Source organism: Ambystoma mexicanum, chromosome 11 (assembly GCF_040938575.1).
Source record: "Ambystoma mexicanum isolate Mex_15411 chromosome 11, UKY_AmexF1_1, whole genome shotgun sequence".
In the NCBI taxonomy this organism is placed as follows: domain Eukaryota; kingdom Metazoa; phylum Chordata; class Amphibia; order Caudata; family Ambystomatidae; genus Ambystoma; species Ambystoma mexicanum.
In genome coordinates this window covers 137,764,278-137,886,173 of record NC_090934.1, presented here as the reverse complement: position 1 = coordinate 137,886,173, position 121,896 = coordinate 137,764,278, and the positions used below count along the sequence as shown (strand labels likewise).

Sequence of the window (121,896 nt, the reverse complement as noted above, 5' to 3'; positions counted from 1 at the left end):
AACATAACTCGTTCCAGATCATGATTCATGTGTTTCCCTATGTAAACAATTGCAATCAGAATTTACATTTCATGAGGAATTTTTAAGACTTGCCTCTATCAGGCATCAAAGTCAGACAACCAATTGTGAGATGACTGGGCCACTATCATAAATAATGCATAGCTCTTCGTTTCTTTCACGATTTTGTATCTGCAGGGTCAACATCCACGGGGAACTGGACTTACACAACTACGGACGAAGGCTCGATGAATCCATGGCAAGTGAGTACAACACAGCTACGCGCTGGGCTCTCATAAGGTTTGAATGTGGCCCTTGAAAGCTTTTACAGTGATCTGGGCGTCCTACCAGGGATACAAGTGCCTGGACGCCCCCTAGCTGCCGCTTACATATGTTCCTTTAGTCTTTTACATTGTACTTGTGACCGCTTCATTTGAATCACTTTGTACATGTGCATTTGAATATAGATTTGAACTGTCGTGTTGATCGTATTAGCCTACCAGCCTACTGCTTTGTCTGACCTGCTCTCGGGCAGTCTAGAGGGCTGCCTACTGCTCTGGCTGTTGTTGCGCTGCAAACTACAGTGCCATAGTTGCCAACATGACCCATTCCATTCTGTAGGTGCTCATCCAGTCCTTGTTTTTTCTTTGCATTCTGGGACTTGTAGTCCGAGTTTCACAATGGGACAAGTGGAAATACAAGTCCCAGAATGCAGAGGGGAAAACCAGGACTGGATAACCACCTACAGATTGGAATGGGTCATGTTGGCAAGTATGCAGTCCCCTGCAGGACTGTAGTTCGAGCAAGTAATTAATTAGTGAAACGGCGCACTTGGGCTGCCAGTTAGTGTCGGTTTGTGCTAGGAGTGGGCTGGTGTGCTTGGAGCTCGGTTGCCATTAGACTTAGGTAAGCCAAGTATTTTTACTTAATTTGTTGTCACGGGTCCCGTGCTCATTCCTGCAATGATTACGCGTTATCAGGCTAAACATGCTGTGATACTTAATACGTTTATGGCATCGGGACTTGATCAGTCGGCTCCTGAGCCAGAACCCTTTCTCGAAATACTGCCCCATATACCGGACTCATACAAACAGCTAATCAAACTATGTCATGCCCTGCTTCTACCGAAGAGGACAATAACCAAAGGAAGATGTCCTCGTAGGTTTTTAGCAGGACTATTCCAATTGTACACATTTCTATAGCCAAGACCGCTAATGGTCTTAACCATCCTAGAGGGCTCCTGTCCATCTCCCTCCTCAACACTCGGTCCGTCTGTTTACACTGTCTTGAAATAGCGGACCATACCGATGAGTGCAAAGTCGACGTGTTTGATGTCACAGAAACCTGGCTGCATGCGGCGGCACAGATTTCTGCTGACAATTCCACCAATGCAGGTTAAAAACTGTTCCGCGCAGACCGCATTGAGAAAGGAGTTGGTGGCATAGCCTTTTGGATCAAGGATTCTCTTAATCGTCTTGTGGTTCAGGCTCCCTATATGGATGACTGTGAGAACCTTATCCTTAACCTAACAGTTAACTGTAATGTGTCTGTCACTATGTTTGTAGTCTATAGACCCCCGTAGACCCTTCCTCTGTTTGAAGAACAATTGGTGGCTATGATTAACTCCCCTGTCATTTTATTGGGTGACTTCAATCTGTGGGCTGTGGACTCCACTGATGCTATGGCACGCTCCGTGTTATCGGCTATTGAAGTCCTTGGGTTCTCCGAACTTGTTAAAACTCACACGCATCTGGGTGGACGGACCCTAGACTGGATCCAAACCCATAATATTCACAACGTTAATACAGATTCTCATCCTTGCCCATGGTCGGATCACTTCTTTGTAAATTCTGATTGCACACTGCCCTCCGCTCTTCTCAAGATGGATACTAATCTTCGGAGCAAAATAATTTGCTCAGATCTGAAAAATATTTTAGCAAATTACTTCTCTGCCCTGGTGTCTGGTAAAACCTTTGAAAACACCTCAGAATTAGTCGATCATATTACCTGTTCTATTAAGGCTACTATTGATATTTTGGCCTCTGAAAAAGTCAAATCTGTGAAATCAGAAACCATAAGGAAATCTTGGTTTACCGATTACATCATCCGAGCTAGAAAAATTAAAAGAGCCACAGAATGCGAATGACGCAAGAACTCAAACACTCTCACCTTGGACAAATATAAAGCTGCCACTCATGCCTATGAAAAAGCTATTATTAAAGCCAAGGAAGACAACTATAATTTGCGTATTGATAAAAGCCAAATCTTCTCCAAACGAATTGTTCAAAATATTCAAGGAATTCGAAAATAACACTTCACCTTTTCCACCGATTATGAAAGACTCCACATGGTGTCAAAATATTCAAGAGGACTTTTTGACAAAAACTTTCAGTCATCATGCTAATATTACTAACCAACGCTGTGTTCTATTCAACAGTGTAAATCTACCTACATCTAGTGCCTGTGTTAAATCTTCGACACTGCCCTCTATCTCGATATTTGACTTTCAAGATTGTTTGGAATCAGAGGTCTGGGACATTATCAGGGACCTTAAGCCCACCACTTTTGCAGGGGACCCCTGCTCCACTAACATCTTGCGAGACGTCCTGGATGCTATCACTCCATGGATCACTAGGGTGATCAATATGTCTTTCTCAGAGGGTGTGGTGCCGGCCTCTATGAAGAGCGCTTGGACCACTCCTTTATTGAAAAAGTCCTCCTTGGATCCTGCTAGTGCCAAAAACTACCGTCCCATTACGAATGTACCTTTCTTGACCAACATTCTTGATAGAGCTGCTTATTTACAGCTTCAAGAATTTGTAGAAGCAAATGGGCTCTTGTGTACTCATCACTCTGGCTTTAGGACTTGGCATGAGGCAGAGACTGCCCTGGTGAATCTTAAGTCTAACATCTCTGTGATAGTTGAGGGCGGTGCCCCGGCATTACTCATGTTACTGGACCTCTCTGCAGCTTTTGACTTGATCAATCATGATCTGTTACGTGAGAGATTTTTTAACATCGTCAATTGCTCCGAGAGGGCAGCTAATTGGATTACTTCATTTCTAGGTCCCAGAGTATCAAGGGTGTCATCCGCTGAGTTTGAAGCCCCCGCCCCCCATTCCTCTGCGGTGTGCCGCAGGGGTCATGTTTGTCTCCCATTCTATTTAACATTTATATTAGACCATTCTTGGATCTTTTAGACAGCCTCGGTGTCCAGTACACTAATTATGCTGATGACACCCAGGTCCTTTTTGAAATGACTGGTGTCTGTGACACTGACACCAACACTGTGAATGATCTCTTTCAAGAGATCCAAAACTGGTTGGCCTATAATTCCTTGGCCCTGAATAACAGCAAAACTGAGCTCATCATATTTGACTCAGGTCTGCGTTTTTAAGAAAATGGATGCAACGTTTTCTCAGTTTATCATGGATAATATAATTCCTATCTCCAAAAGTTTGAAAACCTTGGGTGTTCCCCTTGACTCTGAATTATCCATGAAAAAGCATGTCTACCAATGTTTGCTCTTCTTGTGGACTGGTTATCAAACTCCTCTATCAGATGAGTCCATATCTTAATATTAGTAATCACTCCCTTCTGGCCACTAGGCTAATTAATTCTCGCCTAGACTATTGTAATGGCCTAATGATTGGTACCTCCAAAGCGAACTTCAAACGCCTACAGACTATGCAGAACGGTGCAGTTAGGGCTGTTTTTGGCCTTGCTAAATGTGACCATGTTTCTGACCCAAGGAGAGAACTCCATTAGTTGCCGATTAAGGAGAGAGCGAGATACAAGACCTTGTGCCTGACCTTTAAATGTCTTCACCCAGTTGCACCTCACGATCAGGAAAGAAGAATATATTGCGCAAAGCCTTTGAGAACTCTGCGCTACAGCAATTCACATCTCTTATTTCAACCTCGCTATCGTCTGGAGAACTTTGGTTGCACTTGCTTCGGAGTTATGGCGCAGCTAGAACGGAACTCCTTAGCCACCCCGCCCCTATCAAATCATCTCCTTCTCTTACTGTCTTCAAGAAAGCTATTAAAAAGTTTCCCTTTAATTCACTAGATTGGATCTTCTTCCTGTCATGTGCCTCGCCACGCCTGACTATAGCTGTCCATCATTTGTGGGCGCTCTGCGGCCTATGGGCATGTATACAAATAAAAATAATAATAATAATAATAATAATAATAATAATAATATTCTATGCCAGGCTATCCAAGGAAGACTCAGCTGCTGAGATAAAGTATGAAGTCACTCCCCTTTGTCCACCATTTTAAAGGGCACCGAGAAACCCACAAGATCTAACAAGACCCTTGCACCAACTCCAGTACCACATCCAGTACTTTGGCAATTCCAGAAAGGCGATGGAGGGTACACATTTCTGGCTGCCTTCCCATCTTAGACCCCATTAAATCTACCAAAACAAGTTGGTTGCAGTGCTTGTTAGGTACCGTGCTTGAGGGCCTGGTTTTGCAGTATCGAGTTTACAAGTGGTGTTACGGTTTGGCACTACCACAATCGGACACACGCAGAAAACAAACCTTTCCTAGATTCCGTGTCACTCACGCGACATGACATACCTGTCTCATAGTCTATATTCATTTGTCAATAAGCATAAACAGTGCACTTGATTGCATGCATTGGATATTGTAAGTTGCCTTTCCTTTACCCTATAGAATTTCAAATGTAGTTAAATTCAATCAATTCCTAAATTCACAAAATGATTTGTGTTTGCCTCGAGCTGCTTTTAGTGATTATATTCAGTTTTACGAAACTATGAGGCCTGTTTAGCAAGACAGATTCCATATTATACTGGGAGATATACTTTCCAATACCCAGCACGTGTTTCGCACATGTCTAGACTTTTTTCAAAGCTCATTTTACTATCAGGTTAATCTTAATACCCAGGCACTAATCCAAATAGCTATGTTATAATTCCCATTGTCTCTTCCAGTTTTGTTAAAAAGGTGCATTTTCCTCATTCAATTTGGACATTTGTTCCTTTTTTATGCCTTGTTTCTTTTCAAGTTTCTCTTCCTTATATGTATGGTGCAAACTCTGCAGGAAGGAGAAAATATGTATTGAAACAGCACTAGGAATGTGAGGAACACGGGAGGCCCAGAACCTGAGTGTAAAAAAGTAATGGCGGCCTTGGGGGCCCCCGAGACTTTTATGGGGATGCAAAATGTTCTCCAATCTCAAATTAATAAGGCCACTTTTTCAAGACATATGTACACGTCCATTGGCACTGAATGGGTTAATGGTTGAAAGGTGGGTGTATGAGTGGGGGCAATTATTTAGTGCACTATACAGACCAAACCATCTCAAATTATTTCTTGGGTCTTTTCAAAGCCAGAGTTTGACAAGGTCTCCAACCAGCATGGCTGCCAAGTTGGTAATCAATGACTTGCGTAATAATGACCTCTACAGGTGGCTTTGAGTCCCTTAACTTAGAAATCGGGCAACGCTCATAATGTTTGTTTGTTTCTTTCTTTCTTTATTTGTAATGCACGCCAGACCCAGAGGTATCAGGGCGCAGAGTCAAGGATATTTTAAGCTTGCAGGTTACAGAACGTGGCACAGTAGATTACATTATTTACAAGTTACATACTTAATACATAAATAATTACATGCTTGTTTCATGAGGAATAAACATTATCAGAAATGTGCCACAGGGAATATACATCATTTACAAATTACATACTTATTACATGGAGTAGAAACTTTTTAGAGATCATTTGATTTGAACCAGTTGATAAGGTTGCTCCTGAAGAGTCTGTATGTTTGGTTTTCCCTTAGGCATGACGGTAGAGAGTTCCATAGTTGTGCGGCTTTGACAGGGAAGCTGTTGCCGCCTATGGTGACTCGTCTGAATGGGGGCAACTGTGAGGCAGCTTCAGTAGATCGTTCTGGTTGGTCGGGTTGTCAAACTTTTGGTAAATCTCTCTGTAAGATAGGGTGGTGCTGCGTTGTTGAGGGATTTAAACTTTAGGCAAGCAGTTTTGAGTTTGATTTTGTCAGTAGTGGATAGCCAGTTATTGTTTCTCCTCTCAGTAGAGATATGTTCTTTTTTGGATATTCCTAGCGTCGCTCGCAAGGCGTTGTTCTGGAGCATTTGGATTTTCTTTGTAATGTATATGTTAGCTCCAATGTAGAGAGCATTACAATAGTCCAGCTTGGACAGCACAAGTGCTCTTGTCAATGTGATACAGCTGCTCGTTGAAAGGAAGGGTGATCTAATCAGTTTGCTCGTGTAAGCCATAGCAGATGCCATGACATTCACTTGTTTTGTCAGAGTGAGGTTAGAGTCAAGGTAAAAACCTAGAGTTTTAACCTCCTTCATTACCTTAATTGAGTTGCCGTCTATGTTGAAAGATGTGTATTTATGGCCGAGTTTGTTGATGTTAGGTGTGGTCCCCAGGATGATGAGCTCCGTTTTATCATCATTCAGGCATAGTCCATGTAATGCCATCCATGCCTGGATGATGGGGTATATCCTATTCACCAAGGCCAAATCCTGGTTGTAATCCCCTGTAAGTGGGAAGAGAATCTGAGTGTCATCTGCATAGTTAGTGTAGGTGACACCAAGACAATCCAGATCATCAAAGAGGGGCTTGGTGAATATATTATACAAGGTAGGGGAGACACAGGAACCCTAGGGAACACCACATAAGATGGGGATGGGATCAGCTGCTTCTTCAGTAGAGAAGACTCTCATCGTTCTTTCACTCAGGAACGATTGAATCCATGCTATGGCCTGTTGTGAGAAGTGTGCGGCTGATTCTAGGTGGTTACAGAGAACAGTGTGGTCCATCAAGTCAAATGCTGCTGAGAGATCTAGGAGGAGTAGTAGGGCACATTTACCCTGATCTCTCAACTCGTCCACCTGGACCTTGAGGTCAATAAGAGCTGTTTCAGTTCCAAGCTGGGGCCCGAAACCTGATTGCCTGGTGCCTAAGAGTTTCTTCTGTTCCAAGAAGCTCTGAATCTTTAAATATGCCACCCTGTCTAAAATATTAAGGTGAAATGGCACCGTTGTTATAGGTCTATAATTAGTAGGTATAGCAGGGTCAAGGGTTTGTTTCTTCAGAAGAGGGAGGACCCAAGAATCCTTGAGGTGCTTTGGATAGTACCTGTTGTAAATGACGCATTAATAAGCTTAGAGATAAATGGAGAGAGATCTATTGCGGCGTCTTTTATAATTTGGGCAGGACATTGGTCTCCTCTGCAATTGGAAGGTTTAAGGGAGAATATTATTTTTTCAACGACTAATATTGAAGTTTTGTTTAAGTTGAAGCGGAGGTCTGGTTTAGGTGGGTTCAATAGATTTTTAGGTTGGATGGTAGGTGTTGGTACATTTAGGTTTTTTTGGCAATTTGTATTTGGAGAGTGGCAATTTTGTCTGTGAGTGCTTTCTGTATGCCAGCACACCATGACTTGTCTTTGATAAAATTGTCAGGTACATGGATGGGGTTTTCTAATTCCTTAAGTATGACGAAGAGTTCCTTCGTGCCAGATTTAGCCTGTAGTATCCTGTTGTCAAAACGTTCTTTTTTTGCTCGCCGTATTTCATTTTTGTATTTAGTGGTGATGTTCATAAGGTTTGCTTTGTTCTCTGTTAAGTGACTTCAATTCAGTACTCCAACTAAGTCAGTGCATAATCTGGGATGCCCAATGAAAGCCCTTCTTTATATATGTTTATGACAAGTTCATAGATCTGGATGATAAACCCTTGTATAACGCCCCTCTATTTGAATCCCCCTGACCTCACTGAGCCAAGAAGTAGGTTTGTTTTGCAAATTAAAAGATTTATTTTCCAAATTAAACAATATATATATATATATCACACTTTTATAAATAAATTAATATTTGATAGCACACTTATGAATATGACAGTGATCAACAATGGATAATATTACACTAGCACACATTTTTAAATTACTTAGGAGTTGGTATAGAAAGGATAAGGTAGCTGAGAATACTTTATGGTTTCAAGGAAATGCAATGAGGAAAAAGAATGCAGCACAGAAATAAACTGAGATGGTTTCCACAAGAGATAATATGATCACTTTTTCTTTTGACAATTCACACCCCCCTATGCAATATAAGGAGATGGAAGGGGAGCACACAATTTTCAGGAATACAATCGAATGCAATACCAATTCAGTTCCCTGCTAGCAAGCTTAGAGCAACCGGTATGCTTTTAAAACATGCAGAAATACTTTTAATGTGATTTACAATGAAGTGAAAATATGCTAAAAATGATTTTAATTCCCTTTAGGAGATTCAGGGTAGGTGATAGCTACTTAGGATTGGTTCAGGTCAATACTATCAGTGATTCATGAGGGTTTATCAGGTTGAAAATGAATTGCGGTTCAAAAGATACGGACGATTTAATGGAGGTAGATTCTCAGAAATAAAGTAAGATTCAAATGACAAATGACACTTTCACAGGTTTGAAATCACAGAATGGACACACGATTTCTATGCCGTTCTAAATAGGTAAAAATGGTTTGAATTTGATTATTTTAAAATAAGAGATTGGTTTGCACAGCTCTGGCTGGATACTCACTCCTAATTTTGGAAGGAATGGGCCTCGTCACAGATCTGGTCAACAGGGTTAGCTGCGGTTCTCTCTGCTCTGCTGGTCTGGATCTCTGGTTCTGGCAAAAGTTCTGGCACTGCACAGCAGTCTGGTCTGGGTCTGGTCTTCTATCGGCACTGCATGGCGGTCTGGATACAGCTCTGCTTTCTGGGTTCTGGCACTGGCACCGCGGTCTGGTCTGGGTCTCTGGTTCTGGCAAAAGTTCTAGCCAGAAGCGGACTGCACAACCCGGCTGTTGAATAGTTTGGTTAGGTGGCTGGATTCTGAGGCCTGCTGAGAAGGATTCAGCTTTTGGTTCAGGCCTCTCTGCTACAAAGTTCTGGAATCTGGAGTCTGGTTTTCTAAGTTCTGGTCTCTGGATATTGTCTGGATTTGAAGTCGTCCGGCAAAGTGCTTTGCAAGAAAGTGGAAAGGGCAGTCCCTACCTGGGTTTCAGTGGGTCTTTTTATGTCTTTTGAAAGTGGGTGGGAAGACTGACTTTCTATGCCCAACCCTCTGAGGATCCTGATAGGCTATAGGATTCTCTGTCGCCTGACTGGGGAACAGAGTTGTGAGTCATCCAGTGCTACCAATTTACAATCTATTGAAGAAATGCCCCTTTGCTTTTACTTAGAAAATTAATTTTTCATAACTAACAGGTTTCCCAGATACACACGTCGTTGAAATTACATGTACACATCACAGATTGCTTCAGGTACAGTTTGGTTCAAGGCACATGTTTCTACGAGCTTGGGTTTAGAAACAACAACATTTTGGGCCTCATTACGAATCAGGCGTTAAGGGGTTAATGGCGGCGTAAACGGCGCTGACCCTTAACGCCTGATTCCGAGGTCCCTTTGCGCCATGGTGAGTTTAACGCCTGCTTTTTGCAGGCGTTAAAATCCATGGCGCTAAGGGACCATGGTGCTAATTACGCCACCGTAATTTACGGTGGCATAATTAGCGCCTTCCCCACTCCCATTATGCCCTATGGGGCAAAAATGGGAATGGGGAAGGGTAAAATGGGAAATGGGGATTTACTGCCCCACTCACCTTGGAATGGGGCGGTAAATCCGCCATCCACCATGGTGTAAACATAGTTTACACCATGGTGGTAAGGGTACGACCCAGGCGGTAATTTACCGCCTGGGTCGTAATGAGGCCCTTTGTGCTTTTTAGTGACTTTCGCCATATTGGTTTTTCCTCAAAATGTACACAGACCTGCACCCTCTCCCTGAGCATATTAATATAAGTTATCATGTCTCTAGCATAAACACCGTACCCACAATATTCATAAATCCCGGGGTTCGGTCTCAGAACATCGTACGGAGTTGAGTTTAGTCTCAAATTGTAGGTACCTTCTTCATATTAAGAATCTCCAAATTGTACATTTCTGTCAGCTTCATACAATATTTTATAAGCAAAAACAGACATTTGCTGGGCTCTCTGAATCCACAATGGTTTGCCTCCACCCCTAGCTGGCTGAGTCAGATGTCACACGGCCTGTCTCTCCCAAAGCAGTTGTTGTTGACAGTTCACACCCAAAATCAGCATACCTCATTCAGCTGAAGGCATCCTTTGTCTGGATTTTCCTGCTAGCTGGGCATCAGTCCAGGGTGCCACTCTGCATTTGGTTAACAGAAACCTGTGATTTCCTGCCCTTTTTGGGAGCTGTCTTGAATTAATACATTTCAGATTTTGAAAAGCACCATATTTCTTTGCACTGGTTTTTGCTCTGTGTGTAGCCAATGGATAGGGCCTGGCAATGGTCTCTTGTATTAACATTAACAGAGGCAAAAATGGATGGCAACCTATTTTTCATGTTTTCCCTGTGCATTTTCTGGGGAGTTCTGGCCATCATGATGTTTTCAATGTCAGTAATGCACAGTTCTGTGGTAGGGCTTGGATGCATGGGAAAAAACAACCCAGATCTCCTCGGACGGTGTTCGCCTCCAGATGGATTCAGTTTTACGTTTTTCTTTTCTCAGTGACTTAAGATGTGGAGTAAACCAGGCGTTTAGATGTTCGTGGCTTACTGTTCCTTATTTTTAGAGGGGCAATGGTGTGAAGGGCTTCTACTACAACTTTGTTAAATTCATTTTCTAAGGTGGAAGGATCGAGTGAGTCTGGAAGTGAGTTTACGGTAGGGAGTATAAGTAGTAAGAGTCTGTCTGAGGTTATGTTCTTTTTGTTTCTCGTTGGCATAGCGGGTGCTATGGGGTTGTTAGAAGTATAGATGATTTTGGAATCTATGGTGAAGGCTATGAGGGAGTGGTCCATCCAAGCCTGTGGGCTGATGGTAGTGATGTTAATGTTACAGTTGTGGTCGGCCACCCAGTCAAGAGTTCTGCCCTTGATGTGGGTGGGCTGAGTTACTTTTTGCGCGAAGCCAAGTTCAGATAAGGCATTGGCGATAATAGTGGCTTGAGTATCATTAGGGTCATTGTAGCCTACGTTCATGTCTCCTAGGAGGAGTACCTGGGATGCATTCTTTAGGTTGTCAGGTAGTAACAGGGATAGGTCCTCTTCAAAGGAGCCAATAGGTCCCGGAGGCCTGTAGATTAGGTGTATAGCGATGGTTTGTGAATCTGAGATGGGTAGCTTTATAGTCAGAGATTCACATGAGTTAACATGCATAGGAGCTGCTAATGTAATCTAATAATATCTGTAACCCTACAGTCCCCTGCCTCCTTGCACTTACCCAGTGCTGTGTTGCCCTGGCTGCACTTACTCAGAGTATTGCTGCCCTGATTGCACTTCCTCCTTCCCTCCCCCTGTTCTTCCCCTCTCCCTTCCCCTGCACTTTACGTCTCGCACTTGCACAATCTGAATGACACAAGGCCCAGTAAGATTGTTTGTTTTGTCCTCCCTCTGTCTTCCTTTCCCCTGTCTTGTCGCGCCTAGAAACACTAGTGTAGAGGCGCGTTATACATGACTTATATCATGTATGATATGAGTCTCCTCCAATGTCGTTCCTTGCTTCGTGGCAACCTCTAAGAGCTGTGCAGTGAATTAGCTCACATGGGACTCTGCAACTGATGTAGCCAAGAGCATACTGAGGCGTTATTACTGCAAAAAGTACCAACACAGTATGCAGGCTCTGCTCCTGAGAGCAGGCCACACGTGCTGACAAAGCAGCAGGTGAAACCTCCACTTTTTCTGTGAGTGGTGGGTTTTCCACTCTTGCTGCACTTACATTATTTGCGCAAGTTCACCCCGACCCCTCTTTGGAAGTCGGCCAGAACCCCCTACGGTAGAGCACTGTGACTGCATCCCTATTGAAAGAGGGTCCCTACGACTCTCCTTTCTGTTGTAGGGGCTGGTGGGTCTGACCCACGCTCACGAAGGGCTCTGCAGGGAGGCCCTCTGCCTTGCAAGCAGTGCTGGCGCCGCGCAGAATAACACGCATCAGGCAGGAGTCTGGTGTCATTGACTGCCGAGCGAGAAGCTGCGCGTCCCTTTTATTAGGCATTTCCACGTGATCACAGACTTCCCCATGGGTGACGTGCGGGGATCACCTCCACCACAATCATGTCATTCGGCATGAGCTCTCCGCACAGGGCTCTAGTTACAACATCCCATGTCAAGGGTAAAACAAATGATACCAAAGCACACAGCATTATGGCATACATAGATTTCCATTTACTTTATCAGTCCATTGTCACAGAGTGGAGGCGGCCCCCCTGCACTGGCAGCAAAATCCACGCCCGGGTACTCTGGGAGCTACGTCTGCTGCAGCACGTGGTGGTGGTGGACAGGCAGCTGTTCAGGGGACCTGATTGCCCATGGGCCTGGAGGCTGGTCCTCTGGCGTCTTTGGCCAGTTTATAATAGCTCCACCCATAAGGCAGGGAACTTGTGGCGGCGTGCCCGTGCTGCCCCACGTGTGCACTCCCCCTAGTCGGGAGGTATTTCAATTAATGCAGCGGCAGCCGGAGGTTGCGCTGCTCCTTCACTCCTCCAGGCCGGAATAACTCTATGGTAGTGCACTGTTCATGCTGCCCCAGGCAGGAGCAAGTTATGGCAGCAGCGGATATGGATATTACCGACATTAGCATAGCCCCAGATCTTTTCCAGACTTAGCAACATCCCTACTGTAGGTCAGCCCAGCACCGCACCCGCTGAACTTATGAATTATAAAGACAGCCTGGTCCCTTCAATGGTGCATCTAATCAGTTAGCTTGTTGAATGTGAATAAAGTGCATGGTACGCAAATTAACTCTTGTTTGTCAACCGCGTGAATATGTGCAGATGGTGTGTCATGACATTGCACATGGGTCCATACTGTAAGATGCCTGTTTGCTCTAATAGCTGCACCAGGGACCTGTGCCCTCATCTGAAACTCCTGCCCTTTTCTCATTTTATTTCAGCTCAAGTGCCATAGTTTCCACTGCTTTGGAACCCAATGTTACCAGAACCAGAGTACTTTTACCATGATGATGCCGGAGATGAATGGCACCAGGATGCCTCCGAATGCCACTATGATGCCGCCCACGAGTTCTAGCATGATGTCCTCCGCGAATACCAGCATGCCGCCGCCTCCTAGCATGTACTCCATGAGTTGCTTTAACGAATCCTTCTGCGAGGTATCTAGCCGGATCGGGGCCATTTTGCGCGAGGGCAGCGATCGTATGGGTGCAAGGCGGGGGAACGATGGGGCAGGGTACTGATCAAATGAGTAAACAAAATAAGGACATTGGGCTAATCCCTGATCAAGCTAAGTACCTAGATACAAATATACAGGTGGGTGATCAGCATGCATCAGTCAACTGGAATGACACTAGGCCTGGGTCACACAAACTCCCCCCGCAATATAAATCCTTTCACATCGATAACTCCACCATCACAGTCTCCAAGACTGTCAAAACACTAGGTGTTCACCTAGATGCCTCACTATCCATGTCCCGCCAGGTAAACGCCATAGCCTCCTCCTCAGCACTCACCACCAAGGTGATCAACGCAGTAAAACCCTTCCTCTCCACCAAAAATTGCCTATCCATCGCCTGAGCCACAATAGGTACCAAATTGGACTACTGTAATGCCCTTTTCCTAGGTACCTCTGCCAACAATATAAAGAAACTCCAAATCATGCTAAACAATGCGCTCAGGGCAGCGCTGACCATTCCTAAAAGAGAACACATCTCTCAAGCCAGGAAAGATGCCCATTGGTTACTGGTAAAGGAACGCATACTCTTTAAAGCCATGGCCATCACACATAGGTGCCTCACATCAGACGCCCCACCCTATCTCTCAGAAAGAATCACCCTCAACACCTCCAACAGACCCACCAGAGCACACCGCGCCAACCAGATCTATGTCCCCATGTTCAAAAGAACTAGAGCTGGAGGGTCTAGCTTCCAACACCTTGCACCCAAAAACTGGAATGCCCTGCCAACCACACTAAGGAATGAAGAATCATACACTACCTTTCGCAAAAACCTAAAAACCTTTCCATTCCGCTAATGTTTTTCAAACCAACATGCACGGTTATGCTTGCACTGTAACCAAAGGAAAGTATAACCCCTGCTTCTTAACACCTGTTATTGTACTACTGCTTCCGACTGTTACATCCTACCTATGTTAAGCTCAAGCCTTCTGTAACAGTGCCACGATGCCTCAGGGCAGCTCTGTGCGCTTTATAAATGCAAATACAAAAATTAAGTAAATAGAAAAAAGCCTGTGCACCTAATATGCTACACCCATAAAAAGGTTTTTTTACAGCCACACTGTAGACCCTGATGGCGTCATACTTCAAAAAGTTCCTTTTTGAGGGAAACACAGATCACCGCAAGGTCTATTCCTTTGTGCGGGTCACCGCGAATGATGCCATCTGACTTGTTGAAGGTGGACAGCCTCCAACTCATAAATTGAGCCGTTCATTGCATAGATATTCAATGGAACTCAATTCCTTAAAAAGACGATACGCCCACCAATTTTAGAGCACTTTTGATGCTCTGAATTTAGGAGCTTGCTAACACAATAAGAAGTTCCACTGCCATTTGCGAGGGTTTCATTCTTTAAAAGATAGTTGTTTCTATCGGAATCACTAAGAAAACGTTATAAGTCCCTCCACAAATTGGCTGCTACTTGAAGGCTAGGAGTCCAGAAATAAGGATGTAGAGTCCATGAGAAGTTTGAGTTTCCATCAGGAACTTTCTGAAGTAAGACGCCATCAGTGTCTACTTTCTGAACATTGCAAACACCCTGAGGAAGACCTTTATGTACAGGTCGAAACACACGTCGGCGGCATACCAGTAAAAATACACTGTACCAATTGGTTTTTTTGTATGACTTTGTATTTATGAAACTAGTATGCATAACATACCTAATATAGTGTGGTTGTAAAAAAAACTTTTGAGGGTGTAGCTCATTAGGTACAAAGACTTTTTCTACTGATCAAATGACTTTAGCTTATTGTACCGCACACCTTCGTAACTCCACAAAAACACCAGGCATCCTAACACTTACTGCAGCTCTAGCAATATTAAAAGTAATAGTAAAAAGAATACAAATATTAATTATATTGATTGTAACTAATGAGCATTATATATGTGATAAAGTGACCCCTACAGAACATACAGAGGATATTTCAAGTCACCAAGGAGTTCCTTTATGAGGTCACAGAACTCTGAGGTGGCTTGCAATAGCCTCTTCAGGGTTCTATGTGATAATGTCGCCTGGGAATAATTTGCGAGGTAGGTGACTTTTTTTCCTGGAAACCTAAAAGCCTTCCCCCACATATTCTAGGACGGGTATAATTTACTATCATATGCTCCAGTCGTAGAATAGTTAGGGAAAGTGCCTGATTTTCTTGGGAGTGCAAATCTGGGGAAAAGTTGCCCCCTGGCGATCATTTCCCATGCAACTTTATTGCTGGATACCCTCCTCACTTACAATAGGATGGATGCTATGGATTTATGTAGTTTCTTCACAGTAATTTGATCGAGGCCCATTTGTTTGATTTGTTTTACCACATTTCACCACAGAAAATGTGAGGAGAGACACCTGCAACCCTCCAAACCTTCCACACCTTTCAAACTACCTAAATCCAACCCCCATACATATTTTAGGGTACAATGTGGTAAACTATTCTTACCATTCAATGGGCCTCGAGCAAACTGGTCTGTGACGAAATGGGCTAATTCCTTATGCTATTCCTTATAACACATGGCAACACTCTGTCATCACCTTTAAAGCCTGGCCTCTTCGTAATGTCATGAAAGAGCTCTTCCAGTTCTTGACACATAGAATCAATGTAGCATCTGTTGGGATTAATAAAACACTAATTTGCTGCAAGTAAAGTGTTGTAGAAAACAGTTTGTAAAATAAAAAGCATTTAAAAACTGTTTTATAGATGATGAAAAACCTGATGCCTGCGGGCTTCGGCGTGGGATAAATAAATAAATAGTTTGATGCAACTGATCAAATGCAGATAGATTCTTTCCCTCCTGTGTTAAACTCCAGAAGTGTCCAAAATAAATATACTACCAAAACCGTTCCTTAGCAGTTGCTCGCTATAAAGGGTCTATGTTAGATCACTGAATTCTTGGGTCGAAAGTTATATAAAGTAACCATAATTGCGAGATCGAAGACTCGTTATATCCAATAGGAATATATATTTCTTGCACAGGCGGCCCCCGAGAGAATGACGTCAGGATTGAGACGTAATAATGAACCTGTGTTTGATTAAGCCACATCCAGTGCTTAATTTGTAAGGGCCAAATATTTTCTAGCATGCCTGTGACACACCGAGTTGGATACCACCCACGTCTGCTCCATACAGTGTCAACATATTCGGGATTTAAGCTGCAACTCCCACTGGTTCATTTAAGGTGATGGATGATCTGACTCGGGCAGTGTCGACCTAAATTGTGGCTCGTAATAACTTAAATGTTTAAGTATTTCTTTAAACACATAATTGTTTACATTTTGCTCTAATTCTAACATTGGCAAGTAGAACATATTGGCCATCTTATCACTCGCAAAAGAGCAAACATGCTTTCCTCCTATGGGGAATTGATGGACAAATACAGGCTCTTCAGACAATTACTGAACTCATGATGTTCTGTCAAACACTGAGTAAGGTCTTCTTGTAGAACTTGTCACGCCACTCCTCTTCGACATGGGCTTTTTCACTGACCTTGTCCCTGTGTTGGGGCTGCTCACTGGTGACTGTCCTGTTGTTGCCAACCCACGCTGCTGTGGCAGTGCTGCTGGTTATTAAGGTAGGTCCTTTTCACCATTGTCATGCATGCTGAGGGGAGCAGTGTGCAGACATCACTAGCATTAGCATGAGTGACCGGCATTGTCATCTTCCAACTCATTGCTATTCATGAAAATCAATAATTAGCCAAAACCTGCCAACCTGCGCCACTCTGTTGTTGCTTGGTGTGTTACTACGACTGCCTGACAATTAAAATAATAAAGTTGCTAAAATACCACAATGTAACTGGGCTCAGAAATAAGTACCAGGGCTCAGAAATAAGTACCAGGGCTGAGCCCTTGTAAACACCCCCACAAATTAAGCACTGGTCACATCTATACCCATTCCCCAAAACTCCCCAATTTTGGGCATGACCAAGACATGTGAAGGGACGGTCCAGTCTTCCTGCTCCCTCTCCCGCACGCGTTAGTTGTATATAGATTGAATTTATGAAGTTTCGTTGGTGGGAGGAGCCATCTATAAATCATTTCTAATTTTGTACTGAAAGCAAAGAAGAAGAATTTTGCCTCCAAATTTGAGACCTGTCCTTTTTCATAAAGAGTGAACAACAAAAAATCTTATTTTATAAAAATGGAAATAATAACCAAGTGTTTAAATTGATAATATCTCATCCTATCATTTTCTAACAGTGTGCGTGTCAATTTCCATCGAAGCGATGAGAATATATCAACGGAACCAATATGCCAACACTATCAATAATTCCAATACTATTGATAACAACAGCAAAATAATAATAATGACTGCAAAAGTAGCAATCTTAAAAGTAATAATTTAATAGCAAAAACGTGGGTCATAAAGTTAACAATAAAGGCAATGATTACAACAATCATAATAGAAATAACATACAAAAATAAAATTTATAAGAATAAATGTTTGTCAAGGTGGCAGTTTAAAAATCAATACTAATATTGATATAAGAAGTAGTCATAATAATATAAATAATAATATAAATAACTACAGCATAAATATTAATAATAGTAAAGATAGCGTCATTATTATTACCTGAAGTAGTAATAATAGACACGGTTAATAGTATTTGTAATAAAAATAATAAAAATAGCGATGTTAATGAGGATAATAATAATACTCAGAGTACCTGTCAATGTAACAAAACAAGATTAACAGAAATTAAAGCGAAAGGATAAACATTATAAGATCATTATTATTAATAATAATATTTGTAATGCTAGTAATAATAATAAGAGCAATAATAACAACGCAAATATTCTTGATTATACAGCAGTGAACTTTTACCACTTTTGCTGCAGTACTTTTCACCACGGCTATGAAAATCGTACAGGGATTAGAGACAATGACCCCATCACTGAGCGCACCCCACGCTTCGGAAAAGCGACCCGTGGTTTCGGCAAATTCAGGCTCTGTCTAGCCGCTGCCCCATGCCCAGAGCAAGTGATGCCTATCACCCCTGCACCCACTGCCCATCTGCCCATCTTGGTCACTGGGTCCTGCCTGATGTGAAAGTGTGGTAATAAGGATATGGCCAACACATGAACCCTAAACTTGAATGAGTAAGCAATAAGAATGATATGTCACTTATACAGCACTTAAACCTAAGTGCTGTACATAGAACATATTTAGATATATTCATTAATCATCCCATCGAAGTTGGTATTCAACAAGGCTAATTTTGGTGTCTTTTCCTAATGGTGGTGACACGTACAGTGGTATTGCTTGATTTTGACTCACTACTTCATAAAAGCGTAATCCATTGGTCTTCTGGCTACGGCCTAGACAACGTGTTCCCTTATCGCATAACACCCTCCTTTTTGTCTTTCATGCGTACGATTGCAGCTCTTTCGCGACAATGCAACTCATTACGTGGCCAGGTGTACCAACCAATGTGCTCTCGGGGTGAACTTGTGCAAGGTGAACGGCACCACAAAGGACATGTGCACCGTAGAGTGCTGCAACACCTCCATGTGCTTGAGGCTTAATAGCACTGCCTACGGTAAGTCAACAGCATGTTCCAAGGCGACACAACTATGCATGTCAATATTCCATTGGGTTATTCTCTGGGGAATCAGAGAGGGAAATTTGCTAGGATGGTCCAAGTCCATTATCTTCATCATTAAGTATAGGACCCATCAGTCAAGGACAATGTTCTTTATCTCTCTTGGCTTTCTCTCTTGGCTTATTACCGCTGCACTTCTGGAGGAAACTCAAGACCCGGCCCTTATACCTAGGTGCCGCTCATGATCTGCTACTCCTAGGCAAATGCCACCCTTGTCGTATGGGATATCCAAGCTGCTGTACGCTATGCCGTCCCCTTCTAACGACCTCATTAACCCGAAATTACTTGTACAGTGCTCCTATGCATCATAGTTAGGTCTGGGCTTATATAAACAGAAATACACATGCAAATTAGATTGTGACATTCAGGGGCCCAAACTAGAGCAGAGCCTTTGAATGATAGATAAACTGTTCTGGATGAAGTCACGGCTAAGAACACCTCCTTATGCCGCCTGATTTTCTTATGTTGGATGCTTTGCTAGATTAACCGTAGCTTATTTCGCCCAAACATGTTCCACTGTACAGGCGTCGTACAAAGTAAAACATTGATGCAGCGAGGCAGGGGGGTCCTCCTGTTGCATAAGCAGATCCGTGTGTTTTAAACAAATTCCAACTGGACGAATATTAATTGCGACTTATTGTACTATTGTTTACCACCAAAAGTGTGTGTCGACCCCCACTACCTGACCATCCAATGTTGTCTGATCCCGACCCACTAACAATGAGCGAAAAGAAAAATCGACCATTTGAAGTATTATGCGATTGGTGGCCTTTCCTCGTGCCAAGGTAATTGACTTCAGGGTCAGTTGTACAATGTGCCCCAAAATTGGAGGTGGGATACAAATGGGCTTTGCGTTACATCCAGTGGTGATCCGAAAAAAAGTAGTGGAACTGTGGTCTTGGCAGGGAGAGGGTAGGCGGAAGCATAGTGCAACATGTGACAAGGTGTTGTGGCCGGAGCATTGCAATAGTCAAAGTGACCAGTAACTAAGCGTCCTATTACAACTTTACACTTGCACAGGGAAATGAATGGGCAAATCCTCTATATAGACTGGTGAATATGGTTGTAGAAAGTAGAGGAATGGCAAACAGAAAAAAATAAAAGTAGTGTAACACCGCTCCCGACCGTTCCCGCTCACTTCGATCACTGGTTAAATCAAAGCATGGCTTGAGATCAAAAGGTGGACCGTCACCGGTGATGAACGGGCGGGCATTGAGATGTGTGGGCTCTCTCACCTCCCACCCCTGCATCCAGATTTCACTTGGTCAGTCCCCAATTGCCATGGAAGACCTGTGAGGTGGAGAGGGTTTGGGGGGAGTCAAGAAGTGAATGGAGAAAGCCCACCCATGCTTAGTTCGGTGGCGGTCAAGGTGCAGACACTTGATCATGCATTTGCGGACCAGGAATTTTCAGACCTCTGACAGCGCAAAAGGGAAAAAGCCGAAAAAGCCCCAGGGAAAAATGACCCTGATCAAAGTATATCTAGTTCTGAATCAGCATACGCATTGATTGATTGATTGATTGATAGTTTATTTTTATAGCGCCCATACACAACGTGTTACAAAGTGCTTCAAGGCAGGGGAGGGAGCAAGGGAAAAATACAATAACATTCTTACAAGCCCTTGAGACGGTTTATAGTCAAAAAACCGAATTACAAAATCTCGAAAAAAAAAATCTCGAATTAAAAATCTCGAAAAAAAAAATATCGAATTTTTTTTTTAATACGTTTTTATTTCGAAATGGGGGTTTCCCCCCCGAACCCCCCTTTTTTCTTTTTTTTTTTTATTTGACCCTTTTTTATACTTACCTGAACCCACAAATACATATAAATAAATAAATAAATAAATAATTCGAGATTTTTTTTTCGAGATTTTTGCAGTTCGAGATTTTTTTTTCGGTATTTTGACCGACCACCCCTTGAGACATTAAGAATGGGAAATTAACTATCATACTAGGCCTGACATTTCAGATAGTGCAAGAGCTGCCCCTGCCTTCATTTTTATTTTGTGATCATTCCCTTTTGTGAATCGGAGCAGATAAAGAATGCGTGTGCTGTGTCCACTTATGAGTGGGCAGGACACCGCCAAGTGGACAGTAGTTTCTGGAATTATTTGGGACAGTGGATTCTGTCCCAAAGTTTCAGTGGAGTAACTTTCCCGAAAATGTTGGGGGTGGGAGGGCATGACATCTAAATGAAAGGGGCCCCTGCCAAATGAGTGGGACAAAATGGTGTGCCACAAAAGTTGTGAAGGGCAAATTCCCTTGTCCCCCCTCCCTAAAATGATGCCCATGCAAAGTGTGGTGACTATACGTCCAGGCTGTCAGATCTACGGCTCCATCACTTGCTTGTAGTGTGGGTGGATATTTAATGCTCATATTGCCCACACAGGTAACAGATACACGTTGGTATCCAGTTATATTTTCGAAACACATTTTTCGACATGCCTTTTTGTCGACACAAAAATGCCTGAAAAAGAAATTCCGAATGTATTATTTTTTATTTTATATGTTTTATTTTTGTTTCGTTAGTAAAAAAAAAAAGTGAGTTGGGGGGAAAATGTGACGTTCGAAAATCTCACTATAAACCATACACGTTTCCTTGAGGCTTCACCTGGTGTGCACTCCGACTCCAAACCAAGTTCCAGGAAGAAAGTACGAATGGATAACCACCCGCATCACCACCCGCATCGACATTTCATGCAGGTGGAAATGCTTGAATCCCAATGGATGCCACCCATGTTTCACACCTGTAAAGCACCCGGCGGCATCAACAGGGCTTCATTGTAATTCCAGCTGCCATGCATGTCCATGTCGGCCAGCTTTACCCATTGTTTTCTGTGAAAGGTGACAAAAGGGCACGGTAATCTGGGACCCCCAGGATTAACATGCAGTGCTTGATTTGTACAGAAATAAGTGCCAGGGCCCAAATTGTATCTAGTACTCCTGTACTTTTTACTTTTTACGGACCGGCTGCGGGGACAACCAACAACCCCCAGTCACAATATAGTGAACAAGGGTGCGGGGGACAACCCCGAAGCACCCTTAGCCCTTGCCACCGAATGGGGGATTAGTTCGAACTTTTCGGGCGTTCCGAATTTTCGAACGGCCGCAATTTGGCCAAATCTCCCATTCAGTCTTTTATATTGAGACTTTTTGGACATTTCCAGTAGATGCACTATCAGCACTTCAGAATTAAAGTGAGTCTGAGGCAATAAGTGCCGGGGCTCAAAAATAAGTGCCCAGCCTGAGAGCTGGTAAACATCTCCACAAATGAAGCACTGTTAACATGCCTTTTTTATATCCCATGCAGAAAATAAGCAAATGTGCACATATATGGCCACAAGCATGCACATGTCGGCCGCCGTAGACCACGCCGCTGCTACTTGGACCACGATTAAAATGATGGTCTAAATGACTATTGAATCTGAATGCAGAGCTCCTGCATGGAGCCCCCTTTCCACTGTCCCACACCACCACACTGCTTAGGAATTTGGGAAAAGACGTCTTCCTGACTGGATAATCTAGAATCCGACCGTATCACTAGTCTGAAGACAACAATTATGAATAATGGGTTTTGTGAATTTGACCCTATGATTACCACATGCGGTAATTACCAATATGGAATTCTGCAATTTGGCCGTCTGCATGCTTATGCCTTTGCCGCTATGAGGGTGGTATAGCATGTAGATTTTCTGATATTTTTAATGCAGTATTTCTGAGAGTCCACTTATTAATTTTTGGTTCCCCCTCCCCCCAAAAAATGATATTATTTAAATTAGTTGAATTCCATCCCTATTTGGGCGATGAAAATGGATTAGGAGCGGTAGTGGATCCTATGGCGCTACTGCGCCCTACAGGAGTGCACCGTGTGGTCAGAAATGACCCTTTCCTACCTTACATTTGGGGCTGAAAAGGTGTGCATCTGATATGCCCACTTTTTCACCCACTAAAGGGGTGGCCCAGTGTATTATTCTTCCCAGCGCATCCATTCACTTCACGCAAAACCTATTTTAAACATCTGGTCAGATTTCACCTTTTATTCTGAACCTTTGTAACATGTAGCACGTGCCTATTTTTGAGGTGGAGAACTGTCTCAAAGACATGAGTGATGTGTACCAGAATGCAGCATTTCTTTTGAATAGCACACGAGATAAATGCCTCTTGGGCATGCCAAGCAAACAGCTGTGAAATCTGCCTGCTTAGTTTGGGCTATTAGTGGCAGAGTCAACAATAAACTGAAGCTATTGCATTGGAGTACAGATAGGGAGAAGCAGCATTTGAGGAGAAGAGACACAAAGTTTGAAGGTGTTGTTTGGTTATTTGACCCCCCCCCCCCACCCACCCCAATTGACTGCCTAATGCCATGCCATCCCTATGGTCATTCCCACCCAGTTTCCGCCCCTTCCTGCCCAAAACACCTCCTCCTAGGAACTCTTTCAGCTCTATTTAATCAAGCCTTGCCATGCAACTTTGAACTCAAAGTGCCTGCCAGTGTATTTTTTCAAAGCAGCCTCCTGGGAGTTAAGGACTTACTTGGAGTTGTAAACACACTACTGGTGTAATAAAAATGTCTATACCTGGTCTGCCTTCAGCCACTCGATTTGTAAGCAGAGGTTCTGTTATAGTTATAATAATCATAATTTTTTTTTTTACACGCTTAATACCCAGAGGTTTCTAAGCGCGGACCCGGGATTCGAACCTGTGGTGCTTTGTGTCGTCTTGAGCACGTTGCCACTGAGCTACACTAACCCTGTTAAAAAAAGCATTGGCAAAGCCAACAGTTTTGGCTTGCATAGAGGTATTAGGAATTTGCCAGGCACTGCTATTAGAGGCCCAGGTACTCGCACCATTTTGCCCCTGCTACCTTCAATGTCCAATCACTATTACTACGGCAGTGCCTGGCAAGTGCCTTTCCCATGGCTACACACAAGCCCACACAGTTGGCATTGCCAATGCTTGTTTTAATGTTACCCCCTACTCACCATTTTCGACAAAGTCATTGTATAGCAACAAATCAATGTTGCACTCATTGGTTTGCAATTTAAATAACCCAACTGTGCTAAATGGTGCTTGATGGTGCATGTGTGTTTGTATCAGGCTATATAAAGAGAAATCCGAGATCATGGATCATGCATAACATTAACCTCAGTAAGCTAAATGGTGCCAAATGGTGCATGCGTTAGTGCACAGCTGAATAGAAAGAAGTCCGAGATTATTAAACCTGCATAACAATAGCCTCCCTAATCTAAATGGTGCTAAATGGTGCATGCGTTAATACACCTATGAATAGAAAGAGAAGTTAGATATCATGTATCCTGCATACCATTAAATTCAGTAAGCTAAATGGTGCTAAATGGTGCATGCACTAGTGCACCAATGAATAGAAAGAGAAGTCAGATATCATGGATCCTGCACACCATTAACCTCAGTAAGCTAAATGGTGCTAAATGGTGCATGTGTTACTCTATCAGGTAATAGAAAGAGAAGTCAGATATCATGAATTCTGCATACCATTAACCTCACTAATCTAAATGGTGCTAAATGGTGCATGCATTAATGCACCGATGAATAGAAAGAGAAGTCAGATGTCATGAATCCTATAGAAATCACAAAGGGATACCTGTATAACCTCCAAACTTCTTCAGGTAAACAATCTAATATAACACAAAAATGTGGGTTAGGAGTAATGAGGTTGGAAAGGTATTATACGAAGACATAACAATCCACAACAACTTTGGATCTTACAGAAAATATATTATTTTTATTTCTCTCTTCATCAATATACACTTGTACAAAATAAAATAAAACCACCATAGAAACTATATATGTCCAATCCTCTTAGACCAAACCTTTCATAACCACCTTTCATATGCTTTCATACCAACTCATATTCACATATTTATCACCATGCTTCAGCACATATCACCAGTGTACCTAAAACTGCAATTTCTTCTTTTTTTACAAATTAATTTGGCCCTATATTAACAATTAGGTACCTATCGTCGAGCCACCTTTCTAAACTGGTGGCCCCTTGTCTACATATGTTTCAGTCCTCAACTGGCACAATTTTTGCCCCTAATTTTCAGGACCTTCTTCAGGACAAGACATAATATGCAGAAATAAAACTCTTTCTGTTTGTGCCAAACTGTAGGTGGTGGATGTTTCTCACAGGTTATATAGTTTTTAGTCGCCTAAAAGCAATAAAACAGACAAACAAACACACTAGTTACCATCCAACATCTATTTCTTAATCACGGCATAAATTAATGCAGCACAAACATGAGTCGATCTGTATGTGTCGGGCAAATTTGTCCCTCAGGTTCTCACAGACCCCATCATGGTCTTGGAACCACATATCTCCTCCAAAGTGGGATATCAAAACGACTTATAGAGACATAGGTCCAGAGTCAACTCTTTGTATTTCACAAGTCTTACAAATGATAAATATAAATTGTAAAATTCAACTTACTTCCTTCAAACGTCAGGGATAAGAATCTCCACGGTCATTCTTATCCCTAACATTTGAAGGAACTAAGTTGAAGTTTACAATACAAAGAGTTGACTCTGGACCTATGTCTCTATAAGTCGTTTTGATATCCCACTTTGGAGGAGATATGTGGTTCCAAGACCATGATGGGGTCTGTGAGAACCTGAGGGACAAATTTGCCCGACACATACAGATCGACTCATGTTTGTGCTGCATTCATTTATGCCGTGATTAAGAAATAGATGTTGGATGGTAACTAGTGTGTTTGTTTGTCTGTTTTATTGCTTTTAGGCGACTGAGAACTGTATAACCTGTGAGAAACATCCACCACCTACAGTTTGGCACAAACAGAAAGAGTTTTATTTCTGCATATTATGTCTCGTCCTGAAGAAGGTCCTGAAAATTAGGGGCAAAAATTGTGCCAGTTGAGGACTGAAACATATGTAGACAAGGGGCCACCAGTTTAGAAAGGTGGCTCGACGATAGGTACCTAATTGTTAATATAGGGCCAAATTAATTTGTAAAAAAAAGAAGAAATTGCAGTTTTAGGTACACTGGTGATATGTGCTGAAACATGGTGATAAATATGTGAATATAGGTTGGTATGAAAGCATATGAAAGGTGGTTATGAAAGGTTTGGTCTAAGAGGATTGGACATATATAGTTTCTATGGTTGTTTTATTTTATTTTGTACAAGTGTATATTGATGAAGAGAGAAATAAAAATAATATATTTTTCTGTAAGATCCAAAGTTGTTGTGGATTGTTATGTTTTCGTAGTAATACCTTTCAAACCTCATCACTCCTAACCCACATTTGTGTGTTATATTAGATATCATGAATCCTGCATACCATTAACCTCACTAATCTAAATGGTGCTAAATGGTGCATGTGTTACTGTATCAGACAATAGAAAGAGAATTCAGAGATCATGGATCATGCATAACATAAACCTCACTAATGTAAATGGTGCTAAATGGTGCATGCGTTAGTGCACCGATGAATAGAAAGAGAAGTCAGATAACATGGATCCTGCATACCATTAACCTCAGTAAGCTAAATGGTGCTAAATGGTGCATGCGTTAGTGCACCGATGAATAGAAAGAGAAGTCAGATAACATGGATCCTGCATACCATTAACCTCAGTAAGCTGAATGGTGGTAAATGGTGCATGCGTTAGTGCACCGATGAATAGAAAGAGAAGTCAGATAACATGGATCCTGCATACCATTAACCTCACTAATGTAAATGGTGCTAAATGGTGCATGCGTTAGTGCACCGATGAATAGAAAGAGAAGTCAGATAACATGGATCCTGCATACCATTAACCTCAGTAAGCTAAATGGTGCTAAATGGTGCATGCGTTAGTGCACCGATGAATAGAAAGAGAAGTCAGATAACATGGATCCTGCATACCATTAACCTCAGTAAGCTGAATGGTGCTAAATGGTGCATGCGTTAGTGCACCGATGAATAGAAAGAGAAGTCAGATAACATGGATCCTGCATACCATTAACCTCACTAATGTAAATGGTGCTAAATGGTGCATGCGTTAGTGCACCGATGAATAGAAAGAGAAGTCAGATAACATGAATCCTGCATACCATTAACCTCACTAATCTAAATGGTGCTAAATGGTGCATGCGTTAGTGCACCGATGAATAGAAAGAGAAGTCAGATAACATGGATCCTGCATACCATTAACCTCAGTAAGCTAAATGGTGCTAAATGGTGCATGCGTTAGTGCACCGATGAATAGAAAGAGAAGTCAGATAACATGGATCCTGCATACCATTAACCTCACTAATCTAAATGGTGCTAAATGGTGCATGCGTTAGTGCACCGATGAATAGAAAGAGAAGTCAGATAACATGGATCCTGCATACCATTAACCTCAGTAAGCTAAATGGTGCCAAATGGTGCATGCGTTAGTGCACCGATGAATAGAAAGAGAAGTCAGAGATCACGAATCCTGCATAACGCTCACCTATTGGTGTCTCTCCTGCACTTCCCTGTCTCTGAGATTCTTCAATGCATTTATATACACTGACCTTGCACCCCAGTTCTTGGAGCAGTACTTACATTCCCAGCCCCAAGCTGTAAGAGGGGGACTGCCATGTTCAGAAGTTGATGCTTCTCAACCCCCCTGCGAAGCCCCGTCACTGAAGTGTAGCAGACATACATGTTCTTTATTCTTGCTTTGTTTTGTCTGTGTTTTGCGTGGAAATGAATTTCACGTCAACTTGTGCCAGCAATGTCCCGGCAGGCAAACCTTTTCCAACTATAAACTCTTCATCGGCCGCTGCGAAACACTGTACATAACAAACACTCCATTACTCTATTAATAAGCGACTGAGTGTGAGCGAGGAGGGCGTTGAGCGCCTACAGTTCTGAGCACCTGAGGTCAGGCACTCAGAGTGTGGCATAGATGCCTAGTGGCCCCCCTCTGGCCGCTTTTACGGTCAGGATGCATACACCTATGGGGACGTTACCTTCTGTTTTGCAAAATAACGACTGTTTCTGCTTGCACCATTTTGCAGGTGATATGCTGCCGACAACAGCTCCGACGACGACGACGACTACGACGACGACGACGACCCCGTTTCCAGGAAATGTAAGTACTATTTCATGAACAAAGGGGTCATAAATGACAAGCAAGACTCCCAAGACTCAGAACCATTAGCTCCTCGGCTTTATGCATTTTCTTTTGACCAATCAACATCACTTTACTTTGTTGTACGCCACAACAAGCAGCACTTTTATTTATTTATTTTTTATTTTTTTGGCAGTTATAAAGCGCACCTAACACGTAGGTATCTAGGCGCTGTAAACACAGGGTAAGAAACAATTGCAGTTGTTTCCACAGGCAACATGCAGTACAAGCATTCAAAGACAGATGCGTCTTTGCTGAATACACAACATATGCAATATATACATGATGAATATACAATTTACAATATGAGGGTTTTCAGCATTCAAAGAGCAAAGTCACAAGTGCAGGAGGGTCTGCAACCTTTGGCCAAAATACCTTCATCTATCCCTCCGTAAATACTCCCCTCTCAAGCTCTTCGCTCCTCTACCTCTAACTCCCTCAGGGTCATTCGTTTTGCAAAGAAACAAGCTAGGGGTAGGTTTTTGTCCTCGGCTGGGGCCTCCCTTTGGTACAGCCTCTCGGCCACTTTGAAACTTCAGGAAATCCATCTCCGGTACCGGAAGCACTTCAAGACCTTCCTCTTTGCCTTTGCCCCCCTTCTCCCCTGTTGATCTGTTTCTTTCTTGGCATCGTGCACCGGCCACCGTCTGTCACACGGGCCCAGGTACTTGCTTACCCTGTCACCCACCTGCACTGCCTCCAGGCCACCCCCTGCACTGGGGTTCTGTATCTGTACCCATACAGCCCGTCCCTTTTTTCTCCTGCACTTATCAGATATACCTTATCTGACTAACTTTGACCTGCCAGTTGCTGTCTGCACTACCTTGGTTTATTCCCCTTATTTATTTATTATTTATTATTTATTCTGTTTTTTCCTCTGTTCCGCACTTTCCACCCCCACCCCCTCCATGCACTTTCTCCCGTTTTCCCTTTTCCATGCACTTGCGCTATTTTTGAAATTTCACTGGGCCTAGTCAGATCTCTGTTTTCTTTGTTGTTCTCGCTTGTTCCCCTCCCTTTTGCCTGGCCGCGCTCTGAAACACTTGTGTATGAGTGCAATATAAAGAAAAATATAATTTCATTAAATTTCATTTATCATTTCATTTCATTTCTCCAGATATTTAAAACTACAACTCCCATCAGCACTAACCAGCATAGTCATTGGTCCGGGATCATGGGAGTCATAGTTCATAACCCTTGAGACGCTCATTGTTGGCACACAAGGTAACAGCCTAGAATGTCCATAATGTACCACTGCCATCATGGCAATGATAGACTGGATGCCAGGGTGCTATCAGCAGCGGTGGGCCTGATGGGACCAGCTTGTCCCGTTAAGCAACAAATGTGCCTAATATCAAAAAGCAAGGATGGTGAAACGTTGCTTTTCCTATGGCACCTAATACCCTTTAACCACCAAAGAATGCCATAATGTACCCACCATGATGGAATGTGGGTGCCCAAGAGACACTTAAAGGGCATGCCAGAGTCTGCGTCAAATGTTTTTATCCAGAGGCATTGCTGGGGGGAGCTCAGAGGGCTACAGCCCCAGGTCTTTTGGTTGTAGCCCCGAATAGAAGCTTAGGTGCTCAAAACAAAAGGCTAACTAGCCCCAACTCCCAACTGTCCCAACAGTGGCGTAGCCCCAGATCTCTTCCAGACCTAGCAACACCCCTGTTTGTATCAGTGTGTTCATCGAAAGGGCGTCACCTTTTAATCGCAGAAGTGAAAGGTGTGGCATGTAGGCCTTGGGACTCTGACAACAATGGCTGCAGGGTTAGTCCCAAGGTCCCTGTTGCTGGGAGAAGCTTGCATGCAGCTATTGTGGCTGTTAACTGCCAAGAGATCTCCCCTATTACACTTCCCATCCCCCAAACCATGGTGTGCCATGAAGTGTCAAAGCAAAATATTTTGAATTGTTACGCGGAAAATCCCAACAGGGCCCTCCTCATTTGGCACCAACAAGATATCGTCTTATAGCCCGGTAAGAGCAGCGAGAGAGGCGGGTTCCTTGATTAATGAAATAGAGTTGTTTCTTGGCACGATGAGTGATTCCACAACTTCGGACCCGGGAACGATAAAGATAAAGAGGCTAAGGATCAGCCAGGAATAATCAGCAGCACCAGTAACCCTGTGTGCCGGGCCACAGATGTCACCGGCAATGCTACAGACATTGATATAGCTTGATCAACAAGGTCCGAGGGTCCGGCTAGGAGCCTGCCCACCACCTTAGATGGACATAACCCATGTGTAGAGGGGCAGATATCTTGCATTGTTCCTAGATGACTGACACTTGTATAACTGTGTAACACGCTACGCTGTAACTGTAACTCTGTAACTGTAACCATGATTAACTCTGTAATGATGCAACGCGTACCTGCATAACCTTGCTGTAAGAACGGCGCCCAGATGCCTCTGGGTTGGGTGCGCAATGTAAATTGCAAAATAAATAAATCTCAATCCCCACCTTTTCTGACTCCCTGATTCCTAGCCTGCACCCGGTGACTTCTACAGCCAATTCTATAATTTCCTCAACCACAACCAGTGTGGGTAAAGATGAACCAGTATCCATGACTGCCAGCACTGGTCAGACTCTTCTGAGCACAGTGCTATTATGTGGATCACAGGGTGGAGAGCCGTTGGCTAGCAAAAGGCCAAAGGGAGACAACGCAAACGACGTGACCCTAATCATTCAGGGTCCACAACTAGAACTTAGAATACCAGCTGTTACCCCGACTTTAAATAGATTTGTTTCACTCACAGGAAATGTGGAAAAAATCATCGTGTGTGCTGATACTGATCCCAGTGCCTTTACCATGGACTCAACCGAAAAAAAGAAAGGGCCGACTAGTGTCTTAAGAGTGACCCTCGTGTTGCATACCAGTACTGACTATCCACCTAGCCCCCCGTCCATCTGCGACGCACACACCTGACCCAGTCACCTAGGGGGGCTTCTGTGGCCAGTGGGTGTAAATGCAGCATGGTTCTGCCTGAGCTGGTGGCATTAAAGCGATTATTTCTGGCCTTTCTTGAAGTTCATGGAAGGGGGAGATTCATGGGTGAGCAACTAACTAGCAGGGATGACGTCATGGTGGTCCCAAAGCCCAATGCCCCCACAACAACGACTAGCATTACTATGGGTGGGCTGGGAGCTACCTGCGTAAACAGAGAGAGCACTGGGGTTAAAAGTGCACTGCTCAGCAAGGGGCCCCACGGTTCAAACCACACAGGATCTGCAGCGTTATACTGAGTGTATGGGATTTTACAGCACCGCCACCACCCCACAGACCGCTATCGGACGGGTAGTCCATGCACCAAGTTCTAATCCTATGGTGTGTAAATCGGTCCGCAAGTCTGACTATGTGACACCCAACTAAACTCCCTTTGGTGTCTTCCCCGGGGCTCATAGATCACAGCTGGGGCAGGGCATGAGAAACAGCAAGGCGAGCAGGGGCTGTATGAGGGGATACTATTTTTGCCAAAGGTCCCCAAACTGGCCACTAACCACCTAGAAACCAGGGAAGCTCTCATAAACAAACGCACCCACTGGTTTCGTACTGTACGTGGTTGTTTATCTGTAATCTATGAGAATATTTTAAACTGTACCATGTTGCACCACCAGGGGGTGAGTGCTTTTGGCTCTCTGCGGATTGAATTCAGGGAGCAGTGAGTGGCCAATGGTTTATTGGGCATTGATACGAGAGGCCACCCTGACTCAAGCAGCATTAGAGAAATTAGAGCCCATCCCAAGCGCAATATTGTTCACGCTTTTGAAACACGCCAGGTGCTCTCTGGCGCTAATGCAGTGCTGCTGGAGAAAAGGACCTTGGGCACCCTCAATCAGTGATGAATTTGAATTGTCTGCCTGATTTGAAGAGAGCCAAGCTGGGATCGGAGTTTGTGGGATAACAGTTGGGTGCTAGGGTCACAACAACTGGATCAATTCCAATGTGAAAGGATGCATATTCATGTGTTTTACTGTTAATTCGTATGTGTGAGGATGTTCTTGTATGGCCACAAGCCGAAATAAAGTTATTTACAAACAACAAGACTAGGAAACTTGCATTTGCACCAATATCCACAGGAATACTAAATTAGTGGAACAGCCTTTACCAGCAGTGTGCACCCTTCCATGAAAAAAACAGGGACAGCACCTTGAATTACTGCCTGCCGGCATACTGCCAATCTTTAAGAAAAATCAACAGGGAGGACATTTTTCTAAACTCTATCTATGAGATAGAGTAACAAAGGTAACCGTTTAGGGGTGTACCAAAGTCTGGCTTTGAGTAAGTATTTGCCCAAATTCCTGCTGAAAAAAAACTATTATAACCCAGCCAACAGTTTCTTGTTGTTCATCTTCACCAAACACGTTTTCTTTTCAGTTTAATGCAATGGAACAACTCAGATGGCAAATACAGAGTGCAATTTGCAAAATGAAAGTACAGATTGTCTGACAACATTGCTGATTAAATATATGAATCTATATATATATAAAATGCTTAAGCATATTTCCGTACTCAGCTGATTCAATTCATCAATGTTAGGTTGTCCTCTGCTGTCCAAATGGCAAAGTGCACCTCTGTGTGCCCTTCCACTCATCAACAGCTATCAATTTAATGACAAAGTGCACCTCTGTGTGCCATTCCATTTCAAACAACTATCATTTTAACAAAGCAATTATCAGTGTTAGGTTGCCCTCTGCTGTCTAAATGGCAAAGGGCACCTTTGTTTTCCCTTCCACGTCAACAACAGCTATAATTTTAATGGCAAAGTGCACCTCCATGTGCCCTTCCACTTCAACAATAGCTATTATTTTAACAAACAGAATGAGCATGGTTCTACACGGTCAATGGCATACATTCCAATTAATTTCAAGTTACTTTACTCCACCCCCACTTCTCTTCAGACAGGGCACAGCGTTTCCAGGGCATGATGGTTCCAGTGTCAATGAACAGTTAATCAGCGGCTCAACGTTTCAGTCTCTAAAGAGTGAAACACTGTAGGACGAATGCCTTCTCACGAGCTGAAACTGAAAGTAGGTGTTGTAATTATGCTACTACGCAATCTTATGCCATCACAGGGACTCTCCAATGAAACAACGTTGACAATTGCGCATCTACAAAGACACATCATAGAGGCCCATGTAATAGATGGATTTGTTTCTCAAAAAGTTTTTTTTTTTTATTTGGGGTGTCGGGGTGGTTATACCGGAGTCGGCTGAGCCGTCCGCGGACCTCTGGGTTGGGAGGCCCCAACTCCTCCCGTACTTCCCAAAATTGAGTATGAGACACACACAAGAAGCAAACCGGTTCTGCTGTTTATTAAAACACGGCAGGAATGGGTCTAGGATCGTACGTGTCTGTCCAGACTCTCAAAATTCGTGGGGCTCGCAGGCCCTTTTTGCCGCAGTATGACGCGCTACTTGCGTCACCTGGGAAAGTTAGTGAAAAACCTATTGGCACTGCGGATTGGTTCCTCGAGTGGTAGGTTTAGTATAGTATACATATAGAGAGCAATATTAGTGGTTAAGGATGAGTCAGGTGGTGTACTTGGGTTGTCCCTTCTATTAGATACTTGAAAATTGTTACACAAAGACCCCTAATGATTGGCTAATGTTAGTGGCGTCAATGATGACTGCCCTCATGTTCTGATTGGCCCTCCCGCGAGCCCCCCAGTCTGGGACCATCATCGTTCCCAGCTCGCGGTGTACCTGTCACTAGCAACAATGTGTAACTATGTGTTTGTGCAGACGATGTGCGGGTTTGCTCATAGGCCTGAGAGCAGGCCATTCCCATCGTTGTAGGTGTCCATCTAGTCATTTTACTGTTGCAACCTGTGTCCCAGATGTGGGACCCAGGCGACTTCTTTTTTGTGGGTCTGGCACCTTGTCAGGTCGGCTTGGTCACGTGTGGAGAGACCGTAACTGGGGCGGAATTCTGCACATTTAAAGTTGTATTTTGCTTCTGTGTGCTTGGCTTTGCTTACAGGTGTGACCTTGGTGCCGGCTGGTAGCATACGAGTTGCAACATCGCCCCCTTGGCTGTGAGCTCTCGCTGGGCTCGTTCTGCGTGATCAGCACTTGTACTCTCGCTCATACAGTGTTCTTGCTTGCGGCCTACTTGGGCCTGGTTCATGGGTGGGGATGTGTAATGCACGGCACCTATGTTGTGGTTTGACATGGCTTCATAAGCAATATTACGTCTTCTTTATATTCTCATCACGATGCGAGGGGTGGGAGAAGCGTCAGCAAGCGTATACGCGAGTGCTTTATGCGTCTTGCGTTTCTGCATTACTAAAAAAAAGGGCCTATGTGAAAAATAATAAAGATGCGCGTCAGTGGATGCATCCGTCAACTACGTCATAGCACTGAATATATTCTTCGTGTAGGTTGGTGCGTGAGTGACCAGTGTGCATGGTGGCACGTGTGTTCTTGGCAGTTCGCTAGGTCGTTATGGCATCTCTAACGATGTGGGGGCTCGTTGTTAAGGTCTTAGTCGAGTTCATCCATGCCACAGGTGTCGGCTTGAGTAGGACAGGCTGGTGGGCATATCCTTATGTTCTTGAACCAGGGTATTTTGTCATCTGGTAGATAGACAAACTCATCTCGTGGTGGGTGTCTGGGCCGCGATCCTCTAGGCCATTGTCGCGAGGAGATTGGGGGGAGCTTTTTCTCCCATTCTCCCACTTCAGTCCCCCCTCTTTTTGACTTGTCGACCACAAATATATCCTTCTCTTTATCTCCTCTTACTCTCCATATTTTAGTTACTCCTCCCAGGTGTCCATAGTGGTTGACATGGTCTTCAAATGACCAGTACATATAAACACAGCTCCCTCCCGGTTTGCAGTATACCCATCTTCCAATATAGCTCCTTGGGTTTCTTGGGTTCTCAAGCTTTACAGATGGTGGGTCTAAGTGATTGGTGATGATCTGTTTGCGCTGTTTCTCTCTTTCCTTTATTATCACGTCGGTGTGTTGGTCATCATCAGTTGGCATCAAGGGGTGCATGCCAACCATTTCGATTATTTCGTCTGTAGTGCGTGCCTTCCTGGCCTTCCAGAACCTTATTACAATCAATACAGCTGCAGCCAGTATTATGCATCCAACTATTACCTTCAGCCCGTCTGACAGCCATGATGGCATCCATGACCATAATAATGAAAACCAGCTATTATCCTTCTTTACTCCTTTACTTTCTTCCATCATTTTGGAGTGCATCTGGGCCAATTGTGATACTGCTTCAGTAAGTGTTCCATTATCTGCATCGTTAGCAGGAATAAATGTGCAGCATGATTGTCCTATTTTTGCACAAACTCCTCCTTCCATTGCTGTGAGAAGATCCAGTACATATCTGTTCTGCAGTGCTACCATTCTTACCGCTCGCAGCTCCTCTTTTATGGCATTGAATCCGTTTACTGTTGAATTAATCGTCATCATTAGTTCCCATCGGGTGATCTGGAGCCATTTAGCGTTCGCATATGCTTGTAGTCCTGGGTGTATTATTGACGAGAAGAACATTGCAGCCCTGCTGAATAATCTATGTTCTGGTAGAATGGAAGTGAGTGCTGTTTCTGACCTTCCCCACAGGTAGTTTCCTGTCAGGGGTTCTCCTTGTCTCTTTATTCTTGTTAGGATGTTATTGTGGTTGTTGTTCTCTCCCTCTTGTGATTGTACGGATCTCCTCTTCCTCTTGTTTCCTTCATCCATTTTGGGAAAATTGCCCATGTTCACATGTTTTTGGGGCACCACTAGTGATGGTACATTGATGTGTACCATTGTGCATATACCATTCCACAACGGAGGCAAGGTGTGGTATGCCTTATCTCCGCAGGCCCAATAGTGATCCATTATTACTGCCGTTCCAGCACCCCCCTCTGGTAGTTCTAACACGCTTCCGCAGTTGGTGTTATAGCCCACCTCCACATCTCCTCTGTGTTGATAGCATAACTTGGGTGCGGTCAGCGGTAGTATGCTTATTGGGTCTTCATCCTTCTCCATCCATGTCAGCATAGGTACGTATTTGCCCCATGTCGTCCAGCATCTGTCGTTGTGTTCCTGTATGGTAGTAATATTTTCTCTTGTTATCATGTTGCTACCAACTACTCCTATTTCCCATTCATTGTTCATGTATACCTTCCCTGTTATTGTTATCAGTGGCCTTTCCCAACATCCTTGTATACCCGGAACTTCAGTGGCGTACCAATCACGTGGCAGGTATTGTAGTGTTATCTTCTTCGTTTCTCCCTTGTCAGGGCCATCCGTCATGTATCTGAATGCTTCAGCGTAAAAGCTGCTCTTATGGTAACTCAAATATGACTTGAGGAAATTGTTTTCATATGGGTATGTGTCTCTTGTTTCCCACTGCATTCTCACCACCGTTCCTTGAAATCGTCCTCTCGTTTGAAATAGTGCCAGATATACTATACATTGTGCCGTTTTTTCCTGTATTTCTGTGGCGACGAATGTCCGTGAAGCGCTCATGGCGTATGGGATCAATGAGCACACATAATAGCTATCTTCTGTTGCCTGCTTACCAATTTGGGTCATGTGCTGGTACCACATGTTGTTTGAGACGTGTGCTGAATCTGTTATGTAATTATCAATACCTTTGTTATCAGTATATGTGCTGCATTTAACTCTACTTCCCTTATCCTTACGGTTGCTAGTACCACCTGACGTCATACCTGTTGCAGCCGTGGGAGGGGGCATGTTAGTTTTGGGTGCAGCCATAATATTGATAGCATAACTTTTCTGCCATACAGAGGCAGCCAGCAGACCAGTGATGACCAATACTCCTATCATTTTTATTACAAGAGCTAGTCTCACCGGCATTTTGCTCTTACCTTGCTGCAGTCTGGCATCTTATTCTTGCGACGTTAAAGGTGCCCGCCTGAAAATCCTCAATACGCTTGTTATTATTGTTAGTCATTGTTATTAAGCTCTCCCTATCAAGAAATCGTTCAGTGCCCAGGCGAAGAGCTGTTCCCACGCTAATCTTAGTGATCTATCTCTTAGAGCTGGTAAGTGCTTGTGAAGATGGGGAAATGATTGTTCTATGGCCAAAACAAATGCGGTGAAATATACGCGTACCCTTCTTCTTTTTAGGTACTTTGGCCTTCTTATATGATATACAATTTGGTGTGATGGGGCTTCAGGGGTGTTATCATCCGTGGGCAGCATCTACTCCTGGGCAGAGCACACTGTTAGATACTTATTTTCTAAACAATACAATTATATACGGTACCTGCATGTGTGAGAGAAAAATAGAGAAAACATACAAGTGTTTTATATGTGTGCAATATCCAAGTTTGTTATACAACGTCCTTCAATCGGTGGTGACCTTGGAGGGGAGGGGGCTGGGACTCGATTGGGCAGAAGTTTGTTTACTTTGTGATCTCGTGACCATGGGATGGGCTGTGGGCAAGCGTCCAATGTCTATGGTAGTAGTTGCTTCTGGGGAATCTGGGGGGTGATCAAGTGTAGTGACACAATTGTCATCAGCTGTGGTCGATGTCTCCTTCTCTGTAGCCGATGCTGTTGATGTCGTTGTTCTTCCAATGGCCCTGTCGTTAACACTAGGGCGGGTCTGGAGTTTGTAGATCTTTACATCGTGTAGGTGATTCCAGGCGCGCTTATCCTGCAATTTCACCGCTCTGGTAGCTACCTCTTCTACCAAATGAGGACCGGTAAAGCGTGGGCCGTTCCACTTTCTATTAAAGTTGCGGAGTAGCACATGGTCACCTTTAGCAATAGTGCATAGTCCTTCCTTTCCCAGTTCCTTGCTGGTGTCTTCTTGTTGAGAACTCTTCGACCCGCCCCGCGTGCGCTCGAGCTGTTGAGATACAAACGCTGCACTAGTATTCAAAGAAGACACATATTGATACATTTCGTCACCAAGAACAGTTGCAGTGTTTTCATGGTCCCTGAATGCTCTTGATGTAGGCGTTAGAGGAAGGCGCATTTGACGTCCTGTCACGACCTCGTGGGGAGTGAGGTGGTGAGCAGCCCCTGGCCTATTCCTTAGCTCAAATAGAGCCAGCGGAAGACAGTGCAACCAGCTCTTCTTGGTTGTCTGCTGAATTTTTGCGATTTCTTCTTTCAATAGGCCATTCAGGCGTTCACATATACCGTTGGCCTGCGGGTGTTATGCACATGCAAATTTATGTTTAATACCCAGCAAGGATGTGATGTGCTGAAACATTTCATTAGCAAAGTGTGAGCCGTTATCTGACCGCAGCACTTCACACACACCCCACCTGGGGAACACCTCTCTTACTAAAAATGTAGCTGCTCTGAACGCATCCGCGTGTGAGCAGGGTCCGGCCTCGATCCTCCTGGAGAATGGACATACCACTACAATCATATACCTATGTCCTTGACATACATTGATCATATCAACATAGTCAATATGAATGTGTAGGAAGGGTCCCTCTGGCCGGGGTATAGTACCTTTTATCACTTGCAGCGTGTGACCGGCCGTAAACTGTTGGCATGTGAGGCAATTGCTGATGAAATTGGTGACATGAGAATTTAACTCGGGGCAGAACCAATCTTCCCTAATTCGTGCTGCAATTACTTCCTTTCCTGTTTGTGCTGGATGGTGGAGCTGGGCCAGGGCGGTGTTCAACAGGGCCAATGGCATGACCACTTTTCCGGTGTTATTTTGACGCCACAGTGTGTCAGTTGGTGACATCGTACATCCTCTTTTTACCCATAGTTCCTTTTCTTTCATTGGTGCGGCTGCCTGTAATTCCATTATCTGTGTTGCGGGGAGATGGGTGTACCCTTCTTTCATCATCATCTGTTTTGCCATTCCCCTCCCTCTCCCTCTCTCTGATTCTGAAGGGTTCCATATTTCACCAAAGTATGCCGCATGCTTGGCATGTGCGTCTGCTGTTTCATTCCCTTTCGAGATATGGTCGTTTCCTTTAGTGTGTGCCGGGCATTTAACCAAAGCTATCTCTTGGGGATCATTAATTACTTCAATTAATTCTGCTAATAAAAGAGCATGTTGCACTGGGGTGCCATCAGCTCTCCTAAACCCTCTTCTCTGCCATTTTATCAGCCCCGAGTGGACATATGCGCTATCAGAATATATGGTAACTTTTTTGTCAACGCTTTCCTTCAACGCCAAGATCAGTGCAACCAATTCCACTGCTTGAGCCGAATAATGCTGTGGTAACTGCACGCATTTCACCGGGACATACATCAAATCTTCTGTCATTTTTACAACTGCTGCCCCAGTTCTCCTTATCCCATCACTTTGGTCTATTGTTGATGAACCATCAATGTACAAAATCTCTCCACCTTTAAGTGCATCCTCCTCAACTTTTCTAGTGCATGAGTACGTTTCGATAGTCTGTGTACAATCGTGAGCATAATCACCTTCCTCAATAACTTTCGCTATAAATCTGGCTGGATTAACTGTACTGCATCTGACAATTGACAATTCGGGTCTAGACAAGATGGTCTCATAACCTGACGCCCTCTGTGTGTTTAGTGTGGACTTAGGCTTAGTCAATATTGCAAATAGCGCATGCTCCACAAATAGTGTGGTGGGGCACCCCATTGTAATCGATGATGATTTCTCCACCGCAAATGCAGCTGCGGCGAGACTCTGTTCGCAAGGGAAATGTCCTAGCATGACAGGGTCCAAGTGGCCACTGTAGAACGCTATTGGCTTGTGTCCCATGCTGGTTTTCTGAGTCAATACGGCTTTCATTACTGCTGAGTCGCAATGTGAAAAGATGAAGAACTGTCGTTCATAATCTGGGGTGGCTAGTACCGGAGCAGTGGATATGGCGTGTTTCAACTCATCAAACGCCTCCTTCATTTCTCTTGTCCATCCCAGTGTTTTGTCCCCTTTGTGTGCTTCTCTCAATGCCTCAAGTAGGGGTCCTATGTATGAGCTGTAGTCAAAAACCCATGCTCTACAGTAGTTGCATAAGCCCAGGAACTGCTGCAGTCCTCTCACCGTTTGTGGTTGTGGTGTGTTGGATATAGCTTGTGCTCTTTGTGGTGCAATCTTTCTTCCGTGCTGGGATTTTAGTTGACCAATGTATATTACCTGTTCCTGACAGTACTGTAACTTTTCCTTGTCTACCTTGTACCCCTTTTCAACCAACACTGTCAGCATTTTCATTGAGTCCTCCCTGCACCTTTTCTCGGTTGTGCTGCAAATTATTATATCGTCAACATATTGCAGCACCGTACTTTCTAATTCAATGTTTCCCAAATCCATCTGTATTACTCTGTTGAAAATTGAGGGTGACTCACAGTACCCTTGTGGTAACCTGGTGTGTTTCCATTTTGTGTTTCTGTATGTGAAGCTTGTCAAGTCTTGTGAATCTGGGTGCAGAGGTATTGAGAAAAAGGCATTTTTTAGGTCAATCACGGTGAACCGTGAGGCCTCTGCCGGAATTCCACATAATATTGTGGCTGGGTTTGCTGCTATGGGGTATTCTGCCTCTACAATGTTATTCAAGGGTCTGAGGTCCTGGATAAAATGCCAAGACCCTCCTTTAGCTTTGAGCACTGGGTACACGGCCGTGTTACATGGTGATTCTGAAGGTACCAATATGCCATTATTTATCAGGGCCGTTATGGTTTCGTATATGCCCTCATCTGCTTCTTTTGATAGTGGGTATTGCTTCACTCTAGGTAGTATTGCACCCTTTTTCAGCTTTATTCTTACTCCTCTGATACCTTTTATGTAGCCCACGTCATAGGGACTGGTGGTCCATAGTGATGCTGGAACCTTAGCCATATCTTTCTCGTAGAATGGTACTGGGGTACATGCGGGTGCCTCGAGTGCCATGGCCATTTTCTGTGCCACTTGTTTATACGTCACTCTTAGCCAGATATCTACACTCATCATAAATACCATCTCTCCTTCGTCTCTGTCTTCTGAAAAGAGCTGTTCATCTGACACCTGGGTGAGCCTGCATCCCTCAGCCAGGGCTATCACTGCCCTCCATGCTCTCCCCTTCCCCTGATGTTGTTATAATATCCATTTCCTGGTACCATATACCCTCCTCCTATGTTAGCCGTGTATGGTGGGGGTGGTGACATCTGTTGTGTTATAAGTCGTGGTGATTGTGGTAGTGGTGCTATTTGTAGTTGTGAGGGATCCTGTGCAGCCACTACTTGCGTGGGGTTTGGTGTCACTGTTGTTGGTGTAGTTATTAGTGCTCCTTCCATGGTGTACTTAGTCAGTTTTTTCTGCACTAATTTAGCCTCTTCCGCTTTTCTATCTTCTTCTTTTTGTTTCATCTTTTCTTGCCTCATCCTACAATGGTGTACTATTGTTAATTGTATTTCCGGCCAGGCCTTGGCTTCCATCCCCACTATCTTCTTCAATTGTTTTTGTACTGTCTCCGGAAGCCCTTGTATTAGTATGTGGTAAAAGATTGCCGGTGTCTTGTCCCATTGCTTTCTAGTTTCCATGCGCCCCTTCTCCTGAATCTCCTGGATATAATCAACAGGATCTTCGTTCTCATGCATCTTGCGTGACGTAATTGCTCCTATATCTGAGGTGTCTGGGTATTGTATCCTCAGAGCTTGCCATAATGCATGCCTGCAATTCGCAAATGGCGCACCGTCATGTGATGTGTTCGTTATTGTAACCCCGGGGAATCCCGCCCTCTTCCAGATGTCATCTGCCGCATCCCCTAATATTGATATTAATAGGCCCTTCACGTCTCCTACTGCTAGTTTCTGTCCTGCAGTGTGCTTTTCCATCTCGTAGATCTATTTTCCCGCTCCTCCACTAAGTGATGCGAGTCTGCACTTTATATTTTCCTTATCGGCATGCTTCCAAGGGATCTCAGCAGTGCCTCCAACTTGTCGGGGTGGTTATCCCGGGGTCGGCTGAGCCGTCCGCGGACCTCCAGGTTGGGAGGCCCCAACTCCTCCCGTACTTCCCAAAATTGAGTATGAGACACACACAAGAAGCAAGGCGGTTCTGCTGTTTATTAAAACACGGCAGGGATGGGTCTAGGATCGTACGCGTCCGTCCAGACTCTCAAAATTCGTGGGGCTCGCAGGCCCTTTTTGCCGCAGTATGATGCGCTACTTGCGTCACCTGGGAAAGTTAGCGAAAAAACCTATTGCCACTCCGGATTGGTTCCTCGAGTGGTAGGGTTAGTATAGTATACATATAGAGAGCAATATTAGTGGTTAAGGATGAGTCAGGTGGTGTACTTGGGTTGTCCCTTCTATTAGATACTTGTAAATTGTTACATGAAGACCCCTAATGATTGGCTAATGTTAGTGGCGTCAATGATGAGTGCCCTCATGTTCTGATTGGTCCTCCCGCAAGCCCCCCAGTCTGGGACCATCGTCGTTCCCAGCTCGCGTTGTACCTGTCACTAGCAACAATTTGTAACTATGTGTTTGTGCAGACAATGTGCGGGTTTGCTCATAGGCCTGAGAGCAGGCCATTCCCATCGCTGTAGGTGTCAATCTAGTCATTTTACTGTTGCAACCTGTGTCCCAGATGTGGGACCCAGGCGACTTCTTCCTCGTGGGTCTGGCACCTTGTCAGGTCGGCTTGGTCACGTGTGGAGAGACCGTAGCTGGGGCGGAATTCTGCACATTTAAAGTTGTATTTTGCTTCTGTGTGCTTGGCTTTGCTTACAGGTGTGACCTTGGCGCCGGCTGGTAGCATACGAGTTGCAACATCGCCCCCTTGGCTGTGAGCTCTCGCTGGGCTCGTTCTGCGTGATCAGCACTTGTACTCTCGCTCATGCAGTGTTCATGGCGGTTCTTGCTTGTGGCCTACTTGGGCCTGGTTCATGGGTGGAGATGTGTAATGCACGGCACCTTTATTGCGGTTTGACATGGCTTCATAAGCAATATTACGTCTTCTTTATATTCTCATCACGATGCGAGGGGTGGGAGAAGCGTCAGCAAGCGTATACGCGAGTGCTTTATGCGTCTTGCGTTTCTGCATTACTAAAAAAAAGGGCCTATGTGAAAAATAATAAAGATGCGCGTCAGTGGGTATATCCGTCACCTACGTCATAGCACTGAATATATTCTTCATGTAGGTTGGTGCGTGAGTGACCAGTGTGCATGGTGGCACGTGTGTTCTTGGCAGTTGGCTAGGTCGTTATGGCATCTCTAACGATGTGGGTGCTCGTTGCTAAGGTCTTAGTCGAGTTCATCCATGCCGCAGGTGTCGGCTTGAGTAGGACAGGCTGGTGGGCATATCCTTATGTTCTTGAACCAGGGTATTTTGTCATCTGGTAGATAGACAAACTCATCTCGTGGTGGGTGTCTGGCCCGCGATCCTCTAGGCCATGGTCGCGAGGAGATTGGGGGGAGCTTTTTCTCCCATTCTCCCACTTCAGGGGCACCACCAAACCCCACCGCTCTCCCATTATTTATCCCTTAATAATCCCTATTCTCCACCACACCACTTATATCTCCTTACCCACTCTGTATATGTTTTTATTAGTTTTTTCATTTAAATGTTTTCAGCAAAAAATACTGACGATGTAACAACGTCATACCATGGGCCAGTGAGCCAGCGTGCCAGAGAGAGTATAGAGAGGCTGATGTGGGAGCTCTGTGTTTGGATGGGACATAGTCAAAGAACCGTGCTCTGGTGGTGGAACTGGTTGGTGAGGAGGCTGTTTGTAACTCAGAAGACGTCACAAAAGGTGAGATGCCTCTTCTATGTCAATAGGGAATGAGAACAGTAAGGTATGTGTCAGGCAGTGCACAATATGCCCGACATTCTCAACCCATATTGACCGCTTGAGAGGACTTGATTATTGGGAAATCTCTTGAATAACAGTACAGGAGTCTCTGCCCCAACATTAAAGGCATGATAAATGAGAGCACTTTTCTTTGTAGATACGGTGAGATGTAGGGCACTATATCTGCTTGCTTGTGGATATCGTGACATGGGATTACCAGGACATGAAGCGAACAAGGTGGTGACGGTAATGACAGGTGGTGGGCATTTGTAGCAGGATGGTTGAGTGTGTGCGCGACACGCCACTTGTTTGAGCACACTGAGCAGTAGGCCAGAGGTAGGATTTGAGCTAGGCCAGCATGTTTGAACAGGCACTCAAACACACACAAAAAAGCAGTTTAATTGTTTTGTAAGAATAGAAAAGCATTTGGCGGCATCGGAAATAATTATTGGAGGTGATGATCACAGGTGATGGGCATTAGTCGCATGTTGATTGGCTATGTTATGATATATGCCAGCTTCTTGCGTCCACTAAGCAGGCGGCCGAAGGAGGAACTTACGCTGGGCCATGCACTAATTCTCCCAGGCTGGAGCGGTACCCACACACTAGGCACAATGTCCTGAACAGCCGGGCATTGTTATCCATGGCCCTTCCCTCCGGGATACTGACCCGTCTCCCACATTCCCTGGCTAGGATTGGCCTAGCCCTTTTGTGGATTGGTAACTACCCGTCACTGCATAAGCAGGACTCACTCACTGAATGGGCAGGTCTGCACTACCGAGGAGGACATTGCTGTTCCCCTGAGCCCTTCTCTTCATCACTGGATTGGGTCTTCCTTGATCCCTTAATGCGCTCTGTACTTCCTCATGACCCCTGTGGTACTTCCTCTCCTCCTGACCATGTGTTACTGGCTGTGAGTACTGCTTCTCCTCCAGACCCCTGTGATACTGGCTGTGAGTACTGCCTCTCCTCCGGAACCCTGTGATACTGCCTGTGCCACCCTTTCAGGCCCCCCACCTCTACTCTGTGCCACCAGCATTCCCACCATCGTCATCAGTAGCAGGCTAATCACCACACATCCCACCAACAACTTCTGCAGCAGCCCCATCTGCTGGAGGAGGCAGATTCTCTATGCACGTCACCCAGAAAATCCTCAGAAACTGACTCCTGCCCTTCTGACTCCAAGTAGGAGGATACGAGGTCTATGTGCTAAAGCACTTTGAAACACATTGGGTCTCATTACGAGGTGGGCCCTATTACAAGGTTCCCTTGCGGGACCCGCTCAGAACGTCTGGTCAGACCAGACGTCCTTTGCGGGTCCCGCAAGGGGACCATGGAGCTAATAACGGGGCCTGTCGGGGGGAAATTTTCCCGGGGCCGGCAGAGCCGTCCGCGGACCTCCGGGCAGGGAGGCCCCAACTCCTCCCGTGTATCCCAAAATTGAGTACGAGACACACACAAGAAGCAAGGTGGTTCTGCTGTTTATTCAACAAACGGCAGGGATGGGTCAAGGAACGTACGCGTCCGTCCTGACACTCTCACTTTACCGTGGGCTCGCAGGCCCTTTTTACCTTGGTGTGACGCGCTACTTGCGTCACCTGAGAAAGTTTAGCAAAAAACCTATCGCCACTCCGGATTGGTTCCTCGAGTGGTAGGGTTAGTATAGCACACGTATAGAGAGCGTTGTTAGTGGATGAGGGTTAGTCAGGTGGTATATTTGGGTTGTCCCTATAAATTGATACATGAAAAGTGTTACATGGAGACCTCTGGGGATTGGTTAATGTTAGTGGCGTCAGTGATAAGAGCTCCATGTTCTGATTGGTCCACACCCGAGCCCCCCAATCTGGGACCATCGCCGTTCCCAGCTCGCGGTGCACCTGTCAATTGCAACAATGTTTCACTAGTGATATGTGTAGACAATGTGAGATTTATTTGTATGCTGGACGGCCGGTTACTCCCACCTTTGCAGATGTCCTTTGAGACGCTCGCTTGTATCTGCCTAGGCCTTTGAAGCAGGGTACCCGGGCCCCTTTCTCCTCTCCCGGACCTGGCACTCCGTCAAGTTCGGCTTGGTCACGTGGGGTGGGACCGTGTTTGAGGCATCATTCTGCACAATTAATATTGCATTTTCCACTGTGTGCTCCGTTTTAATTGTGGGGCGACCTTGGCGTCGGCTTGTGGCATGTGGATTAGCAACATCGCGCCCTTGACTGTCTGCTTTAGCCGGGCTCATTCTGCGGGATCAGCAACTGTACTCTTGCTCGTTCAATGTTCATGGAGACTCTTGCTTGGGGCCTACTTAGGCCTGATGTATAGGCGATTTAGGTTGCGGTACCGCATTGCCTTGTCCATATTTTCGTGTCTTCATTATGTCTTTTAGTAGCCGCACACGGGTGCAGGAGAAGCGTAAGCAAGCTTTTGGACGAGTTCATTGTGCGTCTTGCGTTTCTGCGTTTTAAGATGCCTAAGTGAAAAATAATAAAGATGCACGTCTGTGGGTGTGTCTGTCACCTACGTTATAGCACTGAGTATGTTCTTCGTGTGGTTTGGTGTAGGAGAGTCCAATGTATATGGTGTACGGGTGTTCTGTCCTCTGGCTGGAGCGTCATGGCGTCTCTAACGACGTATTGACATATTGCTTGATGGCTCAGTCGAGTCCCTCCATGCCGCAGGCGCTGGCAAGGGTATGGCAGGCTGGCGGGCACGCGGGTGGGCACATCCGTATGTTTCGGTACCAGGGCACTCGATCCTCTGGGATATGGTCGAACTCTTCTCGCGGTGGGTGTCTGGGCCGTGATCCTCTAGGCCAAGGGTGGGAGATGATAGTGGGGAGTCGTTTCCTCCATTCTCCCACTTCAGTCCCCCCTCTGGTCGACTTGTCGACCACAAACTTATCATTTTCATTATCACCTCTCACTCTCCATATTTTTGTTATTCCTCCCAGATGTCCATAGTGGTTAACATGATCTTCAAATGACCAATACATGTATAGGCAGGCTCCTCCAGGGGTGCAGTATACCCACTTCCCTACGTAGCTCCTTGGGTTCCTCGGATTTTCTACCTTCACAGATGGTGGGTCTAGGTGGTTAGCAATTATTTGATTGCGCAGCCTCTCTCTTTCCTTTATTATTGTTCCTGTGTGATGACCGTCATCAGCTGGCATCAAGGGGTGCATGCCAATCATCTCAATCATTTCGTCAGTTGTTCGTGCTTTCCGGGCCTTCCAAAATCTCGTTAATATTAGTACCGCTCCAGCCAAGATAATGCACCCAACTATAATCTTCAGTCCATCTGACAGCCAAGATGGCATCCATGACCATAGTATTGAAAACCAGCTCTCATCCTTTTTTACACCCTTACTTTCATCCATCATTTTGGAATGCATCTGGGCTAGTTGTGAGACCGCTTCCGTGAGCGTGCCATTGTCAGCGTCGTTGGCAGGGATGAATGTGCAACATGATTGTCCTATCTTTGCACATACTCCTCCTTCCATTGCTGTGAGGAGGTCCAATACATATCTATTCTGTAGTGCTACCATTCGCACTGCTCGCAACTCTTCCTTTATTGCGTTAAATCCATTTACTGTAGAGTTAATTGTCATCATTAGTTCCCACCTCGTTATCTGGAGCCATTTTGCATTTGCATACGCCTGCAGTCCTGGGTGTATTATTGAGGAGAAGAACATTGCTGCTCTGCTGAACAGTCTGTGTTCTGGAGGTATTGAAGACAGTGCCGTTTCAGACCGCCCCCATAGATAATTTCCTGTTATGGGTTCTCCTTGCCTCCTTTTCCTGTTCAGGACAGTGTTGTTGTTGTTGTTCAGGACAGTGTTGTTGCTGTTCGGGACAGTGTTGTTGCTGTTCGGGACAGTGTTGTTGCTGTTCAGGACAGGTTTGTTGCTGTTCACCCTTTTTTCCTGCTCTTTTTCGTTGTGTGCAGATCTTCTCTTTCTCTTGTTTCCTTCATCCATCTTTGGAAAGTTTGCCACATTCACTTGTTTCTTTGGTACTACTAGTGACGGTACATTGACATGTACCATTGAGCATATGCCATCCCACAGAGGGGGCAGTGTGTGGTATGCCTTGTCTCCGCAGGCCCAGTAATGGTCCATTATCACTGCTGTTCCTGCTCCCCCCTCAGGTAACTCTGTCACACTTGCACAGTTGGTGTTGTAACCCACCTTCACTTCTCCTTTATGCTTGTAGCATACCTTAGGCGTAGTCAGTGGCAGTATTGTTATAGGGTCTTCATCCTCCTCTAACCAGGTTAGCATGGGTACATATTTCACCCAGATCATCCAACATCTTGTGTTGTGTTCAGCGATGCTCTCCTTATCTTCTCTCGTTACCATATTGCTGCCGACCACACCTGTGTCCCATTTATCACCCAGGAACACCTTCCCTGTTATTGTTATCAACGGCCTTTCCCAACAACCTTCTTTGCCCGGTACTTCAGTGGCATACCAATCACATGGCAGGTACTGTAGTGTTACTTTCTTTGTATCTCCTTTTTCAGGGCCGCTAGTGATATATCTGAACGCTTCAGGGTGCAAGCTGGCTTTGTGGTAGCTCAAATAAACCTTGAGGAAGTTGTTTTCGTACGGGTATGTGTCTCGTGTCTTCCATACCAGTTGCACAGTAGCCCCTTGGAACCTCCCTCTCGTTTGGAACAGGGCTAAGTATATTATACATTGTGCCGTCTTCTCATCAATTTCGGTGGCAACAAACGTCCGGGCCGCGCTCATGGCGTATGGGATCAGTGAGCAGACGTAGCAACTGTCTTTTGTTGTTTGCTTGCCAATTTTAGTCATGTGCTGGTACCACATGTTATTCGAGACGTGTGCAGAATCTTTTATGTAGCTATCAATACCTTTACTGTCTGAGTATGTGCTGCGTTTAGCTCTACCTCCTTTTTTACTTATGTGCCTAGTACCACCTGACGTAACACCTGTTGCAGCCGGGGGTGGGGGTATGTTATGTTCAGGAACAGCCAAAATATTTATAGCGCAGCTATTCTGCCATACAGAGGCAGCCAAGAACCCGGTGATCAACAAAATCCCTACCATTTTTATTACAGTTGCTAGTCTCACCGGCATTTTGCTCTTACCTTGCTGCGGTCCGGCAGCTAGTTCTTGTGATGTTAAAAGGTGCCCGCCTGAAAATTCTCAATATGCTTGTTACTGTTGTTAGTCGTTGTTATCAAGCCCTCCCTATCAAATAATCGTTCAATGCCCAGGCGAAGAGCTGTTCCCACGCTAACCTAAGTGATCTGTCTCTTAAGACGGGCAAATAGGGGTGGAGGTGGGGCAATGATTGTTCAATGGCCAAGAGGAATGCCGTGTAGTAGACACGTACCCTTCTCCTTTTTAAGTACCTAGGCCTTTTTATGTGGTAGACAAATTGGTGTGATAACTCCTCAGGGTAGTTGTCGTCCGAGGGTAGCATCTACACCTGGGCAGTAAACCTTGTTAGTCACGTTACTATTCTTTACAATATAACAATACGCGATACCTGCATGTGCGAGAGAAGGAGAAAAGATCATTCACGTGTTCACATGTGTATGTATGCACAACAATTGTCCTTCAAATGTCTTTCAGTTAGTTGTACACGCGGGGGGAGGGGGCTGTTCAGCTGGCGGGTGATATTTTGCTCTTTGATCTTGTGATCATAGGGTGGGTAGTGTTGGTATTGTTCTTGTTTATGTTCGTAAGTGTCTCTGGGGGGTCAGGGGGGTGGTGGGGGTCGCTGTCCGTAGGCAAAGTTCCTTCTCCTGTGGGAATTGCTGTTGTTGTTCTTCCGATGGCCCTGTCTGTGATGCCGGGGCGGGTCTGATGTTTGTAGATCTTTATGTCGTGCAGATGATTCCAGGCGCGCTTATCCTGTAACTTTACAGCTCTTGTCGACACTTCCTCTACCAGGTGGGGGCCTGTAAATCGTGGGCTGTTCCACCGTCTGTTGAAGTTGCGCAGTAGTACGTGGTCACCTTTAGTAATTTTGTGTGGGTTGTCTTTGTTTCGTTCCTCGTCCTCTTCTCCTTGTTGGTCGTTCTTAGACCCGCCCCGCGTGCGCTCGAGCTGTTGAGACACAAACACAACACTAGTAATCAAAGAAGACACATATTTGTACATTTCATCACCAAGAACAGCCGCTGTACTCTCGTGGTCAGTAAATGCTCTAGATGCTGGCGTCAGAGGAAGGCGCATTTGGCGTCCAGTTACCACCTCGTGAGGGGTGAGGTGGTGGTCGGAGCCTGGCCTATTTCTCAGTTCAAATAATGCTAGTGGTAGGCAATATAGCCAACTTTTGTTTGTAGTTTGCTGTATTTTTGCAATTGCCTCCTTTAGTAGGCCATTCAGGCGTTCACATATACCGTTGGCTTGTGGGTGGTATGCACATGCAAATTTATGCTTGATATTTAGTAGTGATGTGATGTGCTGGAACATTTCGTTGGCGAAATGTGGGCCATTGTCTGACCGCAGTACCTCGCACACTCCCCATCTGGGAAAAACCTCCCTCACCAGAAATTTAGCTGCTCTGAATGCATCTGGGTGTGAACAAGGTCCTGCTTCTATCCATCTGGAGAAGGGGCATACAACTACAATCATATACCTACTTCCTTGACATATGTTGATCATATCAACGTAGTCAATATGGATATGTAGGAAGGGTCCCTCTGGCCGTGGTATAGTACCTTTTATCACCTTCAAAGTGTGACCAGCCGTGAACTGTTGGCATGTGAGACAGTTGCTGATGAAGTTTGCTACATGGGAGTTTAACTCAGGACAGAACCAGTCTTCCCTTATTCGTGCTGCAATAACTTCCTTGCCTGTGTGGGCTGGATGATGCAATTGGTTGAGGGCGGTGTTCAATAGGGCCAGGGGCATTACCATTTTCCCAGTGTTGCTCTGGCGCCACAGGGCGTCAGTTGGTGACATTGTACATCCTCTCTTTACCCATATTTCCTTTTCTACCATGGGTGCTGCTGCTTGTAACTCCATTATCTGCGTGGCTGGGAGGTGAGTGTACCCTTCTCTAATTATCATCTCTCTCGCTATCCCCCTCCCTCTTCCTCTTTCTGACTCCGGGGGGTTCCAGATCTCACCAAAGTACGCAGCATACTTTGCATGTGCGTCTGCAGCCGCATTTCCTTTTGACACATTGTCTTCTCCATTTGTATGTGCCGTACATTTTACCAACGCTAGTTCCTGGGGGTCGTTTATCACTTCAATTAGTTCGGCCAGCAAGAGAGCGTGTTGCACTGGAGTGCCGTCAGCTCTTCTAAAACCTCTCCTTCTCCATTTTGACAACCCTGAGTGGACAGTGGATGTGACGTACGCACTGTCGGAGTATATAGTCACTCGTTTGTCAACGCTTTCCTTTAACGCCAGTATCAGTGCGACCAATTCGGCCGCTTGGGCAGAGTAGTGTTGCGGTAACTGTACACATTTCATCGCTACACACATGGGTGCTTCTGTCATTTTTACCACTGCTGCCCCCGTTCTTCTAATTCCGTCAGTTTGGTCAATTGTTGAGGACCCATCGATGAACAAGAGCTCACCCCCCACTAGCGCGTTTTCTTCAACCTTTCTTGTACATGAGTACATTTCAGTGGTCTGTGTGCAGTCATGTAAATAGTCCCCTTCCTCAGTTTCTTCTGCAATGAATCTCGCGGGGTTAACTGTATTGCACCTTACAATGGACAGTTCTGGTTTAGATAATATGATCTCGTACCCAGACGCCCTCTGTGTTGTCAATGTAGATTTGGGCTTGTTCAATATAGCAAATAATGCATGTTCCACAAACAGTGTTGTTGGGCACCCCATTGTTATTGCTGACGCTTTTTCTACCGCGAAAGCGGCTGCAGCGAGACCCTGTTCACATGGGAAATGTCCTAACATAACAGGATCCAGATGACCGCTGTAAAATGCTACTGGTTTGTAGCCCATGCTTGTTTTTTGAGCCAGCACTGCCTTCATTACAGCTGAGTCGCAGTGTGAAAATATGAAAAATTGGCGGTCATAATCTGGGGAGGCTAGTACTGGGGCGGTGGATATTGCATCTTTTAGTTCATTAAAAGCCTCTCCCATCTCTCTTGTCCATCCCAACTTATTCCCCCCTCTGTTAGCTTCCTTTAGTCCCTCAAGCAGGGGTCCTATGTACGAGCTGTAGTCAAATACCCATGCTCGGCAGTAGTTACATAGTCCCAAAAATTGTTGCAGTTCCCTCACTGTTTGTGGTGGAGGTGTTTTCGAAATGGCCTGTGCCCGCTGTGGTGCAATCTTCCTGCCGTGTTGTGATATGAGCTGACCAATATATAGTACCTGTTCCTGACAGTACTGTAATTTTTCTTTGTCTACCTTGTAGCCTTTATCTGCCAGTATAGTTAACATTTTTACTGAATCTTCTCTGCACTGTCTCTCATTGTTGCTGCAAATAATGTTGTCATCAACATATTGTAATACTGTGCTGTCCATCTCAATGTTACCTAAGTCCATCTGTATTACTCTGTTAAATATTGAGGGTGACTCGCAGTAGCCTTGTGGTAGCCTAGTGTGTTTCCATTTTGAATTTCTGTAAGTGAAGCTTGTCAGGTCTTGCGAATCTGGGTGTAGGGGTATTGAAAAAAATGCATTTTTGAGATCAATCACCGTTAATCGTGAGGCGTCTGCTGGAATGCCGCACAATATTGTGGCCGGGTTTGCTGTTATTGGGTACTCTGCTTCCACTATGTTATTCAAGGGCCTGAGGTCCTGTATGAAGCGCCAAGACCCCCCTTTAGCCTTGCGTACTGGGTACACAGCGGTATTGCATGGTGACTCGGATGGGACCAAAATACCGTTGTTTATGAGGGCCGTTATAGTTTCATATATGCCCTCATCAGCTTCTTTTGATAATGGGTATTGCTTCACTCTTGGTAATATAGCACCCTTTTTCAGCTTGATCCTCACCCCTCCAATGCTCTTTATACACCCCACGTCATAGGGACTGGTGGTCCATAGTGATGTAGGTACTTGTGTCATATCCTCTTCAAAAAATGGGACAGGGGTGGTTGCTGGTACCTCAAGTGCCATTGCCATTTTCTGCGCCACTTGTTTGTATGTTACCCTTACCCAAATTTCTACACTCATCATAAACACCATTTCCCCTTCTTCTTTTACTTCTGAAAACAGCTCCTCATCAGACACCTGGGTAAGTCTACATCCTTCTGCCAAAGCTATCACTGCCCTCCATGCTCTTCCTTCTTCGTCTTGGGCATGTACTGTGATGTAATCAGTAGTTACTACTATGCTCTCTATGCTCATTGATATTATCTTGCCTTCTTGTTCATTTGTAGGTGTCTCAGGTCTGAACAAATAAGCGGCTGGTCTCCTCCACACTTTCCCTTCAATCCCTGGCAACCATGCAATAGCCATGTCTGTCCCGTATTGGAATAGTTCACCATCCATTGGCTCTGCCCTAACCACTGACTGTCCACAGTATGCTTGCATTATTTGTCGGGCAGTGAGCATGTTAATTCCGGGGGTCGAGCATATTATGCCGTCCTCCGTGAAGGATATTGTCATGTTCAGTCTGCTCATGATATCTCTCCCCAGGATGTTGACTGGTGAGGCTCTAGAGTACAACAGTGGGACAGACATGTCATAGTCTCCTATTGATAAAGGAATGTTATCAGTGAAAGGAACCAATCCCTTAGCCCCAGAAAACCCTTGTGTGTTCATAGCTTCACCTGACATCTTGAACTTACCCTCCCTTATGCATGACCGGGTTGCCCCAGTGTCAACAAGAAAAGATAATTTTTTGTCACCTATCGTCACCTCTATGCGTGGCTCCTCCGCACTATTGGGTGTTACTGACAGGATGGGACACACCAAGGCCGTCTGTGGGCTGTCCTATTGGGGGTATAATGATTGTCCACTCCCCGTGTAAGGATTGTGTCCTAATACTGTCACCCTACCCAGTTGTGTTTGCTGTGGCTGTGCATGGGTAGATGATACAATGTTATCTTGTATCTGTGCAGGTTGCTGTACTTGCTGTGTTTGAAGCTGTTGTGGTACCGCCAACTGCTGTTGTTGTGGGGAGTATGACTGTGGCTGTGTTTGGTTTATCCCATTTCCCGTTTGCAAGGTTTGTTGTTGTTGTGTGTTCTGCTGTTCCATTGGCAGTCGTTGTTGTCCCTGTTCATCCCAATATTGTGTGCCTGGTCTTACTCTACATGTGCGTGACATGTGCCCAACCATCCCACATACCCAGCACACGGGGGGTTCTCTACTTTGCCATGGAAAGTTTCCTGTGTTGTCCTGGTATATTGGTGTTCCGGTTATATCCAAATCCCCTTCCTCTTGACATTCCTCCCCGTCCTCTGCTATAATTATAGTACCCCGTCCCTGCTGTTGGGTATGCTCCACCTATGTTCGTGGGGTACTGTGGGGTCGGTTGTGCTATGGGAAGTGATTGTTGAATGTGGGCGGGATCTTGTGCAGCCACTACTTGTGTGGGGTTTTGAGTCATTGTTGGTGGTGCCGTTATTAATGCTCCTTCCATTGTGTATTTGTTTAGTTTTTTCTGAACTAGTTTAGCTTCTTCCGCTTTTCTGTCCTCTTCCTTTTGTCTTACTTTCTCTTGCCACGTTCTGCAATGATGCACTATCGTCAGCTGTATTTCTGGCCAAGCTTTGGCTTCCATCCCCACCACTTTCTTCAGTTGTTTCTGTACTATGTCTGGGAGCCCTTGTACTAGTATGTGGTAAAATATCGCTGGTGTCTTGTCCCACGGCTCTCTAGTTTCCATGCGCCACTTCTCTTGAATTTCCTGGATGTAGTCAACAGGATCTTCATTGTCCCTCATTTTGCGCGAGGTAATTGCCCCTATATCTGAAGTGTCTGGGTACTGTACTCTTAGTGCCTGCCATAGGGCATGCCTGCAGTTTGCGAAAGGTGCCCCATCGTGTGACGTGTTTGTTATTGTTACCCCGGGGAAGCCCGCTCTCTTCCATATGTCATCCGCTGCATCTCCCAATATTGATATTAAAAGGCCCTTTACATCTCCCACCGCCAACTTCTGCCCTGCGGTATGCTTTTCCATTTCATATATCCATTTACCCGCACCTCCACTTAGCGATGGGAGCCTGCACTTTATATTTTCTTTGTCTGCGTGTTTCCAGGGGACGTACTGTGGTCTAACCCCTCCCCTTTCTAGAAGTGGCATCAAATTGTGTTCTTGTTTGTCTTTGGCGCCCCACACAATCTCATCTTTGCACCCCTCTTCCTCCTCTTCCTCGTTCACACCGTCCGGTGTTCTTATATCGTAGTTATCTTGTCCACCTCCCTCCCGTCTTTTCCTCATAACTCTCTCTTTATCCAATATGGGTGTGTGTTGTTGTTCTCTCATCCTACGTCCAGGGAGGTCCCTAAGTTTCCCTGCATAGGGGGTTAGGTCGCGTGGGAATGGCGCCAAATTGGATCGTGCCGATGTGCGCGATGAGCGTAAGGTAGTGGAGCATGTTGGGTGGGGAGAAGTCGGTGTACCTGTACCTATCTCCTCAACTACTATCCCTCGCTCCTCTTCTTCACTTCTCTCTTCCTCTTCCTTTCTCCTACATATCCATGGTGAATTTCTATTTGTTCTTGTTATATATAGTTTATCTATGCTCTCCCCTCTACTACCTCGCCCTTCTCTTTCACCCTCTTCTCCCTCACTACAAAATCCCTCCGTTAACGGCAACCCCCACTCCGTCCTCTTCCCCTTTATTGTAACTGTTTGTAGGTCAATTAAATCAAATTCGTCGCTCCTCACCTTTCCAGCTGCTCCCCCTTGTTGTGATGTCGTTGCCACTTCTGTGTCTCTGTATGTGTACTTGTTTAATTCTCCCCCCTCCCACTTTTCTCCTTTCTCGTCTTCACTTCTCTTAGCCATACTACGGTCTGTTTCTTCTCTGTCTTTTATATATTTCTCCAAACATTTTATATCAATATTTTTTCTCATCCTCTCCTCCTCTTTCTCTTTTACCCACCTCTCCTTTTCTTTCTGTAATATTTCCTCTATCCTTCTTCGCTCTTCATATTTCTTTGTTGTTTCTGATAGTAATTTTCTTCTACATATTTCCAACCTCTCTTCTTCCTCTTCCTCTTCCCGCTTCTTACTGCGCAGTGCTGCTCTAGATATCCTTTCTGCTGCTGCCTTTACCCTTTCTGCTTCCCTCCTTTTCCCCTCACTTCTTTCCTTTATTTTTTCCAACTCATCCTTATTTTCCTTCCTTCTTCGTGCCCTTTCACTTTCTTCCCTTTCGAGCTGTTTTATTAGTGTATTTTGTTCATCTCTTAGTTCTGCTAGCCGTTCTTCCAACACTTCTTCCTTCTTTCTTAACAGCTCTTCCCCCATCATCCTTCCCTCTATCCCTATCCTATTGCTTCTCCTTATATCCTCCTCCTCTACCTTCCTCACTACCTCTTCCTCCTTTCCTGTTAATGAACTTCGTAATTTTAATAGTACCTCCGCAGCTATCCACTCATCCTGCCCTATCCCAGGTATCTGATCCTCTCCATCCCTTCCCATTTCTGTCTGTTGTTTTGTACAGGCTGATCCTGACGCGCTAGGCGTGTATGGTGGCGGGCTGTACGTCGGGTTCGAATACCCTTCAGCCGCCCTTAACTCGACCATTTCTCTAAGTTCCGTTAGGGGATATAACCCCCCTCCCTCCTTTTTTTCCACTCTTGTTATTGGTATATCTTCCGGCTGTTCCCTTTTTATTTCTTTTCCCCCTATATTGTTATTCTTCCCTTCCCCACTTCCTGTGTTTTGTGTGCTTCCACTCTCCTCTTCTTCCTTTTCTCCTTCCTCCTTAATCTTCTCTTCCCTTGATGTTTCCCCCATGACGAACATTCCGTTTGGTCCTGGTCGGGACCCTTGGAACATTCTCCATAAGTTAAACACCTCCACATGACTACTCAACTTCTTTCCCTTGTAGGTGTTGTGCAGATGGGTCAATAGTGAATGTTGGATATACGGGTCGAAACTACCATTGGGTGGCCATGGTGTCGTCATTTTGTTGTCCGTCCCCTGTGTCCATTCGATGCTGTACTTGATAAGCTTCTCTCTATGGGGTGATAATGTCTTGCATATGTGTTGTAGTGGGGTGGTGAGAGTATTCCCCCACCCTCCCGATCCTGCCCCGTACGACATTATAGCTTCCCCTCCCCTCGTTGTCCCTCCCCCGCTGATACTCTTAACCTGTCTTACACTCAACAATGTGTAGTCTTTTGTGATAATCCAACAATATATTATATCATTATATTATTCACATTTATATATTCCTTTTCTCTCTTCCCCGTCCTTACGGCCCCCTGCGGCCGAGGTGCACGTAGCCCCCTGCGGCTGCGTACCCCTTATTTACGTTCTTATACCGCCGTCCCGCTTGCTCCTCCTCCCCCCTATGTTCTTTCCGTGGCCGGCGTTCTCCGTGCACAGCCCCAATCTCCTTTTAACAACTCACTGTCGTTTATCCCTTCCCCCGCTCTCTTTCACTTCCAAACAATAAATGTTCCTTGCATTCGGAATGTCCTATGATAAAGCCCTACTGGTGACGTCACCGCTCTTTTCAAAACTACTTGCAAATTTTAACATTTAAAAATATATTCGTAACCCCCCCCCTCTCCTTTTAACCCCACAGCTGTCTTCCTGTTACGCCTGGAACAAGGTAATCAACAATATAATCAGACTGCGCACGCTGCGTCGCCTCGCGTGTGATACGCCCCTCGACAGGAGGGCTTAACCAGCCAATTATCTTCCGTATTTGGCAACCAGCTAGCTACCGCCTACAGGGAAACGTCATCTACCTATCGAGCTTCCTGCTCGATCAATAGGGATCCTCACCTACTCTTTAATCAATAATCACCAAATCGTAGAAAACCGCGCACGCACTCCCACCCTTACACGTGGTCGCGACCTAAACCAATCAGTGTCTCCGAGCGGCTGCACGTGATGTTTTCGTGCCCCGCCCCTTCTCTCCCATAATGTAGCGGACCGCTCTCGCACTTGTCCTGCTACCATCCATTCAATGTTAACACTAATTTGTCAAACCTTCGCCACGTGCTTCTATAACACCTCCCGCTCCCCTCATTCAATTTCTCCCCCCTCCCTCACAATTCCACATTGTTTGTTGTGCGTGGCATACTCACCAAGTGCTCTTGATGTGGGGCCGCCCGACCGCGTGCACCCCTCCAAGCGGCTCGCCACCTCCCCTCGTCTGGACCACGTCTGGACACTCGCCAGCCGCGGGCGGGATACTTCTCAACCGGCTCCCGAAGGCCAATATCCGGATTGCGCGGTCCGGTCTTCTCGCAGCTCCGCGATGGTCCTGTAGTCCTCAAAAGGGGGCAGCGGCAGAGGGGGCCGCGCCGCCGGGCCTCCCAGCAACAGGGGCACTCGGAAAAAATAAAAATAAAAGCGGATCTCAAACAGATCTCAGCAGTGCCTCCAACTTGTCGGGGGGAAATTTTCCCGGGGCCGGCAGAGCCGTCCGCGGACCTCCGGGCAGGGAGGCCCCAACTCCTCCCGTGTATCCCAAAATTGAGTACGAGACACACACAAGAAGCAAGGTGGTTCTGCTGTTTATTCAACAAACGGCAGGGATGGGTCAAGGAACGTACGCGTCCGTCCTGACACTCTCACTTTACCGTGGGCTCGCAGGCCCTTTTTACCTTGGTGTGACGCGCTACTTGCGTCACCTGAGAAAGTTTAGCAAAAAACCTATCGCCACTCCGGATTGGTTCCTCGAGTGGTAGGGTTAGTATAGCACACGTATAGAGAGCGTTGTTAGTGGATGAGGGTTAGTCAGGTGGTATATTTGGGTTGTCCCTATAAATTGATACATGAAAAGTGTTACATGGAGACCTCTGGGGATTGGTTAATGTTAGTGGCGTCAGTGATAAGAGCTCCATGTTCTGATTGGTCCACACCCGAGCCCCCCAATCTGGGACCATCGCCGTTCCCAGCTCGCGGTGCACCTGTCAATTGCAACAATGTTTCACTAGTGATATGTGTAGACAATGTGAGATTTATTTGTATGCTGGACGGCCGGTTACTCCCACCTTTGCAGATGTCCTTTGAGACGCTCGCTTGTATCTGCCTAGGCCTTTGAAGCAGGGTACCCGGGCCCCTTTCTCCTCTCCCGGACCTGGCACTCCGTCAAGTTCGGCTTGGTCACGTGGGGTGGGACCGTGTTTGAGGCATCATTCTGCACAATTAATATTGCATTTTCCACTGTGTGCTCCGTTTTAATTGTGGGGCGACCTTGGCGTCGGCTTGTGGCATGTGGATTAGCAACATCGCGCCCTTGACTGTCTGCTTTAGCCGGGCTCATTCTGCGGGATCAGCAACTGTACTCTTGCTCGTTCAATGTTCATGGAGACTCTTGCTTGGGGCCTACTTAGGCCTGATGTATAGGCGATTTAGGTTGCGGTACCGCATTGCCTTGTCCATATTTTCGTGTCTTCATTATGTCTTTTAGTAGCCGCACACGGGTGCAGGAGAAGCGTAAGCAAGCTTTTGGACGAGTTCATTGTGCGTCTTGCGTTTCTGCGTTTTAAGATGCCTAAGTGAAAAATAATAAAGATGCACGTCTGTGGGTGTGTCTGTCACCTACGTTATAGCACTGAGTATGTTCTTCGTGTGGTTTGGTGTAGGAGAGTCCAATGTATATGGTGTACGGGTGTTCTGTCCTCTGGCTGGAGCGTCATGGCGTCTCTAACGACGTATTGACATATTGCTTGATGGCTCAGTCGAGTCCCTCCATGCCGCAGGCGCTGGCAAGGGTATGGCAGGCTGGCGGGCACGCGGGTGGGCACATCCGTATGTTTCGGTACCAGGGCACTCGATCCTCTGGGATATGGTCGAACTCTTCTCGCGGTGGGTGTCTGGGCCGTGATCCTCTAGGCCAAGGGTGGGAGATGATAGTGGGGAGTCGTTTCCTCCATTCTCCCACTTCAGGCCGTTACTAACGGGCCCGTTATTAGCTTCATCCCTATTCCCATTGAGCCTTATGGGGGCTCAAATGGGAATGGGGACTGGTTTTTTGAATGAGGAATTACTGTGTCCTCCAAGATTGGAATGATCCGGTAATTCCTCATTCAAGGAACCCGGACACGATTTTGGAGGCAGTCATGGTGCTAATAGCACCATGGCTACCTCCAAACTCGTAATGAGGCCTATTGTGTATAGGCGCTATATAAATAAACTATCATAACATATCATGTCCAGCGGCACCACCAAGGGGTCCCCAAGGGGTCCCATGTTGACCCTTACAAAAATGCTGGACCCCCCCCCCCAACCGGCCTGCCTGCCTCTTATGAATGCAACTTCGTGTGCCAGCCCAGGATTTCCAGTGGGCCACCCCTATGAAAAATGTCTGGGGGCGCCACTGTCTGTCCACTGGATGCAGATCGCTGTACTCCCCCTTCATAGACAGCACCACCTCAGATTCCTCTCCTGCATCCTTGCCATTTTACCAACAGAAAGAGGTTCCTCTAAACAAAACAAAAATACATGTTTTTATTTAAAAAAAAGAACAAACATGAAAGGTTCACCATTTCAATATCAAAGGTATCCGTAACAAAATAAACTGGCTTCCCAAATAAAATGTCTTCAAAAGTAAAAAAAAAAATATTCCCTAGCATGACTAGCAAAGTTTTGAAATTAAAATCACAAAACAAAATAAAAGGATTCACTAACAAGCAAAATTATACCTTCCCAAATAAACTGTCTGAGTGCATGGCTCACAAGGTAAGAAGCCATAAATAAAGGGCTCACTGCTAAAAGTCAAAATGTTTCGAAATTGCAAATAACACACACAGTCCTCAAAGAAATTAGCAAATCATGACTATCCCCTTAAACATGTCTCTCTTTCTCCGACACCTGGTGCGGATCAGCCCTGCCTCATCTTCCTGCAGTCAAACTGATCCCACAAAGGAAACTGGAAGTTGTTGGTTCTCCGTGTGTGATCCCGAACACGGTTTCTGTCTGAAATCTCGACCAGAATCAAGGTGTGACTATCTAAATCCGATGACACTATGACATTCTTAGCTGAAATCTTGCTCGATGACCAAAGTCTCATATGGGCTTCCCAATTTCTCATCCAAACGTCAGAGAGAAATTTGGATGTTGCAATTCTTTGACAAGCTCCAGCTGATCAAACCAAATCTGTCGATTGAGCCCATGAGGTCTAATGCTCACATATGCGTCAAAGTGTCTCAAAGAATCCCAGCCCGGTTATGCTAGACTTAGATGGCACCCAATAGGACTAGGTTGGCATCTACCGTAAACTCTGTGCACAGAAGTGAAATGAAGTACAATACATGAACCGCCAATGAGCTGCACTGCTTTACTTGTCGGAATGCCTGTTCACTCTCTTTAGTCCATCTCTCTTAGAAGTGTGCTGTGGTTGCAAAATCATACTATCCATGCCTAAGAACAAGCAGGCATCAGTCGCATCTGAAGAACCTTGGAAGTTTGCCAGTGCCCTCACTGTTATCTGGTTATGGCTGCCTATCAACTCCCATGTGTTGATATTCAGGGTCACACCAGGTACCCCTAGTGTGATGCATCATTTCAACGGTGCCTCATCAAGGGGTTCAGCATTACTTCCAAACACTCTGATATCATTGCTATAACTGAAGCAATTTGGTGTGTGGCTGATGACCTTGTGTAGACTCTCTTGGAAAATCACAACTGCTGAAGAAATACCAAAGTACAGGCATTTGTTTCTGCATATGCCTCGATAATGAATCCAGCTCAAATTGATGGTTTTCGTTATTCCATTCTAATTTAGGATAGACTTGGGCATCATTGAGAAGACTAATCATGCCATTTATGTGCACTCCAGGATGCCTTTCTCTTTCAATCACTCTGTAGGCTTGGCACATGGCCACATAAGCTAATGTAACTTTCTTTGGAACAGCAACGATGTGAGAAATCCAAGGGGTCGGGCCTGAGACAGGTTCAATGATGGCATTCTTGGGTAATGTGGTCATTTCTTTCTCTACGTGTGGCTGATAATGTATGATGACCCAACAATGGTGCCTGGTCCCTCGAAGTAGATTGCACTCTGGGATCCCCCTCTGGAGTACATGCACCTCACTGGATATTGTCCTGGTTTTGTATCATAGCTGAGTGAAGAATTTCCCATGATCCATTACGGGACCCATGGCAGCACACGAGAAGACTTGCAATGCCAAGTGAGACAATAGAGGTTTGGTAGCCATCTTTTAAAAGTCACATGTGTCAACGCATCAGCACCAGCGGCAGGGACCTTGCTCCGTGCATCACTTGTTGCCGCTTCACCAGCTTCAAGCTGTTTGGGGAAACCCAGCTGAAGAATCGGCGTAATGCTGACCCGATATTCGGAGAGCCTCTCACTCAGTTGGAGGCGGGTGGTCTAGTAATTCCCCATTAGCTCTGCAACTGATTCTGTAGCTCCAAAGACTCCATCCATCAAGACTCCGTCCAGTGTGTATATTATATCCTCTTGGGTGGTGTCCGGATGCATGGCACAGATTGGTCTAGTCTGCCTAGATCTGATTTTCATCTTCACCTGTTGGGGTAGGATTTTCCCCTGAGAGAACGGGTGTATGGGCAATGCTCAGATGATGGTCTCCTGGAACACGACCTTGAAAGCATCAGCCGTGGAGCAAGCAATCAGTCTGGCGTCTCTATCCTCGAGTGTAGACCTGGCGTGTGTGCTAGGCAGAGAGAAACTATGAGTTATTAGCAAGTGCAGAAATGATGATACCTACACTGGGTGCCGCCGTGAGACTTGGTGCACTAGAAGATAGGACACTCAGGTCTCCCCATGAATGGTAAGGTGCAATGTCTCAGGATCAACCTCTTGGGGTGCCATAGCAGACCAGAATACTGGTCCCAGCTAGGCCAAGGGCTTTACCCAGGCACTTAACCTGGACTCTAGTGACTCCGTCAACCTGAGCAAGTGATGGAGGGGTGTGCTGACTACCGGATCCATGAGGAAGGTGCCTGCCTGTTCCGTGGGTGGGAAATCTGGTAGATTCACAATGCAGTCATTATATTTGTATATACCCTATTCACAAAATGTCCACAAAATAATGTATGTAAAAAATAAAATATTTACGCTAACACCAGTGTGTCGGATGAGAGGGGATAGGAATTACAAGGTAAGTAGGAAAGGTAGGTAGAGGTACACCTAAGGTTAATCTCAGCCGAAGCCTCCCAAAAATGTAGCAGTGGATGGATCTACTCACACTTGGTGGGAGACAGGTGTAGTCAGGACCAATATATATCCATCACAAATTGTAATTTCCTTTTTAAGATACTGGACAAATGTGCTACCACTGAACTTCAAGCCTTCACCAAAAAATCTGATATCTTGCAACCTAGGCAGCCCAGTTTTCGGCCTTACTATGGCACCGAAATGGCATTTTTGGACCTTCAAACCCACATGTTGAGAATCTCTGGCGTAGGTCACACCGACATGCTGGTCCTGTTGGACTTGCCGGCTGCATTCGATCTCCTAAACCACAATCGGCTATTGCTTATCTTAGAAATGATTGGTCATTGACGCCTAGACACCACCCAATGGATTTGATAATTCCCTTCGTACCGCTCCTCTAGAGTATGTTGGGGCAATGCCAGTTCACCTTTCGTCCACATTTCCTGTGGGGTACCTCAGGGAGCATACGTGTCACCCCTGCTGTTTAACTTGTACATCCAACCTTTTTGTGACATCCTAGATGAGGTCAAAGTGTTTTTTTACTAACTACGCTGATGGCACCCAGTTGGTTGTTGAACTCATAGGAGATTACCATCACAATGTGACCTTACTTCAGATCATCTACGGTCACATAGAAGCCTGGATGAACACCAACTGGAAGTGTCTCAATGGGAACAAATCTGAGCTGCTGATATGTGGCACCGCACACTCAAGATCTAAGCTCGACCCCAAATACCAGTCTTTCCACATTCATGGCTGTCCCATCCAGGTCTCAAAGAGTGATAAGAATCTAGGTTTTTACCTGGACTCTCTGCTTAGTGCTGAGGCCCATGTTAATCAGATTGTGAAAAACAGTACCTATTACCTCAGGTTACTGAGGAACTGGCGCCCCTTTTTGTCCGAATCCAAGACCACATCTCAGACAGCCGAAGAGCTCTCCACTGGCTTCCTGTTGCTGCCCGCCTAGAATTCAAAGTGGCCTTACTTGTCCACAAGGCTTTACATGGCACACTCCTGTCGTACATCAAGGAGCTTGTTTCTCCTTATGACCCCCCCCCCCAGAAAACTACGCTCATCGGCCTTAGTGCTGGTTAAATATCCTAAATGTTACCTTACTAACAGCGTAGGTAGATACGTCCCTGTTATGGCTGCCAAAATCTGGACCTCCCTTCCCTTAGACCTCAGACTTTTGAAGGAATTCAATATGTTTTGTTGTAAACTGAAGACGATTCTCTTCAATTAAGCCTCCTTGATGACTCCCCTTGCTGTCCTGTCCTGCCTATTTTCTGTGTGTTTATAATACTTCCTGCGACTTAGAAGAACTTGAAACCACCTTGTCGCTGTCTCCAGCATCCCCCGCTTATCCGAGTTCCTGGATCACTCTGGGTGTGCCTCTGTAGGACAAAGACTGGGTCAAGAAAGGCAATAGGTGTAGTAATTCTCCCAAACACCTTTGGAGAAACATTTGGTTGAAGTAAATACACAATCCAAGGAAAGGAGGACAAACGAATGCTGGTGTGGAGTCTTCTAGTGATTGGTTGGAATCTATATATGCACACTAGCAGTTTAATATTTACCTACAAAAAAGTAAAAGGTGTCCTTATAAAGTGTACTTTATAATATAATAAATATGCACTGTATGCTTACTTGAAAGACCACCTGGCCAGGACTGGCTCAAGGGCCATTTGGTTGCAGCAGGTCTTGTAAAGTGCCTCTGTATCTTCCAATGGTGAGGTCAGGGCAGAAGCAGCATGGAAGGGGCACCACAGACCTTTTTAGCCGGGCCGCATATGTCAGAAGCAGCCTGGCCCATTAGCAGCAGCGCGAGGGACCCATGCCGGCCTGAGTATGCCAGGGATGGCACTGTGCCAATTGTAGAAAAAAGTGGTCCAAGGCAATTCTTTCAATCCAGGCCGCGGCTGCCAGGAGCGGGGAGTCTGATCAGGACTGTCTATCACAGGGAAGGCCCCACAGCAGTCACACAGTGCTACCCTCACTCTCATGGGGAGCCCTGCACAATGTGAGCAGGCAGCCAGGGGTAGGCGATGGAGGTGGGCACTCCGCTGCAGTGGTGAGTGACGGTGCAGTGCCCCTTCTGGCAACGGAGTAGGCATGTGCGAAGATCTCAGGTCTGGCAGTGATTGTCAGAGCGCGGTGTCCCTTCAAGCCATGGGGAACAGCACAGCTGCAACAACCCGGTATTGATTTTATAGCGGCTCTGAGCAAAGCGCTGGCTCGACACCCCGCCCCCCCTCTAGGTGAGGGCCAGGCTCACATCAACTGTCCCCAGCGGTGCTCTGCTTGCTCCATTCCAAACTCAGCCTTTCTTTATGTTTCAATGGTCCCCCCAGAGGGAACACTCAACTCAAAGGGGGACCCTTTAATCAAACAAAACAAGTGCCTTACCAGTTTCCTTTGGGGCAATGGGCTACACAGGCCCCTGTAACAACCATGAATCTTGCTGCATGTTCTTTCACCATGATTTCTTCATCTTCGTCCAGCCCTTGATTGGCTATCGGCGGTATCGGCATCGTGTACATTTTAGAGTTGACTTCAGATTTGGACGTCAACGATGAATGAGGTGTGATGGTTGTATTACGAATGTGACGTTTACCATCACGGTTTGTCCTCTCCAGACGAGGTCTGGGGGACTAGTGGCAGACTTTAGCAAAATGGTTTTCCTTATCGCAATTGCTGCATCTTGGACCCTCCTTCATGTGGAAATCTCTGGCTGCATATGTAGCATATCTGTCCCGGAGTCGGCCTCCCCAGAGTCAGCTTTCCTTGATTCGGCTTTCCAGGAGTCGGCTTTCCAGGAGTCGGCTTTCCCAGAGTCAGCTTTTCAGGAATCAGCTTCCCGGAAGTCAGCTTTCCAGAAGTCGGCTTTCCCAGGATCGGCTTTCCAGGAGTCGGCTTTCCAGGAGTCGGCTTTCCAGGAGTCGGCTTTCCAGGAGTCGGCTTTCCTGGAGTCAACTTTCCCGGAGTCGGCTTTCCCAGAGTCGGCTTGGGGGGGAGAGTTTCAGTGCTTTTCCTAGGGGCCTCCCAGGCATTTGATATATTGGTTCTGCTGCCTGGGATCCATCTGGAAGTCTTGTTCTTCTTCCCTTGTTTCAGTTCTTGCGGTGGTGACTATGGTACCCAATGGCAGTGGCTCCATCAACATTCTCATCCTAAACGAAAACAATAAACAGCCTCCTATGATGCGCAAATGGATAGCCTACTTGCTCATGAATTTGCATAATCTAGTGGCAAACATTCTCCAGGCATCTGCCATGCAGTGTAGAAAATATGCTGCACGGGGTCTCTTTCTCTGAGGCGCGCATGCTCGTCCTTTTCGCATAGACTTGCATAATAGCCTGGCACTTAAGGGGTTAAATGTTTGTGAGCGACCATTTTTCATGTGGGGGTTAAGATCTTCCATATCATCACCTAACAGACTGATGAAGAGGCAGCAAGCAGATGTGTATCGGCTTGCATTGTGAAGAATTTATCAAGCGCTACATTCGCCCAACGGCATCTTGGCACTCCGCGCAGGACGGCGAGCAGAGGCAATTAGAAGAGGTGAGTTTTCAGGGCCTTACGGAAAGCGGGATGGCTAACCGCGGCTCTGAGAGGGCGCGGCAGGGAATTCCAAAGACCCGTGGCTACCAATGAAAAAGAGCGGCCCCCAATCCGACTGGATACTTGCCTGAATATTCTCCATTGTAAGCTTCCAGCAAATTCTCAAACTACCTGAGTCATTCCTCTCGTTTGGGCCCAAATGCCTGAGGATTTGACTTATTAAAGGCCGGTGGACGGTGGAGAGCAGCACCGCTGTGGTTTCAGTGTCAAACACCTTGAAAATGGAGGATCACCATTCAGAGAGGTGATTGCACCAGACATTAAGGGGGAATGGGAAAAGGACCCGGGGACCACTTTTACAAAGGCGCATTGGACGCAACTGTGCAAGTTGACAAAGCAGGTCTCCTACAACTCTAGGTACAGACTAATTCAGTTGAAGATACTGAACAGAGTGCCGACACGTCTTGCCAAAATGTACACTACAACTGAAGGGAAGTGTCCGAGGTGCGGGAATGATGATGCGGGATTGTTACACATGCTATGGTCCTGCGGGGCACTAACAGAGCACTGGGAGAATGTGTGCACACAATTAGACAAGATGGTCGATCAGCCTGTCAGATGGGAACAGGAGGCATGTCTGCTGGGCTTGGTGTGCCCTATCCACCGTAGGCTCCTTATCTTGGGTCTGTTATTGGCAAAACGCGCTATATTGCTAGGATAGAAAAGTAAGAAACCACCATTGGTGGAGGATTGGCTGAGTGATTTGTCCTGGGCGAACGATGATGATGAGGTTAAATCTAGCCTGTTACCCTCGACCTACCGTCCGAAAGATATATGGGGGTGTCGGGGGGCGAGAGGGGTTCAGGCACTAATTGCTTAGCAGAAATGAGGATGAAGCGAGCATTGACGTAATGCCATGAGGTTTGAAAAATAAATCCTCTGGAAGTTTGTGTCACATTATACCATTGTGTCATGATAAAGTAAATAATTGATTGGATGGAATGTATTGTTGCAACCCTGTGTACTGTTAAATAAAGTAAACAAAAAAAACAAACAAAACATGGATGGTCACTTTGAACGTTGATGGTGGGTTTGAATGAGCTTGTTATGGTTGAGAACTACGCAGCCCGTGGAACTCAGTGCTCTCTGCAAATCATAGTAAGGCAGTCAAGCTTCCTGCACCAATATGGCTCACTAGGTCCTACCCTTCCTGGATATGGCGTACTGCTCTAGTGATACCTGCGCGGTAGGAAACACACATTGCATCATCCATCCTTTTTCTGAGATTTCCAATAAGCATCCGGCCCGCCAGTGTCAGATGAGGCTGATGATGGTACAATGCCACCCCACGTGGACGTTTGAACCAGCTTGTCTCAGATGTATTGAGGGCGTAGCGGGTTTCACCGAGATCACGCCGGGAATGGGTGTCCATGAATGCATAAGAGTCATGGTCCGGCTGGGCAGCCGGTGAATAAGCCATGGCCAGGAACGTATTGGGTCCAATTAGCTATTTGAAATATGAACCGGTAGAAGTATTTCCCCACATTGACACTGCAGGTACCAACTTCATCGCCAGTTGTTGTGCCCTGGGACCACTTGGACCAAAAGTGAAAATATTAGGCAGGACACAATGTAGTGCTAGTTACCTTTTTTGATTCGAACTAAGTCTGTAAAAGATCTGGGACTAAGCTAATGTCAGGACTGTTGGGACTTGAGGCTAGCCAGCCTTTTTGTTGTAGCCCCTTAGCTTCTATCCAGGGCTAGGACCAAAAGACCTGGGCCTATAGCCTCCCCGGACCGCCCGCTGCAGTGCCTCTGTGCACCAGACTTGCAGCTTATTCACCTTCCACCTTCCCGGACCCCGCCTACCCCGCTGCAGCGCCACTGTGCACCAGACTTGCAGCTTATTCTCCTTCCACCTCCCCGGACTCCCCCTACCCCTGCTGCAGCACCACTGTGCACCAGACTTGCAGCTTATTCTCCTTCCACCTTCCCGGACTCCCCCTCCCCCCGCTGCAGCACCTCTGTGCACCAGACTTGCAGCTTATTCACCTTCCACCTTCCCGGACCCCGCCTACCCTGCTGCAGCACCTCTGTGCACCAGACTTGCAGCTTATTCTCCTTCCACCTCCCCGGACTCCCCCTACCCCTGCTGCAGCACCACTGTGCACCAGACTTGCAGCTTATTCTCCTTCCACCTTCCCGGACTCCCCCTCCCCCTGCTGCAGCGCCACTGTGCACCAGACTTGCAGCTTATTCTCCTTCCACCTTCCCGGACTCCCCCTCCCCCTGCTGCAGCGCCACTGTGCACCAGACTTGCAGCTTATTCACCTTCCACCTTCCCGGACCCCGCCTTCCCCGCTGCAGCACCTCTGTGCTCCAGACTTGCAGCATATTCTCCTTCCATCTCCCCGGACTCCCCCTACCCCTGCTGCAGCGCCTCTGTGCACCAGACTTGCAGCTTATTCTCCTTCCACCTTCCCGGACTCCCCCTCCCCCTGCTGCAGCGCCTCTGTGCACCAGACTTGCAGCTTATTCTCCTTCCACCTTCCCGGACTCCCCCTCCCCCTGCTGCAGCGCCTCTGTGCACCAGACTTGCAGCTTATTCTCCTTCCACCTTCCCGGACTCCCCCTCCCCCGGCTGCAGCACCTCTGTGCACTAGACTTGCAGCTTATTCTCCTTCCACCTTATCCCTTTTCCTCTGTAATGTTCTGTGTCTTCCTCTTGTTCCCTTGGGTCCCTCCCCTCAGTCCCCACATGACAGGGGTTGGCCGTGATTCCTGCTCATCTGGAAATGGGCTTTGATTGCCGGGAGGACACGGCACTAGGGTGGAGAGTTGAAGAGTGATAGACATAGAAAAAGCCATAGAGCCTTACATCCTCTAGTGTGGTGGGATGGAGGGGGTGTAGGTGCAGGTGGATTGTGATTTGGTAAAGTTACTTTCCCAACAGATAAGAGCCTTCTCAGAGCCTGTAAGGCTTAGGGAGGTTAAATCACATGTCTGGCTTTCCTACGTGTGATTAGTCCTGCTCAGGGGTGGACTGGCCTATAGGGAACTCTGGAGATTTCCCGGTGGGCCTCTGCACCCTGGGCCTCTTTTGTGTGGAATTTCCAATTTTCCCCTAGGAAAAGGGCTAGGCTTGCTGAAAATGTGTCATATGGGGCCACTTTGAAAATGATTTCCAGGGCTTATTTTGGTCCCCAGTAATTATTTCCAGGGCCTATTTTGGTCCCTGGTAATTATTCCCATGGCCTATTTTAGTTCTCAGTCCACCCCTGGTCCTGCTCCACATGTCTGGCTTTCCTACGTGTCATTTAATCCTGCTCCAACCCTTCTGGCCATCTGGTAGATTCCCCGTCCACGTTTGGCATAGGGGACCACCACTTTGAAAAGAGTAAGGAGATGAAGTCCATTCCCCTCACATGTATCCTTGACCTGCGTCCTGCACACGCGGGCAGAAACCCTTTTGGCATTTCTATGTAAGCCTCAAGGAAGATTGGAAACTGAATTTCCTCCGAACCTATCTTGCAACTCGCAAGAGACTGCAATGTGAGCAATTTGTAAGGACACTTGCAAATTGCAGCATTCATTTTGCTCACTGCAACCTAGCACTTTGCATTCATGGTGCCTGGCACTTTGAGTAGCACTGATTTTACATATGTAGCATTCTTCCGCCCATTGACTCTTTAATCTGTTCTTTAGTGGCTGTGTGCTTTAATTAGGGATGAGCTGTTGATTAAAATGAAGAAAACTACATTAAACTTCGGAATATTTTTAAAATAGTGATCTCCATTTTCTCTTTAAAGAGGTGTATTTTTCAAGTTTGAAAGTTGATTTATTAAATAAAACAGATATTCGGCATCAGCCAAATGCTTGATAAACTAGTTTGCATTCCTCCGGATACTAAATAAGCTTTTCAGAGCACCCCAGTTATTCATGAAATGTCCACAGTGCATAGAGCACCAGCATCCATGTTTGTGGTCATAAAATGTGTAATGTAAAGGGTCCCTAGTGATTGCATCGACAGGCAAAGCATCGACAAACCATACCATTGACACCAAAGCATCTATAAAAAAAAACATCGAATGGATTTTTTTTATGGGGGGTTACCCCTCAACCCCCCTTTTTAATGGTTTAAAACACATTTTTACTAAACTAAACCCTTTACCAATGAAAAAAATGCATTCAATGTTTTTTTTCCAATGCTTTTTTTTCGATGGTATGGTTTGTCAATGCTTTGTTTTAGATGCAATGACCGGATACCATGTAAAGTGGTCTTATATAGCGCCGTTCCGACAATAATGTTGGCCTCACTGCACATGGCTCTGTAAGAAAGGAGGGCAGGGTGTGTTAGTTAGATAGCCGGAAGGCAGATGCAGAAACCTTTGGTGTTGTTTGATGCAGGTCGGAAGTACCCGTTACCTGTGTGTCGATATGAACATTTCTATGTAGTTTGTACTTGGTACCGAACGGGCAGGTAAGCCATATGGGCGGCCCCCGGATTGTGTAGTATAAAAATGGACAGCATGGTCATTGATAGAAAAAGGACAGGGTGAACATGGTATTCACAAAGAACCATGTCCAGAATATATGTGTAATTTACTATATGCCTGTTGGAGGTGATATGTGCAACAGTTCTTTTTCACCAAGAAAACAGACGTACGCTGGAAAATGTGGGCTTACGTACGCAGTGATGAGGGGAGGCATTGTTTAAATCTGACAAAATGAATTTAAAAATCCAGGTTTTTAATGTCTTTTTCAATTGGCTTCAAATTAATTCCCCATGATTACTGGCAAATGCTTCCAATTTGATAAGAACTGGGTGTCAATACCACACTAGTTGCGTCATTTACACCTGCATCAGGCAGGAGTATGTTAGTAGTAGGTTTATGGTCATTACATCGAATTCCTTGCATCTAAATGTATTTGCATCAAATGTTTTCCATCTAAAAAATTTGCATCATCGAATTCAATTTGTTTTCTTTTTTTTTGGTGGGGGGGGACCTTCCCCAGGCCCCTGTTTTTTAAACTTTAAAAACCTCCCGAACAAAAATGAACCCTTTACCCCCCAAAAACATGCATGCGATGCACATTTTTTAGATGTAAAAAATTCAATGGAATGGCATTAGATGGAATGGCAAAAGATGCAATGACCAGATACCGTTAGTAGTGTAGATAAATATTGGAACTGCATTTGCAAATGTCTCCGACTGGCCACATATAACACGTGGTGAGTGTTTGTCAACATGATCTTGACCTCATTTAGGCTCTCCCTAACACACCCTTGGGATCACCCACTTTTCAAATCTGCTATTAGCTGTACATACTTACCTGCAAATATATGTTTCTTCTTCTACGGACATAACCTCTTATGCTGGTTGAGTGCAACTTTGTTCATTAAGAACATGTAACTTACACATAGGTGACAACTTTTTAAAGATGTAATCACACTTACACCTGAAAAGAGCGTTTGGAATGGGGACTATAGATATTTCTTAATTTTACTTCATATCCTCCTAATAGTGATATGTGCCCTCATGCCTCTTGATCATGTCCTAAAAGTTGCTTCTCTGAGCTCGATTCGTCGGGAGCGCGCATGCAGACTTTCCGGGCCACATTTACAAAGAGTTGGGCGACATTTGGGGGTAGCTGGACAGTTGCAACTGCAAGCCCTGTGTTGCTGTTTCTTGATGTCTTAGGGGGATGCGATTTTGCGAGTACACAATGACATCTGTATTTTAAATTTTTTGGTTTTGATATTGACTTCCTCATTACTTTTCTGCGCTTGTTTTTCCACAAGTTTCAATACTGTGCAGGTGTGTTTCCTTATTGTGGTTCCCCTCTATGTGGGCTATACTGTTTTGTTAGATTCTAGGGTGCGTATGGTTTTTATTTGCACCCGGGCCACTAGCCGCTTATATTTGAATATGGACACACACATCAGGAGGACATCGGTATTGTTTGCACTTGCACTTTATGATTACTATTTGTCTGCCTGTCTATCGCTGCTAAGTTGATATGTTTACGGTCTAATGCACTTGCACTTTCTACTGTAGCCTTGGGCTTACGTCTTTACGAAGATCTACAATTTGCACTTTATGGTTGTTCCTTGAGACATGCTTTTATTTTAAGGGTTGCATATATTGACTGCCTCTAACTGTCAATAGAGATTCCACATTAGACAGTATTATTCTGTCCCTGCTGATTTTCTACTGTATATTGTTACTATGTTGCCATGTTGAGCTAGATATGCACTTGCACTTTATCATATAGCCATTTTGCTGCATTTTCATGTACCATGTTCATATGTTCGCATAGGAATGCACTTGCACTTTATGCTCTAGCTGTGGATTACTACATTCTTTTTACCGAGTGAGATCTGTTGATACCTATCTCATTATGCGTCCCTTTTTATTCATTAGTATCATCACTTTACATGTTTCTTGATGGATTCCAATGTGCTTCTGCATAACACTGTTATTTTTAACCTCTTTCTCCAATGGCTAATGCAGGATTCTGCTACACTCTAATATGGCCGCCATGGTTTCGTAACAAAGCTGTTAGCTTGTGGAGTTAGGCAACATGGGTAAAGGACTAATTTGCAATATCTACTGTGATTGTTTTCACGTCTCCCTGATGTGAACAAGCGCTCTGGGAAGCGCGAAACGCGTCGTTCAGGACACTGCCCTGGCATCCTGTGTTGTTTTGCTGTGTGTTTTGCCTACTTTTTTTACCATTTATTAAACTCGTTTTTGCTTATTTGCTTCGAGTTTGTCACTTTTTTTCTGGGACTCTCAGACCTCATGCTTGGAGTGCGCTTTTCCTCCTCCTTATCTCACTGCCATATTTACATGGAGCGTTCCATGCTACAAACCAACACCGGGAATGTATGTCTTTTTGTGGATTATGCGCGATTTCTCCACGATCGCTTATGTGGGTTCTAACGCTGAAGCTGGCGGCTGATGTACTGCTTACTGGAGTTTGAGTGCGGCACCCTCTAGGGAGTTGAAACTGATGGCCCTCTGATGCTAGCTTCTGTGATGTGTGCCGGACGACGCACGAACAACGGCGCGTAGGTAGGTGTCTATCCAGTTTCTCTCTACCTCCCTAGGGCTTACACTGTGGTATAGTGCTTTTTCCACTCACTCTGCGCCGGCATCCACATTTCCTGCATATTGACCCACATTACTTCCAGTGTGGATAACCATGCTTTGCTGAGGTCGCTTCCCATCCATATCTCTTTAGTGTATTTTTTGTGGTATAAGCCAAGGATTTTTCCTTTGGTCGTTTTTGGCAACTACACACGCAAACATGCAGGATGCCAGGGTAGCAGCCCGGCTGCTCCAGGCCAGGGACTTATTCAATGAGAAGCAGGATTTACCCACAGTGGTACCTACTAGCGGGGCTAAGAAAACTGCCACCACTACCTCTATTGAAGTTACATTACTTTGTGAAATTGAAAAGTCTCGCAAAAAGGAGATATCTAAGTGGTGGGAGCAACACTCCCTGCAAAATTACCTTGATGTGGGTCGTGTGCCTCGTGGACTACGCATTATGACAACACCATCTTTCGAGGATCACGATCCTAACATGTTGGAAGAGTGGAGGGGTGCCAGCAGTTATTGCTCTGCGCAGTTTTTGAAAATCTTAGTCAAGTATGCCAATTCAGACCGCACTGCTGTACTCTTACATCTTGACAAATTAGAGTCTGAATTACTTGACATTCCCAGCACTAAAAAGGGTAAGAAACTACGAACCAAAATTGAAGAAGATCTTGTTGCCTATGAAGAGGAGATCAAACAACGCAAACACAGAAAGTTCATTAGAGACAAAAGTGACAATGAATCAGGTCGGATCTTTACTTTTGCCAAGTGGTTTGATTCATTGTGTATAGGTTCGACTACACAATCTTTGCCTAAACAACTGGGGGATGCAGGAGCTATTTCTTCAGAATCCCATGTCTCCGTTTCAGAAATTGATGAAATGCCTATTAAATTACATTTTTTAGACGAAATGAGACTCTTGTGTCAAGATGGAAAAAACCAAAAGAGAGGCAGAGGCCGTGGAAAGAACAGAGGAAGAGGAAGAGGGAGAGGAAACGAACAGAAATCGCCAAAAGGAAAAAAAACTTCGAAACTGTTGTGGGAAATGGCTCCGATGTATATCAATAGGGCAGGTCAATGCACTCTGGAATCAAATAGCCACAACAGACAACATAAATATTAATCAAATTGTTAACATGTCTTCCTGCACTCTCACGGGCTCCCAACTATAATTGCTCTCACTGGGTTTGAATTTCTGTCCCACCACAAAGTTTGACTACGTCCAGTCACGCTTGGACTTCAACAAATTTTTACGTAAGGTCAGACTCTTCTCCATCAATCCCCCGCAGGCCAAACCATCTGTGCCGCGTCTTGGCTGAACTGATCTTTGCATTTCTGACATTCCTACCTTGACTGATTTCGCCTGTCTCCATAATGAACTTTTTGATCCCTCCACTTTTGACCCTGTTGACTTTGACATTGATCCCAACTGGGATATACGTACTAAATTAAAAAACAAGTCCAGGTTCAATCCTCAATTTGCTGTGGGAGGCTGTATCGAGGCATTTCATGATTTATGTGTCAATGATTTTCGTAAACTTCGGAAGAAACTCTTTAACAACAAACACAATCTTACTATTTCACAACGATCTGCCCTCAGCGAATTACAGAACTTGTCTAGTATTGTGATAAAACCTGCTGACAAGGGTTCCATTATCGTTATCCAAGACAGGGAATGTTATGTGTCTGAGGCTAATCGCCAATTACGTGATCAATGTTGTTATTCTAGGCTACTGAAAAATCCATTTGTTGAAATACAGTTGGAGCTCACCTCTTTTTGTACCAAGTGGGCCGAGAAAGTCCTTATCGAGGATGAGTTGGCCAAGTTCCTTGTTCCTGTCAGCCACACCATTCCCACTATATATTTTCTGCCCAAGACCCATAAGTCCCTGACCCATCCACCAGGCAGCCCTATCCTAACCCTTTGTGGTTCCCTCCTAGAACATATGGCTCAATTTATTGATAAGACCCTGTTTCCGTTGGTGTCAGCCTTGCCCTCGTATCTACGCGATACCAAGGATTTTTTTAGCCATATTTCTGATATACCTTGGGAGGAGGGATTAATGCAAGCTACCCTTGATGTCGTTTCTCTTTATACATCTATAGACCATACGACTGGGTTGACAGCCTGCAAGCATTTTTTGGACACCCGTTCTTTGAATTTCTTGGGGCACAGTGGTATGATTTTGGATATGCTTCTGTTCTGTCTAACTAACAATGTTTTTCTTTTTGAGGGTTCCTTTTATCACCAGGTTAGAGGTACTTTTGCCCCATCATATGCTAACTTGACCATGGGGTGGTGGGAGTCCACTTTTTGTCTGAATTACTCTTACTTAGTTTTCCTACACAAGTTATTGGTTGGTGGTGGTACATCAATGATGTCTTTATAATTTGGAAGGGAAATGAGATTGAGTGTGGATCCTTTGTGGACAGTATTAACAACAATGCTGTAAATCTGAGATTCACTGAATGTCACAGCTCCACTGAGATCGTATATTTGGATGTCAATGTAAGACTCGACAATCTAGGCATTCACACCTCCCTGCATAAAAAACCCACCAATAGAGGCCTTCCCTTGCATGCATCAAGTTGTCACCCGCCTTCTTGTAAGAACAGTATCCCTTATGGCGAATTCATTAGCTTTCGGCGCAACTGCACAGATATCCATGAGTTTGACTGCTGTTGCAGTTTGGCTGCCGTTGATTTCCGTCAACAGGGATATCAAAAAAAGATTATTGAAATGTCCTTCTCTAAAGCACGGGCCCTCTCAAGGGAATTGTTACTACATGGTCCTACCAGTAGGAAGAAAAATAAGGATCAGGATGACTCTCGCCTCATTGTGACATTCAACAATGCCTCATACGATGTTCGTAAGATCGTTACGAAACATTGGCATATCCTTAGGTTGGACAAGGACCTTGGCCCATTACTACCTAAATGCCCTACTTTAACTTTTAAACAGGCACCTTCGTTAAAGGATAGATTGGTTTCCAGTTACTTATCTCCTGTCCAAATAAATTCCACTATGACCAATTGGCTACCTGGCTTACCTAAAGGCTTTACCAAGTGCCAAAAATGTAAAGCCTGTCCTCATGCCACTACCTGCAAATCTTTTATACATCCGATTACGGGCATTGAATTCAGGTTAAAACATTTGATCAACTGTGACACTCCATTTGTAGTGTATGTCCTTGCCTGTCCCTGCCGTAAATGGTACGTTGGATCCACCACATGTATACTCAAGCTCCGTATTATGCAGCATCTCAGAGCAATTAAGAACTTTGACCCTACGTACCCCTTGGCGAAACATTTCAGGCAGGAACATGACAGTGATGTCCATTTGCTTACATTTTTTGCTGTGGCTCATGTGCCGATCGACCTGAGAGGAGGTGATCACCCTCTGAGATTAAGACAACTGGAAACCAGGCTCATTTTGGATTTTGATACTAAATATCCCAATGGTCACAATGTGGATGAAGAGATGCATACCTTTATGGGAATTTGATTCTTTTGTTTTTCTGTGCTCCCACCCCCCTCCTCTCTCTCCTTGTTGCTTTGTTTGATCCCGATCTCCTGCTATTTCATACTGCTTCTTCTGATTATCATTTAGATTTGTTGCCCTGGCCTGGAATTGCTTTATTTGTTTTAATTGTATTATCTGTTATACAACTTGATTTACTTTTTTGTTGGTCCATTTTGGCTGTTTTGTCTTCCTGATGTCTTACGGGGATGTGATTTTGTGAGTACACAATGACATCTGTATTTTAAATTTTTTGTTTTTGATATCGCCTTCCTCATTACTTTTCTGCCCTTGTTTTCCCACAAGTTTCAATACTGTGCAGGTGTGTTTCCTTCTTGTGGTTCCCCTCTATGTGGGCTATACTGTTTTGTTAGATTCTAGGGTGCGTATGGTTTTTATTTGCACCCGGGCCAGTAGCCGCTTATATTTGAATATGGACACACTCATCAGGAGGACATCGGTATTGTTTGCACTTGCACTTTATGATTACTATTTGTCTGCCTGTCTATCGATGCTAAGTCGATATGTTTACGGTCTAATGCACTTGCACTTTCTACTGTAGCCTTGGGCTTACGTCTTTACGAAGATCTACAATTTGCACTTTATGGTTGTTCCTTGAAACATGCTTTTATTTTAAGGGTTGCATATATTGACTGCCTGTAACTGTCAATAGAGATTCCACATTAGACAGTATTATTCTGTCCCTGCTGATTTTCTACTGTATATTGTTACTATGTTGCCATCTTGAGCTAGATATGCACTTGCACTTTATCATATAGCCATTTTGCTGCATTTTCATGTACCATGTTCATATGTTCTCATAGGAATGCACTTGCACTTTATGCTATAGCTGTGGATTACTAAATTATTTTTACTGAGTGAGATCTGTTGATACCTATCTCATTATGTGTCCCTTTTTATTCATTAGTATCATCACTTTACATGTTTCTTGATGGATTCCAATGTGCTTCTGCATAACACGGTTATTTTTAACCTCTTTCTCCAATGGCTAATGCAGGATTCTGCTACACTCTAATATGGCCGCCATGGTTTCGTAACAAAGCTGTTAGCTTGTGGAGTTAGGCAACATGGGTAAAGGACTAATTTGCAATATCTACTGTGATTGTTTTCACGTCTCCCTGACGTGAACAAGCGCTCGGGGAAGCGCGAAACGCGTCGTTCAGGACACTGCCCTGGCGTCCTGTGTTGTTTTGCTGTGTGTTTTGCCTACTTTTTTTTACCATTTATTAAACTCGTTTTTGCTTATTTGCTTTGAGTTTGTCACTTTTTTTCTGGGACTCTCAGACCTCATGCTTGGAGTGCGGTTTTTCTCCTCCTTGTCTCACTGATATATATATATATATATATATATATATATATATATATATATATATATATATATATTCACTAGAAAAAACTTTATTAGAAGGACGTTATGGTTAAGTTGCACTACTAAACACCTGGGAAATTCACACAAAAAACTTTATAAACGTGACATTATTCTTCAAAGTACAATCGAAAAACCCCTGAAATTCGACAGTTATGGTAGGCTAAGCAACCATAACTGCCCGCACCACTGTGCACTGCTAACACTAACGCCCAGGACATCTTAGATGACATCACAAATGTCATTGATGATATCACTGAACTGATGACATTACATGAGCATTTACTTTTCAGACGAGGGGTTGTGAATGTCATTTTAGCAAAAAAAATATCAGTTATTATCGGGTCATATGTAATAAAGTACATACTTCATCTTGTAATGTAGTGTTATAAAGAAAATTCCATTGCAGTGTTCTTTCTAGTACAGGAACCTACTCATACAGAAATGTAGATATTGGATGCAGCATACACCACAGAGGTGCTAAGTTTGTACTTTCCAAAGTTGTATAATAAAAGGTGAATGTTTCTGTATCACACTTTTCTGGTCTGTGAAACATGTACTAAGTTGCTAATAATGCATCACTTACTACATATTTCTAGTACTACACACAAACCATAAATAGACTACAATTATACAAAGATGGGGCTTATATGTGGAGAGTAAACTAAGCATACAAGAGGCAGTATCATTAGCAACTGTGTATAATCTACATGATTGGATTCACGCACAAAAATGATTGCTGTGTTTCAGGCCTGCTTCTTCCGCTATATATGTACATCAAACTTTGCGACTAAATTCTAAAGAAAGTGGTGTAAGAACATGTGAGAATAGCAACATTAATAAATGTAATACCTTTTGAAAGTGAAGTTTCTGACTGTCAGTAAATAAGCCCGCCTGGCCTAGATATGGCAGTGAACAAAAACGAAGGGGCTACACATGTGATGTCATCAGTGATGTCATCAATGACATTTGTGATGTCATCTTTGATGGCTTGGGTGTTAGTGTTAGCAGTGCACAGTGGTGCGGGCAGTTATGGTTGCTTAGCCTACCATAACTGTCGAATTTCAGTTTTTTTTTTATTGTACTTTGAACCATAATGTCACGTTTATAAAGTTTTTTTTGTGAATTTCACAGGTATTTAGTAGTGCAACTTAACCATAACGTCCCTCTAATAAAGTTTTTTCTAGTGAATTTGACAGGTTTTTAGTAGGTGAACTTAAGCATAACGTCCCTTTAACAACGTTTTTTTTACTCAATTTTACAGGTTTTCAGTAGAGCAACTTAACCATACCGTCCCTTTTGCAAAGTTTTTTTGCTAAAGATGATCGGTTTACAGTAGGGCCACGTAACCATAATGTAAAGCAACTTCTGACTTATTTAAACACCTTGCAGAGAATACCACTTGACAGTATGCTGGTGTACAGCATGGTAACGTGTCCCAGAATCCGTAAACACTTAACAGTAAGATGTTTGTCTCGTGGACAATGTGAAAACAGATTTTATTTTGATGTAGGAACGTCCACCTGCAACATTTGCCTTTCACCGCACCAACCTGTATTGGAAGTTAGCCATTAACAATGTAGTACACATTGCATACTTTCAGCAAAAGTTTTAGTTATCTGAAAATGACTTCAGCTAAGGCCATCCCTCCTCCCCAAGAAACAGCAGCACTACTGTAATGAAGGAGCATGACAAACACTGCCCCAACCTTAGAAATAACAAACGCACAATATTTTTGCACCGGCCACCCACTCCTCCATATCACTGTTTGATGCGTCTTTGCTCATTTCCGTTCGCAAAGGGCCTTATTAGCTGTCCTACCAAAAAAGAAAGCCATCCGTTAACAAAGTAAATGTTGCGTTGAGAATCACCTTTCACAGTAAAGGACATAGACGCAATAAGATTTGACAATAATAGTACAGATGTGCAAAGCGTTAACGTGTGCTATGGAAAAATAGGATTTCTGGTTATAATCCGGCCCGCCGCGGCCTGGATTACAAAACAAAATCCTTTTTCAATATGGCCACCATCGAAAGGAAAGGCAGTTGTTCCATACATAGCCCCTCTTTGCTTTCCATGACATTAAGGAAAAAGCAACAGTATGTACCGTGACGCAGAACCTGTAAATAAACATACAGCGACGTATAACGTGGTACTTTACATTTCAAAATGATACACGTGATTTTAAAAGAAAACAGTAACATTTTAGAATTTGGAAAATACTTTTATTTAACAAACAACTGTCAGAGATCAACGGACTAATTCCATTTCCAAATAATTTGTAGCAATGAGTCTAAGTCCGACATTTGAAAATGTTCATGGAGAGACACATGCAGTTAATTTTGCATGCAGAAAGTATGCGTTTCTGTTAAAGCACGCGTCTTTCCTCATTTCCATTCACAAATGGCCTTATTAGCTGTCCTACCAAAAAAGAAAGCCATCCGTTAACAAAGTAAATGTTGCGTTAAGAACCACCTTTCACAGTAAAGGACATAGACGCAATAAGATTCGACAATAATAGTATAGATGTGCAAAGCATTAACGTGCGCTACAGAAAAATATGATTTCTGGTTATAATCCGGCCCACCGCATGCAGTTAATTTCGCATACACAAAGTATGCGTTTCTGTTAATAATAATTAATAATAATAATAATAATAATAATAATAATAATAAAGCAACCGCTTTGTTTGCACAGGTATTTCCAAGACGGCGCCATCACCGTTGCCTTACAGCACCATAAATGATGTTATGTTGCTCCTTGTCACTAGTTCAGCGTAGGGACAGAGCGGCCCTGGCCTGTCATCCCATAACATTATAATGGACAGGCACCCGGTCACCAGCAGTTGCATCTGGCGTGGAAAGAAGCCGTCACTCAGCAACTGGAAACCATGGCACGCACAGTACGGCAAAATGTAGCTATGCAGAAAACGTAAGAGAAAATCTGTGTCAATACCCAACCTTTAGGAAAAAATTCCAAAACAGACACAAAGATTGTGGAAAGTACTACACAAATGTAAGTGGCCAAACATGACATTTTAAAGAAATATTAGAGTTGACCATAGGTACATATAATGACACCCTACAAATGCAGATAAACAGCACTCGCTGTAAGGGTTAAAAAAAGGACAACTACACAGTGAGATGGTAATTCAGTTATGAAGGCAGCATGAATGGACAAGCAAGAAATAATTACATGTCGTAATGTTATACAAGACCACAAGAATGTGCAAACTGATACACAAAGCTATGTGGGCAAGCATAACATTTGAAAGAAAAAGAAATAACGGTCACCAACGGTGACTCTAGTCATAGCCTGCAAATGCGAACAATGTACACTCTCTGTTATTGGAGGAAAATTACAACTGCGCAAAAATATAATACTTCAGTTACATTGTCGCAATTAGTGTACAGTCATAAAAATTAAACTTACATCATCTTGACAGCCTCCATTATTTTTTCCAAAGTCAGACACCAAACTTTTTGCATCAAAGAATATTTGTGAACTGATATTTCATGTTCCTTACAAACGTTTTTAAAATATAACCTTATCAAATAGTAGCTTTTAAAGTGTCCCTTTCACTCAAGGTCAAAAAACAATAGCCCCTTATGAATTGACTTGGATGCGTGGGCCTACTGAGCTCGCAACCAAAAAAGCAAATTAACTCACCTTCACTCAGAAGGCAAATACATTCTCACTTTGCAACAACATATGAGCATGCTATCATGAGAACCGCTACTCCCATACGCCGCGTAAACCACTGTTTCCATCAAACACTCCAGGTGGCCGCCTCAGATTTCAAAACATAGGACGCCAGTCCGACTTCAATATTAATATGAAAACATTGTAACACAGATGCAGGCATTGGTCGCTGTGCATTGAGCACCAACTTCCACTTTACCGTATGAATTTGGTGGCAAGAAAACACCACTTTTTCAATTTTCCGCAGCCACATTCCATTCCAACCTAAGTAAAGCTCACCTTCGGAAACAATATTTCATAACTGTAACAAGTGCATTAGTGTCTTGTTTTGTATGTGTTACCAGCGATGTCCGTGTGCACCAAAACATGAACAAAATATGGCGGAGGCCACGAAGAAATCTGACGCATTTCACGCTGTTCCACAACCAATCAGTGAAAGCGCCACATGTCCGCGGACATGACGCTATGGATTAGCCAACCGCTTTCTTGTCCGCGGAGCGAACAGGGAAGTGTGACCGCGGAGCGGACATAGATATCACTAATTTTTCCAGACCTACTTTTTCATCGTTTTAAAGAAAAGTACTGGGCGGATTTTCACCAAATTTACAAAAGCACGCATTCGGGACAAAGCCACTGCTCCTGCCGCAAATCTGGTGAAAATCCGTCCAGCGGTTTGGGCTGTAGGCATGCGCAAAGTTTTTTCCCCATTCAGTCTATGGGAAAAAAATACATTTTGGGACCCCCCCTATAACTTTGCACCCCCTGGACCAAACACCACTAAACTTGCAAAAATTCAGAGTGGGCCATATACTTTGTTTGCAAAGCTTGGTGAGGATTCGTCCAGGGAGAGCAAAGTTATAAGCCACCCAAAAAGTGCTCTTCCTATGGAAACAGCAACTTAACCATATATATAAAGAAAGCGTTATACCTTGGTATAAAATGGTTGTAGTGCACTCCAAAGAGCAGTCCAGGGTAGAAATCGTTGGTCACGTTACATATATATATATATATTATATAACCTTATTCCACATGTGTTTATCACCTGTATGTAGCTGTTATCAATCTCTAGGTTCATAAAAGGTGCTTTACCAAAATAAAGTCCTATGTCCTGCCATTGGGGATGATATTGTGTGACGTCGCTCTCTGTGATGCCATCAGGATCAAAGATTGTGTGACGCTACTTCCCCACCCCTAGTGCCTAGGGTGATGCCCCTGCCTGCGTTTACTAAACTGCCTGTTTATTTCGATTTCATTTTCTAGGGCAAACATTGTCGAAAATTTGCGTGTGATGGAGCCGACTGTTTTAAAGGGAAAGAAGTTAAAGAAGAGTGCAGGACTGGATACGAGTATTGCGAGGTAAGGGTGCAGCCGAATCATTTATTATAATGGATGCTCTGCTGTGAAATGCATTGAAAAATAAGAGACCTTACTACTGTTCCCTCCTTCTCTGATACTGATCATTGCTAACCGAAAACAGAAACTGCATCCTTGAACATTAATGTTTGCTTAACTTCTTTTAAATGGAGAATATCCATTTTCAAGTTGGTATTACATGGAATAATGTCAGATACATGTTAAATATATTATAAGACATCCCTGCTCCGATGACGCAACAAGACAAATGAATCTTAGAAAATCGACTACATGAAATAAGTGAGTGGGATAAACACCTATTGCTGACATCTGTGTGATACCCGGCAAGTTATATGTTTGAGTACCATCCCTTCCGCCGAAGAAGGACAATAAAACAAATGGTTTATCTACAGCCTTTGGGTACATTGCATTTGTGCATGAGCAGCTCAGAGATGCTCCGGGCACCCAAGATTTGCTCCAGCTTCGTCTTTTGTCAATCAGCTGAAAATCAGAAATGCACACAAGCATCTCTGATTTGCTCCAGTGCAAATCCTTGAGAATCAAGCCCATAGTGCATGAGTGCAAAGGTGTAACCAGTAGTCACCGAGCAGGCAGACAACGAGTAAGCACATGTGGTTTTGAGGGCAACAGTGCAGGCTCAGCAAATAGCAACATGGTATGGTATTGTTTATATATAAAGCCCTTAAACACAAAATGAGTGCTTCAAAGCGCTCCAAGACAGGGGGGAAACATGGGATACAATCATTCATAAGGCGTTGGGAATTTCATAATGAAATATAAGCATACCTGACCTGACGACATGTCTGCCAATTCAAGCGTGTTAACAGATAGTGGGGGAAAGCGGGCAGGGGAGAACAAAAGGATAGGAGGGTACATATATAACAAATTGACAGTAGTGCAAGTGTGTGACAAATAGTGAGGGTAGGAGGGAAGAGGGGGGAAACATGGCGGGAAACCCTAGAGCCAGATGGTGCAATGGCTTGGAAAGCTCTGCCTCAGAACCTAAGATCGCAGGAGAATCATCTCTGTACTTTCCATTGCCACTTCCTGTCTGAAATTGGTTCTATCCCTCCCTGAGACCTTACTACTGTTCCCTCCTTCTCTGATCCTCGCTAACCGAAAACAGAAACCGCATCCTTGAACATTAAAACGCGGAACCTGAGGACTTGCTCTGCCTCGTCTAATTGACTGCCATCTGTAGCCCCTTCTCCTTTCCATGCTTCTGCAATAATCTCCTTCTTGCACTTGCGATTGTGACTATACTCTGCTGTGCCTCACTGTTATGCGCTCCTTACTGCGCTCAGGACTCTGCAAAGGCTCCGGTTCTTGCATGATTGCTATACACCTGTGACCGCACTCTCTAATCCTATTGCTTTTACTGTTGTGGTTTGAGCTGCACTTGCCTGACCTGAGTCTCTTCACGAGCTGAGAATGATCCGATGTCCACCGCCCCTTTACTTTTTGGGAGAACAATGAAAGATATAGGTGTACTCTGCAGCCCAGGGAGAACAGAGAGAGATATAGGTGTCCTCTGTGGAACAGGGAGAACGAGAGAGATATAGGTGTCCTCTGTGGAACAGGGAGAACTGAGAGAAATATAGGGGTGTACCCTGCAGCCCAGGGAGAACAGAGAGAGATATAGGTGTCCTCTGTGGAACAGGGAGAACGAGAGAGATATAGGTGTACCCTGCAGCTAGGGATAACAGAATGAGATATCGGTGTCCTCTGCAGCCCAGGGAGAACAGAGAGAGATATAGATGTACCCTGCAGCCCAGGGAGAACAGAAAGAGATATAGGTGTCCTCTGTGGAAAAGGGAGAACAGAGAGAGATATAGGTGTACCCTGCAGCCAGGGATAACAGAATGAGATATCGGTGTCCTCTGCAGCCCAGGGAGAACAGAGAGAGATATAGATGTACCCTGCAGCCCAGGGAGAACAGAAAGAGATATAGGTGTCCTCTGTGGAAAAGGGAGAACAGAGAGAGATATAGGTGTACCCTGCAGCCAGGGATAACAGAATGAGATATCGGTGTCCTCTGCGGAAACAGGGAGAACGAAAGATGTGTAGCGGCCCTCTGCAGCCCAGGGAGAACAGAGAGCAATATAGGTGTAACCTGCAGCCAGGGATAACAGAGAAAGATATAAGTGTACTCTCTATGTTAGGGACTACAGAGAGATGTAAATGTGTCGTCTACAGCCCTGTAAGAACAGATAAAGATATAGTTGTCCACTGTGGCTGGGGAGAACAGAGAAAGATAGTGTCTTCTGAGGACAGGGAGAACAGGGAGAGTAATATGTGTCCTCTGCGGCCAGGGAGAAAAGAGAGAGATGCTGGTGTCCTTTTAGAACAAGGAGAACAAAGAGACATATAGTTGGCCCTGCTGTGCAGGGAGAACAGAGACAGATATAGGTGGCCTCTGAAGAAAAGGGAGAACAGTGAAAGATATAGCTATGTGGTCAGGGAGAAATTAGAGAGATATAGTGGTCCTCTGTGGCCCGGGGAGAAGAGAGATAAGTGGCTTCTGCAGCAATGGAGAAAGGAGCGAGCGATATGTTTTCTCTGTAGCAAGTAAGAACAGAGAGAGAGAAAGGTGCCCTCTGTGGCCTGGGAGAACAGAGGGAGATATAGGTGCCCGCTGCGGAACAGGGAGCACGAAAGAGGTGTAGTGGTCCTCTGCGGCCCAGGGATAACAGCGAGAGATATAGTTGTCCACTGTGGCTGTGGAGAACAGAGAAAGATAGTGTCTTCTGAGGACAGGGAGAACAGGGAGTGTAATATGTGTCCTCTGCAGCCAGGGAGAAAAGAGAGAGATACTGGTGTCCTTTTAGAACAAGGAGAACAGAGAGAGATATAGGTGGCCCTGTTGCGCAGGGAGAACAGTGACAGATATAGATATGCTCTGTGGTCAGGAAGAAAAGAGAGAGAGATATAGGTGTCAACTGCGGAACATGAACAATGAGAGAGGTATAGTTGTCCTCTGTGGCCCAAGGGTAAATGGAGAGAGATATAGGTGTGTTCTGTCGAAAAGGGAGATCAGAGAGAGACATAGGTGTCCTCCAAGGAAAAGGGAGAACAGAGAGAGTAATATGTCTTCTGCGGCCAGGGAGAAAAGAGAGAGATGCTGGTGTCCTTTTAGAAAAAGGAGAACAGAGAGAGATAAGTGTTCTCTGCAGCAATGAGAAAAGAGTGAGCTATGTGTTCTCTGTAGCAAGGAAGAACAGAGGGAGATGTAGGTGTCCTCTGTGGCCAGGGAGAACAGAGGGAGATATAGGTATCAGCTGTGGAACAGGGAGAACAGAGTGAGATATAGGTGTCCCCTGTCACCAGAGAGAACAGGGAGAGATATAGGTGTGCTCTGTAGCAAGGAAGAACAGAGGGAGCTATAGGTGGCCTCTGTGGCCAGTGAGAACAGAGGGAGATATAGGTATCAGCTGTGGAACAGGGAGAAAAGAGTGAGATATAGGTGTCCTCTGTGGCCAGGGGAGAAAAGAGACAGGTGTCCTCTGCAGAAATGGAGAAAAGTGCAAGCTATGTGTTCTCTGTAGCAAGGAAGAATAGAGAGAGATGTAGGTGTCCTCTGTGGCCAGGGAGAACAGAGGGAAATAGGTGTCCTCTGTGGCATAGGAAGAAGAGAGATAGTAATATATATCCTATGTGGCCAGGGAGAGATGTAGGTGTCCTCTGTGGCCAGGGAGATAAGTGTCCTCTGTGGAATAGAGAGAAGAGAGATAGTAATATATATCCTATGTGGCCAGGGAGAGATGTAGGTGTCCTCTGTGGCCAGGGAGAACAGAGGGAGATAGGTGTCCTCTGTGGCACAGGGATAAGAGAGAGAGTAATATATATCCTATGGCATAGGGAGAAGAGAGATAGTAGTATATATCATATGTGGCCAGGGAGAGATGTAGGTGTCCTCTGTGGCCAGGGAGAACAGAGGGAGATAGGTGTCCTCTGTGGCATAGGGAGAAGAGAGAGCATAATATATACCCTATGTGGCCAGGGAGAGGGTGTCCAGTCATTTGGTCGACAACAAACTGGTCGACTGCAATTTGGTCAACACCATTTGGTCGAAAACCAAATGGTCGAATTTTTTTTTGACCCCCCCAAAAAAAACAAAAAAGGGGTAAAAATAAAAAAAATTAAAAATCGACCATTTGGTTTTCGACCAAATTGATTCGACCAGTTGTCCAGTCGACCAATTGTTTTCAACCAAATGACTCGCAACCCAGGGAGAGATGTAGGTGTCCTCTGTGGCCAGGGAGAACAGAGGGATATGGGTGTCCTCTGTGGCATATGGATAAGAGAGAGAGTAATATATATCCTATGTGGCCAAGGAGAGGTGTAGAGGTCCTCTGTGGCCAGGGAGAACAAAGAGAGATATAGGTGTCCTCTGGAGCCTGTGGAGAACCGAGAGAGTTATATGTGTCTTCTGTGGCAAAGGAGAAAAGAGAGAGATACATGTGTCCTTTTAGAATAGATATAGGTGCACCTTGCAGGCAGGCAGAATAGAAAGATATCCCCAGACAGTGTCCTCTTTGGAACAAGGAGAACAGAGATGGATATAGGTGGCCTCTTCCTCCAGGAAGAACAGAGATGGATATAGGTGGCCTCTGCCTCCAGGAAGACCAGAGATAGATATAGGTGGCCTCTGCCTCTGCAGAAAAGGGAGAACAGAGACAGATATACATGTGCTCTGTGGTCAGGGAGAACAGAGAGGGTTATAGGTGCCCTCTACAGCAAGTGAGAACATAGAGTGATATGAGGGCCTGTGCTGCCCAGTGAGAACAGAGAACCATATAAGTGTCCTCTGAGAAACAGAGAGCGAGATAGCTGTCCTCTGTAGCAAGGCAGAACAAAGCGAGCTATACGTGGCCTCTGCAACAAGGGAGCCCAGAGAGAGAGATAACATGCTCTGCAGCAAGGGAGAACAGAGCCAGCTACACGTGTCCTCTGCAGAAAGGGAGAACAGAGAGAGATATAGCTGTCCTCTGCAGCAAGGGAGAACAGAGCGAGCTACAAGTGTCCTCTGCAACAAGGGAGAACAGAGAGAGATCTAGGTGTCCTCTGCAGCAAGGGAGAACGGAGCGAGCTACACGTGTCCTCTGCAACAAGGGAGAACAGAGAGAGATATAGGTGTCCTTTGCAGCAAGGGAGAACACTGCAAGCTACACGTGTCCTCTGCAACAAGGGAGAACAGAGAGAGATATAGGTGTCCTCTGCGGTCAGGGAGAACATCACAAGCTACACGTGTCCTCTGCAGCCTGGGAGATCAGAGGAAGATATAGTTATGTACTGCGGGACAGGGAGAGCAGAGGGAGGCATAGGTGTCCTCTGTCACCAGGGAGAACAGAGAAAGAAAGAGAGAGTCTTGGGAGGATAGCTCAGGGGCAACTTGCTCTCCTTGGAAGCAAGACGACGTGGAGCAACACATGTTTGATGCCTGGGTCCGCGCTTAGCAACCCCATCAAACAGATCCTCCTATCACATTGCCAGATCATCCATTAAACATGGTCAACACACATGGATTCCATTTGGGGGTCGCCAGGGGTTGAAGCTGCGACCCCTGATGTCTCTGTTGCTACCCCTATGGTCTCCCTCGCTACCCCTAAAAAAATAATATATATATTTTAAGATTTTTTAAAAATGTAAGCTCCTGGGCTGTGCCCAGCACCATGTGGCTCTTTGTTTCTGGAGTGGCTGGGGTTCCTGTTCAGGCCTCTTTAAAATACACAGGGGTTTCACATGTGTAACACTTTGAGTTGTGACCCTAAATACGAAAGAATAGGAATAACACATAATTTGTATTTCTGTAATTCTATAATTGTGTGACTCAATAAAGGTTTATCTCAATAAAGGTTTATTTCAGGCACACTTCATGGGCTGAGTCACTGATTTACTCTGTTCTTAAACACCTCAAATTCGCAATTCAGACAAAAACTTCCAAACAGCATTTAGAGTAAAATAAGCAGCCATTTGAGTCTATGTATTTTGTTTTTCACAAGTTGCAGTTATAGCATGGTTTTTTTGCTGTTGTCTCTGTTACAATAATCACAAGACATTCCATCTCAGTGTCCTTAGTCACTTGACAAAATCCTCGAGCCTAAAAGCTTGAACACAGTGTAGAAATGTTTGACCATTGTACATAAAGTGGCCCTTGATTTCATAGTGTCACAATGAATACTTTGTTGTAATGTGTCTATATTTCCTTTGTCCCTGGCATGCTGTTCAGGATGTTTGCATGCATGAGGTAATGAGTGCCCAGAGTACGGGATGCCGCGTGAGTGCGCGGCTTTCCCTGCACTACTCTAAAGTCTTAAATACACAGTTATGAACCCTCCCACTGGTATGCATTTTGCCAACCTGTGAAGCCCGAAAAGTAGGTCCACGCAGGCTTCACATGTCACTAACCTTGCACCAGAACTGCTGATGACCTGGCCTGCTGTTAAATCTCAGTTACCAGTTAAATGGTATCCACTACAGAGTGTAATTTGCTTTCTGACTTTGAGAACATTCAGACATGTAATTGCTCATTTTACTATAGCCGGTAAGCTAGCTACAGCCGGTAAAATAGCTCCGTCGGTAGAGCGCTCGCTGCTGCGATATGTGTGTGGATCTGCATGTTGCTGGTTCGAATCCTGGCTAGGCCAACTCACCTTTTCATCCTTCTGAGGTTGATAAATGAGTACCAACACAGGTTGAATGATATTGTATGCATAGTTGTTCTATATAAAGTGCGTAGGTGCAATATAATAACACATCATTATCATTTGGTCATGGACGTCTCCTTACATTCACAGTAATTTGGTAATATGGGCCTATACACACTGATGGTGATTCATTTTTGTTTGAAATGTATTTCACATTACAATGATAGCGTAACCATATTTTTCGTAGTGTACTTAGGAACAATGCTATGTGATGCCACTTTCTGTTTTTTCAAGGGGTGAAAGGTTCTGTTCCATCGGTTCCTGTGATGTCCCTTTGGGAAGGGGCAAATGACACCACTTCCTGTGATGTAATCCAAGGTCAAGGGTCATGTGATGTCACTTCCGCTACCCCTGGCATTTTGGTGAAATTATGTCCCTGTCAACCCATGGCTAATTCCCAAACATGTTCTTCCATGCATGCCAGTTTACATCCCTTTGCCACAACCGTTGACCAACAACATCTATCTACCATGGATTGGGCAATCTGTTTGAAGTGGCCGCAAAGTAACGTGTTCAACACTTTAAAATTAGCCCCATAAACGAAATACAGTTCTAAAAAGATTTAGTACAGTTAAGTACCTCGAAAAGAAGGGAAATGGTTGGTTTATGTGTAGAATCAGTTTAGATTCTAGACCAAAGAGAGAACCATATTTATCAACAATTAGCCCCCAAGGTGGGCACCAACGCCAATCAGATTACTTTCTAACACAGGCTGTGCCTCCATGATGAACCAGCATTCCAAACAAACAGGTGCTCATGACAGCCCTTCCATCATTCGCACTGACTGCCTCAACCCTTACCGTTCCTGCCTCATTTAAACAAAATAATGCAGAAATACTATTTACATGTTCACTGATCCAGCCACCAAGCCCTCCTCACACCAGAAACCTCCAGGCTTCTCCGAGGCCTCCATCATGGAAATGGAAGAGGGGCTACATTCAGAGCCCCAGCAACTATTTTCTTGGTGGCCATCTTCATGTCGTTTGTTTGTTTGCTAATGTTTGTGACATGCTTGCCGAAACTCTTGTTTTCCCACAAGAAAGCAGATTTTGCAGCCAGGATGTCATGCCAGGGTGCTATTAGGTATAATGGTGAGTTTGATGGGCCATACATGGTAGCAATGTCCTGCCACCCTTGTTAAATGTCCCTGCTGTGCTCAAACATATAATCTGGGCACTTGTACACCTATAACACCATAACCAATTTGCACATAACGGTTGTTTCTTTGTGGCATAACAGGCTGAAGGTTTATTATAACACATCACTCATCTACTTCCAAATACATGATGGTCATCACAGTAAAAAACATTCTTTGGGGAATTGTTCTGCTAGTGCGGCGACCGGCCGACTGACTCCTCTCTTTTTTGCTTCTCCCCCCAAGCTTCCAACCAACGACACTTTAAGCCAAAGCTCCCCCAACCGCCCTTGTCCATGACCCGCCTGCCCCTGCAGGCGGCCCTGGCCTGGAGGAGTGCTTTTTCTGCTGGGGGCAGTTGCGCCCTCTCACATGCATTAAGCGCCCTCGTAGCTAGGCCTCAGAGGGGGCACTCATACCGGCCGGAGCGTAAACGCCTCCTGATTTTTCCAGCTCATTTGAAGTCCTTACAGTACCACTGGTCGCTTACACACTGCCACGTCACCGATTAATCCACGTCCATCTGTGGCGGCCCCCAGGCTCTATCCTCACAGCTCCATTAGTTTTGTGCATAAGTGCCAGAAGGAAAGATCCATGCTGGCTTTTGATAGGTGCACCCCGTCCCTCTCGTAGTATTCAGGTGACTTCAGATTGATCAGGCAGAGCTGTGTGAACCCCCTGCCCTTTCAAAACCTGGCCATGGAGACGTTCAACTTTCTCCTAGACTTTTCTACTGTCTGAATGAGAATCTGCACCCCTCCATGTTTCTGTTGGGATGATCTCTGACCACGTGATCTCGGAGCCCCCAATTCCTGCAGGGTGCCATACTTGTGAGATTGTTTCCGCCCAGGTTTATCAGTAAAATGTCGAGTTTGCGGTATCTTGCCACAGCCTTTGCACATGCCTTTCAAACTGACCCCATCTCATTCCCGGAACTCCATGCCATTCGACCTTGAAATATCTTGGTGTCATTTGATTCCGTTCCAGTGTCCAACTTGCTTTGGCCCTTGTCGCAAATGAGTGACCAACCACCCATACTGTCTTGCTGCTCCACCCAGCCCCTGTTTGGTTCGAAGAGATGGGGGGTGAGGTATGGATTATTGTTACATTTTTTTCTGGCCTTAATGTACCTTTTTAAAACAGTCTGACTGCCAACCTCCTATCCTCTTAATGGCTTCCGACATCATGCCAACCCCTGGCACAGAGGTGGCTGCAAAGATCCTGAGGGATTGGGTTCCATATACCCACTCAGTTCCCCCTATCTCTTTTAATGCCAGGTTCATGACACTTGTTAACTGGAACCTGCTCAGCGCCGACCCATCAGTGTGTAGGAAGAGTGGTAATCCTGCCTTTTCTGGGGGTCTTATCGTTAGGTAGGCTGTTAGGCCTGTGAAGGGGCAGCATGGGCTCCCCCTGATGCTGCAGAGGGTGATTAGTCTACCTCGCCCGCCCTGATCAGTTTTGGACATTCTTAGGTATAGCTGGGCCACCTCTTGTAACACTGCGACATCATTTAACCTCAGATAACCCCTTCCCCCACCTTCCTTGTTGTCCGGAACCAGCTCGCTGATCCTGAAGACCCCAGAGAAGGCCAGTGAAAAGGCAGCCCTGAACATGGCCGCCTCTAACTTGTCCCTGCATGTTTCTGCCAGAACTCTAATTATATCGTCAAGTTACAACATGTTTATAGGGCGCCTCTGATCCTCCCTCCTCTCTGTTTGTTTGGCCCAGCCTTTCATGGCCATCCTGACATAAAGTTCCTTGGTTGGGTCCTCCATCCGCCCTAATTTGTGACAATGGACTACTACTGCCAGATGGGATACGACCCATGCTCTGGTCTTTTGTGATTGCCAAGCCCACCCGATGAGGCACGCACCGGGGCCCCTCCTTAGCACACCCTAAGAAATCCTTCCCTGAACTTAAGTTCCATTTTCCTGTCAATGACTGCAGCTCTCTTAGTGTCACTTTACTCTTGACCAGCTTCATCATTTCCTTTAGGTCCTCCACCTTGTCCTTTGGTCACCTAGTCTTACCTTCCCCTGAATCGATCTCTATCCCTAGGAATGTTCATTTTGAGAGAGGGCCAACTGTCTTCCCTTCCGCTAACAGTACTCCAAGCTCTTTTGTTAATTCCACAAATTGTTTCATTAATTTACTGCAATCCTCTGCCCCTTTGCTCCCAATGAACAGAACGTCGTCCAGGTAGTGCCTAGGTCACCCTGCAAATGTCTTCCGCAGAATGCCATTGTTTATTGACTCCGCCTCTGGGAAGGATAGGTGATGGATCAGGCAAAATTGTCCCATCTCCTTGAAATGTCCTAAGGGGTGGTGAGAGAAATGGGCCTGCTACACTCCTCAAACTGAGTTCTTTGGCTATTTTATGTTTCACCACTTCTCAGGTTCTCAGCCTCTATGACCCCCTGGCCCAGCGTAGGCAATATTAAATCCCCCCAAAAACCCTTCCCAAATTCCCTTTGCGTCAGCAGCATTTGAGTAATCATTCAATAGTGGTAGTATTCTGGCCAACCTAATTGGCGAAGCTGCTGAGGATAGGCAAAAACTGCTTAATTCTGCCTTGATGTTTCCTTCTGCTTTGCGCTAGAATTCTTTTTTTCCACCCGCACCTGGCCCCGTGATATGGCCCCCTGCACCCTTGGTGCTTGCATGCTTAAATCTGCATGATTTACCAAAGGGACAGAAACCCTGCTCAAACTTCCAGCATGTGACCTGCTCCCCCTGCTGACAGCTGGGCCTACTGTTCCAGGAAGAGCGCCTGCGAAAGACCCGCTCCTTTTATCCCCATAAGACCCTTTTTCCTTTCTATAATAAGGCTTATCCCCCTGAGCCCTGCTCCCCACTTATTTGGCAGCCAACATTTGTTTGATAAAACCTTCGACATCCACCTCGTCCCATGCCATAGCTGGCCAAATCTGCATCTTCAACCTGAAACCCCTGCCATACTTCAACCAGGCATCTTAATGGGTGTTGTGGATGTACTGTTCAAATGCCCGTGGTGTGCCTGCATCCGCTGGGCATTTCTTCACCAGGATGGATGCCAACATCCTAAAACCAGCTAGCCAATTGTGAATGATCTCTTCCTTTTTAGTCCTGTCTCTTTCTTCTTTCTCCTTCTCTTTTTCCAATATCTGGCCCTTGTCCAGACCCCTCTGTTCTAGCTGCTCTAGCAGTGTAAAGATGTCAATACATTCCTTCTGCCATAACCTTTCTTTAATGTGGGCAGGGATGTGCCAAACTAACGCATTCCCTTTACCAAGGCATCCCTCTCCCATATTTAGTACTGTTACCCGGTCTATCCCCTAGACCACTTCCTTGCAATGTAAGGGCTTGCTGTAAATGGGGAACGTTCCCACGTGCCAGCGCACCAACTACATGTTCTAATTGCCATGGGGAACAGCTCCCTAAGCCCTCATTGCCTCCATTGCTTACCCCTATCTCGACACAATATTTTACCATTAATCCCATTACCCCATGCTTGCAAGCACTGCATAACGTTCCAAGGATGCAGGTCCCTCTGGTGCTCCCGCTGCCACAAATGCCACACACGTGCCAGGTTCACTGCTGCTTTCCCTTGGAGGAGCAGCCGGCGTGGCTGCAGGCCCCTGCTTCTTCCCTCTGTTCCTCCCTCCCCCTGTTGATTTCCCAGCTTCACTTTTCTTCTTTGCTGGCTCTGTTGGTTGGAGAATTGCTTTAGCTTTGGCCGTCAAAGTCCTTCTTTTCTTGGCCACTGGCTCCTCCTCTCCCAATGAAATGAACTCCTCCAATGCTCGCTCTTCCGTGGATGCAGGGAACAGCAATGGTAACTGGAATCTATCCCTATCAGGTCCTGCTATGCCCGCTTCCAGTTCTTCTGTAGCAACATTCTGGAGCCAGTTGGGGCCATGCCTAGAAGCAGCCGCCCTTGCTATGTGGAGGAACTGTGCCGTTTACCCGGGCTTCCTGCCCCTTCTTGTTTTTGCGGGCTTGCAGCCCAATTTCGTGGGCTTCTGCCCACGACCCCCTACCAGTGTGGGAAGGGAGGGACAGAAACCCGGTTATCTGGGTGCCTCCTTGAGTTGAGGGGGGACCCCTCAACCATCGTCACTGCCATTACCTCCCTAATGCGGCCCACCAAAGGTGTCATTATAACTTCATTTACTAGTGTGCTGGCTTCACATGGGACCTACAGCAAAGACGAAACTGGTTGTAAATCATAACTTCAATAGGTAACATATGGTTTTATACTATAGTAACACCTCCCCCCACCACACGCTCAAACACTTGTTGAATTAATCATCAGACTACTGAGTCTTTCTTCTATCTCCACCAGGTCATGCACCATTAGCCTAGAGCTTTCTGAAACCAGTAGCAACATGTTTTTCTTTGCTCTTTCCCAAAACTGTATTTTCAGATCCTGATATCTCGTATTGAAAATGAATCTGATTGCAGCCAGACGTTGGCTAAACCAGTAACATATTGTGGTTTCAAATATACTACACATGCCAGAAGGCTATTTAATATCATTGTCTGATTTGTCCCAACAGTTAAAGAAGAAATTTACAGGAACCTCTGTCTCCTTCACTGCCGGGTGCAGCAAAAATTGCCGATTTGCTACACCATCCTGCAGCGGCGCCACGACAGGCGAATGCTATCAAGAGTGCTGCAATGCCACCGCCGCTGCGTGCTGCATGAAACTAGATGGCACCGTAAGCCTAAACGGTGCCACTCAGCTGAACAGGGGCTCTCTCGTCAAGCTTCTCACCTGCGCAGCCATTGTTATACTCAGCTCACGGTTTTCATTTCTCCAGAAAATCTAGAACACCAAAATGTACCGGCGCTGCTCTGTAGACCAAATAGATGCATGGGGGTTTAAAGATGTTATATGCAGGATTTAGTTCAGAGCTTATATTCAGGGTATTATTGTTTTTCATTTTATTCTGAGGTCCAATTTGTTATATGTAAATTGACACAAACCTGGAAACACTTTTTATGCATTTAAAAGAAAATATAATGAAGAAATTCTCAAAAATACATTTCAAAATCGCACTGTTCCTGTTGCGCACAATCGGCAGTGCATATCACCCATGGTATGCCCACACCTAGTCACTCACGCACTCACCGAGTTACTCATATAGACTGAGTTCACTGAAGATGCATTGGGAATTTAGAAAAGACTACATATATAGTAAATATATCTGAGAAAAAAAAGAATGGCAAAAATAAAGAAACAAAAGTAAAGAAAAATTATACTTTAAAAAAAAGGAAAAAGTACCATACAAGTGGAAATGTCACCAAAGAAACATACACACCCACTTTTCAATTCCTAAACAGCATTCAAAAATATATTTTAGAAGAACCACTTAAGATCACAAACACACCAACACTAAATATTTATTCTTAGCTATAACTTGATTTCCATCTTCTGTGTTGAAAACAAAAATAACAAGTTATAGATACACATTGGATGGGAGTTGGTGGCCATGGGAAGCAGAAAAGTGTAAATGTTACAGAATAATCTAGAGGATGGAGTGAACTGATTGTGTGGCAGGAAGATGGACATGTGAAAGATTTCATCAGAGCACATTTGTATTAGGGAGGGTGGAAAGGGTCAGAGGTTTACCAGGGGCAATATGGTGTAGATTCCTGCAGTACAATGTAGATTTTAGAATTCTAGAATTATTGGAATTTTATTCTTTTAACTAATGCTCTAGATTTTGCTGTTTTCTTCCTATTTTTCTTTTTGTATTTTACTGAATATATTTTCATTTTCATTATTTCCATCAATCACAAGTACATTTTCCATATGCTTACCTCTTTACTAATACCCCTTCATTATCCTTTAGGATATTCCAGATAATCCTCTACGACCACTTACTTTTTAAATGTATCCAACCTTTGCCACCATATATCAAATAATTATATCATATGTTTTTCCATTATGGATTTAGCAATTCTGAATCCTCATTTTAAACTGAGGGACCAGAGTACTCATACTTTGAAACTTCAGACTCTTAATTAAGATCTCTACCAATGAGCGGTAGGACCAGCCAATACAGTTGTAGAAGAAACAGTGTGCATGCAGGTCTTGCTGTGCTGTTAGTATACATTTCAAATCATTGAAACCAAATTCTAATTTATACCATCAGATTTATTTTGGCAATTTTAATTTACATCCCCTTTGCCTCCCTGGGCCTACAAAGTTACCAGCATACATATTGTAGGGGAATATATCCAGAATTAAGTGAAACACAGTAAGGCAACTGTGAACTGCTTATAATACTCGACAGGGTTCAATCTGACATGCAGATACACCTAAGGTGTTAAACTGGCTGTAGGCAAGTGTAGACAGCTAACTATGATTAGGCGAGAGACAGCTGACCAGAAGTGAACTGAAATGTTAGAACTACAAAAGGTGTTTTACATGCATCATCAATAGAGAGGAATATCTAGGGATGACTATGGCGTAGTACTTGACACAAGTCAGTTTTAGGAAAAGTTCTCCTGGAGGAATGTAGCTGCCAATGAGATATGTTCTATACTATCTTCATATCATTAATGTATGATTTTGTGTTGTTGACTGGAAAAAGCCCTCTTCTGCATCTTGCTCCTGTCACAAATGTGACTGTTGTAAGGCACTAACAGTTTTGTGAGTTAGATATTTGGTACACAGTTCTCTGAGTTGAAATTTCATAAACTACTTCTTTCATTGAATTCTTTTTCCAGGCATGACTTGCAGGAATTGGAGATGGGTGTTAATTTGGGTTGAGGTAATCGTTAGAAACTGATTCCAAGAACGCCCATCCCGATATCCCCAAAGAGGAACTCTACTCCCGCTGTCACAGAACATCATGTTGAATTCTATTGAATTCTATTTGGGGCATTTACAAAGTGTTATCACATGATCCAGGACCCTCACAAGCCTCAACCTTGAGCCATCCTGGTACCCGTGGGAGCTAGTAGGACTATGAGGTGGGGATTTATAAGTAATACAGAAGAGTAAAATGATCCTTTATATGTCCTTCTTGCCATATAAGTATTTGCTTGTTTACTGCCCATCTGAGCTAGGAGGTCCCTTGTTTTACCTCGGTACCTTCACAAACTCATGCAGTGCTACGCTTCCTCCACCTATCTACGCAAGTAAAATGTCCAGCTCACTCAGAGGCTGACCATTGTCATTGCAAAGTGTGTATATGCATGCACCTATTACTGGTGATTAACCTTTGTTAAGCATTCCTAATCCACACCAATATTGCCCTGAGGCACAGGGTGATGAAGTGATTTGACCTAGATCACACGGAACACTTGGGTTGTCCCATGTCTGGTGTTATTAGCTCATCCAGCTGCAGATTTTACCTTGAATTCTGTTTTAGAATGAATTTATAATAGGTGATTGAATCTAAAATTTCAGATTCCAGAATGCAAGGAATGAAACAAAGATGGTTTGACCTACTCACTCCTGAGATGGGACTACTGGACGGTGCTCCATCATATGGTGCAGTATCTTGGAGACGCTGGGGTTAACATTTGTTTCTCCACTTTTCAATGAAAAATGTGACCACTGGATCATATTGCCTCCCACGCCCCTTCCTACGCAATAGGAAGCAGTTTCAAGCAGCCCTTGAGTTTGCAAATAGGTTCCCACTATTTTGAAGCTCTGATTGCTACTTCTGCTGAGGGGCACATCAACAGTGAGAGTAGCAAGATAGCAACCTAGGACCCCCATGGTGCTACCTGTCCAACTGGGAAAGGCAGGTGAATGGCACATGTAATGTATTCGAATTTTTATCCCTTGGGAAATGTTCCTTTCCAATTTACTAACCCCCACTAATTCCTAAAAGTTAAAATCCTCTCTGATTCCATTGATTTTCTCTTTGCTCTTCAGGAAAGTGTTGGGTCACAACTTAAATTGGTCATCTGAAAATACAGCCAGTCAGCTGCAGCAGATGACATGATGTATGTATATGCATTAGTAAATACAATCTAGAGGAAATTGGAAAATGTACACTCACAAATAATTGTTTCAAAACTACGAAACAAGCATGCAGAGATTACTGTAAGAATGTTAATTTATTACATTTTTAGGACATTTCTAAAGTGCAAACAAACACTACAAAGTTGTTCTCTTAGTGGTAGTTGGCAGATGAAAGAAAAGGAGTAAGTAACTGGAAAAATCGATATGGTTCATGGCCATGCAGGAAGCAAATTGTCATTGATATTCTAGATAATCCCAGGGAGGGAATTCCAATGACAAGGAACCCTAATGGACTTCGCCTGGCTGCAGGCCCAGCCCTGAGATTTTTCAGAATTTGCAGAAGATTTGTGAAGGAAGAGTGTTTTGGGCTCAGGAATGGGACCACTTTAAATCAAACCCTGTTGCAGTATACACTGGAAATATACATTGAATTGCCATAGCCAACGAAAGCAAATGAAAGCCAGCGATGAGAAGACAAAGCAGTGGGGTTGAGGTGATGTCTCAGGAATCTGAGTATAAAACAAGCCTGTGCATTCTCGGAAAGTGGAGGAGGATAAGGATGTGAATGTCTGAGATTGGGCTGGCCCAGTGTGGATCCAACATGGACATTGGCTATAATAACTCTGGATCATTACAGTGTGGAGCATAAAGGATCAGGGACTCCTCGCTAATATGGCTTTGTGTGTTAGACTGAACCAAGGCTCTTGACCACAGATGAGAGAAAGAGGGGCTTTAATTGTGTCTGTAATGTGCCATATACATACCGGCCCTTGTGTGTAAATGTGATACACTACAGAAAGGTACTAGCAGCTGCACATGTTCTGCAAGTGTTCTGTGTGAGTGAAACACAATTGAAACACACATTTGATACCAGTGAAGTACAGGGTTTCAAAATGGGCCATGTTAAAATCAGCATCTAATTTGTTTAACAGATGGAATAATGTGTCACCCATTGCTGTTTCTTTTTCTTTAATACTCTTAAAAAAGATTTTCACACCAACAACATAGTGAACTGTATCTATATGGGAAACAATTCCACCTTTGAACTTAAATACCCAGGTAACAAAATTATGGCATGAACTGCTCATTTTTCTTTCAAAACGTTGTGCCCGTTGCGATGCATGTTGCACCAGCACAGAGTCACACATCTGCCCTTCCACTACAATTTTGATTTTCACAGCACCCGAAATGAAGATATAAAACATACAAGTTGAATGTTAGGCACAAGTCAAAGTTTGACAGGGATGCTGGCTTACATACATGTTATTTTATGATAGGTAATTGCACAAGACTTGGTGCCTTCCTTTTTTCAAACTCTCACATATTCTTATAAAAAGGCATAATATAAATGCATGCAATTACATATGTTGTTGGCTTTTGGAAAGTGCAAAAATGAAGGACAATTGGATTTTGTTCCTGAGATAGCCCTCTTCAGAAGGCCATTGATACTATAAGTTCTCCTCTGGGCAGGAACTACTGGGCAACCTCTTTTGCCCTCTGGGACCCAAAAAACATGAGCAGGTACCCCACATTCCCAACTGTGTGACCACATAATATTCCTGAAGCTTTGAGGTAGAAATGGATGACATGGTGTGCACAAAAGTAGAAGTGGTCATTAATTGACATTCAATATTTTTTAGGACAAATTCAAATGTTGTAATTATATATCCATATATGTTGTATTTAAATATGTAGACAGAGAGAGAGGACACAGAGTGGCTAACAAAAAATGATGGTCTTTTAAAATCATGAGGAATTTCTGTGATTTCAATGCAGGAGTTCAAATGCCACAGATTATTTGTAGAACATGCCAGGTTGGGAGCTTGGTACCATAATGAGTGGAAAGGGATACATAGGGAGACCTCCGTTAAACCATATTACCACTGGCACACAGATTTTCCCAGTAGCATCTCGTCCCTTCCGGCCTTCCATAGCATCAATTATTTCAACATAGCATGTCTCATATCATGACCCACCACATTAGACCTGTCTAGCATGTCCCGTCCACGCAAAGCTCCCCATTATGTGTCTCCCTCACCGCCGCCTTGGCCATCTCTCAAGGCCTCCATAATAGGTTCTCATCTCAGCTTGTTTGTCATCATGGCTTCCTCATTTCCACCATCCCAGCCTGGCCTCCCTCGGGAGCCTTTTCCCCACAATGTCAGGTCTTCACCCTGCCTCCGTTTCTCCCTCTTATATCTCCTTATCTACCCACATCCCAGACATGGCATTGTAGTTTATGTTACACATTTACCCATTATGAATGTTTCATTTACTAATTCTTGGTGAAGCTGTGGAAACATGCCATAAATCGTGGAGACGGCATAATTGCCATTGTTTATGTCAGGGATCCACAGAAACAGATAAAGCATCAAAGGGAAGAAACAACAGGGCTCATTCCGAGAAAATTACACAGTCAAAAAGCACTGAGAATGCTCTTTTTAACTTTTGTGATTAAAGAAAAATCTGCAGGTCACCTTATTCACAATGGGGACTAGTACATTGCCAGGGACCTGTGCGCCAGCACAAATGATGCAGGAGCCATCCCCCTTGCATAGCTTATTGTTGGGAGCGTGTTCCAGGCACTACTGTATAATTGGCTCCTAGCACGCACGTGGACACTGGGAACCCATTACATAGAGGCAGGCCCTAAAAAGGACCTCTTATCGCAAAATTTATAAAAATTAAGAAAGCATTTCTATCCCTCTTTAAGGAAAAGAAATGTAAGTAGGACAGCAGTGTCTCTCCCACTTACAAAAGATGTAAGAAAAGGGCAGAAGTGATCCACTCATGCATTCTACCTCCCCTTGCACTTGTTCCAAGCAGGTGGAGGGGAATGCTGTTGTGTTCTGTGCGTTTTTATATAGCATCTAATTTGTGAATTAGGAATGCACTTTAAATTGCACAGAACCAACTCCTTCAGCCTATTGTGTTGCGCAACTATGCTCAAGGGCTGGAAAGGGGCTTCTGGATGTGTGCATCGATGAAGCACACATTCATTTGCCCCTTTGCGAATAGGGTGCATTTTTTAGGTGCATGTGGGAGGCTATGGGCTAGTGCATCCCATCACCTACGCCGCAGTACTATTGTGAAATGGGGCAGATTTGTTCAGGATGGGTGTCCGTGATGAGTTGGTTAAAAGCTATGGGGGAAATCCCTCTCTGCATGGCATTTGCATGGGCAGAAAGATGTGCTTTTCCTGAAAACCTTTTTTTTTTTATCTGCACCATCATTTTACCAACTGGGTTCTCATGTAATGGGAGAACCTTCTGAGGAACTATCTATATGAAAGACAAAAGCCCAAATAGAGTATGCTGTGATTCTCCTGCTTCACACAAGTGTAAATAAAGGGGGTGAAATTCCTATAAATTCATTGAGTGCCTGTGTTGTGATAGAGAGCCCTTGGACAGTGATGTTATATGGCCTGCTGGATACAAAAGCACTTTGTGCAGCTTTATCTTTCGCATGTTTGTGACAATGTAACAGTTTCCAAAAGTTTACTTTTTAAAACAAATATCTTAAAATAAATATATTTGACAACAAAAAGACTTCGGACTGGTGGAGTTTGTTAAAAAAAAACGCATGCAATGGAAGGTTGCATGAGCTTGCGGGTCAGTTTGGCGGAAGACCCCCGTGACCCTCCGAGCTGACAAGCTGTGTGCCATGTGTGTGCCACCCCTCAACAGATTCCCTCTGTGGTTCTATCTCCCCCACTGGCATTGGCTAAACAGGAGCACTGCTTGTGTGACAGCCCCCACCATCCAAGAACAGATTGGGATCCAACCCCAATATGGAGGAGATCATCTTCTTCCTCCTCCCTTTATCTTTCTCTTCCTTTCCCTCCTCCATCTTCTCCCCCTCCTTCACTTCTATTTACCTCCTGCTCCTCCTTTTTCCTCCTGCTCCTCCTTTTACTTCCCTTCCTCCTTCGTCTTCATCTTGTTCTAGTTCATCTTTAGAATATTCTTCTCCTCTCTCTATTCTTTCTCCCTTTCCTTCGTATCCTCTTGGTCCATCTGCTTCTCGTTTGTCTTGTTCTTGTTCTCGCCTGTAGGTGGGGCAAGCAGTGCGCAAAGTCTCTGCGCGTATTGTGTCCCGGAAAAAACTGTTCTTTATAGGCAAAGTATTGTCAGCATTAGATCATTCTAGAGAGGTTAAGTCATTCTCATCCATAGCGCAAATAGTACCCAAATTGGCTCCCTCCCAAACCTTGTGTGATTCATTGGCAAGCTTTCTAACTACCAAAGTCACTGACATTCGGGATTATATTCAGCAAAACGCCAGGCCGGCCGGTGCTATTAGTCCGGCCGAAGTCAGTCATGTAGCTCTGCATTCGTAGTCCTGCTTGCCGCAATGCTCCACCGAAGCAGTGGCTCTGGCTATTGGCGGGTTAAAATCTGCCACCCCTTCTGACCCTATTCCAGTTGCAGTGCCTATGGTGATTCTTTAGGCAGTGATTGCTTGGGTCACAGCCGCAGTGAATAGCTCATGTCGTCAGGGAAATATCCCACTGTTGCTCAAACAAGCCATTGTCCTCCCGCTTTTGAAAAAACCTGCCTTGGACCCTTTTGTTATTGCTAACTTAAAGGCCCATTTCCTTGCTTCCTTGTTTTATGAAAGTACTGGAATTTTTGGTGGCACCCCTCCTTTCATCTGTTCAGGAACAATCTTCTGGCCTCAATCCATTTCAGCCCGGGTTCCGGCTGGGGGGAGGGGTTCCGAGAGTGTCCTGGTGTCAGTACTTGACGATCTTACTATGCTGGTCGATCTTGGTGGTATAGGAGCCCTGATATTGCTTGATCTGTCAGCGGCCTTTGACACGGGCAACCATACCATGCTTTTGACTCGGCTGGCAACAGGAGGCCTCATGGAAACCGTCCTCGACTGGTTATCCTCCTTTCTATCAAATCGAGGCCAGTCACTCTCCCTAACACCCTTTCTTTCGAACTCTTACTTAATGTCCTGTGGTGCTCCTCAAGGCTCCGCCCTGTCTCTGATGCCTTTTAACATCTACGTCCAGCTGCTGGTTGCTCTCATCCGCTCTCGTGGCTTCAGATGCTACACCTATGCCGATGACATCCAGATTCGGGTCAAGTTAAATCGAGACCAGACAGAGAGGGTCATTCGGCTGCGCGAGTGTCTGGTGGCCGTAAAGAGTTGGATGGACAGCAACTGGATAAAATATTACAGGGACAAGGCGGAGATACTGGTGGTGGGTGCTTCCTCTAGAACTATTTCCTGGGCCCCTTCTTTCTGGCTGTCTGCCTTGGGGAACTCTGCTATTCCTCTATCCACCGTGGGTGTCTAGCTTTATTCTCTGTTAATGGCAGCACAGGTGAGTGTGGTTTGTAAAATGGGCTTTCACTCCCTGAGGGTACGTCTGAAGATACTTCCTTTCCTTCGCCCTCGGTTTGTGGCCTCCCTGATCACTAGCCACATGGACTACTGCAATGCACTCTGTTTGGCCCAGCCTAAGGGTCTCGTGCAGGGGTTGCAGCGCCTGCAGAATATGGCAGCAAGGGTAGCAACAGCATCTCCCTACGGAGCTCACATTAGCCCAGTTCTCTGTTCCCTCCACTGTTCCCTCCACTGGTTGCCGGTGGAGTAGGGGCTCAAGTTCAAGGCCTGTTCCATTCAATGGTTGCCGGTGGAGCAAAGGCTCAAGTTCAAGCCCCTCAGCTTGGTTCATCTTGGTTCATCTAGCCTACTACTTGCAAGGGGTCGAGTATTTGCGAGACACATTTGTGCCATACATATTCCTGGGTTGATTTTGCGCTTCAGGATGTCCAATCTGGCTGTTGTCCCTAGATTCCAGCGAACCCGCATTGGGGGCCGAGCCTTCTCGGTGGTGGCAGGAACTCTATGGCATGATCTCCCCACAGCTCTTAGGAGCACAGAAAAGCATCTTCAATTTTGCCGTCTCCTTAAAATGCTTCTCTTTTAGGCATGGTTGATAGTACCTGCCTTAGCATCCTAGCGCCAAGATGCCTTCGGGTGAACGTGCGCTCTCTAGGAATTGCAAATAATAGTTCATCATTAGAATGTTCTTCTTTTTCTTCTCTTCTTTCTCCTGTTTCTCCTCCTGCCCATCTCTCTCCTGCTTTACATTTGTGTTATTCTTATGCTCAACCTATTTATTCTCTGACCTCTTTCTTCTTCTCCTACTTCTTCTAAACCTCATTGTTCTTCTTCTTCCATCTTATTTTACACTGGTTTGGTGGCTTTCCTTCTTCTCCTTTAGCTTCTCCACCTCATTTTGTTTCTATTTGACCTACCTTTTCCTGCTCCTACTCACGTCACCGTGTCCTTCTTCCACCTCCCCCACACCACTACCCTTCCTCTTCTTGTTCTAACTCCTCCCCATCCTGTCCTTCCTCATCTTCTCCTTCCCTGCTTCAATATCATAACGTTCTTCTTGTTCTCACTCACCTTTCTCTTTCACACATATTCCTTATTATTAAACCACCTGACACATTTTCCTCCTGCTCCACTTCATCCTCTTCTTTTTTGCTGTCTCCTCCCTCAACTCTGTCTTCTTTCCTTTGCATAATCCACAAGGCTTTCTTCCTAAAATACTATCCCTCTAGATTCCTCCACTCGTCCTCCTCCAACTCTCCGCAGATGAGCCGCTTTCACAAGCAGAGATTTTGGGGTGGGGGGTGGTCTTTATCCTCTGCAGTTGCCTCCCTCTAGAAACAGCCTCCCTGCCTCTCTCCCTCTTGAGCCAGAGCATCTTAAGTTCCGGAAGCTTCTTAAGACCTTCCTCTTCTCCTCCTCCCTAACTCTGTTCAGTTTTGCTGACTGGTTGCCTGGTACACCTCAGAGTATTACAGGTCCCAGCCCCCACCAACCCCCCAGCCAGTCTTTGCACTTGCCTCCAGGCCACTGCACTATTTTCAGCATTTCCGCAATTTCAGCTTACGCTCCAGGAGTAAGGCAACATCTCTGCACTGCAACGTCGCAACCTCTCCGCACTTAACCCAGAGCCTGTTGGACTGGACGCGTTTGTTCCCCCGCCCCTCATCCTTGTACCTCTGTCTGTATGCATACATGACCTAAATGTACTAGGACTAGTAATGTTCGTCCTCCCTGCTCCCCCCCCCCCCCCAACTGTAACACTCCATGCACTTGCACTAGGAGAAATGCCGTTGGGCCTAGTATACTAGTTCTCTGTTTAGATTCATTCGGAAACTTCAAGGCCTAAGAATGATCACTGTATTCCCTTGTTCCCCTCCCGCTTTGAAGCACTTTGAAGCTCTCCACGTGTGTATAATAGCTGCATAAATAAACAATTACAATTGCAATTCTTACTTTTCTTCATGTTCCTCTTTCTTCTACATTACAGCCTCCAATACCCTATTTTAAGTCATCTGTGTTTTATTTCGTGGCCCATTAAAACTGTGCACTAGGAGCAATAAACACAATGCCAAGAAAGGGCCATCTTCCTAGCACTCCATGACCTCAGGAATGGCAACTCTAACTCTCAAAGTCATACTCTCCCCAGCCAACATCCTCGGGGCTTGCATGTTCCCCATGAGCCGAGCAATGGCTTTGTTCTACGCGGATTAACGAATCCATGCCAGAGACAGTCCTACCACAAATCACAAACTAACCACAATAAACCACAAACCAATCCACAATACGTCATTTAATTAAATGCAACTGAATCCCCAGGACTTTCAATGCCACCACGACTTTGAGTGCCACCAACTGGACCTGGAGCAGCAGAAGACAAGCACAACCTAAACAGAGCACAGTTGCAAGGCTGAGATGGCTTCAATAAGACATTTGCCTCGTACATTATAGGGCTGGGTATTAATTGCCTTCTTTAGCGCTTTTCCTGGTTTGGTGGCGGTAATAACTGAACAGCGCTGTATTCAAAAAGCCTTTCAAAGTGTAAGTATGGTGCCAACTTGTCATGTGTGTGTGTGTAATGAAATTGACACATCTGGCATATGACCAGCCTAATGTGTATTTACATCACCTTGGGCTCTGTTTCACACCTGTGTCTGGCTCTTCACATGATTTGAACTAGAACTCCCATTAGCACAATACAGCGCAGTCAATGTGGGAGGGGACCATGAGAGCCGTAGTCCAAAACATGTGGAGAGCCACAAGTTGTAGACCCCTGGCCTGAATGTTGAATAACTGGTTTTTATCTTTCCATGGAAGAGCAAGTGATCTCAGATATGATATGGTTTGGTATTTATAACGCACCCGTAACAAGTGTTTCTAGGCACCACAAGGGAGGGGAGATAGAGGGATGCCAAGACAAACGATCGTACTGGGCCTTGTCACATTCAGATCGTGCAAGTGCAACGAGAAGTGCAGAGAAGATGGTGGGGGAGAAGTGCAGAGAACGGGTACATGGGGAATTGCAGTCAGCGCAGCAGGGCTCTGAGTAAGTGCGAGGACGGCAGTCCCAGACTGGAAGTTCTGGAACTTCAGATGATCCCTCTCAAGTCTGAGAGGAGCAGGGAAACCATTCCAGAGTGAGGCCCCTGCGGAGATGAGAGAGCCACCTCCCACTCTCTGAACGGAGAAACATCTGATCCGCAGAGAGTCTCAGGTAGCTGAGCACAGGGCTCTAGAAGGATATTTAGGAAGAGTGTGTTGGATATAGAGAGCACCACAGCCCCAGAAAACCTAGTGGATGATTCAGGGGGTCTTGTGCTTGATCCTCGTGGCCACTGGAAATCAGTGGAGAGATTTCAGTGCTGGCGAGATGTGGTCCCTGAGCTTCAGGCCAAGCATACGTCTCAAAGTCCTTTTCTGGATTAGTTGAACAGGGCAAAGAGTGGAACTGAAAAGATTGAGAAAGAGGCTGTTGCCGGAGTCCAGCCTGGAGAGAACCAGAGCTCTGGAGACAGTGAGCTTCTGGGGGAAGGTGAGAAAAGGTAGGATACCTCTGAGGGGGTGCAGCTGGAAGTGGGCCTTCTTGGAAAGGTCTGTGATGTGTGGAGAGAAGGAGAGAATGGAGTCGAAGATGACACCAAGGTTTTTTGCATCACAGTAGGGGAGGGGGCACAAGGAGGGCAGCCAGAGGGAGAGAGGAAAAGTGGGAGCAGGGATCCCAATGAGAAGAATCCCTGTCTTACTGGCATTAAGTCAGAGGTCGTTAGAGGCGCACCATCCCTGAATAGCAGATGGACAGTCATGAATGAGCGAGAAGGGAGAGGAGGCAGAGGGTAGCCTGAAAGAGAGCTGTGTGTCCTCTGCATAACACTGAAAGTTAGAGGAGAAAGTAGAGATCAGGTGGGCTGGGGGGCAAGATAGACATTAAAGAGCCTGAGTGAGAGGATAGAGCCCTGTGGAACACTGCATGTGGAAAGAGAGGTGGTGGAGAGAAAGGACCCAAGTTGAACCTGGGCGGGTCAGTCCAAGAGGAAGGAGGACAGCCAAGTCAGAGCCTGACCAGTGATGACATGGTTGACACTGAGACAGTTGATCAGGGAGGCGTGATTGACTGTGTCAAAGGCATAGGAGAGATCAAGGAGGATGAGGACAGAGTGAGAGCTGGAGTCAAGGTTAGCAAGCAGATCTTCACAGGAGTTCAGGACAGCAGTTTCCATGCCTCTGGCCGACCTGGAGCCAGACTGATGGTCATGGAGACAACCAACAGATTCAGTGTAGAGGTTTAGCTGAGAGATGGACAGTTTCTCAAGGAGTTTGCCCAGGAAAGGAGTGCTAGAGATTGGGCAATAGTTGGCCGGGCAGGATGGATCAGCAGAAGGCTTTTTCAGGAGGGGGTTCACAAGAGAATCCTTGAGAAGAGAGGGTGAAGATCCAGTAGTGACGCATGCCTCTGACTGCCTGCACTGTGAGCATTCTTCCTCCAGTAAGAACCTAGATGGTTTGGGCTCTCACCAGGAGGGTCTCAAATCTCAGAATTCAATACAAATTGCAACAGTTGTATAGGTTTGTCAAACCGTCAAAGAATGAAATACTAATGGTATTGGCCTTAAACCTGAGTAGTTTATTGCACGATCCAACCTCTATGGGGGAGGGAAGCAAAAGCGGTGTAACCAAAGTAGCGTAGCAGTTATCCTGGAATAGGTTGGAGGATGCATGTTCATCATTGAGCTTGGGCGCCACGTATTTATCAAGCAAGCATGCGTCTGGTTTTGAAGCCCGTCTAGATATAGTTTCACCACCGATTGCACGTTCACTCTTCATGGAATTTAGGCTGAGGATTTTGAGAGTGGCCAAGTTTGCAAGCCATTGGAGTGGACTTAAATCCACCATTCATGCTGTATGCATTACTGGTGAGGAGACTATTATGCATGGTGTGCTATTTTCTCTGGTTGCAGGGAATTTAGGGCTAAATATTTGATCCCCCTGTTTAAAGCTGCCCATATCCACCGTGCTCTGGAGGGTTTGGCCTTCTGGAGGTCAACATTTGATCTTAATGCTGTGGTTTTTGTCCCTAAATGTATCCACTGTGCAAGGTTAAAAAGAATACGACTGGGAGTTCAGCCCACAACCACCATGGAAAGAATAATGTTTGCATAGATTGTAGCTGTATTTACGGTACTGTTTTTTTTTTTTTCAAAATTCTCTTTTATACAATCTTTTTTATTAATTGCATTTCCTATGTTGTATTGTATGAATTGTTTGATAAAGACTAATGTCGAGGGAAGAAAAAGGCATTCAGACCGACCACAGTTCATATATAATGAATCACTATAGAGGATATTTGCAAAGTTTTGACAGCCTGATTGAATTGTCCATTCATTATGTCCTCAAGCCCAGCTCCTATTTCTTGGTCAAGACTACAACTATTGTAAATATACTTAAATTGAAGCATTTTTGCAACCTGTGTGTAGGGAATGGATGACCGGGGAAATGTGTTCATGATAGCCGGTCCCAATATCCAGATGCCTTTGTGGGCGTAGTAATATCAGCCAATTTGGTGATATGGCAAACAAGGTGCAGGGAGTTAACAGAAGCGGATAGCAAAGACAGGATGGTGACTGTGACTCCAATTCCTTGAGATCTGGTGAAGAAAGGTGCCATGCCAGCTGGAGGGTGACATCGCGGTACCATGGATCCATGTGCAAATATCTTTTTATAAAATACCTTTTGCGTGAACACCTTCTGAAGATATGATATGATAATGATATGATATGGCATTTATAACGTGCCTATACACAAGTGCTTCAAGGCGCGACGAGGCAAGGGAGGGGGAACAGAGGGAAGACAGACAGCGATCCTACTAGGATAGGTGTCATTCAGATCGTGCAAGTGCATGGGAAGGGGGAGGGGGAAAGTGTGGGGAAAGGGGGAGGGGCAGTGCAGTACATGGTATAATAAAATAAATAACACAGTAAAAGTAAGGTCAGCAGGTGGCAAGGGTGAGTGCAGACATCAGGTGTCAAGTGCTGGTACTGGGACTGTAGGGATACAGAGAACAGTCCCCAGTGCGGGGGCTGCCAGGAAGGCAGTGCAGGAGTGCGACTGGTGGGGGAGGGGACCTGGGCCCGAGATCAGAGGGTGACCAGGTAACCAGTGCAGTATAAGTATCAGCCAGGAAGTCAGAAGGGGAGAGAAGGAGAAAAAGCAGAAGCAAAGAGAAAGGTTTTGAGGTGCTTCCGTAACCGGAGAAGATTCTCCTCAAGTTTCAGGGGGGCAGGGAGGTTGTTCCAGAGGGAGGCCCCAGCCGAAGAGAGAAATCTACCACCAACTCGTTGCTGGGATAAGCGACTGACCCTGAGGGAGTTGGAGGCGGATGAGTGAAGGGCTCGAGAAGGAAGATATTTAGGAAGAGAGAGCTGAAGGTATTGAGGCCCCAGGCCCCAGAAGGCCTTGTGGACAATGCAGAGGGTTTTGAACTTAATCCTCAAAGCCACTGGGAGCCAGTGCAGAGATTTCAGTCCAGGAGAAAAACGATCCCTGGGCATGAGGCCAAGGACAAGTCTTGCAGTCCTGTTCTGGATGAGTTGCAGAGGGCGGGGAGTTGAAGCAGGCAGATTTAGAAAGAGACTGTTGCAATAGTCCAGCCTAGAGAGAACCAGAGCTCTGGAGACAGTGAGCTTCTGGGGGAAGGAGAATAAAGGAAGAATGCCTCTAAGGAGGTGCAGCTGGTAGTGTGACTTCTTAGAGATGTCAGAGATGTGAGGAGAGAAGGAGAGCGTGGAGTCGAAGATGACGCTGAGGTTTTTAGTCTCACAGGTTGGAGCAGAAAGAGGGCCAAGAGAGGCCGGCCAGAAAGTGACAGGGAAGGAGGGAGCGGGTGTGCCGATGAGGAGAATCTCCATTTTACAGGCAAAAGAATACTTTTTGCGATGAGATTAAAGGCATTGTTTTTTTTTTTTACACTTTTCTTACTTTCTTTATCTTCCCTTACAGGGCCCACCTCCCCTTTTTTCTCATTACCGCCCTTCATATTTATGAATGATGTTGCATGTTATTATTTTTGTTTTTTTGCTTTTTTCTGATCTCCCATTTTATTATTATGATTTTCTTTTGGCGCGGTCCTAGCTTCGGGAAGCGACAGAGACCTTTGCTGGTCATACGAGGAATCATGCGGCGAGGGAAGCAGGTTGCAAGGGATTAATACAAGGGTGCGGAGAGTCAACAGCGGGGGAGGGGGAGCACGGGCAATTTGGCAACATGGGATCTACAAGCAACCAGGAGCGAGCATATTGGCAGTCTCAGTTAGGTGGGGAGAAGAGAGAGTGTGGAGCTAGGTACTAGGGAGGAGCCATTCCTTGAAGCAGGGGGTTTTGAGCTCCTCCATTTACTGTAGAAGAGAGGGGGAGTCTGATGGGGAGGAGCTTCTTCCCCTTTGTCCTCCATATCCTCCTACTCCCACTCCCTTCCATTCTACCAACCCCATACATTTTTTCTAATATTTTTATTTTTATTTTTCATTTGAATAGTGCCCAGACCCGGGGGTATCACAGCGCTAGTACAGGATTCGTGGCAACATGCAATCAGGCAGGAGATACCAGTGGACACATGAAGTATAAGTCGTTTAGGTCAGTTATACATATTTGTTAAAGAGACAGGCTTTTAGATGTTTTTTGAATGACGAAAGCAAGTGATCGATTTTGATGTGGTAAGGGAAACTGTTCCAGAGGGTGGGAGCGGTCACGCAAAAGCTGTCTTTTATAGATCTAATTTATCTATCTAAAGTCACTATATGAACACAGTGGGCCCGATTCATGGACTATTTTCACGGTTCAAAGTGAATTTTCACTGCCGACACAAACCCTGATAATGACACTGTGCAAAGTGTATGTTTGCTGGACAAAGTCCGGGCAAACTAATTTTGTACTGCAAAAATGATTATGCACTGACTTTGCCCAGAATTCGCCCGCCAAAAATGCAGTTTGGACGATTCCATGAATCCGGGTTTGTGTCAGAAGTACAAAGTCACTTTGAACCGAGCAAATATTGCATGAATCTGTCCCGAAGTGTTTTTCAGAAGGTGGTTTAACAGTATTTATTTTTCTGAAGCTCGCTTCACAGTCCCACGTGATGTCAATGCGTTGTATGTACTATCGTGCACAATAATCCGAAGTCATTTGCTCGCCTGGCAGATCTGGTCTTGAAAAAATGTTGTGATTGGTTCAGTGATGGCTGTGAGCTGCATTGAATGGTTTGGCCTTGAGGTAGACCTCTATAATAGTCCTGCCCTTCCTCTTCTTCACCTGACAGGGTGGCATGGGTGCAGTGAGTAGGTAAAACCCAACACACAGCCAGGGCGCCCGTACACACCCGCATTCTCACTCGATCGGTGAAACCAACCCTTTAGCTGTGAGTGGAAGGTGTCCAGTATGGTGCTTGTGCAGCCAAAAGACAATCAAGAAGACAGTCTTCACATTGGTTTCTGGGGCTGCTACAGAGGTCCCTTGTAACCTGCCAAACAATGTCCTTTTGTCTTTGTATTCATCGAGGGGACAGTGGGCTCAGCCCAGAAACACTTGCAAAAGGAGGTAACAGCTAACGGAGCAACCCTTGAATAGAGTATCGGGAACGGTAGTGCGCAGCTGACCGGTGGATGGCAGGTAATACATGGGCGCGTGACACACAATCTCAGGGCTCCACTCTGATACTCGTTTGATATTAATTCTGTCACTCACTTGAAGGTTTTTTTGCATTCACATTTGTATTGTATAAAGGGGAAAAAACAAGTAAAGCAAACAATAATAACAAAATAACAGCAGATGGCGGAATCAAAATGGCCGACTTTTGTGGTTTGAGCGTGTGTTACTCAATAACCGCTGGTGCTAGAATGGAACAATATCTTTAATTACACTTTCAACTTTCTTGTACTCATAAGTAGTAGCCGCAGCGAGAGGAAACCAGTTATTGGGCAAAGGACAGGATCCTGAGAGAGTGTCTGAGGAATTTACCTTTTTGAAGAGATGTTAAGGTTTGGGTTTTCTGACAGGTAATAAGGAGAAAGGGAAACAAGGACCCAGGGGGCCAGAAAACATTGCCTTCTTTGGCAGCCCTGCAAGGAAATTGGAGAGTGAAGCAACCTGTGAAGTGCAACTGATTACACGGAGGCAATCTACTGCAGAGGAAGCCTGGGGTGTTGGGTGTGAGGGGTTCCTTGGACTTTGCAAAAGGCTTTGAGCTGTTTATCACGTGACTGCCAATGGGGGGTCAGCGGTCTCTTCCGCTTGCTCTCGGGAGCAGGAAGGAAGTGGCTTTCTGACAATGTTCTTCGGGTTGAACCCCCAAGTTAAATCTGTCACAATAGTCCATAAGGCTGGACATTGGGAAATGTACTTTTTTTCTTTTACATGTCATTGCAATTTCTTTAAAGCACAATCAAAAACATAACAGCAAACATATTAAGGTCTGCCCACATTCAAACAAGGTGCATTGTATCATCTTTAATAATGCACCAAATGCGGACAAACACCTGGCAAGGCACAGAAGGCGAGGGAGTAAAGGTGGGAGAGGGTGTGAGGCTGTTTCCCAATGTAATTGTCACCTTGTAATTTCCTGACCACAGTATAAAGAGCGATATTTTTCACGTCCTGTTGGCCCATCTATCCAATCACAGCACACTCCAGGTTTTCTCAAACTTCCCAGCTGGACATCACCTTCCCATAGCAGCAGAGCAATATCCTGTCCCCCACCCAGTCCTCCCCAAAGTGATGTACTTTTCCACACTCACGAACCATCATTTTCCCAACTATTAAGGATCTCAGCATCATTGCAATTGTGCCCCATTTTACGTTCTCCCCCATAGCAAGGTCAGAGCTGGGCCAGCAAGAGTGAATGGACTTTCAAGCCCAGGTTGCAGACTCTTTGAAATCCCCTGTGCTCAGCTGCTGAGTTCCTTACATGCAATGTTAAAGGTCCACAGGCAGGGTGGACAAGGAAAGAGCAAAAGCGAGGCACACGCTCTTTTACTCTTTTCATTTCCCACTCCTCTCAGAGGAAAGGTAAATGCTGCTGCCTACACATACACTTTCCAGGTGGTGTTTACGAATGGATTCCTATGGAATACCTTAGGTCTTGAAGAGGGGCAAATCCGATGAAAACTCGATAGGAATCCATTTGTTGAGGCCCTGTATGAAAATCTCATGCAGGCGTTTGACGAGACGGCGTAGGACTGTACGGCGGGGATCTAATCTTCACTCCATGCCCCTCCTCCATCTCGTCACTGCTGCAGAATGGGGTGGCATGTTAAAATGAGGTGTAAAAGCATTCTCACAGACTCACAGTAAGCCTCAGCTTAGCACAGCACCTCATTTTTATTGAGTTTAACACTGTCCTTATAGGAATTAAAATGTTCTTTTCTTTTTTTAAACTTGTTAAAATTATTTTTCCCTTACACATTACTATTGAATTGAATTGAATTGATATTTTATTTCAATCGCGCTCGTACACAAGTGTTTCAGAGCGCGACAAGGCAAGGGAGGGGAACAGGGCAGAACAAAACTACGATCTTACTAGGCCCAGTGACATTGAAAACGAGCAAGTGCATTGGAGAGGGGGAGGGGAAAAGTGCATGGAGGGGGAGAAGTGGAAAGTGTGGAGCAAAGGAGAAATAGATCAATAATAAGTAAATAAATAATAAAGGCAACAAACAGTGGTAGTGCAGCTAGCAAGTGGCAAGTGCTGGGTTTAAGGCAGCAGACAGGGTAGATCTGAGAAGTGCATGTAGGAAAAGAGGGGTTGACTGTCTGGGTACAGATACAGACCCCAGTGCAAGGGGGGGCCCGGAGGCAGTGCGGGAGGGTGGCTGGGTGAGCAGGTACCCGGGCCCAGGGGACAGAGGGTGGCCAGGTGCACTGTGCAGAGAGAGAACAAATCAGCTGGGGAGAGGGGGAGCGAAGGCAGATGCAAGGAGGAAGGTCTTGAGGTGCTTCCTGAACCGGAGATGGTTCTCCTCAAGTTTTAGAGTGGCAGGGAGGCTGTTCCAGAGGGAGGCCCCAGCTGAAGATAGAGATCTACCCCAGCTTGTTTCTTTGAAATACGACTGGCCCTGAGGGAGTTAGAGGTAGAGGAGCAAAGATCTTGAGAGGGGAGGTATTTGCGGAGGGATAGCTGAAGGTATTTTGGACCCAGGCCCCAGAAAGCCTTGTGGACAATGCAGAGGGTTTTGAATTTAATCTGTGCATCCACTGGGAGCCAATGGAGAGATTTCAGAGCTGGAGAGATACGATCCCAGGGCTTGAGGTTAAGGACAAGTCTTGCAGTCCTGTTCTGGATTAGTTGCAGAGGGCGGAGAGTAGAGGGAGGTAGATGTAGAAAAGGATGTTACAATAGTCCAACCTAGAGAGAACCAGAGCTTGGGAGACAGTGAGCTTCTGGGGGAAGCAGAGGAAAGGCAGAGTACCTCTGAGGAGGTGCAGTAGGAAGTTTGACTTTTTAGAGACATCAGAGATGTGGGCGGAGAAGGAAAGCGTGGAGTCAAAGGTGACCTCAAGGTTCTTAGCCTCGTAGGTGGGGATAGGAGGAGAGCCAAGGGAGGCGGGCCAGGGAATGAGGGGAAAGGATGGTGAAGGTGTGCCGATGAGGAGGATCTCTGTCTTGCTGGCATTCAGGCAAAGATTGTTGGCGGCACACCAATCTTGCATTCCCTTATTTTATCATTTTCTTTTATGGCAAATAACGTGCAAACTGTATAATTCACTGCTTTGCATTCTGTCTAATGCACCAAAGGGCTTTTGGCCAGAATGTGTGTCAATAGACAAATTAAACCCTTGAAAAAAGGAAATAATGTTTATATAGCTCAAGGTGATGTAGTACATTATCAGAACTAAGTGTGAATCTGAGAGCTAAAACAGCTAATATGTAGTCCCCCTTTCCTGAGCGTGACGCGTGATGCAAGAATGCCACCTTCGCCGCACGCGCCGCCCTCTTCTCTCCCTTGCTACCAAGGGCCTCAGCTGTGGGTGTGCTATCAACAAGAGTTAATTGCTGCTTTTGCATGCATTATTGGGAGAACGTACGTGTATTTTTGTTATTCTAGGGAACTCATTCCACTAATTTGCTAATGAGGAGGATGTTGTGGCATTTGCTTGTGAGACTAATTATAAAAGCATATAATAATAGTAATTAAAACAAAGATTAAGCTATGTTTTCATTACATTTACTTGGATTAAATGTATGTAGACTGAAATTGGTCATTGCTTATGACCATAGTAACATTTTTAAAAGAGCCAGTTCACAATGTTGGTACAATTAAATAATTTCCTTTTTTACCTTCAAATAAATTCTGAATTAAATATCTTCTTTTGCAGACAGCACGCACACCATGTCCTCTCCCAAAATGCGCTTCCTTTTTCTAAAGAGCCATGTTCAGATTAAAACCAATGATCTGTTTCTTATGTGATCACCACGGCAATGTTTAAGTTCACCTGCCGGCACTACTGGTTGGTAGTGCTCATGAACCCGCACATTTGTTACAACGTTACGATTGTAAAAGTAAATGGTGTTTATGTTTCATTCAATGTTTACATCAACGTGACATATGCATTAAGTTTAAAAAATAGCAGTGATGTTCTCCAAACTCCAAAAACACTAATGGAAAGCATAAATGAATCATTGGGCCTCATTACGAGTATAGAGGCAGCCATGGCCTTAATAAGGGCATGGCCGCCTCCATACCAGGTTGCGGGACAGGGTTCCTTCAATGAGGAATTACCGGGTCATTCCAACCTTGGAGGACCCGGTAATTCCTCATTGAAAAAACCCATCCCCATTCCCATTTGAGCCCCCATAGGGCTTAATGGAAATGGGGAGGGAGCTAACAACAGGCCCATTATTAACGGACCCATTATTACCTCCCTGGTCCCCTTACGGGACCCGCGGGTCATGCAAGGGAACGTCGTGATAGGGTGTCCCGTAATAAACGGTGCCGGTCCCGTACCGGCACCCTTCATTACAGGAGCGACAGGGTCGGAATGAGGCCCAATTGTGTAAGAAAGAGACACATTTTACGAATATTTGCAGTGGGGATAGAATGAGAAAATAACCAAACAAGTGACCTAAACATTCTATGCGATGCATTCTCAAGAATTGTCCTTGATTTAGCACCTACTAAAGAAGGGGCCAATTCCACAGGAATGCATTAGTGAATGCTGTCTGCAAAGCATAATTTGTGTTTCTGTGGTCTTTCCGCACAGCCCGTTTTCACGAAACTCGTTTTGCCGAGTTCTGTTACGGTGCTGCAGGGAAACAGTTCACCCTCTCAGCACCGCCTCCCCTTTTATCTCCCCATGGGGGACACCCTGCCGCAACTCCCTTTTTCCCCACCCACCCTCTTCCCCCCGTTCCACCAAGTCATGTGTTGTCCCCCACACTCCCGTTCCCTACATGCTACACATGCATCCCACACACACATACATACACACACACACACACATACACACACATTTACACATATCCCTACCCGTTCCCTTACCTCATCTTTCATGCCGCTGCCACCTGCCCCACTTCCTGGATACGCTATAAGCGCATGCGTTGCTTCCCGCCAGGCCGCTGTGTGGTAAAAGCGGCCTGTCCGGAACTGCATTCGGTGAAAAGTCGCTAGATGTCATTTGCAGCAAGTGTTCAGATGATGGAGAGGAAAACTGAAAAGTATATGTCCTTTCATTTGGTTTAGTCTTCAGTTTTCCATCACACCTGGTAAATGTTTAAAAGTGCGTGTAGGGGACCCACCAGCAAGTAAGTGCAAATGTGTGATGTGTGTTTTCAAAGACTGCTATTTAGATTTTGTTTGTGCACTTTTGGTCCAAGTTGACCAATTACATATGTATGATATGATATGAAAAGATATTTATAATGCGCTTAATACCCAGAGGTTTCTAAGCGAGGACCATGTATATGTGTCTGTGGCTGGCGGGGCAGGTTGTTGTCCTGCTGTTGCCGTGCTGGTGGCTGGTGGCAGCTGGGCAGGCTTTTTGGAGGAGGGTCGGCCTGACCCAGTCGTCTTGGTTAGCCTACGCCTCAAGCCCCCTTCTGTGGTAAGGAAAGGGGCGTTTTGGAGGGAGTGGAGAAGGTGGTTTCATTGTGCTGTGCTGGTGGATGGGGCTCAAAGCAGCACAGGTGAAGAGACTGGCGTTAACGCTTTTTGCGTAGGGGCTCGGCTGAGCACTGGTGTTGTGACTACTGCTTTTTCAACACAAAGAAAAAGTTTGCACTGCGGCGACAATTAACCAGACTGTTTTTTTAACTATATTTGCTGCATAGTAAACAACAAAAGGTGTCGACTACGTTTCTTCTCATGTTACCCAGCAAACACAGCAAATAAAACAGCCTGCTCCAATTATGCCCGTCATAACATTTTTAGATAATACTGATAGGAGCTAAACCTGTTTGCATCAGAGCAGCACAGTGGGTGCTAAATTCATTTGGTCCTCTTTCTTGCACCAGTGCAAATCTTTGATAACCTGGGCCCTGGTTTTTTGCTTTTGCAAGGGCGACCAGCACGCCAAGTGACTTTTCAGGCAGTCGATTGCCAGATTTAATCTGGAAATAATGGGAACAACCAGAGCAGCGTTTGTGGTTCCGCCTTTATGGAGCATTGGGAGGGGGGTCACTGGCATAGGTGGGGGGGTGCACAACTGGACCAATGTTACTCCAATGTAACCCTGATTCGGATCTATCCAGGAGGACCCGTAAGGTACTTTTTTATATTTATATTTATTTATTTATTTATTTATTTATTCGTTTGTTTGTTTGTTTGTTTGTTTGTTTGTTTGTTTGTTTGTTTGTTTGTTTGTTTGTTTGTTTGTTTGTTTATACCGCGCCATAAGCCTGCAGGCGTCAGGGCACCAACATAGACACAGTAAAACAGATACTTTTTTGGCTTTCTAAAACGCTTCTAACCTTTTATTTATTGTGTAGGTCGTAGCGTGAACGTTACTTCTACTGTTGTATGCTGCATTGGGCGTCTACATTTAGCATCACAAAAGGAAAACATTATTTGCACGCTCAGCACTTTATTATTAACGCCCAGGCCTCTCCACATGGTCTAGATAAGATGGTTAAAAGGCAAGCACTGGACATGTGGAATCAGAGTGCCAGGTTATCCGGCAAGAAATCCAAGATCTTTGAAAATGGGGAGCACCTGATAACAAGCCATGCAGATCTGTAGAGGGGCAACCATGGCTAGGAGCTGGCTCAGAGGGCAGCCTCAAGAACCTCCTAGGTCTAAAGGAGACATATCCGGAATACGGTATTAGCATAATTGACCTAAAAACATTTGACCTAAAACATTGAATCAAATTTGTTTGTCCTTTTTTTCGGTCAAATTTAATTAAATATATATATATATGGTGTGGGTAAGGGTATAGATTAGGTTGAGGGGAAGTGGGGAAGGGGGTTATGTGGGGTCGCCCCCCGCATTTTAGACTGAAAAAAAGGTCAAATAAATACAATCAAATGTGATTAGGTCAAATGTTTTAGGTCAAATAGACCCAAACCCCCGAATATACCTATAGTAATAGAAGTGCACTATTTGAAAGCCAGATATTGAATATACACCAATTGCTAGAAAAGATACATAGTAAAATGAATAATATATTGAGGAAACTAGAGACATCGTTTCAGGGAGGTAGGCTGATGCCCAAGGACCCCTGAAATAGGGAACTCATCCACTGAGGAGTCCAGTAACCAATTATTCAGTGCTGGGCTGGTGCCAAATAAACCTCTCAGAAGGCTCATAGCTAGCAATAAAAGCCCCACCAATTGTATTTCTAGAGGGGACTGGGAAGGCCGGTATGTTAAATGTTAAAGGTATTTATACCGCGCACCGTCACCAACGGAGTTGGTCCCCAGGAGCTCTGGCGGATCTGTAAGCGAGAAGGTGGGATGGGTTAGTAAGGTGAAGAGGGAGTAGGATAGTGAGAGGAGTGATGTTGTGTTGGCAGCTTCAACTCGGTATACTGGATCGTGTGCTGTTGGTGGAGCTTATGTGTTGTTGTGGTGTGGAGAAGTGCGTGCGAGTTGTTGTGCAAAAGATGGTTGTGTGAGGTTTTTGAGTGAGATAAGTATGCAGAGATTTTCAGCTTTTTAGTTAGTGGGTTATATGACATTTAACATGCTAACATTCACAATTCCGTCCAAGGGCGGCACCCGCCAGCCCTCACAACTCCGTCCAATTGCGGCACCCGCAAGCCCCCACAATTCCACCCAGACGCGACTCCAGCCAGTGTCCACAATTCCATCCAAGTGTGGGAAATGTTAAATGTTAAGGGTATTGGCACCGCGCCCCGTCACCAACGGAGTGGTGGTGTTCTGTTGGCGGCTTCATCTCGGTATACACCGTGCGACAAGCTTTGGTGCAAGTGTTAGAGCGATGTCAGTCCTCGTGTGCTGTAGGGGTAGTTTTTGTGTTGTTGCAGCGTGGTGAGGTGCATGCGGCTTGTGGTGCGAGAGGTGGTTGTGTGATTTTGAGTGAGTTAAGTATGCAGAAAGTCTGAGCTTTTGATTAGTGGGTTATATGTTGGCATCTAATCTTCGCAGTATGGCTAGTTGCCTAGGTTTCGGGAACCCTGCATGGTGTGAAGACGGCTAGATTTGGGTCCTGTACAATGGGAGAGGCCCATGCCCAACAGACCAATTGAGTATAGTGCCACACACAGCTGGATTTGAGAGACAGTTTGAGTGATTCCGTAGCCTCTTGTAGCCCTGCTGCAATTGTCATCCTGCACGGTGGGATAAAGGCCTAATCCTGACAGAAATGTTTGTTTGGGCGGTGCACTCCTGTTGTAATCTAGAACTATGTGTAGTGTTGTATTTTGATTGGCTATTTGTGGGGATGTCGGGGTGGCTATTCTCCTCCTTGGGAGTCACAGCAGGCTTTGTGGTCTCCTCTTCTCTACTGTCTTGTGAGAATGTGTGTCTGAACTTCGGGTTGTGGTAGATGACTTGTCGCAATGCTTCCGTGTTGGTCTGTCTTATGTGTTCAGTCTTTAGTGTCCTCCTCTTGAGGTTATCTCTCATTGTGTCTTATGGTATGCCGTGGGGTTTTCCTTGGATTCTGTTCGTGTTTGGTTGTTCATTCATCTTAATTCATTGTTTATGATGGTATACCCCAGGGAGC

At 45.1% G+C, this 121,896-nt stretch overlaps 1 protein-coding gene across 1 annotated transcript; it reads left to right on the top strand.

Moving 5' to 3' along the window:
* Positions 1–203: 203 nt before the first annotated feature.
* On the top strand, positions 204–96,514 carry LOC138503141 (uncharacterized). Its single transcript, XM_069622663.1, has 6 exons — positions 204–260; positions 12,957–13,172; positions 18,623–18,779; positions 27,869–27,942; positions 83,450–83,545; positions 95,947–96,514. The coding sequence occupies exons 1-6, from the start codon at positions 246–248 to the stop codon at positions 96,217–96,219; spliced, it is 831 nt and encodes a 276-aa protein (XP_069478764.1). The 5' UTR covers positions 204–245; the 3' UTR covers positions 96,220–96,514.
* The last annotated feature ends 25,382 nt before the right edge of the window (positions 96,515–121,896 follow it).

What these genes read in the sequence shown, in the direction of transcription:
- LOC138503141 (XM_069622663.1), top strand. An exon ending in TTAACGAATCCTTCTGCGAG is followed by an intron (nt 13,173 to 18,622) that starts GTATCTAGCCGG and finishes GTACGATTGCAG; the next exon opens with CTCTTTCGCGACAATGCAAC. An exon ending in GCTTAATAGCACTGCCTACG is followed by an intron (nt 18,780 to 27,868) that starts GTAAGTCAACAG and finishes ACCATTTTGCAG; the next exon opens with GTGATATGCTGCCGACAACA.